This window comes from Sylvia atricapilla, chromosome 16, assembly GCF_009819655.1.
Source record: "Sylvia atricapilla isolate bSylAtr1 chromosome 16, bSylAtr1.pri, whole genome shotgun sequence".
NCBI classification, from domain to species: Eukaryota; Metazoa; Chordata; class Aves; order Passeriformes; family Sylviidae; genus Sylvia; species Sylvia atricapilla.
In genome coordinates, this window is record NC_089155.1 from 13,853,727 (window position 1) to 13,988,473 (window position 134,747).

Sequence of the window (134,747 nt, forward strand, 5' to 3'; positions counted from 1 at the left end):
TTCAGTGGCTGCACAATTCCCACTTGTGACAGGTTTGCTCCAGCACTCAGGGCTGTAATTCACTGCCAGAGGTGCAGCAGGGGCTGCTGGTGCAGCATCACATATCCTTTGGGAGCTGTAATGTTCCCTAAAATCCTGGGGGACCCTACTGGTGTTAGAATTTGGAGATAAGGTGTTTTTTTTGGAGGGGGAGATCCACCAGGACAGGCACAACATCCCAGCATTGCCAGCCTTGAACTGACAAGGTCAATCTGAGCTGCAAATGAACCTCTCTGAATTTCCTGGCCTCACTGGCCTTTTGGCTTCCTTGAATGGAATCCTTTCCTTTTGGGGGATTTCTTTTGGGGTTTGGAGGGTGAAAGTCCTGCTTGCCTTTAGCCCATCAGCAGTGGCAGCTTGCCCTGGGCAGTTTGTAAAGGAAATCTGGCTGAAATTGCTGCTCACCATCACAACTGAGAGAGGCACTTCCTTTAATGCCTCCCTTTAAATGCAGCTCTGATGCTCTCTGCCTATAAACGCAGCCTGCACTTGAAAAAAGCTGGGAAAAGCACAGAAGTGATTCTGGTGTTTTCCTGACCCCATTAAAAATGCCCGACCTCCTGTATTTGCACAGTTGCCAGTCTGATTTCTCTCTGGCCTGCCCAAGCTCTTTTCACTCTACTGTAGGTCCAACTGTGCGATTTTCCCAAAGGGAAGCCCCAAGTTTCCCCCTTTGCATGGCCCAGAGTGTTCCAGCTGCTCCCCTGCAGTGGGGTCTGTCCCAGCAGCGCACAGGGGGCACCTCCAGCCCCATTTCCTTGCCCAGGGCTGCCCCTGCCCTGCCACACCTGCTGCAGACCACTCACCTCTTTCTTTTTATGAGGAGAACCTTAATAACCTTCCAGCAAAACAAAACCCAACCTCACTGCCACCCCCTGAGCCTCCCTCTGCAGCTCCAGCTCCTGTCAGCCGGGAGCAAACTCATCCCTGGGCTTGGTGCACTGGGTATAGACATTTCCTGGAGCTCATAAACACCTTGGTCGTTTCTCAGAGAGGTTTCTTGGGCAGATAGAAAACTCTGATGGGCTCAGGAGACTCCCTGTGCTCCCCAAAGAGGGGCTGGATGTGGGGCCAGGTTTTAATTCCAAATCTGATGGGGGGGGCAGTTTTTAATTGCTCCTGGTGATGATTGCAACTTCCAGCAGGAGCTGGTGAGCTCAGCTCGTTTTACAGCAGCCCTGACCAAATTGAGGGAGGTAAAAGGAAAGGGCTGGGGGGAGGAAGAGGAGATCTATAAGTGGCATGTTAATAAAACTCCAGTTTGTCACTGCAGCAGCACACCCCGAGTGTAATAACCAAGCTTCCTTTCCATACCCCCTCTGAGCTCCTTTGTATTGACAGATGCCATTTGTTCCTTTACGACGTGATAATAAAAACCTTCAGCTCCACTGGATGTTGTTCTTTTCCTCCCCTGACACTGGGGCACCAAATGGTTTGTACCGCACTCAGCAGGCACTTTTCATTAAGGATCATGCCATGAAAATGAACTGTATTTGAAAACCATTTAGGAGCAGAAGCTCTGCCGTTGAATGGGCTGCACAGAAAGCAGGCAGCAGCTCCCCGGGAGCCTCACACCCTCCCCTTGGTGCTGGGATGAGCAGGAGGAGGAGGTTTTATGTCCAGCAGCATTTGGGAGTCCAGCTGCTCAGATTCCTGGAGCAGTGATTCCCCCTTGCTATCAGCTTCCTGTGATTATTTCTCTTTTTTTCTTTTATTCTTTTTTTTTTTTTTTTTCTTATTTTTTTCTTTTTTTTTTTTCTCTTTTCTTTTTTGTTTTTTTGCTGTCTTTTTCTCTTTTGTTTTTTTTTTTTTATTTAATCTCTATCTGATTTTTAAATGCCTCAAAAAAAAAAAAAAAAATCTTTCTTTGTGCTTATCTGTGCTTCTTGAAACCGGTGATTTCAAAGTTTTCACACGCATGCAAACGAGGCCTGAACTGTAAATTTGGATGGCTGAAAACGAACATTTGAATTGATAATTAAGCTTTTATTCAGGAATGCTTTAAACATGGCTCGAACCATATTTTTAAGTGCTGGTCAAAATTCAGGCTGTGACAACACCTGCAGCTGTGATTTGATTTGCAAAGTTACAGAATGCTTTGAATTCCCACTGAGCAAAACACAAATGCACAGCTTAGGGCTGGACTCACCTTGGAAAATCAGGTTTGGCCCACAGGTTTTATATTTTTATATATAAAATATATATATATTTGTCTGTCCAAAATAGAGCACTGTGAAAAAATTAAAAATTTACATCGGATAAGCAAAGCAATGAACAGCATTTGTTCGATATATTAATTAATTTTTACCATGTAAAATAAGTAATATTTCTCTCCCTCTGTAGAGTCAGTTATAAGTTTAGTAGCTGGCTGTAGGTTTTGCTGGAGTACAAAGAAATAATTTGTATTAATTATTTAGAATTAAGCCCCCCAAAAAAATTATTATTGAAGCAAAAATAATTAACCAAACTGTCACACAGCCACACGCTGTTCTTTTTAAATACCAACAGAGTATTTTCTCTAGGCAGAACCATAAAACTCATCACCAGCTTCTCCAAAGCTGCGGTAGGACAATGTGAACACCTTTATTATTATTTATTATTATTATTATTATTATTATTATTAGGATTAAAATGAATCATGTTTCATCGTCCTTTACAAAATCCCTGCAAAAGAAGCGACTGCTCACCACAACAAAAGGTACTAATAACTGTTCTCCTCCTTCCCCGCTCCTCCAGGAGGGACTTTCATCACCAACATTATCACTTGTTGCCAAACGAGTAGGGAGATGTCAGCCCCGAGGATGAAATGGTTTAATCACGGGGAAACAATTTGCAGTGCAGGGATCTCAGCTGCTTCCCTTTCATCTGCCCCCGGTCACTCAGCGACTCCCGAAAAATCAGTTTGGGAGCTGTAATAAAATTCATTCTCCTCTCTGGCACGCACCAAATGGTGGGGCTGATTCCCAAGGGTTCCATCACCCGGGACAAAGACAGGGCTCAGAAGTTTTCAGGGGGGAGATCACATAAATATGATATTTGTCTTCCAAAAAAGTAAATAAAGTGAATAATTACAGCATCCATGTGATGCTATAATCCATGTCACACGTGTGTTCTCACTCTCTCCGTGGATCCACTCCGACTATTAAAAAGCAACAGTTGCATTTAATCCGATAAATAAATTTTACTTGGTAGGACCAAACCTAAAAAATCATTTCTTGGCAATTTTGTCGTTAGAATCTAAATAATTTTAACTTCATCAGAGCCGCCTATCAACTTCTGATCTGCTGCCTGAACAACCCTGTTCTTTAATCTTCGATTAAACTGGCAATATACAGTGTGACACCTCTCAGGAAGGTGCCCGGGGACACTTTCCAGCCCCGTACATCCGAATCCGAGCGGTGGAAACACACGTCTGAAGATTTTCATACGCCCTTATCTCTTCCTCTCTGGCACAAAAATGGCTTTTTGCCGAGGGCAGATAAGATCTCCCTGCAGGCACAAAGCTCCGGGGTTCACTGGGGGGTTCCTCTGCTCCTCTCAGTCTCAGCTGCTGCTGGGGCCGTTACTGTGGTCACACGGGGACAGCAGGGGACAGGGACCTCCTGGTGACAGCCCTGGTGACAACAGGGTGATGCCTGAGGTTTGCTCTCTCATTATTCCAGGTTCTGTGGTGCCCAGGGCTGAGCTCTGAGCTCACAGTCAGTGTCACTCAGCTCTGCACACAGCAGGGACACAAAACAAATCCTTCTCCTGCTGCACACCAAGGACAACTTTCAGCCCCAAAGCACAAACAAGGGTGGGCTGGAGGGAGGGACAAGGATGGGACCTCACAGCCTGGGGCTGGAATGGGACAATTCAACCCCAATGGACCAAAACTTATAAAAGTGTGAGACCTTGTGACCGTGTGTCCATTTTGTGTCTGTTTTGTGTCCATTTTGTGACCATTTTATGTCCATTTTGTGACCATTTTGGGTCCATTTTATGTCCATTTTATGTCCATTTTGGGTCCACCTTGAGTTTAGCCCTTGCCAGCCTCTTGTCCTGCCCCAAGGATCCACCTTGGGCAGGACACAGCCCTGGTGCCTTCACTGATCTTTGAGATCCCAAACCTCCTGGAGAGAGGTTCTGGACTGTTCTGAGAGGTTCTGGACTGTTCTGAGCTTCCAGGGGAGAGGTTCTGGACAGTTCTGAGAGGTTCTGGACTGTTCTGAGCTTCGCAGGGAGAGGAGCTGGATACTTCTGAGAGGTTCTGGACCATTCTTGAGCTTCCAGGGGAGAGGTTCTGGACAGTTCTGAGCTTTACTGACCCTTGAGATCCCAAACTTCCTGGGGAGAGGAGCTGGACAGTTCTGAGAGGTTCTGGACACTCCTGAGAGTTTCTGGACAGTTCTGAGAGGTTCTGGACACTCCTGTGAGGTTCTGGGCAGTTCTGAGAGGTTCTGGGCAGTTCTGAGAGGTTCTGGACACTCCTGAGAGGTTCTGGGCAGTTGAGAGCTCCAGGCCAGCCTCACTCTGCACTGCAGCAATCAGAGCAGGAACAGTCCAGCCCAAGGGCTGCTGAAATCCATGATTTGTTCCCTGTGGCACAGGAAGCAGCACAGGTTCCCTGCAGGGCACCAGAGGGGCGGGTGTGACCCCTCACAGAGCTCTGCCACCCCTTGTCCACCCTCTGCCACCCCCAGTGCTCTGCCAGCCCTGCTGGGAGCCCCTCAGTGCTCCTGGAGGAAGGGACATGCCCTGAGGACACTCACAGCCCATGGTCATGTCCTCTGTCCCTCAGCTGGAAACTTCCTGGGCAGCCTGGAGCAACCTCTCCGCTGCCTTTGCCTCGGTGTCCCCCTCTGCGCAGGAAAATTGCACATTTCAGTGTTTCCCAACAGCACCGTGCTCTTGTGACACATCGCAGCCAGCTCCTCCCTGCTGGGGACCATATAAATTCCAGGGCTGCTTTATCTGATGCAGCAGTCATGAGTCTGCCTGTCTGAAAGCTGCTGCTGCTCTCGATAAGGAGACATTCCTGCTCCCAGGAATTCCATTCTGGAGGGAAGTGAGGAAGGTCTCAGTCATGTTCTGCTGAGCAGGTGCCTGGGCAGCAGCGGATCCATGGTCACATCCCTGTCCTGGCACTGGCTGGGGCAGGAAGAGTCTCTGGAAATGTGCATCAAGGTCCCTGGAGGAGGCAGCTCCTGCCGTTTCTGCAGTGCCAGGGTACTTCTGGAGCCCAAATTGTCGGTGATCCCTTTTAACCAAACTGGGTTAAAAAAAAGAGAAATTGCTGAGAGGAGAAATTGCTGCTCTCATGGGTTTGCCTTGAGGAGTTTCTGTAGAGCAAAAGAATGGAAATTAGTTATTCTGATCTCGTTTGAAAATTCGATATTTTTTTTAAATATGTTTATTTAAATGTGTTTAAATATGCAAAAAAGCTCTTGATTTTACCCACTGTCCCTGGATTTCTCTGTTCACTGGGATACAGAGACCCCTCATTTACCTGCTGTGGCAAAGGGACCTAAAGAGCCCCAGGTCACACATCTCTCTGCCCACAGACAAACAGAAAAAAGCTTTCCGGGTTACAAATGCCAGTGGAAACGCTGGCAGTGCCCCAGCTGGGCACACATGATGCCAGTGCCCACGGAAATCCTCGGGAAAATGTCATTATTGCCACCCCTGGGAGCTGTGACACTGCACAGGAGGTCCTGAGCCCCCCGCCAAGACACAGGGACGTGGTGGGCTTTGTTATATTTGTCACCCAATTGTCCCCTCCCCACCTTTCCCTTTCACCCCCCCTCCCTTGCAGTCACTCCTGCGGGGTTCATTCCAATAACCTGTTTATTACCGCAGCGGTTCACAAGAACCAGGACTTGTCTCGTTCTGTTTATAGAGCATGTAATCATTAGAATAAAATAACAACAGAGATCAAATCACCGTCTGTATTTAAAGGGTGACCTGGAGTCTTTCCTGGGACAGAAACACCGCTGTGAACACCTCGGAGGCTTGGGGGAGCTCAGCTAAAATCTTTTCCATTCTGAACAATGCACATCATTAGCTTTTGTCACGGTGGGCTTTGCTGTGTACAGTTATTCATGTTTTGTTGCTATGGCTTCTGGTTTTGAGAGGGGGGGCACGTTTTGTCAGTCAATTGGAATCAGATTAAACTGAGCTCCTTCTGATATAAAAGTCTCAAATCAATACAGTGCTCACCTTGTAAAGTGCACTTTTTTTGTTGTTTGTTTAATGCCTCCCGAGATCAGATGCATTAAAATCCACGTGGAACTAACTTTTCTTTCTCTTCTCACCCCCACACTTCCCCATATGTGGTTTTGATTTTCCCCTCAGGGTACCTATGGGAGGTCTGGAAAACTCTTGGGAGCTTTCAAAGAATGTTCATATGTATAACACTGCATTTTCACTTTTAAATACGACATGGAAAGAGCTTTCTTTTTGAGGATAAACAAGTAAAGCTGCTAGTTTAAAGACTGTTTGGAAGAAAAAGTTCCCACTTACCATAAAAAAAAAAAAAAGCTTAATAACATTTAATTGTATTTCATAGCATTTTGCACCCGTAGCATTAAGCTTTTACAGTTCCTTGTAAAAAGTCTGGGCAACGTTGACTTTTAATTCTTCTGAGCTGGGTTTGAACTCTCCTAGATAAGAAATTTCCACTAAATGGTCCAGTGTAGCATTTTCTGTTGAAACCCTGAGCGTTTTGTTTGCCTGGTGGTGCCGGTATCTGCAGTGATCTAACAAACCCCATCCCTGCGCGATGCTTTCTGCCAGCAGCCCGACTGCAATCCCGCCGGGAGCAGAGCTTTTGCCATCGGTAATTCCGCACAACAAACATTTATAAGATCAAACTCTGCACCTCGAGCATACAGACACCTTTTTTTTGGGAAGGATGGAGGTTTTGTGGGGCTGATCAACAGGCATTAAGTTATTGGTTATAGCTGCGCTCCCTCGTTTTATCCTCACTCCAAGGGTTGGCTGGGCAGTGCTTCAGATAAAGACTGTGAAATTTGATCACTGGAACTAAAATGGATGGCTTAGCTGCCTAATCTCCTCCATCCCGTTATCATCAGCTCCCCATCCCCTCCCCACACCATCTCCGAAATTGGGAAACAGCCCCGGACTTCTGGGAATATGCTGCTGCCTCAAAGCAAACAGCTCTGGCAGAGTGTGTGGCCCCAGGCACAGGCACAGGTGGGCGCCCCAAAGAGGGGACATTAACTTGGGGGGAGATTATGGCACGTTTGTCTGCGGGATCAGCTTCTTAAAGGCGCTGATAACCGATTGTCTCGATAGCCGAGGGTATCCGAAAGCATCTGCTGATATATTGCTAAAGTGTATAATCTGCCTTTATCCCAGCAAATTGCCTCTGAGGCCAGAGCCGGGCAGGAAAAGGAGTTTGTCAGGAGCCAGGAGGGGAGATGGCTCTGCTCACCCACCACTGCAGCGCCAAGAGGGGGAACAGCTCGGCTTTGGGCTTGGGCTTGGCTTTCCCCCAGCAGAGACTCTTTCTCCGCTGATGAGAGTGAAGTTCATGTCGTTTTGCAGGATTGGTGATGGATCCCTGCCCTGTAGGGAACTTCTTTTAAACACCTTCATCTGAAAGGAAAAAAGAAAAAAAGTTTACTACTGACATCCCTTTTTCATCCACAATCCCACATCCCTTTTGCATCCCCAGATCCTACTCGGCCTCACAGATCAGGGGAAAATGGTCCACCTTGCAGTGATAACAATGGTCAGGTATAACTAAACCCCTAGTTCAATATGAGGTGTTTATGTCCTGCTGCAGGAGTGTATAAACACAGGATATCGCAGATTTTGAAGGTATTAGGTGCTGAAAATAGTTTTAGGAAAACAAAAGCTTTCTTTTCCAAAGTGCTTCAAACTCTTTGTGAGAAGAGACAACAGAGTGGGACAGAAAGCAAATGGACTGGGTTAAGAATCTGAACTTCTGTGATGCCAGCAATTAAGGTTTATGATTAGATTTTTACCGGCCAATTTATTGGGCCTATTGATAAAGCATCGCCGTGTACACTGTGTATTAATCCACTCCCAACAGAAAAGAGCTGGCGCTAATTAAGGCAGCCGGGATTATCTACGGTGTTATCAGAGGGCTTTGGCCACTTTGGGGCTGCTCTGGCAGCTCTGGGCTCCTGCTCCTGGCTGGGGACACTGCCAGTGCTCTGGGCACGGGGGGACCTCCCAGGAACAGCTGGAATATTGTACTGGGAATTCTCCCAGGCACAGCTGGAATATTGTACTGGGGAATCTCCCAGACACAGCTGGAATATTGTATTGGGAATTCTCCCAGGAACAGCTGGAATATTCTACTGGGTAATCTCCCAGACACAGCTGGAATATTGTACAGGGAAATCTCCCAGGAATAGATGGAATATTGTACTGGGAATCTCCCAGGAACAGCTGGAATATTGTATTGGGAATTCTCCCAGGAACAGCTGGAATATTGTATTGGGAATTCTCCCAGGAACAGCTGGAATATTCTACTGGGTAAATCTCCCAGACACAGCTGGAATATTGTACAGGGAAATCTCCCAGGAATAGATGGAATATTGTACTGGGAATCTCCCAGGAACAGCTGGAATATTGTACTGGGAAATCTCCCAGGCACATCTGGAATACTGTATTGGGAATTCTTCCAGGAACAGCTGGAATATTGTACTGGGGAATCTCCCAGGCACAGCTGGAATATTGTACTGGGGAATCTCCCAGGCACAGCTGGAATACCGTAGGTGGGACCGGGGGCTTGGCTTTGGTCTTCCCGTTGTGGCACCAGGATTGCCGTGAGGGAGGAAAGGATGGCCTAATTGAAGAGATTAATGTTACAGCTGATGTATTTCTTCTGTCCCACTCCAAATCGAACGTGCTCTCTCCAAAAAGCCAAAGCTCCCGGCGCCTGCGCTCCCCATCCCCCTCAGCCGGCCAAGGACATATTTAAAACTTAAGGGCAAAAGTTCCATAAAACGCTGCCCAACCCTTCGCAAATTCCCCGCATAACTCTCACATGCGTCCTCCAACTTCAGTCCATCCCTACTCCAAAGTTGTAATTTGCCCTCCGGCCCTTTTCTGTCTCTCTCTCTCTGTTTTTTACAATCTCTGAGATGGCAATTAGCTCAAGAGATGCACTTAGAGCTTCGCTTCAATTACCGATCCCCCCTCTCTGCTGCTCTATGCTAATTTAAACGTCCTTTTGCATGAACATCACTCCGAATTCTTTAATTGTTCCCTCTTTATCGGAGATTTGGCCCGTCCTTTCCACCCAAGGGTGTGGTAATCACAGTCCCAAAGGCGAAGTGGGACGAGGTTTTGTTAAAGAAAATCCCCTGGGGCAGAAACAGTAAAGCTAAAGAAGAAAAAAAATAAAAATAGCAGTACTAGACCATTAATGCAGATTTTTTTTTCCTCTGTCTCCACAGAGCTTCCAAAGAGGAGCAAACGTTGTCCTCTGCATGTCAGAGGTGCAGGAGCTGAGGCTGGAGCAGAAAGTTCCATCAGACAGGTCCGGCCAGAGCCAGCGCTGATGTGGAGCCGGAGTTTGGAGCAGTTGCTGCCTGAGCCATCATTCCCTGCCTTTTCCTGGATGATGATACCAAGGGGTGATACAGCCCATCCAGAGGGGTCAGCACCTCCTGCAGGAGAGGATTTGGACCAAAATCGGGTGGATTTGGTCTGAAGCACACGCAGGGGATATCCTGAGTGAAATGTTCCTCTTGCTGTGAATCCCAACTCTTCTTTCTGCCTTTAGCTGAATTCTAAGTTGAATTCAGAGTGCATCCCAGCCTCGCCAAGGCGTCCCCTCTGTCTGCCTTTCACACAACAGATTTAATTAACCCGGGAGATTTAAATAACAGGTTTAAATAACACGGGACAGGTTGGGGTGTCAAATATTGAGGTACCAAAGGTCCGGGAGAATTAGAAAGAAGCTGTGCCCGTGTCTCTGCCTGGAAAACGCTGAGGGCTGCAAAGCCAAAAACTGAACACGGCACTTCCCCACTCCTCAGACTCCAAATTCCTGCTGCTGTATATTAAAAGCATCCCCCACGCGAGGTTAAAGCAGCCCATAAAACCTGGAAGCCAAAAAGTCCAAACTTACACGGGGACTGTTCCATTTTCTCTGTGTGGCCATAATGGGGTTATTTATGGTACACGCAGGAAAGATTAAAGGTTTTCATAATAAAGGAAAGCGAGAGCTCGAGCACTGGGTGCCTCCTAACAGCACCGGCTCTCGAGACAGGATAAATCACCCCAGCAACCATTAAAACTTCAAGAAGATTGCTTGTAAACCTCCCAGCCATGCCAATAAAGCATATTCCTTGCCAGGGAGCAGCCCAGATGGTGGAGCTCAGCAGTTTTCAGAGCTCAGGGCTCCTCACTGTCCTGTCCTCCTGTCCTCCTCTCCTCGGAGGGCACAGTGCCAAGGGGATGGATGGGGTCCTTCAGTGTGGGGTCACAGGGACAGCAGGGGAGGAGGGAACCCCCCAGGCAGAGCCCACCCCAGAGCTGGGCTGCATTTCTGCACCAAACACTTCTGTCCTCAGCATTTCTGCTCCAGATATTTCTGCCCCCAATATTTCTGCCCTCAGTGTTTCTGCCTCAGTATTTCTACCCTTCAACATTTCTGCCTCAACATTTCTGCATTCAACATTTCTATCCTCAACATTTCTGCCCTGGATATTTCTGCCCCAGACATTTCTGCCCCAGACATTTCTGCCCCAGACATTTCTGTCCTCACCATTTCTATCCTTCAACATTTCTGCATTCAACATTTCTACCCTTCAACATTTCTGCCCTCAATATTTCTACCCTTCAACATTTCTGCCTCAACATTTCTTCATTCAACATTTTTATCCTCAACACTTCTGTCCTGGACATTTCTGCCCTCAATGTTTTTGTCCTCCACATTTTTGCCCTCATTTTTTATCCTTGGGGGTCTCCCATCATAACACCAGCCCGGAGACACGTTTTTATGAGTTTCAGGAAGTCGGGAAAATATTCCAAGGCCCTTCAACGTTCTGCTTCATTTGCATTTTAAAAAGTCAAGCCTTCCAGTTCCTTCCACTCTGAAAGACCAAGTGGGAAGTGCAATAAATCACAGTTTAAGTTTGTGTGTGGCACAGCATCAGAAAAGGATCCTTCCCTGAGTCCTACACCAGAGAAAAGCCCCAAACCAAAGGGTTAATATTGTTTCTGCTCATCTTTTTGTTCTTTGGTTGGCTGGTTGGGATTTGTTCCCCTGGTTTTGGTTTGTGTTGGTTTTTTCTTCCCCATTTCTGTGGCAGGAAAACCCAACCCGGATTTCGAGGTGTGATCCCACTTGCTCAGGCTGGACAGAGGAAAGTGCTGAGGAAGGGGATGAAGGAGTTAAGCTGGGCCAGCTCTGGCCCAAGGATAATTCCCAGAGATGGATCATGCCTGGCCCAAATTCTACAAGTGGATTTTCCTCATGTTTCGTTTCTTTTTCAGGAGAAAAATAAATTCCCGTTGCTCAAGAGAAGGAACCAGCTCCAATTTTCATGTTAATTTTTAAGCTTGATTTAAGAGAGAGGAGTAGATTTATGAAGAGTCAGAGTTCTGCAGACTGCAGATTCCTCATGGGGGTGTCCAGGGATTTTCTGGGGAATTCTGGTAACAGCCTCAATTCCCACAACAGCAGCTCGACTCTTACTGGGGGATTTCTGCTGTTGTTACACAATAAATCACAATTGCTACAATAAAAATAAGGAAGATCTACCAATATTCAAACCATTGAGAGTTAAGCAATTGTTCAGATTTTGGGAAGTTGTTTTTTTTTCCCCCCCCCAGACAATCTAAGGAAGTCTTTCTGGGATGGAAATGGAAGTGAATATCTCATAAATACATTACCAGTGGTCACCTGTGAAAATCAATGGGAGTGTGAGAATGACAATCAGTGCATTGTCATTCTGCTTTCGGATGGAGTCATTCTAAAGCTGTGCAGGAGGAATTGTCCTTTTCAGCTGAAATCCCTGGATCTTTGTTCAAAGGCTTTGCTGCAAACTGGGATTTAACAACAGGAGGAGATGGACCCCAAGCTCCTGTCCATACAAACGAGGCTGTCACTGCCCAAAACAACCTTCAGACATCCCATTTACCGCAGGTCTGCCCTTAAATTAATAAATATTCCAGTCCCCTGAACGAAGGAATGAAGGAAAATTTAGAGGTGCTAGGAAAAAAAAAAAATCACTAAAAAATCAGGTGATAACGTCATCTGCATCTTTCTGGGGAGGAAAAATGCAGAAATATCAGTGCCAGAGCTCTCACAGGTGCCTTGGGAAGCAGCTGCAGCAGACACCAGCACTGGGATGGGCCCAGGGCTGTGGGGACCACCGGGAATTTGCTCCCCACGGAGTTGGAGCCGAGTTGGAGCACAGTGGTGATGGGGCAGGGGGAAGATGTGTCCGGGAAATCCCAGAAAATCCCACCCTGGTGCTCCTCCACGGCTTGCACCGCTCCAGGAAAACACTTGGCACCTGAGTGGGGAGAGAGTTTCCTGTCTGCAGACACCAAACTGTGTCTCAGCGATGGCCAAAGTGCATTTTCTTTGTCTGGGGGAAGGTCAAAAGCACTGAAGCATCCGAGCTGCAGCCAGACCAAAGCAGGAGGAGTGACTCGGGAATATAAAACAACCCGGCAAATGTGAGGCCAGCGCATGAAAGTCTCATTCCTATTTATTTCTGCTCAGATATTTGTGTATTGCCGGCACAGTGTCAGCATCTGATTATTCTTTTCAACTTCCCTCCTGATTTCACCATCCAGAATCCTCCTACAAAAACACCCAGGAGATTTGAAGTTTCGCCTGGAAATCTTCCCAAAGGCCCCCAGAGATGACTGCACCGGGCTCTCCTATGGCATTTCCATTTTATGGCATCTTTTTATATTCCGCGGTAGCCTTTTCTGAATAAAAATGAGACAGCCTCTTAAGAGGCCTTTTTTATTATTTGCATTTGGCAAAACCAGCCTTAACGAGCTGTTAAGAGTCATTGCCCAGCCCATTGTTGGCGAGGCGGGGGAGCCCCTAAAGTGCTGAAAAGCCAAAAGCCAATTTATGATCCCTGATGCCATCCCTTCCTGAGACAATCCCTAAAGGGACACTGCTGCCAGGAGGAAGTCCCATTATTTGAGGGACAGAGGAACTTTTACTGGAGTCATAACTGTGGAATTTGGCTGTTTTCATTTCGTGTCGCCCGGGAGAGGAGCGATGTCACCTCCTGTGCTCCGTGTCACCTCCCGATGAGAACACCCAGATGACTCAGGGAAACCTCCCCATTCATACCCGGGATGGAATAAATTCCAATTCCGATAATAAAATCCCAATAATTCCCGGGTATGGAATAAATTCCGTCATATAATAAATCCTCATTAATTCCCGGGTATGGAAATCTTTATATATTTATATATATATCTTTATATTTTTATATATATCTTTATATATTTATTGACATTTATATTCATATTTATGTTTATATTTACATATACATATGTTTATCTATCTTTATATAGTTATTTATATTTATATTTTATATTTTAAATTATTTATATTTACAACAATATATATTTCTATTTTATATTTTTATATATCTATATATCTATACATCTATATTTTTATAGTTATATGTATATCTATTTATATATTTATACATTTATATATAAATATATTTATATATTTATAATTACATCTATGTTTTTATATCTATATATTTATATTTATATTAAAATATTTATATATTTGTATATTTATTTTTACATCTATATTTTTATATTTTTATACTTATATTTATGTTTACATCTATATATCTATATCTATATTTATTTTTATATCTATCTGTTTCCATTCCCATTTCCCCCCGAGCGGAGTGAACCCGTGGCCGGCTCGCGGGGCACTGAGCGCGTGCTCAGAGATGTCCCGATGTCCCCGAGTCCCCGATGTCCCCACGTCCCCGTGTCCCCCAGTCCCCCAGTTCCCCAGTCCCCAGTGCCCAAGTCCCCGATATCCCCGATATCCCCAATGTCCCCCAGTCCCAAGTCCCCCAGTCCCCAGTCCCCAATTCCCCAGTCCCCCAGTCCCCCCAGTCCCAGATATCCCCAATGTCCCCGTGTCCCCGAATCCCCCAGTCCCCATTCCCCAATCCCCCAGTCCCCAGTCCCCAGTCCCCCAGTCCCCAGTCCCCCAGTCCCCAGTCCCCGATATCCCCAATGTCCCCGTGTCCCCGAATCCCCCAGTCCCCAGTCCCCAGTCCCCAGTCCCCAGTCCCCAATTCCCCAGTCCCCCAGTCCCCCCAGTCCCAGATATCCCCAATGTCCCCGTGTCCCCGAATCCCCCAGTCCCCAGTCCCCAGTCCCCCAGTCCCCAGTCCCCAGTCCCTGTGTCCCCAGTCCCCAATCCCCAGTCCCCAGTCCCTGTCTCCCCAATGTTCCCAGTCCCCCAGTCCCCAGTCCCCAGTCCCCCTGTCCCCAATCCCCAGTCCCCAGTCCCCAGTCCCCAGTCCCCAGTCCCCAGTCCCCAATCCCCCAGTCCCCAATCCCCAGTTCCCCAGTCCCCAGTCCCCAGTCCCCAGTCCCCGATATCCCCAATGTCCCCAAGTCCCCCAGTCCCCAGTCCCCAATCCCCCAGTCCCCAGTCCCCAATCCCCCAGTCCCCAGTCCCCAGTCCCCCAGGCCCCAATCCCCAGTCCCCAGTCCCCAATCCCCCAGTCCCCAGTCCCCAGTCCCCCAGGCCCCGTGCCCGACACCCGAATTTATCCCAAGCCTGGGAATTTTCACCCGGGCTCATCTCCAGGGCGGCGCAGGGGGTATAAAATGGGGACAGAGAACTGGTGTAATCAGAAAATTCTGCCAGCTTTTGGAGGATGAGGGGATTTAACCTGACACGGACAAAGTTTAAAGCTCATGGTGAAAGTTAAAGTTCTCTGGAATAGATGGACATCGCCTGATTTATGAGGCACAGCCAGGTGAAACTGCTTTTTTCCTTTATCTGGATCTAAAACTGAGCCAGAGGAGACTCTGCTGCCATAAAGCTTTATTTTTTCCAGTAAACTCCGTTAACTAGGAAATGGCAGAAGTGGAGTTTGGAAGAAAACTTTTTTTTTTTTTTTTTTTTTGGAATAAAATAAAAGCAGGTGAGCCTTATGGGGTATTGTGTTTCTATTTTAAACATCTCCCTGTTCAAATAGTTTCTTTTTTAATTTTTTTTTTCCTAAAGAGTTTGTGGATTGCAAAGCAAGCACCAGGAATGATTTTGTTATTTGAAGGATGAAGCATTAATTAATAAAATATAATGTAAAAGAAAAAAAAAAAACCCTTGTAATGCTGAATTTATTTTATCAGAGAGTTCCAGCAGCATCTCCCTCTTGCAGCAGCTGGTTTCTTCTGTCACAAAAAATCTTCCAAAAGAATTAAAGGTGCCTCGTTTTCCATCTTCTGGAAAACCAGAGGTTTGCCTCTGCGTAAAAGAAATGAATAAATAAAGCAACTCAATAAAATCGGCTCTTTAGCAGAACAATGCAGCTGTTTTGCTGTTTGCCTGGAGTGCTGCTGCACAAAAGAGACACTTGGGATTTTTTCCCCCCTTCCCAAGACTCATCAGCACGGCCCCGACCCTCTGCATTGTTTTTAAGCCAAAGGGAAAAAAAAATATCTCAAAATGAACCGTGACAACGAGTTTTCATGGCCAAGATTAAAATTAACAAATCAGGGGAAAATTCACGAAGATGATTCAAAATTCAGATTTTTATTTTTTTTTTCCCCTCCTCTCTGCTGCTCCTTCAGAGAAAGTTTTAAAACCTCTTTTGTTTGTGCATCTTCAGGCTGCAAAGTTAATTTCAAGGGGCACAGCCAAGGTTAGTGAGCTCAGAATCTGATTTGAGTGGCTGGGTATGTCCCCTAATCACTGCTTGGAAAAGTCTGCACAGCTTTTTATCTCGAGAGAGAAACCACAAAAAAATTCTTCTATAGAAATATATCAAAGCTGTAGGTGTGACTTCACGGGCAGTCCTGCAAAATCCGCCCAGGGTTTGTGCAGAATGGAGGGAAAACATTTTTTTGAATGAAAAAAACAACTTCCTCTGTAAGGTTCCCAAAGGGATGAGTGGGGTTAAAAAATAAAAAGAAGGTGATGGAGGAAGAGGAGGGTTCTGGAAGTGTGAGCACAACTGAAATATCAAAAGCAAAGGATTTGTCAGTGGTTTGGGGACACTTTTTATTATTCCAATAACTCCTGAGCAGCAGCCTCGAAGTGATTTTCCTCCTTTCGCTCTGAGGACATCACTCATTTACTTGTGACTTCAAAGAGTTATAGTCAAACCCCACGGAATTATTCCTGCAAAACACGGAGCACCCGAGCTGGGATTTCCTCCTCACAGCTCCTGGGGATTGTCCTCGGGATTGTCCCTCGGGGTGTCCGGCAGGATCCATCCCCTGTGCCCTGGGCAGAGCTCAGGTGAGCTGCAGCTCTGCTGGGAGCTGTCCAGCAAGAACTGCATCACCAGCATCACCAGCAGCAGCAGCAGCACACCCAGGGATGCTCTGACAGCCCCACATCCTGCCCCCGCTGCTTTCCACCGGGAAAAATCCAACAAAAATCCGCGGTTTTGTCCTCTGGGAATTGTGCAGAGCCACCGCAGCTGCTGCAGGGAAGGGAGGGATGAGTGTCCCTTGAGGAGCACAAGGTCACCTGGGCCACGTCTCTGGTCCCTGCAGCTTCTAGGGCTGAACTGGGGGGTCTGTCCCATCCAAAATTACACCTGAGAGGGAAGGGTGACCTGCCCAGGGGTCTGTCACACCCAGGGTCACCTGCCCAGGGGGATCTGTGCCACCCAGGGTCACCTGCCCAGGGGTTTGTCACACCCAGGGTCACCTGAAGGGGTGTGAGTCCCACCCAGGGGTCTGTCCAACCCAGGGTCGCCTGACCAAGGGTTTGTCACACCCAGGGTCACCTGCACAGGGGTCTGTGCCACCCAAAATCACACCTGAGAGGGAAGGGTCACCTGGCCAGGAGGGTCTGTCCCAGCCAGGGTCACCTGCCCAGGGGTCTGTCACACCCACGGTCACCTGCTCAGGGGTCTGTGCCACCCAAAATCACACCTGAGAGGGAAAGGGTCACCTGCCCAGGGTTCTGTCACACCTGACAGGGAAGGGTCACGTGCACTGAGGTCTGTCCCACCCAAAATCACACCTGAGAGGGAAGGGTCACCTGCCCAGGTGTCTGTCCCACCCAGGGCCACCTGCTCAGGGGTCTGTGTCACCCAAAATCACACCTGATAGGGGAGGGTGACCTGCCCAGGGGTCTGTCACACCCAGGGCCACCTGCCCAGGGGTCTGTCCCAGCTGACAGTGAAGTGTCACCTGCCCAGCCCCAGCCCTCTTTGCCCTGCTGTAAATCTGAGGAATCCCACCTCCTGAAATGAAGGAGCCTCTCCAGGGGTTCCAGCCTTTCTCCAGCCCCTCGTTCCCCCAGAAGCTGTCCCAGGTTCAGCCCCTTCCATCCCACCTCCCAGCGCCAGCCATTAAACCCAAGAGCAAAGCACTGCTTCACTCTGTGTGGAGAGGAGGGACAACCACACATGAGGGATCCATTTCTCAGCTGTAATTCAGCAAAGGGTGAACTCGTGTATGAAAATTTAAACCATTTACATGCACACATTCTCCTGGGATTACTGAAATGTTTAAAGTTGGGTACAAGCACGAGCAGTTTGTCGAATCATGGACCTGCAATGGCACCTTCTGCTCATATAAATTAAATTTTAAAGCTCATTTTGGAGCACGGAAATAAAACAAACCTTTATCCGAGTGCTAATAAAAATAATTCTCTTATTATAATTATTGCACTAAATAGTAATTATAATAATTATAATTATGATAATTAGATAATTACTTAAAATATTTATTTATAGTAAAATAAATCCTTATCTTAGCGCTACTAAACCCCACTATTCTTGGTACCTTTCCTGTAGCAATTCATGGAAAGAGAAGTGCTGTACAACTGCAGCTGACCTTGCTTCTTGATCAACCTGATAATTAATAGGCATAGAGCAAAAGCTCTGTATTTCTGAGTGCTGATCAGGCAGCAAAGGCACTCCAAACATCTGAAGAAAAAACAGTTTGTTAATTGCTGTCTAGACAGTTTATTGCTGCAATAAGATCAAAACACAGAATACTGAGGTTTGTGGTATGAATCATGCAGACTAAACAATTGTTTTATTGCATTTACAGAGCACTTGATTTATAATGCAGTCAGCTCGGTAATAAAATTCCTCCATTGTATATCCTGAATCATTTCACCTCGTTTCACATCTCCCCTGGCTGAGCTGTGTGTGTGGAGACTCTTTGGAAATGTGTCTTTGGAGAGGGGATTAGTGTCCTGTGTGGATGGAGTGACCTACCCGGGGTGTCTCTCGTGTCATCCCGTGTCCACCCAGCGCTCCCTGGCTCGGCTGTGGGGTTGGGGATGTCCCCAGGAGCGGAGCTGTGGGGCTGCAGCCCCCCTGAGGGCTCTGCAGGGACACCCCACGGCAGGAGGGCTCATCCCACCCCACCTTCGGCCAAAAGGGATCCATCAGCCAAGTGGCTTTCCCTCTGTTTTAAACACTTCTTTAACTTTATTACTCTACAAAACCTTACTAAGAGGGAAGATTTATCTGTCTGCTTCTGTGGGCATCTCCGAGGCTGAAAGGGAGCTCTTCTGGAAACCAAGAAACTCTTGGGATGGTGGAAACTCCTCTTTATGGAGCACGGAGCTGGGCTAAGGGAATTCCTGATTCTGAGGCTGTGCAGAGCTCCAACTTTCCCTGGGAGCATCAGATGATGCTGCCCGTGTTTGGGGTAAGACATCTCTGTGTCATTTCCATTCCCTAGTTTTGACAAATCCCAATCATCCCAAGAGCCCTGGAGAGCAAAGGAATAACAGATGAGATTGTAGCTCTGGAGCAAAACCCAACCAGAGACCTAAATGTGGAGAATCCCAATTCCCCAAGTGCTGGGCTGCCATTCCCCCTCCATGGAGTGGAAATGCAGCCCCTGACTGCCCTGGATGATGATGAGAATAATAATAACAATAATAATAATAATTATAACCAATATAACTATATAATATATAACGCATACTGTATACTATATATTATAATAGATATTACCTTTTATACCTTATATCTTAATATATACATTATACATTATCTATTATCTATTATCTGTTATATGTTATATGTTATATATTCAATATTTTATATTATATGTTATATATTAGAAGATGATGATGATAATAATAACAATAATAACAATAATAATAATAATAATAATAATAATAATAATAATAATATTCCAGAGAACAGTTTCAGAGTGTGAACCCCGGCAGGAAGGTGGCACACCAATGTCTCCTCTGCTCCAAAGCTGCCCTGGGGACATCAGAGCCGAGGAATTCATGGTGGGGGAAAGAGAGTGAGGGCGGGATTCTGTCTGGGGAAAGGCTCCAGGACCTTGTGGAGACTGTGAGCAGCACCTGTGGCTGCTGGGAGGTGACAGTCCCTATCCCCCTGGCAAGGTGTGACAGTCCCTGTCACCTGGCAGGGTGTGACAATCCCTGTCCCCTGGCAGGGTGTGACAATCCCAATCCCTCTGGCCGGGTGTGACAATCCCTGTCCCCTGGCAGGGTGTGACAGTCCCTGTCACCTGGCAGGGTGTGACAATTCCTGTCCCCTGGCGGGGCATGACAGTCCCTGTCCCCTGGCAGGGTGTGACAATCCCAATCCCTCTGGCAGGGTGTGACAATCCCAATCCCTCTGGCAGGGTGTGACAGTCCCTGTCCCCTGGCAGGGTGTGACAGCCCCAATGCCCCTGGCAGGGTGTGACAATCCCAATCCCCCTGGCAGGGTGTGACAATCCCTGTCCCCTGGCAGGGTGTGACAGTCCCTGTCCCCTGGCAGGGTGTGACAGCCCCAATGCCCCTGGCAGGGTGTGACAATCCCAATCCCCCTGGCAGGGTGTGACAATCCCTGTCCCCTGGCAGGGTGTGACAATCCCAATCCCTCTGGCAGGGTGTGACAATCCCAATCCCCCTGGCAGGGTGTGACAATCCCTGTCCCCTGGCAGGGTGTGACAATCCCAATGCCCTGGCAGGGTGTGACAGTCCCAATCCCCTGGCAAGGTGTGACAATCCCAATCCCTCTGGCAGGGTGTGACAATCCCAATCCCTCTGGCAGGGTGTGACAGCCCCAATCCCCCTGGCAGGGTGTGACAATCCCTGTCCCCTGGCAGGGTGTGACAATCCCAATGCCCTGGCAGGGTGTGACAGTCCCTGTCCCCTGGCAGGGCACACTCTCCCCCAGCAGCAGCAACTCAACCACAGAGGCTGGGGACAATCAGCCCTCGGTGCTTTCTTTTACTTTTACGTGCCTTTAAAAGCTGTGAGAAGCATTTCTGTCATTTATTGCTGCTCAATAAAGTTTTATCTCGTGGAAGCCGTGATTTATTTACTCCATCTCGCAGCACCAGGCGTGTGCTCCGTCCCCACACCAGCACCCCCTTTACCAGATTCATAAAACGTGTTAACAATTCATTTAAAATTCATCCGCGGGGCAGGCCCAGCTCCCTGCCAGGGCAGGATCCAGAGCACACGTGTCCTGGCGTGTGGCACTCGTGTCAGGGTGTGCTCTTGTGGCCCTGATATTGCTGGGGCTGATATTTCAGCCTGCTGGCAGCTGCCAGCTTTTTCCCCAGAAAAAAAAAAAAATCTTGAGAAAGTTTCTTCTCAGAACAATCTTGGCAGACAACTCTCCTTTCTCAAATCAATCTTTCTCCAGGTGGTGTTTTGCTGTTTCTCTGGTTTAACCCATGGGATCAGAGAGGTGTCGTTCCTATTCCCCAGCCATGGTCCGTCTGTGTGGGAACACCTTATAAAAGGCAGTGAGAATTAGACAATAAAAGCCTTTTTTCTGTGCTCTTTGCCTGCTGAAATATTTGGAGTCTCTCATCTTTCTTTAGCCTCCTACAGCGTCGTGTCCTGGGCTCTCTGTGACTTCTCCCCTGTCCAGCCACTCAAACAACATCTCCACATCTCCCACTTATCACCGAGCTTTGCTCATTTTCCTCCTCAGCCGCCAGGAAAGCACAGACTGGGAGGGTGGTGGGTTCAGAGCAGTTGGCCAAGAGTTTATCTGCAGCCTCTCAGTCTCTGCACTCCCTGTTTGACAGCGCTTTCACCTGCCCTGACAGGAGGCAGCTTTCTGCTGCTCTGGCTGGGAGTGAGGAGCAGGAAGGTGAGAATCAAAAGGAGGATTTTTATCCCTCTGTGCCACTGTGGGAGGATGATCTTTGCCCGTAGCTGTTGCTGCAGACCCTCAGAAACGGCCCTGGAACATCCCTGGTTATTCCCTTGCCCTGTGGTTTGGGGTTACTGCTCACAGCACTGCTTTTTTCACTCTCCAGCACCAAAGGACCCTGCCTCTGAACATCCCAGCCCAGGACTGAACCTTGGCCAGGCAAAGGAGACACTGGGAACACCTCAGGCTTCCTCCTCCTCCTCCTCCATCTCCTGCTATTTATTTGCACAATTCCCAGCCTAAGTCTCTGTCTCTGCAGTTTGCTTCTTCCCTTCCATCCCAGTTCTGACTGGGCAAGAGTCTGGAGTTTGTGAATTCCAGGGGATAAATGATTGGCAATCCTGCCCTGAGCAGGAACACTAAAATTTTGGGGTGTGGACAGGTCCAGGAGTGTGCCCCAGGCACCAAGTGGCCTCCAAAGGAGCCTCAGCTGGGTGTGCATTCCTCAGCTACACACACTTGTGCAATATTTGCCTTATTTGTGCAAGATAATTAATGAAACACGTCTCATCGGCACCAGCGTCCCCAGAGCAAACGGGGGCCTTTGAAGCCTCAGAGGGTCTGAAAGGCAGAAAATATTTACCACGAGTTTATTAAACCAAACTCCACTGGTAATAAATTAGCAGCCTGTGGACAGGGCTTTATCTTGACAAGCTGGCACGGGTCTCTCAGAGAAATACAGCCACAATTCCCAGCGTCCACAGCAGCTCTCAGTCACCAGCTGCTGATGCCACCAGGAGCCCCAGGTCTGGGGGTGAGGTGTCACCCTGTCACCCCAATTTTGCCTGTTTTTCATTGTTTGTACTTTATTCTCACGCAGCTTCAAGGAAACGATGGATATTTTTAGAACTTATCTATTTTGTTTCCCTATTTCTCCTCTGGGAGGAGAAAGATGATTGATGGTGATGTTCACCAACGAGGTGGAAGAGGTGCCAAATTCTGCCTTTTGATCAAAGTGTCTAGAAGATGGAGTCAGAAAATTAAAGATGAGAACTCTCCTGCTGACCTTTCTGCTGCCTGCCTCGTTCTTTGTGTCCCCAACAGTGACATCACCCCACAGGGTGAGATGTCCCCTCCTGGGGCAGATCCTCTGCAGGACCCTGAAGGGATGTCACCCTGGGAACCCCCCGTGTCCCTCCTGTCCCCGTGCTGGAAGGATGTGAAGGACACTGAGTCTGAGCTGGGGGTGGTGACAATCCCCACTCTGCCCCTCCACCTGCACCTCTGGGATGTCCCTGTGCTGCTCCCACCCCACAAACCTCTGCGGGGTGTTTGCACATCCCTCACGCTGCCCCATTGTATGGAAAACGGTGCTGGAGGCTCTCCTGAGCTGCTGGACAAAAGCCCATTGTCAGAGGGGTCACATCCCCCTCGGGCTCTGCCCAGGACCTGCACTTGGAGCATCAAAGTGCCCCGAGTTCACCGCAGAACTCTGTGCTGCTGTTTCTCTTGGGGGTTTTTAATGGCATTTCTGCAGGTGCACAGCTTTAAAAAGGGGCTTTTTTAAAATCTCAGTCGACAGAGTGGAGCCAAATTTCAGCTGGAGCAAGAGCCAGTCACAGAAATCCGAAATTTGATTTTTAACTGCGATCTCCAAATTTTGTGTTGTGTCACTGAATGGTGCTGATCGTTGAAAAATTCCTCGGGTTTATTCAGTAATGACACGTTTGAGTATCTTTATTTTAAGTGTTTTATAGGTGGGAGCAGTTTGTGCAGCCCAGCCAGTGCTAAATCAAGCCCAAGGCAGTTGAGGATGTCTGAAGCTATTCATAAGTTAATTTTAGTGCAAATGCTGTCTTAGTTAATAAACAATTACGTTTAATTGAAGAATTATGTGCCAGGCAGCATAATCCTCCCCCTGATAACTACTCAAAAGGGCCAAAATCTCTGGATTGTGGCAGTGGCCTCAAGGGCTGAGGGCATTCCTGCCCCACCACACCTTTCCCAGTCTCCATCCCGGGATTTTTGGGGGTGTTTTTAAGCTGGATCAGTTCCCTGGAGTGGCTGACAGACTTCAGAACGAGGTGGGCCAGCACTGGGAGGATTTTGGCTCATGGAGGAGACAACGTGGAGGGAATCCTGAATTTCTGGAAGCCACAGTTGTATCCAAGGCCAGGGAAAACAGGAATGTGCAGCTGAGCTGGGTGATGGCCCCAGCTGATTCCTGTTCCCATGGGACAATCCCCTCCCAGCAGGGCTCTGCACAGGCTCCTCCTCTGTGTCCCCATTCCTGGGGGGCTGAAACTTGTTGGGACATCAAACAGAATTGTCCCCCTACTGTAACTCAGCCCTGTGTGTATTTGATTGCAGAGAAAATACAGCCAGGGCTTGCCCCAGGTCCCCTCATCAGAGGCCACGACAGCAGTGCTAAATGTCATCCCACTTCTGTGTGTTCACACGGGGCAGGAGCCTGAATAAATGCAAATTTATTCGGGATCATCTTGAAATATTTGGAGTTACAGGCACAGGGGATGTGAGTCAGGCCACTTGTCCTAGTTTCTGTCACCCAAACACTAACCCTCTATAAATCATTAATTTCCAGACTGTTTATTATCCAGGGGAAGTAACAAAACAGGAGTATCACATAACACATCCTAAGAATGCCTTGTTCATTTTAAGAGCAAATAAAACTAAATAGCACCGAGTTGTTAGTGATGCAGCCTGCGAGGCCCAGCAGAGCACAAAAAGGGGCTTTAATCAGACAGAGGCCACAAAATAAACAGGGAGGGGGGAAAAAAAGAAGGAGAAAAAAGGGTTTGGACAGGAGTGAGCCCACGTAGACATCCTCACACTGATATTCTTTGTTTGCTGTCCCAGGGAAATTGCCTCTGCTGGTTCCCTGGTGGGGTTTTGGGGGCAGCAATGGTTTCCACAGCTGCTGCTGCTGCCCTCAGCCTCCTTTCTCACAGGAAAAACTGAACACCTATCCCCGGGCAGAGCCCCCATGCCAAAAAAATAATCATCACAATTAATGAGTGTGTGGAGAAAGCAAACTCCTGGTGTTTGGTCAGCAGGGTCTGGCCCTGATGGGTTTGGCATGTGGCACCAGGAGCTGCCTGGGATGGGGCAGGGACACGAATTCCCAGCTGAGGATGAGGAAGGACAGAGGGAAAGGACACGAATTCCCAGCTGAGGATGAGGAGGGACAGAGGGAAAGGACACGAATTCCCAGCTGAGGATGAGGAGGAGCAGAGGGAAGGGACATGAATTCCCAGCTGAGGATGAGGAGGAACAGAGGGAAAGGACATGAATCCCCAGCTGAGGAAGAGGAGGGACAGAGGAAGGGACACAAATTCCCAGCTGAGGATGAGGAGGGACAGAGGGAAGGGACACGAATTCCCAGCTGAGGATGAGGAGGAGCAGAGGGAAGGGACAGGAATTCCCAGTTGAAGATGAAGAGGAGCAGAGGGAAGGGACATTAATTCCCTACTGAGGATGAGCAGAGGGAAGGGACAGGAATTCCCAGCTGAGGATGAGGAGGAGCAGAGGGACGTTTATCTGAGTCCTGACTTCTCTGCATTCCCCCTCCTGAGCAGCCCCAGGGCTGCGGGGAGGATTCCCCTGCCCAGGCACACAGATCCCACCTGGCTCCAAAACGTCAGCACAGAGGTGTGAGCAGGAACAAGAAAACGAGATAAACGAGGTGGGAATTGTGATTTATTTAGTGGCCTCTCAATGGATAGTGCTGACAGCTGGGAAATGCAGATATCCTGGCAGCCCTGCTAACACAGCTCAGCCCTGCTCAACCTCCCCAGCCTGGCTTTTTGTCAGTTTAGCTCAAATGCCTTCCAACTCCCCTCAGTTAAAAAAAAAAAAAAAAATATTGCCCAGTCCTTTTCTGGGTGATATTTCAGAGTTTATACTGAGCCGGGTGTCAGGAAGGTATTGTGCTCCTAAAAGTGATGTTAGCAAAACTGTAATCCAGGCCTCACACGTTATTCTGCTCCATATGTTATTTATTTTAATCTTTTTAAGGTCTCAAAATAGTCTGTATTTACAGCTGCCCTTTAAAGTTATTGTTAGTTACAAAATATTAAAAACACAGTTTTCATCTATAAAATGTATAATTAAATTAATCTTTACCATGCTTTTTTTTGAACCTCACACAGGAAGCATTTGAGTCTGATGAATACCATGGACATGTAATTAGTACTTTTTACCATAAACTAGATTATAACTTACACTGTCCACCCTGGCTCCAAAAATCCTTGCAGATTTTAATTCAATTGCTGCCCTTTATCTGGATGAAAGCGTTCGAATTCAATTACTGGTTTGATTATTCAGGGTGGATTTGTGCCTTTGTCCGGGTTGGATGTGGTGGCAGTTTTAAACACAGGTTTAGTGGAAGCCTCAAATTAGGCACTTGCATCTATATTTAGGCAACTAGCAGAGTCTAAATGCTGAACATCTGATTTTTTCCAGCCGAGGTTGTCTGAGTTGGGCTTTGATGGGATTCAAGGCTGATGATTGAATGAGGAAAGGGACTGTGATTCTGAGGTGTGCCTGAATTCCAGAGGGAATTGTGCACTTGGAATGCTCAGACTCTTTTGGAACCCCCTTCCCTGCCTGAGTGTACCTCCAGTGCCCAAATCCCTTCCCAAACCTGGCAGGACACTTTGAGGGAGTGTTCAGCAGCAAACCCAACACAACCTCCTCACTCTCTGCGATTTGTCCTTTCCCGAGACATTTCAGCTATTCCCAGCATGGACACTCCCCTTGAGCCGCCCTTCTGTATTTTAGCTGGAGGTGAGTTCGATGTGTTTGGAGTCTAAAGACATTTCAGGGCTGGAATGAGGCAGGATCTCGTGTTTGGGGTGTCCCTCACACAAGGAGCTGGCTGGGGCTGTTCCTGCAGGGCCAGGCCATTCATCCTCCTCCTGCAGAGACAGACCTGTGTTTATAGCAGCTTGTTTAGCTTAGCCCTAATGCACATCCCCGGGCCCACCTCTCACACACAGCCCAAGACATGTTTATGAAAATTCTTTATAAGCAAAATATTTTACTTGCAATGGAGCGAGTTGAGAGACCCGGCGCAGCCTCGGCACCACGGGCTGGTCCCTGAGCATCTCTGCTTTAGGAATTCAGCCTCCAGCCCACCCACATCACCACAGCAAGAGGCAGGAGCCCGTGGCCAGTCCTGCGCTGGTTTGCTGTAATTATCAGTCAGGAGATGAATCACCCCTGGAGATGCAAAAGTGAGTGGTCAGCTGGAGAGGAGCAGCTCCATTTGGGGCCAGGTTTGGATTGAATTCTTCAAATGTGGACCCAGGTTTGGATTGAATTCTTTAAATATAATTCTTTAATAGTTTTTAATGCTTTAAATATGCCTTTAAAGCAGGTAGTACCTCCCTTTTTAAAGGGTTTTCCTGAGCTGTGACCCTCCTCTGTCACTGTTCCATCCACTCCAGTCAATGGCAGCTTTGAGCTGCCTGAGCATCATCAACTCCTCCATCTCAGAGAGACCTGGGCTCTGCTCGTGGTGCTCAGCACTGCTGAAAATCAGCCCAGAGCCCTTCAAACACCGAACAATGGCCCGACTCCAGCAGGAAGTGAAATCATTCCCAATTTGCAGGGAGACACGCCAAAAAGGGGATGTGACATCGGGGAGATATTTCATTATATTGGACAGCAACTTTCTCAGGAAATGCTTTCTCAGGGTGATTTATTGAGCTGTGGGGCTGGTGGCCACCCAGACCAGGCTCTCAGAAGCCTCCTGCACACACTGGAGGACAGCAGCATCTTTGTTCAAAGGCTGGTTGAACCTGGGGCTGCAGAACCTGATCCACACTCTGATTTTCAGCCCAACACAGAACCAAAAGTGCTGCCTGATTTTCCTGCTGGTCTTTGGCACCCCCTTCCCTGAGCATCAAACGATGCCCAGTATCAAAACTGGATGACACAGGCACCTTTCCCTCCTCCTGGTTCAGTTATTTCTGCCCCACATGCCCATTTCTGTCATCCTAAAATTCACATTTTGGTGCTCACTCCCTGCAGGAAAAGGGAAATATCCCTCAGAGAGGGATAAAAAAGAGAGAGGGGATGAGCTGTAAAGCCCAGTAATAAACAGCAGCTCAGAGAAGTTTGTGTTGTATTTTATCTTTTTTTTTTTCTAGGGTTGGGATTAAATGTGTGAGAGGATGTTTCTTGCTTGGATTCAGATGTTTGTTAATTCTTATTTATATTTTAATCTTACAAAAGTGAGTTTTACAGCACTTCAACCTAACAAACTAAAAATGGAGCCATATTTTTTTCTCTCTACAAGGCATTTTAGGGATAAATTGTCTCATTAAGAAATGGCACCTAAATTATTTTTACTTTTAACTCAATAACCAACCACCTGTGGCTCTCAGTGTGGATTTTTCTGTCCAATTACAAAAGACTCATGAACAAAAAGGTAAAAAATAATGATTCAGCCTTTGCCCTAAAACTTTCATCTTGCTTTATATCTATATTACTATATTCTAAAGCCTTAAACTCGAAGTTTTCTACCATGTGGTATCACACATTTCTATCCAAACTCCACACCCATCATCTCAGTGCTATCATTAATTTTGGAAGTTTTCTACAGAGCTCCAGGTCCAATGCAGTGTTTGCTGGGGGCTCAGTGCCTGTGAGCACAGAAAATCTGAAATTCTCCGTGCCCAGGGCTCCAACAAGTTTCCTTCCCTGGATGCTGGTTTGTACCCACAGCAAATCCACAGCCCTAATTCAGGATTGAGGTGGGCTCCACTGAACTGCTGCACTCAGCCTTCTGCTGATTATTTATCTTCACTCTTTCCTGAGGTGGGGGAAAAAAAATAAAATAAAATAAAATAAAACAAAATAAAATAAAAATTAAATAAAGCAAAATAAAATAAAATAAAACAAATATTCCATCAGTCACAGGGACCCCAGGACGTGTCCCTGAATGCCCCATCCCTCTCTCCCTGCCATCCATCCCCCTCAGCAGCTCTTTATTCCTCGTACCTTGTCCAGGCTGTAGCTCCACCATCCATTTAGCTGCTGTGATCATCAGACTAAAACCAGAAATGCACTGGAGCTCAGACTCCCAGCAGCCTGAAATCTGAATTCCTGCCTGCTTTATTCACCTAGCCCTGAGAGTATCTGGAAAAAAATGAACATTCACTAGGTTGAGATGAACAAATTCCACATAAGGCAGGAACACAGCATTATGCTCACGGTTTTAGGAGGACAAAAAATCCCTTCTAGAGAACAGGCCTACACACTCACACTGCCAGATATTAGCTCAAATTATCCCCAAAGGCTCCAAAATTACCTTAAAGTCATCTGAGACTTTAATATACACGAATAAATATATATATACACACACACAGAGGTTATATATAAATACTGGAAATATCTATATACTAGCAATATAAATATATATATACACATCCTAAAAATGTTCTGTTTACTTTCTGAGCACTCATGACCTTAGGATGAACCTCAGCAAGACCCCACGTTTTCAAGCTTTTCTTTAGCCTCCCGTATTTTAGGATGGCTTTAGAGCCCTGCAGAAGAAAGGCTCCTGTGATGAGCATTTGTTTCTGCACAACTCCAGCTCTAACTGGAACCTCCAACGTGGGGGGAGCTGGAAACCCACCACCAAAGAGTTTGGATCCAGGACCTGCTGGGTGTGAACAGTGAGGACCCTGAACAGTCCTCATTCAATCCATCAGCTGCCTCTGTAACTGCAGACCCCTAAAATTATGGAAAATTAATGCAAAAATATCCCCTTTTGAACTAAAGCCCTTTTTTCCTTGTTTTCTGAGCACCCGTGCATGGAACTCCCATCGTATTTCACAGGGAACAGATTCACACGTAAGGTTTGGTTTCCAGGTGACATTTGGTTGCCAGGGTTCAAGGACAGCACCCTCAGGTGGGATTGTTTGGGGTCTTTGTGACTTTGGACCTGGTGATCCTTGTGGGTCCCTTCCAGCTCAGGAGATCCTCCATGAAATAAAAACAGAGGTTTTGGCATAAAATCAGATTTTTTGGGGATAAAATAATCTTTTTTCGTGGAGTAAATGTTGAAGGTGGAAGGGAGAAAGGAGCTGATGGGTCACCAGGATGATGGGGCTGGAGCCTCAGGTATTGTCCATCACCCCACTGCTAATGAGCACCTCCGCACGTCCCAGCCCTGAGCATCTCCAACCATCCCAGCCCTGAGCATCTTCATCCATCCTATCCCTGACCATCCTCATCATCCCAGCCCTGACCATCCTCATCATCCCAGCCCTGACCATCCTCATCATCCCAGCCCTGACCATCCTCATCATCCCAGCCCTGACCATCCTCATCATCCCAGCCCTGACCATCCTCCCCCATCATTCCCTGGCCAGGTTTGGAGTTTCAGGAAGCAAATCCATTGGGAACACCCCTTGGGAGAGGAAACCCCAGGGGCTGTGCAGTGACAGGATCAAGCCTTCCCTCCTTACATGGAATGTCAAGGCCTCACCAAGTTCTTCATCGACACCAACCCCAACTTTGGTGTCACTGCGCCTCCTTAACTCTGCAGATTCCTCAGCTCTGGAAAATCTGCTGCACCTTGGGGAGCACACACAGAGCTCCAGTGCAGAGAGAGGAGCAGAGGGGTTTAGAGGACTTTAAGAGATTTGTGTTGTGCTGTACAACCCATGGGGAGGAGAACCCAGACCCAGGCTGGGCCAGGAAACACATCCCAGGTCCTGCTTTGTGCCCTGGGCTGTTCCAGCGGAATTCCTGGGGCTGCAGCAGCTCCATCCCCACAGGCAGGGGCAGAGATAAGTCCAGATGGGCCATGCCCAGCTCTGGGAGCTGCAGGGACAAACCCTGCCTGCCCTGAGCTCTGTCAGAGCTGGGGACAGCAGAGGCACATGAAGCTGGAGGGGAAATCCCCGTGGTTCATATTTATTTACACCACGCACCCAGCAGCCTTCCCCCATCCTCCGGAAGAGGTCCAGAATTAATTGAGCTTCAGGGTGGCTGATAATGACATAATTGCACACTAATTTCCCTTTTCCTAGAGGTGAAGTTGCCTTGGTGGCAAAAAAAAAAAACAAAAAAAACAAAAAAAAACAAAAAAAAAAAACAAACCCGTGGAGTCTTTTCAAAAGCAGAAATGCTCCTGCACAAGGCAGAGCTGCTGCTGCTGGCTCAGAGGATGATGCTGGGGAGGTTTGGGGCTGGTGGGCTCCAGGTTCCCCTCCTGCCTGCAGGGACCCAAATGCACCTTTTGTGGGTTGAGGAAATGCCCCAGCTGAGCCTGAAGCCAGGTTTTGGGTTTGTTTTGGGTTTTTTTCTGTGTTATTTTTCAGCCAGTGCAGCACAAAAAAAAGAACCAAAGTGAGGTGGGAGCACGGGCTGCTTTGGCCATGATGCTGTTCATGCTGATATTCAGCTGAAGTGGGAGGTTTTGGCTCTGTGGGCTCAAAGCCTTGCTGCCACCATCCTCCTGTGCCCAGCGCTGCCTGGGAGCAGGAATTGGGCTCATCCCAACCTGGAGGTTCCCACCAGAGCTCCTGGCTGGACCTCTGGGGCTTTGCCACGTTCTGCTTTCACAGCCCTGAGCACGTCCAGAGCCCAGAATAAAAACCCTCGGGGGAATGGAGTGGATGTGGATGTTCCCTGGGTGTTGGCACAGTGATTCCATTTCTGCCACAGGCATTAGCACCCAAATTCAGGCTCCTCAGCCACGATTTCACCCAAATCTGGGCTCCTCAGTCTTGGGTTCCGCCAAAATTCGGGCTCCTCAGTCTTGATTTCAGCCAAAATTCGGGCTCAGTTTTGATTTCCCCCAAATTCAGGCTCCTCAGCCTCAATTTTACCCAAAATTCGGGCTCCTCAGCCTCAGTTTCGCCCCCATTCAGGCTCCTTAGCCTGGATTTCACCCAAATTCAGGTTATTCAGCCTGGATTTCACCCAAAATTTGGGCTCCTCAACTTCAGTTTCACACAAAATTGAGGCTCCTCAGCCTTGATTTCACCATTTCTCACTGTGAGTTCAGCCAAAGAGTCTCTAAAGGCAGAGCCGGGCCGGTGTTATCCCACTGTAGGGAGGATAAATATTCCTGCAGTTTTGGGATTACCTCACCTGCTCTCTGAAAGCCCAAGCGCTTCCCAATCTTTTGCTTTTCCTCTCCCGCCCTAAAAATAAAAATTGTTTCTCTGCCCTTTGAAAACTTGTGGCTTCAGACTCCCAAAACAACCCGGAAAGGTTTGTAGGGAACAAGTCTGCGAATGTATTTAGTGTATGGAAAATGATTTTCTGAAGAACAGACAAGATGTTCTATTTCACCTCATTCTCTCTATCGATTTCTGTGGCATCGTCTTTCTCCCTTCCCTTTTTTCATCTTTTAATGCATTTCTGTTTCTTCCCGACGCACAGAACTCCCCCCGGCTCTTTTACAAAACAGAACAAAGAAGTTTTTTCCTTCCCAATCAGTAAATTCGTTTTCTTTGGTAATTGTAAAGTAAAAAAAAAAAAAAAAAGAAGAAGAAGAAACTCCCAAAAATCGATAAGTCGCTGCCAAGTCCAAGCAATGGAGCAAGCTCAGTAAATAAAGGAAATTGTGATTTATTTTTTATTCCCCTCTCTTTGGTCACCCTGCAGCACACACAAGGTGACTGCCAATGTCTCTGGAGTTCCCCACCCCAGCAACTCTCCCTTGGCCCTGCCTGAAAATTTCCCAGTTCACCTCGGAGATGAAAAGACAAAATTGAAAAGGACTGTTCTTGGAGCCCAAATTCCTGCTGGCCCCAATGACAGTGACCCCAGTGCCCGGCTCCTCTTCCCAATTAACCAGCGCCAAGATCAAGATTGCTCCTGTTAAAGGTGTCACCGGCCTCAGAAACTGCAAAATCGAGGCTACAGGGGACACACCCCCTCAGCTGGATCAATACTTTCAATATACATCAATATTTGGGCACCATTTACTCTCTTGATGTGCAAAGCTCAGTGAATTTGTGCGCCCGAACCTAAGGGGAGTGGCTTCTGGTGGAAAATCCACTTTAATTAAAATATAAGGGACCATTTACAGGTGAGAGCTCAGATTTTTTTTTTTTTTTTTTTTTTTTTTTTTAATTAGGCTTTTTCGCCATCTGTAAAATCCCCGCTCGGATTTTGGGAGCTGCTTCCAAACGTGAAGGGGCAGAAAAAGAGATGTGGAGATGTGTTACCAGCCTGATTTGCACCTCTGCAATTAAACAGACACTCAGGCCGGGCTAATTAACACTGAAACTTAATTGCAAGCATAAATCTTGTGTATACAAACCACATAGAAGTAAAACTTCTCTCAGATGCTCATGATCTGTTACACAAAGGAGCCAAGAGTCCCAAATCTCCGTTTTTTATTCCCCTCATGGTTACAGGTCTCACTTTTGGCCACGGAATGACTTTAATGCAATTGTCTCTTTGGCTAAAAAAAAGGTAAAAAATCAAAAATTCCTACCTGTGGCATGTCAAGAAAATAAATCAGGACCCAGTTTGTGCCGGCAGACTTTTAAACAGGGATGTTGTTAACAATTAATCAGCAGAAGAGTGTGGGGAAACAATTTATTAACTGTGATTTCGGTGCTCTGTGGAGGTGCTTTGCTGGTGAGTTTTGGGGGAGAGGCAGGACTGAGTGCTCTGAGGGAGAGTTCAGGGGACTGTGGGCTGCCGAGGCTGTTTTTTAATTTTCTAGACCATATTTCATGAGTGGAAGGCACTTGGAGGCTTCAGAGATTTTTGTGTGAGTGGCAAATTTCTGCGCAGTCCAAAGGAGGAGGCGAAGAAAGGGAACATCCAAAAAAAAAGAATAAACAGGAGCCCAGGCTGGGTGCCCCCTTGGGATAATAATAATAATAATAATAATAATAATAATAATAATAATAATAAAAAATAACTTGTTTCCATATAAAACGGGGTGTTTGGGGAAGCCTGGATGAGGAGATTGAAGGAGGGTAAGATGTGAGCTGAAGTTCGGTGCCTGGATCAGACTGGAGCATCCCCAGAGGTGCTGGATTTTCACCGAGGCTCACGTTGAACCGGCTCCTTGGACGGTGGAATTGGAATTTCCTTTGGTTCACGGCTGGTCAGAGCCGTTTTTTGTTGATTTTTTTTTTGCCCAGGCGGGTTCTGAGCCCGCTGTTCCTGTGATAAACCTGCTCATGGTGTGACCTATTTAACCAGCGGCTGGAGGCTCACAGGAGTGAAAGACTAAAGGCCACAAACAGGAAAAGATATCATAAGGAGAAAAAAAAAAAAAAAAAAAAGGATTAAAAAAAAGGGTTTTTCAGTCTTTTGTCCTTTACGTGCTGCAAGGTGTCAAGCACCGAGGCAGCGCCGGGAGCATTGTTCAGCCGAGTGCCCCTTTCAAATGGAAATATCCGCAAAGCCAAGGCAGCAAAAGGAGCTCTTGGCTCCAGCTCCGGCTCCTCTCTCACACCCCACAATAAACCCCGAGACTCATCAGTCCACACTTAGGTTTGTTATTGGGTTTTAAAGCTTCTTTTCGCCTCCTCTGGCTGTACCACCACCGCGGGCGAGATGGAAAAGTGCCAAGGTTACCTTTCGATTTGAGTGCCAAGAATGTGATTTAGGGTTTTTACCAGTGAACTCTCTTTTTAAAAAAAATCCCTTTCTGGAGCTCCACGGGTCTGGCTGCGTCCACACAGGAAACTGGCTCAAGGATTTCCAAAGGTCTGTTGAGTTTTCAGCTTTCATGCTCCGAAGATGTATTTCCTTTGAAGTGTCTCAAATCGGGGAGTATCCAATTATATTTGTAATCCCAATCTAATTCAATCAGGGGCTCCAATTATAGCTGATCTGCCTCTTAATCTAGTTAAAGTCTGTGGAGTAGACTGGCCCTTAGCTGACATAACTACATTAAAATTTAAGCTGTTGATCCAGGGATAACCAAGTTACAAGCCACAACCAGCTGAAAAGTGGGAGGTTTGCAATGGGAATGGATTTATTCACCCTCCTTCGATCCAAACCCTGCAGCAGCTCTCCCTGCAGCCGAATCCCTGCCAAAATTATCATCAGGAGGGGCCTTAAAAGGCACTTTTGTTCTGAGCCAAACACAACTGGTTCAGCTCTGGCTGGTTGGTTTTCTCCTGCTGAATCCTTCATCCCAGTTCCCTCAGAGAGAGGAGCGCCACATCCACAGGGGACCACCTGGGAACTGTCTGCAACCTGCAACCTGCCCTCTTCCCTGTCCCCGTGGGGCCTGGCACAGCTGGAGAGGCCAGGCTGGCACAGCTGGAGTGACCAGGTTGGCACAGCTGGAATGACCAGGCTGGCACAGCTGGAGTGACCAGGTTGGCACAGCTGGAGTGACCAGGCTGGCACAGCTGGAGAGGCCAGGCTGGCACAGCTGGAGTGGCCAGTTTAGCACAGCTGGAGAGGCCAGGCTGGCACAGCTGGAGTGGCCAGGTTGGCACAGCCGGGGCAGGCAGGCTGGCACAGCTGGAGTGACCAGTTTAGCACAGCTGGAATGACCAGGCTGGCACAGCTGGAAGGACCAGGTTGGCACAGCTGGAGAGGCCAGGCTGGCACAGCTGGAATGACCAGGCTGGCACAGCTGGAATGACCGGGTTGGCACAGCTGGAGTGACCAGGTTGGCACAGCTGGAGTCACCAGGCGGGCACAGCTGGAATGACCAGTTTAGCACAGCTGGAGAGGCCAGGCTGGCACAGCTGGAGAGGCCAGGCTGGCACAGCTGGAATGACCAGGTTGGCACAGCTGGAATGACCAGGTTGGCACAGCTGGAGTGACCAGGCTGGCACAGCTGGAGAGGCCAGGCTGGCACAGCTGGAGAGGCCAGGCTGGCAGCCAGGGGTGGCACAAATCCCCCCTCTCCTGTCACCCCGAGAGCTCCCCAAGGCGCTCAGATGAGCTGCTACACTCGGCTGTGTCCAGTCTAAGCAGAGATATCAAATATTAAAAGTGTAATCCTACTTCACTGGGCTCCTTCTGCTGCGGCACTCCAGCATCCCTGAAAATTCAGACCAAAATCCCCCAGCTCATTGAAAAGAACTGGAAATGTCACCAAACCTGGAGATAACACTCTGGAATCACAGGTTCTTGGGAGGGTTCTGGCAGGCAGGACACTGCACTGTGGGTCTGGGACAAGAAATGACCTGAGGGAAGTTGGGATGGGGAGAAGGAAGGGATGAGCTTCTTCCACACTCTGCTCTTGGTACCAGATCCATAAAGTGTGAGAAGAGCACCACACTCAGAGTAAATTATGCAAATTATTTCTTTACGATAATTACATTATTGTGTTATTAAATAAAATTATTAATATACTACAATCAAATTATTACATAGTAAATTATTATTACTATTATTATATCAGCAGATGCTGAAGAGTGACCATTCTGTTCTACCCCCTGCATTTCCCCTTCCCTACTGACATAAAGGCTAGGCAGTTAATTTGATCATTTTAGATATTCAAGTCATCATTCCAAGCTGACACTTCATAAAAAACACATTCCTGTCCTTTTTTCCTATCAGCTTTTATTTGGATAATTTTGTATCGATTTCTATTAATGGTTTTAAGTGTTAATGTTTTGGGTTGGGGTTTTTTTTTTCCTATTGACTCCCAACCATAACAGTTGGAGACAAGGGACTTGGGGATTTTTTTAGTTAGTGATAATATATTTATTTTTTAACTAAAAGCTTATCAAAGAGCAGATGGCACCTCCCAAACCTGCTCTGAATCCCCACAGTTGGTTGCCAGTCCTTGTCCAAGTGTGGCATGAACCAAATTCACCCAGGGAAAGAAGCCAAATTTAGGACTGGGATGTAACTGGAAAAAAGTAATTGGAAAAACTGCTGTAGCAGAAGAAATGGAATTAGGTCTACCACATAAAAAAAAAAAAAAAAAAAAAAAAAAAAAAAAAAAAAAAAAAAGAGTTATTAATCATAGTCATAAAAGCAGAAAATGAAAGCTAATTTTACTAAGTAAAAGCCCCCTGCTAAGTGGTATTTTGACATCTGAAAATAATTCAGTTTCGATCTCGGGGCTCTGCTGACACGGACAAGGAAATTGATAATTCTGTCTCCAGTTGCTGTTTCAATACATCCCCAGAGATGATTTTCTGTGCACGTCCCAGGAACACAGACCCAGGAGCAAACTCAGGCCCCTGGCAGGAGAGCAGCGTGTCCCACGTGCCTCTCACCAGCTGCTCCTCAGGATGTCACACATGGAACAAGAGATGGATTTTGGAGCAGCACTGCCTGCGGTCCATCGTGGTCACCTGAGACAAGGACACGGGGACGGTGTCCTCATTGTTCTCCACCAAGTTGTGTTTTTGTTGCCATCTGATTCAATATTTCACTGGCACATTCAGCTACTGTTTGGTATCCCAAAAAAAAAAAAAAATCTGCCTCATAAATAATCCAAATCCAAATTGGGATTTATTCATTCATTCATTCATTCATTTATATTTCTTTGTTTATTTAAATGTATTTATTTTATCTATTTTCCAGTACCATGCAGAGGATCCCCCACAGGCTGTGGCAGCCCTGCTGCACCCTCAGGGCGCTGCTGTAAAAAGGGATAATAATGAGACATCTCCCAAAGTTACAGCAGAGTGCGAAAAGAAAGGGTTTGTGTACCTTGTCTGGGAGGAGAGGATCTCACAGGATTCCTGCCACTGTCCCTGATCTATCACTGCGCCACGAAATTCAAAGACGACAGCAGACAAAGGCGAGTTACACCTACCTCTGATCTTGGGTTTAGTCAGAAGTGTTTGGAATTGAACAAATATTGCAGAGCAGAGGGAACGTTATTCACTTAACACCCAGGGAATCCGTTCTGAAAAATAGAGATATTCTTGGGGAAAGACCTCTCATCCCCAGACTGCATCTGACATCTCACACGAGACATTGCACAAGGACTTTTCATGCTGTGAGAAATCAGAGCTGATGAAGTTTTCTGCTGTACAGGTGAAACAGTGGCTGGGGCATTTTAACAAACACCCAGAGGCTGGTTTGTTTAGCTGCCTAACCCCCACACCTCTCATTCCAAGGAGCTCCTTGGTGGATCTCCCCAAAAGTTACAGTTCCTGTGTTATTCCTTTCCCTCGAGTGGGAGAGCTGAGCTTGGAAAGAACATTTCTAACCTTGGCCAGAAGCTTAGTAATGAACAGGGCACCTCATAATTACAGGGGCCTGAAAACACGTATAAAAACCAGGAACACGGCTCAGGTGATAGCTCAGCCGGGTTTGCATTAACAATTCCCACATGGAAGCTGCTCCAGCACTGCTGTGGCTGCATCAGCTGCATTATCTGCATTGGCTGCATTATCTGCACCGCCAGTCAAGCTGGGAGCTGTGCCCTGAGTCATGCCTGAGGTTGGAGATTCTCCATCCCTCCTCCATCCTTGTCCCACTCCTCAGTGTTTTCCGTGCTCAGTCTCACCTCGGTGCCCTGTCCCTCGCTTGTGAATAAGGTTTGAACCCTAATTCTCGCTTCCAGTGGCCACATTAATTGGGATCTTTCTTCTCTCTCCGGGTGATGATTGCCACACCATTGGCACAAACTCATTCCTGAACTTCAGGACTTCTCCCCTGTGATCGGGTTTGATGGAGGTGCTCAGCACCTTCTGAAAAGGAAGCCGGAGGAAAAACCCTTATTTTGCTCTAAAATAAAAATCCCTCCATTATCACAGTTCTAATGGTATAGAAAGTGTTTAAAGAGGAGTTTGCCGGGTTTGGATTGGGATGGAGCCTAGTTTGGAGGAGTCATTGCCCTTGCCAACATCCAATTTAACCCCCCCGTGAACCGCTGCTCAGTTTGACTGTCTGGGTGTCTCAGCCTTGATTAACTGGCCCAACAACGAATGTTAATGGCCCCGATTTGCATTGCCTGCAGAGCTGTGGTCAGCCTCACGTCAGCAACCTTGCAGCTCCCTCGACGTGTTCCAACAGGGAATTCTCACGGTGTGTTCCCGGCGGTGGGGACGAGGTTTGTCTGGCACTGAGCTGCACTCAGGGGCAGGGCACCAATAGACCTTTTCCTTGTTCGGCTCTCCGAGCTGCAAAGATGTAGGTAACACATGGGAAAAGACATTTTTAGTGACATTTGGATTCTGAATGCATTAAAAAAAACCCAAAAAACAAACCCTTAAGTTTTAAATTTGTGTGTTCTTCCCAGCAACAAACCGAACTGGTCAGAGGAGACAACACAGGATTTGAGACAATGTCCTTTACCGTGGTGGGAGTCAGTAACTGCGTAGGGAGATATATACACAATATCTACACCTTCAGCAAGCACCACTAGCAGATTTTCCCCTAGACTGAACAATTTTGCAGTGACATTCTGGAGGACAGGAATTTCCAGGGCTGGGCAGAGCCAGCTGCTGGCAACAGTTTGTGGTGGCTCCAGGTGCTGCAGAGGCAAAAATCTCCTGTTATCACTGCCTGCTCCTGGAAATTCTCCTATCAGGGACGGTGCCGCAGCTCTGTTGGTGGTAGAGGATTGTTCCTCTGGACTTTTCTTAAAAAAATAAATAAAATGTCAAGCCCGAAAAGGAAGCCTGCTATTTTTCAACTCCGGGAGCTGTAATCATGCTAATCCATACGATTGTGCCAAAGCCAAGGAAAATGCCTTTTGCACATGATGTGATCAGCCAGGGTCGCCTATTTCTAACCAGCACTGGGCTGGGAGCACCTTCCCACAGAAATACAACCAGGACACCTTTCCCTTGGTCACATTCTTCCTCTTCCTCCCCATATTTTTTCACTTTCTCTCTGCTCTTTCACCTGCTTTTGCTGTCATCCCGACCCTGAACACAGCAACTTTTTGATTTTTATTTTAAACTCGTGCTTCCCTTGCATGTTCTATTTTATCCGTGTTTTACAGGCGTGCTGAGTGAAATCCCGGCCCTGTGAAATCAATACCAAAAACTCCCATTGATTTCATATAATATATTCCTTTCAATTCAGGGGAAAGGCTCGGCAGGAGTTGTCTATTTTCAGTATGGATCTACTGTACAGGGCTGTCAGTCTCTCAGCTGGATACACAAACCAGCGCGGTTTAATAAATTCATCCGTGCGGCTCGGGAGCTTTCTGGGTAATAACTGGAAATCAACCGGTCACACCGAGCATATCAAGTGTAAGAGGAGAGGATTCATCAACGCGAATATCTATCTGCGGGGTCGATCGGTATCAATCTTGTTTAACAGCCTATTTCCTCGGGACACACTTTGGGAACAAAGAGCATTTCAAACTGTTGGTTAAACAAACAAATAGAGAGAAGCTCTTGGGGCGACGTGGGGGTGGAGTAAACAGCAGATAAAAATGGTCAGAAATTTCAAATACCTCTTAATCTCTTCCATTCTGTATTAGTAACTACAGAGTTTCTCCTGATGAATTGTGCCCATTAAAGTGCATCAAGAGTGGGGGGGTTAAAACCATTTTTTTTTTGCTTGCAGAAGAAAAGTGGCCTGGAAACCAGAATTTGTCCCCTGACCTCCATGTTCAGTAGTTGTTCAAGGAGGAGGGTGACACCTTCTGCTCTGCAAGATTTGTGTTATCCTTAGCTAAATAAAACCCCCTTGTGAGACGCTATCAAAACAAAGCCAAGCCCCAAGGGGACACAGAAGTAATTAGATCAGGATGCACTGCTTACCTTGATCTACAACATTCAGATATTTTATGCCTGCCCCATCCAGGTCCCCCCTCCTCGAGCACCACCGAAATAAAGAGAATCCTGACCAGTACAAATGTTACTGCACAAATCTTAGTGCAAATTAAATGTCCTCCAGCCCCCGGGGGTTTCGCAGGGTAGAAGTGGCAGTGAAGAATTGTTGGAACCCCGGGCACTGAGAATTTTAGCTAAAAGCAGGTGAAAGGAGCCCGCGGTGTTGTGCAATGTCCTGTGGCAGTTGTGTGGCTGCCTGAGGTGCCATCGCTTCCTCCCTCCTGCCGGAGTTTGGGTTTTCCACCCTTGTGAGAGCCGCCCCATGGCCCCGGGTGGGTGTTTGTGAGCACCGCAGCTCCGCTGTGGGTGGGGAACCCTCAGGGCACGGGCAGGAAACTGCGGCACAGCCCCTGCCCCAGCGTTTGCTGCAGTGACTGAGAGCACCTTGGGGTGAACCTGATTCTCCTGAACCTCCACCCCGGGTCCTCCTCCTCCTGCTCCAAATCAACAAAATCATATCTTCATCAAAGAAATCTGTCCCTAGAGTTTTCCAGTAAACCATGTCATTTTTCCAGGGATAGATCTGGGGTGCCTTGTCCTACATTAAATATAAAAACAGGGATTTTGCAGTCCACAGCCCCGCACGTTCAAGGGTCCTCACGGTTTGGTTTATGCGAGATCCGCGTGGCTCCAGCGGGACTGGGGGTGACCCTGCTGTGACTTTGTGACACTGGGGCTTCGGCCCCAGCAGTGCCCTACGGACTGTCCCCAAAGTGCCACCCGGCCGCGGCTCCTGCGGGAGATTCACGTTCCCATGGAGCAAAGACAGAAACCACTCCACTCTGCATTAACGCAGACATTAACTAACTTAGTGTGGGAAAACTCTCCCAAAGCGCCGCTGCTTCAGCTTTTTCACAGGAGCCTCCACGTGCCCCGCGTTTTGCCTGGCTGATAAACAGCCCCAGCCTCAGCTCCCCGGGACGAGACTTGATTTACAGAGTCCCCAAACAGCTGAAGCGGAGCGGGTTCATTACGCGCCGCCTGCAGCCGCTTTTAAAGCCCCTCCAGCCGCTCACCCCACCGCGGGGTTTGTCCTGCTCGTCCCTCTGCCACCTTCTGCAGCGGCAAACGGGGGGAAAACATGAACATCGTGCCGGGCTTCTGCTTGGTTTAGGGGAGAGAGGAGGAGCGGGGAGGAAAAAACAAAACAAAAAAACTCTTTAAAGGCGCAGGTGAGCCAACAAAGGTGTTGTCCGTGTGCAGGCTGCAGGGGCGAGCCGCCGGGTTGGTTGTTTAGCCGGAGGTGGCCGGGGGTGGCCCGGGACTCACGCCTTTGTCGCCGGCGGGGCGGGCCGGCAGCGGGGACTACATGGCCCAGCGTGCCCCGCTGCGCGGATCAATGGGGCTGATTTGAATAATCTGTGAGCCTTTGGACTCAGGCCAATCAGCCGTCAGGGACCCATGATAAATCGCAATGCATTATTGATAATCATAATTACTCTGACATGCGCATTCCGCCCAAATTTCCCAACTCTAGGAATTTGTTGTGAAGAGGAAAATAATTGCTACTATTGCACGCTCCCGATGCTGGTGCACCATGTCGCGACGGAAGCAGGCGAAGCCCCAGCACATCAACTCCGAGGAGCAGCCCCCAGATGCTGCAAGTGGTGAGCGCAGAGGGGGCGCGGGGCTCTGCCGGCGCGGCTGCTGCCAGGGGGGCTTTTTCCACCCTCGTGCTTCACCCCCCGCTCCTTTCTCTGCCAGGAGCCGACCCTCGGCTCGCCCCAGGGTTTTTTATTTTTTTTTTTCTTTTTTCCTTTTTTTTTTTTTTTAAATTTTTTTTTTTTTTTTTGTGGGTGGGGGGGGGGGGTGGTTTAAACTCCCCCGCGGGGCTGAGCGAGGCACGGCGTTCTCCTTATTTTGGGGGTGTTTTATTTTTTTAAACAGTTTTGAGTGGCTGCGCGGCTCCGCAATGTCCCGCACGGTTCCCCCGGAGCCGCCGCCGGGTCCCGCGTGGGACGGGACCCCCAAAAACCCGCCCGAGGCGGGGGGAACTCGGGGGGGATGGGGGGTGGAGGAGCAGAGGGAGAAATTACAGACAACTTCGGAGGGGTAGGAAATGGCTCGGGCTGCGTTACCTCGGTGTGCTTAGCACTTCGTCGGGAGTTCAGCGAGAATTTTTGTGGGGGCTTTTTAAAAAAAAAAAACAAAAAGAGAAAAAAAAGTGGGGGTGGGGGGAACCACCACGCTCGGACTATTTCTGTTGGAGATCACAATCGCCCTGGACCTTTTGTAGCTTGACCTCCAGCCATCTTTGATTTCCGACTTCCTAAAATAACTCCGGTGAGCTAATGTGGGGTGTGCGCCAGCGCTTTGTATCTGGGCGGCGTGGGGGACTCGGCCACCGCCGATCGCTCTCCCCGCTTTATTTTTTGGGAGGGGGAGCTCGCATTGCTGGGTTATACTACGGGAAAAGTAAAAATTCTGCCTAAAATCAGCTGCCGGAGGAGAGGGCGGGCAGGGGAACGAGCGGAGGGGCCGCTCGCTGCTGGCCCCAATGGCAGCGGCGTGCCCGGAGCAGCATCATCCCGAGCGGCTGCTGCCTCTCCTGGGCCCTTCCCTTCCCTTCCTTCCCTTCCCTTCCCTTTCCTTCTCTTCCCTCCCGGTCCCGGAGCGGAGCCCGTCCCGCTCCCGGCCGGAGGACGGAGCACGTCCCGGTCCCGTCCCGTTTGTTCCCCGTCGTTGTGGTTGTTGTACCCCAATGTTAATGTGTGCCCCAAGTCCCTCACCCCACCCCAAGAACTTTTTTTGGGGTTCTTTGCTTGCGTTTGGGACTGGTTTTGTTTCCTATGCCTAGAAGTGATCAAACCCGTGCACGTTACTGGAGCTGCTTATTCCCAATCCGCAGGAGGTTCGGGCTCTTTAATTTTTTTTTTTTTTCCCCTCCTTCCCTTTCTCTTCTTTGAGTCGAAATGTGCAATTGTTGGGTCCGGTTAATGGTGACTTAAGAAACAGCATGCTGGCCAGAAGGCAATAAATCCCATGTTTAATGCATGACTGTTTTCCTTTGTGCATACGGTTCGGTTGGGGGATGGAGGTGATGTTTCCACATGTAAATCTCTGCCCGCTGCTGGAAAGGCACCTCCGGGCCGGCGCTGAAACAAAAGGGTTAATCAGTGCTGCTGGCCGGGGGAGGCGTGCGGGAGGGAGGATGGCTCCGCACCGCGCTCCCGGGGCAATGGCCAGCTGCTTTTTGCTTATTGTTGTTCGGCCTTTTTGTTGGGTTTTTTTTTTTTTGTTTTTTTTTTTTTTTTTTTTTTTTTTTTTTTTTCATTTTTTTTTCCCTCTCTCCCGTTCTCAATTTGAGCCCCCGAACCCTGGATGGAATTCCCTCCGGGAGCGCTCAGCAGCCGCCCAGGCCGGCCGGGGATCCCTGCGGGGATTCTCCTGCTGCTCGTGGGGTGCTGTGGCTTTGGGGACCCCGTCCTGCGGCATCTCCCCTCTCCGAAATTCATCCCAATCCCCCAAAGAAGGCTCCACAGCCCCCGCTCCGGGTGTGCCCGTAAATAATAAGTGATGAAGCTGCATAACAAAGTCGGAATTCCGCAGGGATTTGTCTGGGGCATTAGCGAGGATATACACGTAATCGTAATAATAAAATCAAGCCCTTATCTCCTTTTTTGCAAGTATTCCCTTTTTTTTTTTTTTTTCTCCCCGGCAAAGCGATTTGGGACCCACCTCTGTGAACAATGCAGCGGGTTAAAGTGTCCCGCGAACCTGGGGATCCATTAACAGGTCAAAAAATCAGCAGGTGGTCACAGGGGAATAATGCTACATACCGAAAATTAGCATTTCCACAAAAGGGCTTGAAAATGCCTATTGTGCTGGATTGCTGCCATTAAAAATCGGATTCATTCTGAAAAATACAGTATCAAACTGCAACTTTTTTTTTCTTTTCTTTTTTTTTTTTTTCTTTTTTTTCCTTAGGGTAAAATTAGCGTAGCTTTGCTTCAATTATATCTCCCATGGGTGCGCTGAGCTGTGTTTAGAACTGGAGAGGGATGTTGGACAAGGAAAGGTTGAACGAGGAGAGCTCCAGTTTGGTGGTGGTTTATCTTAGGTTGGATTTCGGACTCCCGGAGCTCCGGGAGCATCCCCGCCGTGCCCGGCCTGCTGCCGGCCTGCCAAGGGGCTCAGGGTGCCGAGGGGAGGAGAAGGGGCTTGTTTTTTTTTTTTTTTTTTTTCCCTTTTACGTAAGTGAAACATTATATTCGTAACAAGGATGGGGAGCCCTTTTCGCCGGGCTCGGTGACGTTTTGACAGAGCTGCTGCTCTAACCTTTGCCTCCTCCTGCTTGCTGTGGGTGGTAAGTTGATGTCAGGCTCACAATTAGGACTCTCATGCAATTGACCTTGGCAGCGGGGTTTGTGCCGTTCGGGCGGCTCTGAAAACCCCCGTGCGAGTGTTGCAGTGCGATGCGGGCGGCGCGGGGCAGCGGGGCTCGGGGGGCTTCCAGGCGACCCCCGGGGGTGCCAATGGCCGTGCCGGGCCATGCCGGCGGCTCAGGTGGGTGCCGGGGTGGCGGTGGCCCCGCCCGGGGGGTTGGTGGCCCCGAGGGGCCGGAGTGTGAGCCAGGAGTGCCCTCCACCGACCGGCGCCGGCAGCTCCGGGCGGCCAGCGCCGCGCTCCCGGGGCAGAGAGCTCCGGGCTCTTCTTTCCCCGGGGGAGTTCTCCAGTCCCTTCTTTCCCCGGGGGGAGCTCCAATCAGTCCCTTCTTTCCCCGGGGGGAGCTCCAATCAGTCCCTTCTTTCCCCGGGGGAGTTCTCCAGTCCCTTCTTTCCCCCGGGGGAAGAGCCCCGGTCCCCTCCAGGGGGTTTTTCTCCCGGTTCTTTTCCCCCGGGGGTGGTTTTTCCCCAGGCTCTTTCCTATGGTTTTCTCCCGGCTTCTTTCCCTGGGGATGTTTTTTCCCCGGGCTCTTTTCCCCAGGGGGGTTTTCTCCGGACCCTTCCCATGGGTCTCTCCGGGCTCTTTTCCCCAGGTTTTTTTTCTCCGGGCTCTTTTCCCCGAGGGGGTTTTCTCTGGGTTCTTTCCCGTGGGTTTCTCCCGGCTCTTTTCCCCGGGTTTTTTTTCTCCCGGCTCTTTCCCCCGGGGGTCCCGAGCCCCTCCGGAGCGGGGCTGTGCCCTCGGGACCCGCCGCCTCCTTTCCCCGCTTCTCCCGCTCCTCACAAGCGCTTCTTCACCGGGGTTTGCTCTGGCTTCGGCTCAGCATCTCCCTCCGAGTTGTGCACAGGCTCAAGGGTGGGTTAGTAAGTGGATAATAAAATAATTAAAGCCTTGAGACGGTTCCTGCGAGCACGTGAAGTGCTGGTTGTGTGTGTAAGGCGTTTCTGCCTTTCCTGGGTAGGGAAACGTGGCTGATGAATTCAGCGTGGAAAGCATCAAGGACTTTGGAATATCTTTAAGTTGTCAGTCGTGGGTTTTACTTGCTCAAGAAAGTGATTTTGTCAGGCTTGGAACGCATTAAATGGTGTTTGATAGCTGAGAAGAGCGATTTGGGGCAGTTTCAGGGTTGTTGAAGTGCTGGCTCTGCAGTGGGAGCAGCAGAGCTGATGGCAGAGGGTTCCAGGAGAGGAGAGGAGGATTGATTACCAATCCTCCACGAGGTCATTTAAACCGGGGAAGTGCATGGGTTTGTTAACCTTAAGGTAGTTGATGAAGTGTAGGCTGTGAGGAAAGGAAGCTCATCAAAAGTATTAAAACTCCTGAAAAGAAAAAAAAAAAAAAAAGGAAAGCTGTTTCATCCCAATTCAAGTGAAATAAAGTTGAGGAAAAAAGTCACTAATGGTTTAGATGAGTGGTAGGCCAGCAGCACTCTTCCTGAAATCGCATCAAACCAGATTTACTTCACTCCTTCTACTGTTTTCCTTAAAAAAAAAACCAACCCCAAAAGAAATAATCGGAGCGGTGTGGATTTTATCAGCCTGCCTTGTCGATGACCGCCTTGTCCCACACAATAGTGGATTTTTTCCATCCATTTGCCAGTGATTCAATCTAACCCCCCTGCTGGGTTTACTGCATTCTTCTAACTTATTGGATAACTAGATGCTGAGAGATAACATTCCTGAAATTCGGGGGTGGGGAGATAAAAAAAAAAACACCAAACCAACAAAAAACCCAGAGTAGAAGTCCTATCCCTGGGAAGCCTTTGGAGGAGAGGGTGAAGTGCACAAGGAATTGTTGTGGCAGGACAGTGCTCAGTAAATCCTCCTGCAGTGGGCAGAGCTGCCCTCTTGGCATGGAGAGCCCCGAGTCCAGGCCAAGATATAATAAGACGATATTATTATATAATAATATAGTGTCATAATATGTAATTATATTATTATAGTCTATTATAACATTATAATATATTATAGACGTATTATTATTACTATATTATCATATTATTATCATCATCTCATTATATTACTATTATTATCCTAATCTCATGATAATATTATTATTATCCCCGATATTTCCTTGGGGGGTCCCTGCTGGGCCCCGGGGGCTGAGGAGCTCTGATTGCAGCGCTTGGGCCGGGGAGAGGAGGTCCGTACAAACCACCACGATTTCCACACAAGCTGTTGGGTTTCTTACACAAAACGGTCGATTGCTCCTTTGTTATTCCAGCTACTGTAAAATAACCCAGCGTCCTGCTCGTGAATTTATCTAGAACCCTTCCTTTGAGGGAAAAGGGAAAATAATGCATAACTTCCCTATTTGTCATGCAGCAAAGTCATTTCGGGCTCTGAATTGAATTTATTCAGAGCCCTAAGCTAATGTTTCAGTGTCAGGGAAACAGAAATGTGTGCCAGGGCAGGGCTGCCAGCCTCTGCCCGCTGCTGCCCAGCACAGGGACCTGCGGTTTCTTTCCTGAGATGGCAGCTGCTGCTCAGAACCAGAAAAGTTCTCCAGAGTTCCTCAGAATTAAGAAAAATGAGGAGCGTGGGCTGTGCTGGAGATTGGGAAAGGGGCACTGAATTTAGTGTGATCTTATCAGCGCAGAAGTAGAAAAATAAGGAGTATTATCAAGGGAAAGGAGATAAATGATCGGGGGCTTTGAAGGAGTTTAAGTTTGAGGGCTTGTCTAGACATTATCCTGCAGTATCTCCTCGGGGTGGGCAGCAGGGTTTGGTGCAGACATTTCTGTGCCACTGGAAAAGGTAAAAGCTGAGGTTATTTTTTAATATTTAGTGACGTGGAAACAGCGTTGTTGTGCCTGGGAGGTGGAGCTGGGAAAGCCCCAAACACTTAAGGATTTGGAGAAGAGATTTTCATGTTTTAATGTATTCTGTGAGCCAGGAAAGTAGTCACAGACCTCTCCAGTTTGAGTAAAGCAGTTTTGGAAGATAATTGTCCTTTTTTTTTTTTTTTTTTTTTTTTTTTTTTTTTTTTTTTTTTACCCCAGCTACCTTCTTTCTGAGTGTATCTACTCAGACTCTTGCAAAACGAGTTTAAAATAATCTATTCTTGATCTCGATCGTGTACTAGTTGTACTTATCTGCAGGCTGGGCTTCTCTGTGTGTTTTCAGAGTGAAATCACTGTAAGATTTAGAGACATCACTTTAATGATATTTGGGATGGGAAATGTGCACTGTTATTCCTGTTTCTTTCACTTAGAGTTGTTTGGGCTGAAGGGGAAGTGTTTAATTCTCCCTGTTTAAACAGGAGGCATCCAAACATTTTTGATCATAGCTGTGCTGAGAACTCCTTTCCTCCCCACTCGAGGACTTTTTGTGCAGGTTTGGATTTATTGCTCTGCAAGATCAGTGCAGGACAGGCCTCTTGCCTGCCAGGTTTTTTTTTGTAATTGATCAAAAGTTTATTTCTAAAGGTAAATTTCCACACATTAAATGGTTAAAGTTTGTTTTATTTGGTGCACACAGGTTTGCAATATCCTCCCTCAGAGTGGTTTTACACCCCACTCAAGCACAGTCATGTGGACATGGATTTTGTGTCCTCCACCTTCAGGACACACCTGGGCTGGTTTGGCCACACCTGGCACCAACCAAAGCCTCAAGCAGCTCCTGAGCTTGCAGAATCCTGGCTTCACTGGGCCCAGGGGGTGCCTGGTGACCAGGGGCTGGTGCCAGGAGGTCTGGGCAGGACAGATGGGTGACACCATTCCCGATGGGTGACACCATTCCCGATGGGTGACACCATTCCAATGGGTGACACCATTCCCCTGTGCCCCACTGGGCTGTGGCAGGTGAACTCACTGCACCCTTGGCACCCAGCAAGATTGGAGCAATTCCGGTGATCTCCAGGATTATTCCAGTGATCTCCAGGATTATTCCAGTGATCTCCAGGATTTCTCGGCTGATGGGGGCTGGAATCCTGAGCCTTTCCTGCCTGCCCCTGGCTGGGAGGTTTTCCCTGCTGAGCCCTCCTGCCCCGAGCTCTGCCCCGCCTCAGCAGGCTGCGAGTTTCTTGTCTGAAGGATGGCAAGGCTGAGCAAAAACATCCTGTTTTGGTTATGATTGCTCTTAACCTCTTCCAGTTCACATACTTCTCTGAATTTTTTTTTTGTCCATTTGCAAAATCTGCTCAGCCTAAGCAGAGGGGTGCTGCTGGTGGTGGAAGGGCAGGAGTGGACCTGGAGCCCAGCTTGGCTTTTGGCTTTCCCTGCCCCTTCCCAAGAGTGGGTGAGTTTTGGGTGCAGCTGAACGAGGCCTCCTGCGAGGATGGGAAACGCCTCGGTGTGGTTTGGCACGCAGGGCTCGTTATTTTGTGTTAATTTTAATAATCATGGGTGCCCGTGGAGTCTCATACTTGTGTGTAGTTTGGGCTTTAATAATGTCTTTGCTACTGTGTCCATATGGAGATTACTTTTGGGGTGTGTTTGCTTTTGAAGGATTTTAGAGCTAATATCGGCCTTTCTTGGTTTTTGTCAGCCCTTTTGGGTTGTAATTACTTGGATAAAGGCAGAGTCAAAAGTCGTTTAGATGGGTACGGTAAGAATTGCTCAAAATTCCCGTGTTAATGGTCTTGTATGAATTTCGGAGAGGTGGTTAACGAGGTGCAAAGAGCAAATAACTGTGGTGTTTTGCTCAGTCCTTCAGTGCTTTCTCTGTCCTTGTGTTCCTTTTAAGCTGTGTAGCAGGTGCTGCCTTGCAGGACTGTTCCAGGGGTTTTTACCTGTGTAAAGGGATTTGGGCTAAATCTGTTTTCATTGAGCCTTGTGAGAGTCCTTTTATAATGTTTTTTTTTCTTGTAAACTGAACTGAGATTGCAGATTTCTTTGGGGTTGTGAAGGAATTGGCATCGAAACAAAGAGCTGAATTTCACATTGATCTGCAAACTTGATCCCCAGTGTCTTTTATCTTTAATTTGCCATTCAGGTGATCTTAATAGTGAATGCTTGGTCTGAATCTAGCAATTACTAATGTGACTTCCTTTTTATTTTAAGGGAGTCCACAAGACGTCCCAGGTGATAGAGATGGTGAAATGAGTTCCAAAAGGTGCCGCACGGAGGAAACCAAAATCTGTGAGAAATGCTGTGCAGAATTCTTCGTTCTCTCTGAATTCCTTGAGCACAAGAAAAATTGCACTAAAAACCCGCCTGTCCTGATCATGAACGACAGTGAGGGGACGGTCCCTCCTGAGAGCTTCTCCGAGGCTCCTCTGGGGCCCTTCCCAAGCGACCGCCTGGACGCCAGGACACGCAAGGACATCCAGGCCAAGGGCTGCCCCGGCTCCGGGGACAAGAGAGAAGGAAAACTGGATGCTGAACCGGTGGGAGGAATGTACCTTAAAATAGAACCCCCCCTGACGCCCGCGGCTCCCGGCCTAAGCTATCTACCAAAACCCAAAGTCCCGAACACTAACGTGACCCTGCAGACCATCCGTGGCACCAAGGTGGCCGTGAACCAGCGCACGTCCGACGCCCTCTCCTCCTCGGCGGCCGGCTTCAACGCCATCCCCATGATCCTGGAGCAGCTGGTGTGCCTGCAGCAGCAGCAGCTCCAGCAGATCCAGCTGACGGAGCAGATCCGCATCCAGATCGCCATGATGGCTCCCCACGCCCTGCACCCTTCCATCGCAGCTGCTACTGACCCTCTCAAAGCTCTGGGTGCCCACATGTCCCAGCAGCTCTCGGCTGCCGTGGCCTTGATCGGACAGAAGGCTGGAAGCCAGAGCCTATCCCTGGAATCCTTGAAGCAAGGAAAACTACCTCATTCTAACACTGGCATTGCGGCCGCCAGCTCGCTGGCTGCTGGGCTCTCCTCCTCCTTCCCCCTGAAGCCAGAGGGGAGCCGAGGCCTGCCCGGCTCCATCTCTCAGTTCCCAAATCCTTTGCTACCTCAGTCCTCCGGCTCGGTCATCTTCCAGAACCCGCTCTCGGCCGTCTCGTCCGTGATGGATTCCTCCAAGAAGGGGAAGGGGAAACCCCCCAACATCAGCGTGTCTGAGAGCAAACCCAACGCCGAGGAGCCCTTCTTCAAACACAAGTGTAAATTCTGCGGGAAGGTCTTTGGCAACGACAGTGCCCTGCAGATCCACCTCCGCTCCCACACCGGGGAAAGACCCTACAAGTGTAACATCTGTGGGAACCGCTTCACCACCAAAGGAAACCTTAAAGTGCATTTTCAGCGTCACAAAGACAAGTACCCCCATATCAAGATGAATCCTTACCCGGTTCCTGAGCACCTGGACAATGTTCCTACCAGCACTGGAATCCCCTACGGGATGTCTGTGCCACTGGATGAGTCCAACCTGATTGTGGACAGCAAACCTCTCCTGACAACTCTGCCTACCTCTGCGGCCCCCGGTGCACCTCAGGCCATCTCCAGCCTGGCAGGCATCAAGGAGCCTCTGCCTGGTACGTTCTCAAGTGAGCTGCAGTCCAGGCCCTCTCCCGAAAGCGAGGGCGGCTCCTCCTCCTCGGGGGCGGTCGGTCACGAGTCGGGGACGGAGCAGAGCCTGAGCTCACCACAAGCGACCTGCAGCGTGAGCATCTTCCACGTAAGTGGGTCAAACGAGCAAGGCTCAGAGACATCAAAGCTCCAGCAGCTGGTTGAAAATATCGACAAATCTACCGCTGACCCCAACGAGTGCCTCATCTGTCACAGGGTGCTGAGCTGCCAGAGCTCCCTCAAAATGCATTACCGCACCCACACCGGGGAGAGGCCGTTCAAGTGCAAGATCTGTGGCCGTGCCTTCTCCACGAAAGGGAACCTTAAAACCCACTACGGTGTCCACCGGGCCAACACCCCCTTGAAGATGCAGCATTCGTGCCCGATTTGCCAGAAGAAGTTTACAAACGCCGTGGTGCTGCAGCAGCACATCCGCATGCACATGGGCGGGCAGATCCCCAACACCCCGATGCCGGAGCCCGCCTGCGACAGCGCTGACGTGGACCCTGCTGTGCCTGAGAAGAACGGAGACCTCGGCCGCCCCGAGGAGGTGGTGGAGAGCATAGACATGGAGGATGACCTGGACTCTCAGGACGGCCCCAGGAGTTCTTCCAAACCTCCCACTCCGTACGACGCACAATCGGAGTCGCCCGCCGCGGCCGCCGCCTTCTCTGGGGTTACAGCTCTGGAGAGCCAGGTGAAGATCGTGGCCTCCTCTCTGAACCTGCAGAGGCAGAGCAGCCTCAAGTCCAGTGACAACGGCTCAGCAGAGAGCGATGGCATGACCAACGACTCGTCCTCGGTGGCGGGAGATGCTGACTATCAGAACGGCCGGAGCCCCGCCGCCTCCGAGGCCGCATCGCTGCAGGCGCTGTCCCCGGCCAACAGCCAGCCCGAGAGTGTCAGCTCCAAGTCTCCTGCCTTCAACAGCCAGGAGGATTCCGGCCCGGGGAGTAAATCAGAGGGCCCTGAGAACGCTCCTGCAGAAATGGAAGGGGTTGTGGGAGCTCTGGATTTAACGTACGGCAACATCGGTCGGAAGGTCATTAAGGAGGAGCCCGGGCTACACTTTGCAAATGGAGAATATGGTGAGTGGTGAAATGCTGGCAGGGATTTGGGGTAGGAAATCAGTCCTGAAAGGGCCAACACGAAACAAAACTTCCTCGGGTTTCCCCTCTTCCTGCTCCTCTGTCTGGAGAAAGGCACAGGCCCTCTAAAAGTTTTCCTAAGTCAGGCTCAAAATTCAAAGGCTTAAGTGTTACCATCTCTTTAAATATTAATGTAGACTGTGCCCTCACTGTCTTTCATGGGCTCACTTGATATCTCCTTATAGCTGTTCAAAAATGCACATTTGTGTTCTAAGGTAAAACGGCTTATCCCAAGAGTGTGATATAAAAACCCCAAAACAGTTTGTGGGGTTTTCAGGCTCTTAACCACTGAGGTCAAGCTTGGTCTGAATTTCACCTGAAAGACTTTCTATCTCATAAGCTCACCCACAAACCCAGGGATGAACTGATTTGTTTTGGGGTATCCTAGGAAGTGTGGTGGGCATGGCCTGGAGTCTCAGCCAGGCTTAAGCTTTCGAAGCAGAATTAGGCTGGGATAAGCACGATCTTTGCTTTCTTTCCAGGTCGAAGCAGTATTCCAGCTGCTTTTGTCAGAGCCCCGCCAGCCCTGATAAAAATGGAGCTGCCCAGCGATCGTCCCCTCAGCACTGGCCACTTCATTGGCCCTCCAGCTCTGTCCCCTGGGGTGGCCCCTCTGCTGGTGCCACGGCCCAAGTTCTGCCGTCCTGCCAAACAGCACATCTGCACTACCTGTGGGAAGAACTTCTCCTCTGCCAGCGCCCTGCAGATCCACGAGCGCACCCACACCGGGGAGAAGCCCTTTGCCTGCACCATCTGTGGGAGAGCCTTCACCACCAAAGGGAACCTGAAGGTGGGTCCTGTCTGCTGTCCTCTCCTTTGTCTGTGAAACTAAGGCTAGAGATGGAAAGACTCTTTTTAATGTTTGACCTGCCTTTGGGGTGGCACTGGTTTTCTTTTAGTTCCTCCAATACTTGCTTTTGGCTCTTGTCTCCTTCCTGAGTCTCTCCACCCAGTTTTTTGTGTGTTACTGAGATCACCCCCAGGTCTTTGCTGCTGTCCTTGACTTTCCTTCTGGGATGGAAGGGGAGGCTTAGCCCTCGCTAAGCAGATTGCTTTCTTTTTTAATTTGGATTTGGATGTGTCAAGACATAAGCATTTCACAGGCTGCTACAAAACGCTGCCTGCTGAGTGAATGCATGACACTGCGCTGCTTGAAATTTTGTGAGATGAGGAGGGATAAACCAGGATAATCCTGGGATGGCACAAAGTGCCTGGGGGTTGTGTCTGAGCACACGCTGAAGAAGTGCTGTGAGTCTGTCCTTTCTCCAGATGGATCCATTTGCCCCGTGAGGGACTCAGCTCCTTCACTTGAGCAGAGGCTTTTCTCTCCCTGTGAGAACCTCTTCAGGCTCTCCAGCCTTCTTGCATAAATGCTGATGGGGAGAGAAAATACTCTGCAGTGTGTGAGCAGTGCCTTGCTGGGAGCACCAGCAGAATGTGGTGTGGAAGATTTCAGCTTAACTGAACCCCTCTGCCAGATTACTTGATGGGTTTTTTGGTTTTTTTTTTGCATTACCCAGTATTTTTTCAGTATGGTCTGTTTGCAGGAGATAATGTGGCTTGTGTTTGTGGGGGAGAGAGGGTGTCTTTGCCAACAGCATTAATTCCAAGTGTGTTGGCATAAGTCCTCCAAGCCCTCTAGCAGCCAGCTCCAGTGAGCCACGGTGACGTCAGGCAGTGGAATGACTGTGTCTTAATCATGCCAGGAAGGGAACTCTGACAAGAACCACCCAGCTTAAATATTTACCAGAATGCCAAAGGAGCAAGCCTGGCTTCTTTGGGCTACTTGGCTGCGAGCAGAGCAGACTTTGGGTCACGCCAGCACCAGTGAGCCACGTCAGTAACAATTCTCTTTGCTTTCCCCTCTCCACAAGGTCCACGTAGGAACCCACATGTGGAACAACTCAGCCAGGCGGGGCAGGCGCCTGTCCATCGACAACCCCATGGCCCTGCTGGGCAACGACCCCAAGAAGGTGCAGGAGATGTTCCCCAAGGACATGGTGCCCTCGGTGAGCATCGACCCCGCCGTGTGGAACCAGTACGCGGCCGTGCTCAGCACCGGGCTGGCCGTGAAGACCAACGAGATCTCGGTGATCCAGAGCGGGGCCCTGCCCGTGCCCGGGGGCACCCCCCTGAGCTCCAGCCCGGCCTCCAAGGGGGACACGGCGCAGGCTGGAGCCGCCTCTGACGCGGAGAAGGCGGCCGCTGCCGCTGCAGACAGTGTGCCAAAACACCAGTTCCCCCATTTCCTGGAGGAGAACAAAATCGCCGTCAGCTGAAGGCTCGGGAGGAGCCGACCCACAGAAAGAACAAATTATATATAGACACAAACATATATTTTTGAAGAGATTTCCACTTCGGCCTCCTATTTTGTTCTTTTTTTGTTTTATTTTGTTTTTTGTTTTTTGTTTTTTTTTTTTTTCTATTGACGTGCAAATGATTTTATGGTTGTCTTTGTAAGAGTTTGCCCAGAGTACAATCATGATATTGCTTTGCAAATAGTAATTAATAAAGAATAGGATTTCCTTCTATTTGAGGAAAGATGCGGGTCTTGCAAAGTAGTTCTTACGTGTGACTTTAAATGTGTACAGCCTTACAGAAGTTTCTACAACTTGAAATTCCAAAGGTTTAGCAGATTTACCTCTTTGTTCAGAGTGATAATGGGGGTTTTGAATAGAGTGGAAACAACCTACTGTTGATGGAAAAGCTTCTATTTACTGATGAAAAATGGAAACTATTAATGCGGGTAAATATCACAGAATGTCTGCCACCCTCTTAGAATTTTTCTGTTTGGATTTTTGGCTCTGTGTGGTTTCTGAATGTACTTTTTCTTAAAAATGGCTCTAAAAACTACAAATTTGGGTTTTTTTAAAATCCTTTGGGGTTTTTTTTTGCCTCAGAAGTTCTATGAGAGAAGCAAGTTGCTGTTTTTCTTTAGTCACTGCTCCTAAGTAATTCATTCTTTTGTGTTGACTGCTGCTTATTTAATACTACTACTAGGACAGTCCTTCAAGTATAGTGCCAAAATTCCTGCTTCCAAAGATGTGCAGTTTCTCCTAGATTTTTTATTTCGATACCAAGAGCCCCAAACAAGCATGGGTGGGTATGTATATACTTTTGTTTTGTTTTGTTTCCTCTCCAAAGGGAAGACTTGCCTTGGGAAGTCAGGTCTAAAAGCTCTGCAAGGAATCTCAGGTGACTGTTGCAATTTGCCATGGGAACTGGTTTCCTTAGCAAGAGAGACTTTTTGGTTTTTATTTTTTGTTTTGTTTGTTTGGGTAATTTAGGAGATCAGTCTGTGTAAACCTGTATTTAAATATGAAGTATTCATGCTTAGGTTAAATGTTTTGTGGGTTTTTTTGGATGGCATTCCTGCTCTGGTCATTAAGGCTTTTTTGGTGGTCTGTGAGTTTGCATTCCACCCAAAAGGTAATTAATGATCCGTGTGTGTTGTATGAAGGTTGCTGGGATAGTCATCTGGATTCTAAGCTATCTACCTCATTTTTTTTTCCTTTTGTAGTTTTAGTGTTGATTTTTTTTTCTAATAATGACCACTGTAATGGCTGAGATTCAAGCAGATGCTTCCATGCACTATGTGAAACCAAAACCTGATGTATTATTTTTTGTGGAAGCACCTGAGGAGTTGCTGGACTGACCTTTCACTATTCCTGGAACGCCTGCTGGAACTGGATGTGTAATGGGATCTGAACCAGGCTGCAATTGCTGTGGAAGGACTGGAGGAGGGATAGAAACCTGGCTGTTGACTGCAGGAAATCTTCAAGCCCCGGTCTCTGTTGTGGAAGGCCCCAAAAATGCAGATTTACCAAAAAAAAAAAAAAAAGTTTTGTGTGATGTTGTTGCACCTGATTCTTGCTTTTTATGATCTCTGTAATGCCGAGTTGTGCCTTTCCTGCTGGACTGGTGGGTAAGAACATACCAGTGCCTGTTTACACTGTAAAATGGAGATTGTTACATAGACCACACAAAAGGCATCCCAATCGTTGCGTTTCTACGTTGTGAATGTATGACTTTGGAGAACTCTGTAGTTTTGAGTACCTACTGATGCGTTTCTGTTGACATGGGGTTTTTTTTTTTGAGAATAAATTTTGGGATGGCTTTTTCACAACTTGGCGCTTTGAATGTTTTTCTGGCAAAAGGCTTTTTTTTGGTCTCCTGAGGAGTGAATTCAAGAAGGCAGCGTGCTGCTTCACTCCAGGGACCTGAAATGCAGGTGGAGTCAGGCTTTAGTTCATGGCTTTGAACAGCAGGAGCTGGGAGGCTGTGGAGGAGTCTGAGCTGCACTCCTCAGGAGCAGCAGGTTTGGTGCAGGGGTTGGGACGTGCCAGGGATGTTGATTTCCACACTGGGATAGAATGACAGGAATATGTGCCATCATTTTTGTACCCTGATCATCCGACAAAAGGGAAGAAGAATATTAAGTTGTCAAATTGCCAGTGCCTGGAGATGCTGGCTGCATAGAAAAGGGATAAATAACTTCCTCTGAAGAGCAAAGAAAAACAGTTCTGAGAACAGCCCTGATAAAATGGAAAAATGCTGGGATCCTGATTCTTGTAACATAAACCAGCAAATGTATTTTGCCTTTGGGAGGAGGAAAAGGGGTGAGAGCCAGGGAACCCTAAAGCTGCCCCTTTCCAACCCCAGAAAGGCAGAAAGCAAACACTTGTTTTCCCATCTCTGCTCTGAAGGAAGGTGTACAGAGGGCAGGACAAGTCTGAGCTCCAGAAATCTTTGTCCCTTGCAGTGGTGGGTTGGATTTCTGGCCAAGCTGTGGGGCTCTGACTGCCTCCTCATTGCCATCCATAATGATTCCGTATTGGTGGTGTATTGAGGTGTGTTGTTCAGCAGAGACTGAGGGGAGATGAGGGAAGGGCTTCACACAGCCTGAGTGCTGCTGCTCTGCAAACAAACTCTGAGAGACTTTACCAGGAGTCCTGGCACAGCAGGGGCTGTGCAGGCAGGTGTGCTGTCCCTGCAGAGGCTCTGTGCACACAGGTGTGACATCCCTGCAGGGGCTGTGACAGGTGTGACATCCCTGCAGAGGCTGTGGCACACAGGTGTGGTGTCCCTGCACAGGCTGTGCACACAGGTGTGACATCCCTGCAGAGGCTCTGTGCACACAGGTGTGACATCCCTGCAGAGGCTCTGTGCACACAGGTGTGGTGTCCCTGCAGAGGCTCTGTGCACACAGGTGTGACATCCCTGCAGAGGCTGTGGCACACAGGTGTGACATCCCTGCAGAGGCTGTGGCACACAGGTGTGACATCCCTGCAGGGGCTGTGCACACAGGTGTGACATCCCTGCAGGGGCTGTGCACACAGGTGTGACATCCCTGCAGGGGCTGTGCACACAGGTGTGGTGTCCCTGCAGGGGCTGTGCACACAGGTGTGGTGTCCCTGCAGGGGCTGTGACAGGTGTGACATCCCTGCAGAGGCTGTGTGCACACAGGTGTGGTGTCCCTGCAGGGGCTGTGACAGGTGTGACATCCCTGCAGGGGCTGTGCACACAGGTGTGACATCCCTGCAGCAGGGTCAGGCTGGGCTGTGCCAGCCTTGGCACAGTGCCCTGGCAGGGGCACAGGGGCACTGCAGGCTCTGCTCTCCAGGCTGCGGTGTCAGGCTGTGCCCAGAGCTGTGCCAGCCTGTGACAGGGGAGGTCCTGGATCCTCCCACAACACCTGGATAACGGGTCGGAGCTCCCCGAGCCTGTTCCCAGGGCAGGAGCTGGGCCAGGGGGCTGTCCCTGCTGCAGGGGACAGTGTTTGCCAGGGAAGCAGGGCTGGGGATTGCCTGCTCTGCCACGCGTGGGAGCTGAGCCAACACCCTCGGAAAATCAGCCTGCTGGAACCCCACACAGCGGCAAGCGTGCCCAGCTTACAGTAACATCCACACTTACATCTGAACAATTGAAAAAGAGACAGCAGATTGTCTCGTGGCCTTGGCTGATGTGCAGCAGGAGCAGGTCTGGAGCTGCTGCAGCAGGGTGAGAGCAGAGTGAGCTCGGTGTGTGCCCTGTCTGTGCTCATCAGCCTCTCCTCTCGCCCGGAGGAATTCCTCTTGGTGTTTGTCATTGCTTACTTTGCCCCTCACGCAGAGGATTTGCAGCCTCTTGCTGCTGTGTCAGTAGCATATGTGCTTGCATGAGCTAAGGTAAAACCTGGCCGGTTTAAAATGGTAAATTTGAACTTAAACTTTGCACGGCTTAAAACAAAACAAAAACAAAAACAAAAAAAAAAAAAAAAAAAAAAAAAAAAAAAAAAAAAAAACAAAAACAAAACAAAAAAACCCAAAAAACAAACAAAAAAAAACCTAAACAGGAAGAAGGTTTGCTTTACCTTAATGCATTACCTCAAGGATTCCTCTAGAGAAAGGTTTGTTTTAGCCTGTCCTCTCTGCTCAAAGCTTCCCCAAAAGTCGATGGGAACTCTGAGGAGGGAATGTGACCCTTGCAGATGTGCAGCTGTGGGCTGAGCTCAGAGGCCGGTTTGCCTTCCCACAGCTGGCAGAGGGGTTGGTAAATACAGAGTGGGGCAAAGGGTAAATGAGCACGGAGCTGGGATCAGCACAGGGGAAAGGACCTGGCTGAGGTGCCTGGACTGACAGGATGGCAGAGAGGGGCTGAAAGCACAAGAGATGAGTATTACATTGATTTTCTTTTTTTTTTTTTTTTTTTTTTTTTTTTTTTTTTTTTTTTTTTTTTTTTTTTTTTTTTTCTTTTTTTTTTTTTTTTCCTGTTGCAGGGTTGTTGCAGCCTGGAGTCAGAGAAGGTGATCATTTCTGTCTGAAAAATCCCAGTGTGGGCAGAAAGTGTCTTGTGTGATCCCAGGAGGGCTCCTGCTCACAGCTGAGGCTTTCTTGGTGCTTTTCTGTGCCTGCCTGCTGCCGGGGCTGTGCTGAGTGCTGGCCTCACGTGTTTCACTTCAGCTCACATTCACCAGTGACCTAGAAAAGCTCCTGGCACCGCACAGCCACAGCAGGACAGGGAACAGCTCAGGGGCGCAGAAAGACCCAGCAATTACACACTCCTGGAGCCTATTACCACACTGTCTTTTTTGTTATCACGGGTTCTGGTTTGTGCACTTGGAGTCCGTGGCATGGAAAGGGCCAAGGGTGTTCTCTGCAATGTTCTGAGTGGTGCTGTCTGGTTTTATGGAAGGTTTGTTTGTTAATAATGCCTGTTGTAAGTGGGTTTGTGCTGGATTTCCCAGCCACTCTCTGGCAGCATCACTCTGCTTTTACACTTCTCTATTAACTGATCTATCAGTTATAGAGGATATTTATTTATTTGTTTGTTGGTTGGTTGGTTTATTTATTGAGAATATTTGTCAGTAATAGAGAATATCTGATTGTCCCATCTCACAAAGATTCACTCCTCTGACTCAAGTGCTCCGTGCAGAGAGTGAGGTCTCAAGTCAGAAGAGAACAGGTGGATCCCATCGTGGGCTTTATTTTCCATTCTTGGTTTAGGCAAAATCCAGACATGGATGAACATTTGTGTGAGCAATCTTTCTCTCTGAAGAAAACTAACCCCCAAATCCAGTAAAATTCAGAATACTTAGTGAAGTTTAGTGCTATTTGATATTTAGTGCTATTAAATACCTACGTTTATTTATCTTGACACCAGCCCAGAGCACTGAGGGCCACCCCCGGGGATGGGGACTGCAGGAAAGGGACACAACTGAGCCCCCTGAGCTGAGCCAGAGCACCCCATTTATTGACCCATGAGAATCCAAGGGCCAGCTCCAGCAGCCACGGTGTGCTGTGAGCAGGGGGTGACACAGGAGGAATGACTGGGGGACAGAGTGACAAATAACCTGTTCTCTCAGTGCAGAAATACAGAATCAGTTCTGAAATCCTCTGTTCACCTGCAGAAATACAGAATCAGTCCTGAGATCTTCTGTTCACCTGCTCCTCCCAGATGCTGCCTGCCTTTGCAGTCCTGTGCACATGGTGACGGGGTGTTTGGAAATCCAGTTACCTGAGTTGGCTTTGCAGCCCTCCACAAGATCCACTTGGCAAAGTTTGTTTTAGAAAAAATTGTCTCCATCTAGTCTAGATGTTCAGAATGCCAAACATAACCTTTTTTTTTTTTTTTTTTTTTTTTTTTTTTTTTTTTTTTTTTTTTTTTTTTTTTTTTTTTTTTTTTTTACATGCTGTTTTGGTTTTCTTTCCCACGAAACCAGTCTGATTACTTAGGTCCTTAAAGTTCAGCACACATTCAGGTGATTTGCTGCCTCAGGGTACCTAAATTTCTGTCTGCATTAAAAGTGCTCCACCCCTCTCAAGGCCCAAAATCCAGAATTGAAAAACATCAAATTCCTTCCTGACTCATTCTTCTGTTTCCCTCTCAGTTCTTCCAGTCTTAAATGACAAAATAACTACGTTATGTAGGTTTTTTTGTTTGGCTTTTACTTTTTGTAAAAGCTGCAAACACAAAACGTGTAACAAATATTTTCGGTTTATAGCTCTACATTTTTTATCCCACTCACAGGGGGTGTAACACAAAAACAATATGGCAAGAATTGACAGGAACAGCTACAGCTAATAGCCAGATCAATCCAAGTACTAACAAAAAAAAACCCCAAATATAAAAGGCAAGTGGGAGTTTATTTGTCTAGAAAACCTTTTTCTTTCCTTCATCTCTTAAGCTGACAGCTGTCCTGGCTGAATGACAGTTTGACTATTAGGGCTTTAAAAATTAGGTGCTAAAGGGTTGTTTTCTCCTTGATCCACAACATATAATTATGCGAGGAAGAAAAAGATCCTACACAGAGGCTGCACTTCCTCAGAGCAGCGTCTGCTCTGAACCTTCATTATGAACCTCCAAACGTTTCCCTGCCCGTGGCAGTGGGAGCTTTATTGTAGTTTTCCCTGAGCGAGTGTTGATGGATTTATGGAGGGCTTCATTAAATATAGGCTTAAAGGATATCCGCTATCGCCCGCTTGTCAAAAGGCAAAAATAAAAAAACCTGTCATATCAAAGCCATGGGTGCAGCTCGGAGCTGCAGGTGTTAACAGGGCTCCATAATCTGGGAGTGTTTAACTCCCCAATTAATGGCACGGCTCTTGTCTCAGCTCAGCCCGCTCCGAGATAAATTTCCAAGACGAATGCATCCCGTGGAGGCTGAGGGCATTTGTGCAACTGTCGGAATTCTGGGGGCTGAGAATTTCAGGGTTTCTGTTCGGAAAGGCACTGGCCCTCCAGCACACACTGTGTTTGACCTGAGGCCGTGGGACAGGCTTCTAAAATTGAGTGATGGCAGTGGGATTGTGGAGTTTGGATTGTGTGATCTCACAGGGTGAAAACCACAGAATTTGGGGGTTCAGTGTGCAGTAAAATATATGAGGCACTAAGGAGGATTTAAGGCGTTGTCTAAGTCCTTCTTCTTCTTCTTCTTCTTCTTCTTCTTGGCTTCGGGTGGGTTTTTTTCTAATTGAGTGAAAAAGTCCACACTGCAGACTGTTAGTTTTTGGTTATTGGGCTAAAGGTATGAATAATTTAGGTGTTAGTTCACAACTGGACAATTTGTCCTTGGGAAGGCTTTGTAGAGACAGAGAGGCAGCCCTTTGGCACCCTGGTTAGAGGATAGCAGAGCTTACAGCTTGTGAGGCTGTAACATGGGTGAGAGTTAACAAACATCTGCATCCAAACAAGAAACTGCGACTCCCGTGTATTAATCCTGGCTTTAACAGGAAGAAAAGAAGATAAGAAATCAGCATAAATAAAATAAATAAATAAAATAAAATAAATAAAAGAAGATAAGAAACCCTGCTGATGGTTGGTGCTGTGCTGTCCCAGCTCAGGGCTCTGTTTCTCTGGATCTCTGGGCTGATATTTGGTGCTGTCCCAGCTCAGGGCTGATATTTGGTGCTGTCCCAGCTCAGGGCTGTGTTCCCTGGCTCTCAGTGTTGATATTTGGTGCTGTCCCAGCTCAGGGTGTGTTCCCTGGATCTCTGGGCTGATATTTGGTGCTGTCCCAGCTCAGGGCTGTGTTCCCTGGCTCTCAGTGTTGATATTTGGTGCTGTCCCAGCTCAGGGTGTGTTCCCTGGATCTCTGGGCTGATATTTGGTGCTGTCCCAGCTCAGGGCTGTGTTTCTCTGGATCTCTGGGCTGATATTTGGTGCTGTCCCAGCTCAGGGTGTGTTCCCTGGATCTCTGGGCTGATATTTGGTGCTGTCCCAGCTCAGGGTGTGTTCCCTGGATCTCTGGGCTGATATTTGGTGCTGTTCCAGCTCAGGGCTGTGTTCCCTGGCTCTCAGGGCTCCGTGTGTGGAGCTGAGCAGCCTTGGGGAACAGGAACAGCCTTAGGAGGTTTGCTCTGATTTTGAGGGGTTGAATGCCACAGCCCAGCCTGTTTCACTGCTGCTCGAGCAGGGGGGATGTTTCACAGCACCAAACCCACCCTTTTTCCTGTCACTGGTGGACGGGGAATTATCCCAGTGTGGGAGGCGAGTGCTCCACGTTTGCCCTTGGCAACCAAATCCCTTCTCCTGCCTTCCTCCCAAACGGGGCAGCTGCAGCCCCACGCCTGAAACAAAGCTGCCAACACCATGTGCAACGGGGCTGTGCCTCCAGACAAAGAGGGTGCACCCTGGTGTTTGTAAAACATGCACTTATGGAATCAGATAATAACAGGTACAAAGAATAATGGCACGACTCGGGCTGCCTGTGGAATTATAAACATTTTGTTCAAACTAGTCATACACCCTTGGTCTGAGCCAACTCCTCAGATGTCACAATTTTCTATGTTTTGATGCTCGTGGTTAGGGGAAAAGAATAAAACCCCTAAAAGTAGTTCCAAAATTGAGGTAATATTTCAGCTTATAAGAAGGCAAACAGGATATAATTATTATGACTTTCCTCTGTGTTCATCAGGAGAAAAAAATAGTCCTAGGCATAAAAAGCCCAATAATTTATTTAGTAGCAAAACTACAGTGGAAGAAAATTTATGGCATATTGTAATGGGTACAATTACAAAGTGAGTAATGGGTACGATTTACAAATGCATTGTCAGAGCCATGGATCCATTGTTTGAGTGGGAAACTGGCACCAGGACTTGCTCCTTGAAGGAGGACGGGCAGACCCCCAAAATACAATTTATTCACTTGTTCTTTGATCAGTGGGGCTGAGAGACCTGGGTGCATTGGAGAATCCTGGAAGGCCTCATGTGTGGGTGACAAATTGAGAGGGCAGGAGGCAAATGGGGACAAGGAGGGGACAGTGCTCTGCACCACAGAGCTGCAGGGGACAAGTGGGGGAGAAAGGCAAGAGGTAAGGCAGTAAAGGCTTCCCAAACCAGTGGGACACTCTGTGGCAGGGCCTGATGGACACAGGAATTTCTGGTTTAAGATGCACCTGCAGTTGTGTCCGTAGGCTGGGCTTTGCCAGGCTCAGCTTCCACTTGTCTTGGTGAGCCTGAACATCACCAGAGCATGGGAAACTCAGCCCATAAAACACACCCCTACTGGCAAAGCAGGTGTGCCTGTGCTGCCTGCTCGGGGAAAAGGCACTAAATCATCCCAGTCAACAGCCTGGTCCTTTCATCCAAGACTCGGTGTTAAAAATGGGGCTCAGCCTTGGGTTCGCCAATAAACCATTCCTGGGTTTGAAATGGGATTTATGATGTGCAGTGGTGAGAACTGTGACAGCATCTGATGGGCTCTCCCTCCAGGAAAGCCTCAGAGGGGGCCAAGTGGGCCAGCTCTGCTTCTAGAATAAATCACTTGGTGGGATCACAAGGAGGGATTTAAACTGCTTGTTCTGATGGTAATTTAATCATCTGAGGGGAAAAAAAAAAGTCCTGGGAGAAAACAAAACATAGATAATGATTTTAAATGATGGAAAATGTCTCAGCTCCTTTTAATTAGCAGTGGTGCAGGATGAGTTCTGGAGCTTGCAGGGCTCCTTTGTGAGCCTCAAGTTCTGTGCTTGCAAAAAACAGAGCATCAAAGCAACCCAGTGGCATCAGAAAAATACAAAATCGTTTTTATTTCACTCGATTTAACAATTCTAACTTCTCAGTCTGAGGCTGGAGGTTTTCCCTTGGGCATTCCTTCTGAACAGGAGAGTGAAAATCAAAGGCTTGCAAAGCAGGAGAGCTCGTACCTGCTGTGGGTGCTGAGATCACAAGTCAGTTCTTTCCAGCAAGGCAAATGTTATGCCAGAAATATGCCAAGGAGTGGGTCGAGTCCATTGGGCTACAGCCCCGAGATCCTCCAGAGGATTTTCTAACTAAAACTCAAAACTGTCTCTGTTGCAAGGGAGACTTGGAACGTTTGTTTTTGGTTCCTCAGACGCTGTGTGAGCCTGCAGGCTGCAGACTCCCCGTGCTCCTCCTTTGGGATTTCTGGGCTGAGTCACCTCACAGCACTCAGTGCGTCCTCCTCCCGTGTTCCCGGAGGATGGAATTGGGCAGGAATGACGTGCAGGAAGTTCAGCTGCTCCGTGGGAACGAGGGATGGCTCATCACAAAGGTCCCAGGGGCCAAAATGAGGTGCTTAAAAGAAGGATGTTTCCAAACCCAGTGCCACTTTCACATCGAAGCCAATAAAAAATAGCATTTGATAAGTTTTGTTTTAATCAAGGCTGGAGGTTCAGACTGGTATTTCAGCCTGTACAGTGTCAGGGCAGTGGGTTTGTGGCAATGGTGTGGCCACTTTTGGTCAAGTACAAGCTCCTCTTTAGCTTCTTCACTTGATCTCCTTATTAAATTATAATTTGCAGTGAATTCTAGCATCATATCCTTTCATATATATAAAAATTCAGATGTGGAATATGAATAAAAATAGAGCAAATACATTGTGTGAGCCAAAGTGTTTGTAGGAGAATGGATTTCTGTTTCTACTTCAATTGTCTCCATGAGGGGGTAAGAACATTAGACTGGGAAATAAGAAATTAAAACGTGGTATTACTTAATTGAAGTACAGCCTAAAAATCAATCCTACAAATGGTTTTTGTAATAAGACATTCCAAAGATAGCACTGGAAATATCTGTCTAAACAGTCTTTGTACTGGTGCCTGAAACTGGTGTAACTCTTCACTGTCTTGCTGAAATGTCCTCATTGCAAAATGCCGGGATGACTCTGCTTCAACTGTAAGGAGAAACATGAAATGGCAGTTGCAGGTTTTGTGCTGGTGTAACCCACGGCGTAACGAGATGCCTGAAATCGGAACCAGAAGCGCTGGAGCACTTTGTGCCTCGATCGGCAGAGCCCATCTGAGTTCGGATGCAGAAAGGGGCATCCAAAGAGAGGAGCGGCTGAAGGTGGCGGAGCAGCAGCAGCACAAACCCCAGCCCCGGGCGGTGCCGGAGGACAGCCCAGCGCCGCGGGAGGCAGAGCTCACCCAGGGCGGGGCAGATCGGGGTGGGGCAAATCTGGGTGGGGCAGATCGGGGTGGGGCAGATCGGGGTGGGGCAGATCGGGGTGGGGCAAATCTGGGTGGGGCAGATCGGGGCGGGGCAGATCAGGGTGGGGCAGATCAGGGCGGGGCAGATCGGGGCAGATTAAGGCGGGGCAGATCAGGGCGGGGCAGTTAAGGCGGGGCAGGGCTGCCCTGGCCGGTCCGGGGCGAAGCGGACCCAACCCCGCTGGACCCCGCGGAGCCGCCGGGTGCCGGGCTGGGGGTCGGGCCGGCGGAGCATCATCGGCTGCCCGGTGCCGGTGCCCGGTGCGGCTGTGCCCAGTGCCCGGTGCCCTGTGCCCGGTGCCGGTGCCCGGCGCGGCTGTGCCCTGTGCCCGGTGCCCTGTGCCCGGTGCCGGTGCCCGGCGCGGCTGTGCCCTGTGCCCGGTGCCGGTGCGGCTGTGCCCGGTGCCCCGTGCCCGGTGCCGGTGCCCGGTGCCGGTGCCGGCGCGGCTCGGAGCGGCCAGAGGCGGGGCCGGCGGTCGGGGCGGGAGCGGCACCTGCGTGCTGGGAGGCGGCGGCTCCGGGCCGGCCCCTCGGCGGTGCCGCCAGACGGCGGCGGCCGGGCTGGGCTCCGGCGGCAGCGCATCCCCCGCTCCGCTCCGCCCCGCCGCCGCGGCCATGACCGACAACATCCCGCTGCAGCCCGTGCGGCAGAAGAAGCGCATGGACAGCAAACACCGCGGAGGGTGAGGGCGGCGCCGGGGCCGCGCTGGGAGCCGGGGAGCCGGGCAGGAGGAGGAGGAGGATGAGGGGGAGGCAGGCGGGCGCTGACAGGTTGCTCCTGACGCCATTGCCGTGGCACGCCCGGCGCAGGGCAGGATCCGGCCGGGAGCGGGGACACGGGAGCGGGGACAGCCCGGGCCGGGAGCGGGGACACGGGAGCGGGGACAGCCCGGGCCGGGAGCGGGGACACGGGAGCGGGGACAGCCCGGGCCGGGAGCGGGGACAGCCCGGGCCGGGAGCGGGGACAGCCCGGGCCGGGAGCGGAGACACGGGAGCGGGGACAGGGGAGCGGGGAGCGGCCCGGCTTTCAGCGCCGGAGCTCCGAACACAGCGGGGCCGAACCGGGCCGGGCCGGGCGGGGGCCGTGTCACCATCACCGTGTCACCATCACCGTGTCACCATGACCGCCCGGGCCGGCCCCTGTTGTCACCATCCATCCCCGCTGCGGCGCTCGGCCGGGGCTGGAGAATCGCTCGGCCTTGGCTGGGGAGGAGCGCAGGAGCATCCATGGTGCGTGTGTGTAACAAAGGCCCGGCTCCCGTTAACTGTATCAGCGCAGCAATACAATATCGCCATCGTCCCTAAAGGAGACCTTGCGGTGTGTTTCTATCGCTGTTCCCACGCAGGAAGTTAAGTAAGAGAAATGGTTTTCCAATGTTCTCCCTGATGAAATGGCAGCGCTGTGCACACAGGTTGGTTTGCACACAGCAGGGCGATGTGGTATCCGAGTCAATTATCACAGCGTTTCATTCCTCCCTGGAGAATTTGGGTGGTTTAAATGTGATGTTAGCAAAATAAACCAAAATATCGCAGGCAGTTAGAACAAGGCGAAACACACACGTTTGCCTTGTTTCTTTCTGTCTTTGGCTGGTAGTTTGGGTTCAGAGCGCGGTAAGTGACATTGTTGTACATGAGATGTAGTCCTCGTTGTTAGCGTTGCTGGTGGCTGTGCTGTGGCAGCCCCAGGGCAGGGAGGGCTGTGTGCTGCAGCACTGACCCCTCTGCCTGTGTCACACGCTCGGCTGAGCCGGGGCCACAGGGTGCAGCCACCACGGCCTTGCGCTGGTGACGTGATTGAAGGGAGCCAGGAGAGGTGAAGGCCCGCGGAATTTCTCAAAGCTGCTCCAGTGGTTTCTTCTCCTGGAGTTCTCTAATCTCCAGCAAGAGCCTCTGGGGTGCTGGGATGTGGTTAGTGCTGTCTAGCAGAGGCTGCCCTCAGCTGATCCAAGCCATGGGTCACTGCCTGTGGACTCTGCCTGCTTAGCAGCCACACAGAGGATTTCCAGTGGTAGCAAAAAATTCCAGCAGCATGTGGGAAGGAAGCTTGCCTAAGGTTTTACTCACTAGCAGTTGAAATAAATTGGATCTGGGGTTTTGGTTTGGTGCAGTAATTGTTTGGGGGTGGGATTTCTCATTTATGAGGAACACTTGTTTCAGTGATGTGATCTCTTGGTGTTTGATCAAGTGATGGAGAGCAAAGCTTTGAAATGAAGCCAATCCAACCCAGTGTTATAAACCATGGGAGAAATCATCCCTGGTGTCACAGCCACAGTAGAGTCCTGGGAATCCTAAACCATAAGCAAGGCCTCCTTTCTTCTGTTCCCTCTGAGGAAAAACCCAAACAAAAGCCATCCAATTTATGTCCCTTGATTCGTATGAAAGCAGTATAAACCCCAAGATCAGCAAGTGTTGATGGGCTTCTCTTTACCACAGATGAGTTTTCAGACAGATTTTTGTTGGTGTGGTCTTCTGGATTGGGGAGCAGCTTCTTGGTCGTGAATGACTGTGTGGAAATCTTTGTTTCTGTTAAAATGAAGTGAGCAATGCCTAATTCACCTGCGGGGCAGGTGCCATCCGCCAAGGCTGTCATTCCTCTGGCACACTTTGGAAGGAAGGCAGGGAGAGCCTGGCTGGGCCATGGCTCAGACAGCTCCGTCTGTGTCCGAGAGAGCCCAGGGGAGAAGTGGCCATCTGTCCCTGGGCACAGCTTCAGCCTGCCTCTCCTCGCTCCCACCGAGGGCTGAGCTCTGAATTCCCGTGCCGTGTGCCCACAATCCAAAGGTTTTGCAGCTCTCTCTGAAGCTCTGTGCCGGGCAGGATGGCAGGACTGCTGCAGTCCGGTGGGATGGGAGCAAGCCGGAGCTTCCCAGGGCGCAGCTCTGCCAGGGATGGAGAGCTGTGAGTTCCTGGAGTGCTCCGGGTGCTCCGCTCGGCACATGACACGAGTTTTCCCCTAAATAGCTCCTGCTGTCAGCCCTCAATCCTGCGAGGTTTCTGCAGCAGCGAAGGGCTGGCTGCAGAGCTGCAGGGGGAAGGAGCAGGGAATGAGGCAGGGAAGGAGGAGCTTTACAGGAACGCTGGGTGAAGCTGTGCCATTGTGCTGCCTGTGTGCTCTGGCTCTGTTTGAAATGGCAAATTCCATTTCAGAGTCAACAGAGAGAGCCGGCAGCTCCTGCCCTGGCTGTGGGTGTGCCTTGGCACCTGCACGCCTGGGGCTGGGCTGCCTTCCTGCAGGAATTGCAGCTCTCCTGGCCCCTTCCAGAGCCATTCCCAGCTGCTCGGGAATGGTCCAGAATGTTCCACCTGCAGGTGGATAAAAAGGGTGAGGTGATGGTGCGTGGCTCTGGTTTTCTTTAGCCATGGAAGATTTGTCACCTGTTTTTGGAGCAGTGAGGGGTTGGTTTGTGTGATAAAGGTGCCAAGCACAGCCCATGGGGGTCACAGGAACAAAATCTAAGAAATGGGCTTGGTTTAGGAATGGCTGAATATGTGGATGTGCTCCAGCACTAATTTGGTAAATGCTATCTCAGTACTGCACAAACGTGGCACTTTTTTCCCCATTGGGTTTGTTTGACGTGAAAATATTTTTCATTTGGTCTTCAGACACTTCTCTGTCGCACACGCTGCATTTATAAATAAAAGCTGCTTCTTGCTGGTGGCTGTTCCCCTGGCAGCTGACAGTCAGTCTGCTGTTACTGCCCCTTACATCATCACCGGGAGCGTGTTTTTGTCAGCAAATACAGTCCCCGGTGAAGGGCAGAGCAGACCTGTTCTCAGCTCCTCCTGGTGCTTTGGGTGCCTCTGCAGACTGAGGGCAGCCTCACTTGCAGCACTGAGCTTCAGGTAGGGTTTACATCCAGAGAGATCCATTTCATTGACTGTGGCTCTGTTTGGGGATTTGTGAGTTTGTTTGCTGTTGTTGTTTTGGCCAAGTTGTGATTTAACATGTGAGTTGCACAGTGCTGTACAAGCTGCCCCCTATAAGATGTCTACTTCTGTTATTTTTTTCATGGCCTTTCTCTTAGGTGCTAATTTTTAAAGTCCATTTTTTAGCCTCACTTGCTGATTTTCTGTGCTTCAGGGGTTATTGCAGGATTGTTCTTCAGCTGCAAAATGGAGGCACATAAATTTATAGGAATGTGTTCCTAATTTTTTTATAGAAAAGTTTTTACATTACTGTTTACATTTCTGTAGTGTTGTGATTCCTATTCTTGGAAAGTGCATATTAATTTTACCAGCAGCAGTGTAAACTCTCAGCTGTTTGTCTAGACAATCTTTCCCTTTCTAGGATGCAGTCTTCAGATCTCATGATGGAAAACGTTTTATTAATCCTGCTAATGCAAATATTTCTCTGCCAGAAACTTCCTCCTGTGCCTTTGCTCTGAGCAGAGAATTTTATAGTAAAATCACCTTAAAAATAGGGGAGAGAGAAACAGCAGATCACAGATCACAATGCGAAGTTCTTGCAGGGAGGAACAAATAAAGGAACTGGGAAAAGCTGACAGCTCCAGTCCAAAGGGTTATTTATTTAATGGGCACCCAAACTAATCTGAAAACATATTTGTATGTGCTCAGAGTACTTTGTTTCTGGTGCCCATATGAATAGATTTTTCTTTTTTACATTAAGATTATTCAGTTTCCAGAGGAGAAAGGGAAAAGGAGAACTAATGATCTTCTTGATTCTTCTTCCCCAGCGAAGTTTAAGACATCACCGAAAAGTTTAAAAACAATTAAAAACGAAGGCAATTGGGAGGAGTGATAAACATCTGCCTGGAAGGATGAACACATGGTTCTGTGCTTGAGAAATGACTCTGTTCATGCCAAAAACTTCACTTTTAACTTTTTATTTCAGCAGTTCCCGGGCTGGCACTGGAGCAGGGACTGTGAGATAACCTTGCTGCCAGCGCAGCTTTGGGGCTGGGTCACTCTGTGCCGAGCACAGGAGGAGAAAACACAACCCCAGGGCAGCTGAGGGTTAAATACCAGCGCTGGGAGCCTTCAGAACAAAAACCTTGGAGCGTTTCTGGGCTAAAAGTCATTCTTTGCTGTCAGGATTTTCAGCTGTGATGTCAGGGAATTCCTGAGTGCTGAGGAACCTCCCCAGTTGGAGGGTTGCGACACGGGGCTCTCGGTGCTGGCTGTAGTATTCTGTTCCTGGGTCAGTGTTTAATTAAACACTCTGCACAACCATCAGGCTGTGGAGGAGACTCCCAGCAGAAATGCTGAATATTCTTCACTCGGCCACCAATGCTCCTTTATATCCTGATATTTGCCTTCCAAACTTGTTAGGCAGGAAGTTTTCCTTTTGTTTGTCTGATGAGGTTTTCAGTTTGCTTTCCTTGTGATTCAGGAGGCTGCAAAAAGTGACTCCAGCCAGGCAGGGATTTCACAAACTTGTTTTTTTTGGTTGGTGGTGGTGGTGTTTGGTTTTTTTGGGTTTCTTTTTATTTTGTTTTGTTTTTTTGTTTGTTTTTTTTCTTTGTTTTGTTTTGTTTTTTGTTTTGTTTTGTGTTGTTTTGTTGGTTTTTTGTTGTGTTTTGTTTTTTTTTATTTTTTTTTTTTACTCAGCAGATTCTTCCATGCCCTTTCTTGCTTATTGGAAAATAATTTTTTTCATTTATTTATTTATTTTTATTTATTTATTAAAAAAATGCATAATTTTCAGGTTATTTCTCAAAGCCTGTAGCAGCACAGCATTTGCAGATTACCATCCTCAGGACAAGTTTGTTTGTGGTGGAAATGCGACAAGGGGTCACCCCGTTGTAAATATTATGGTTTAGGTGTGGGGTATTTTGGGTGTCGAGTACCATCCCTGCGAGAGGCCCAACGTGAAAAATCAACACGGGTAAATGGTTTCAGATGTCTGATGGCCAGAGGGACTGCTTGTTCCTCACTGCAAAACACATTGTGATGAAACAGGGTGTGTGGACACCAGATTTGCTCCCTTGGGTAAAACTTCTTTTTGGAGCCTTTTCTCCTTTGTGAAAGAGGAAAACACTTTTTTATCTCTTTTTTTTTTTTTTTTTTCTTTCCCCTGCAGAGCATATCTATATTCTGTTAGAATCCAAATCCCACTATTTCTGCTATTTTTGATTCAAATGTATTTGGGGTGCAAGTGGTTATTTGTCTTAGGGCTTCACCTGCAAACACAAAAGGAAACTGCAATTAAAAGGTGTCCAGCTCATTAAATACATTTTTGTAGTAGAGCTTCTTTATCTGAGTGTATTACACCAATTTTGCTCTTTGTCTGGTCTTGGTAACCAACTGGCTTTCAATGTGATTTTATACATAAATGTGGGGGGAAAGAATCTACTCGTTAGGGTTTTTTATAACAAGCAAAAATAGTTTGTAGAAGTGACAAAAATTGAGAGTTTCAGGGGCAAGCATCACTTTTTGAAGTGGTTCTATTTAGGATATTTATATTAATTGTGGTTGTATGGCACTACCTGGGGAGTGGTTGGAGCAGGAAATCCACTTAGAAAAGTTACAAATGCTAAAACATTTAAAGCTAATAATAATAATATAATAATAATAACTAATTATTAAAATACACATTAAAATATAAAAATGAAAATATATTAAACAATAATAATAAATAAATAAAGTTAGTAATAATAATAATAATAATAAAAGTTAAAACAGGGACTGTCCCTCTGCAGAGGTCAGCAGGCATGGGGCAGCCGTGGTGCTGCAAGTCTGCAGGAAATCAGAAATCTCTGATATTTACCTGAACATTAAACATCTCCAGTTCTTTCATCCCAGAGATTTGATTTGGGTGTTCAGTGCTCTCCTTGGAGCTGGAGTGGAGGGTTTGATGTGGCCTGGAGCTGGAGGATTTCTGGGGCACTGTGCAGGAGATGTATTTCCTGATTCCACTGCTGTGTGGGTGCTGGGCACTGCTCTGCTGTCCCCTCAGCATTTTGGCCTCAAAGCCTGAGAGAAGAAGGAAAAATAAAAAAAGGAGGAAGAAAAGCTTCTTGTTCAGAAGAAAACCACCTTCCCTGTGCTTGGGTGGCATCTGTGCACTTAGGCTCAGCTTGTTCTTGGCACACACTGGAGAAAATCCACCTTCTTCACGAGATAAAATAATGTCCCAGTCATTTGGTTAAGCAAAAGTGCTTTTGTGTAGCTTTAAGGGTCTGTAAGAAATCGTTTTTCCAGTCAGGAGTGAAGGGCTGTGCCTGCTCAGGGAGCATCACATGGTGACACCTCTGGATTTCTGGAAACAATCCCGAGTTTTGGTCCCTGTCTGTACTCAGGGAACTGACTTAACTGATAACACTTCTTTCTATTTGCAGCCAGCAGAGCTTGAAATGTTAAAAATTAAGTTCTTTGTAGGTAACCACCTTCTGTGTGGTGAGTTGTGAACTCTGCTCAGTGCACTGCATGTGTCCTCTGGCAAGACAGGGGCTGCCAGGGTGTTTTGTGTTCTTCCTTCTGTGGTTATTTCTTTGTTAGCTGTGCATTGAACTGCACTTTTGGGATACAGAATGCTGGATTCAAGAGCAAATCTTTGTGGTCCACTCTGGAAGGATGTTTTGTGAGAGCTCTGAAGCTTTTGGTGATGAGTCTGGCTGCTGCTGGCTCTCCTAAAAGTCAGTGAAATTCCGTTCTTGAAGGCACAAAGGCGTTGGGAAGAGACTGGGAAAGCAGCAGTGACAACAGGAAAATGCCCTTTTTGGGGCCTGGGAGGTGATTTTGAGCAGAGAGGTGCAGAAGGGATGGCTGATACATTTTTGAATCTTCCCTGAAGGACCTGACCTCGGTTTGATTCCTACAAATCCTTCAGTCAGGATCTGTAACGTGGGGCAGGGTTCTTCTCTTCAGTGACACTCCTGTGAGCAGAGGGCTGCTGGTGGCCTCAGTGCCAGGCTGAGGGTGCTGCGGGGGGTGTGCGTGACCCCGAGAAGTGTGACAGAAACGAACAAATGAGTTAATTTGCGGTCCCTGTGCAGGTGCTGCGAGTGTTTGAGATGCTGTGGGAGGAGAGAGCCGAGGCCTCGCACTGTGTGGCTCGGTCACCCCGAGAAGAGAGACCAGAGGTACCCTCGCAATGTCATCAACAACCAGAAGTACAACTTCTTCACCTTCCTCCCTGGGGTAAGCCTGGCTGGAGCTGCTTGTCCTCCTCCCACCCCAAAGCTTTCCCTGTTTTTCAGTGGGTTTTGGGGGAGGTAAGGGCAGAACCTGGAGCTGGAGGGGTTGGGTTTGGTGGAGTTCATGCCAAGGCTGCCTCAGGGCAGACACAGAACTGTCCTGAGTGTCCAGGACTGCTTTAAACCTGCCCCAAGTCAGCATCTGGTCACCGGGAGAGCATGCAGAAATGTGTCTGGTGGTTAATTCAACACGCATAACATCCTCCCTCCTCTTTTTGTCTGCTTTTTTTTTTTTTTTGCAGGTGTTGTTTAACCAGTTCAAATACTTCTTCAACCTTTATTTCTTGCTCTTGGCCTGCTCTCAGTTCGTGGTTGAGATGAGGCTTGGTGCACTTTACACGTACTGGGTTCCTCTGGTAGGTCACTCGAGGTTTATTTATCCAGGGAAGTTTCGGTGTGTGACAAAATTTCTTGTGCTGCCTTTTCTGTGGGGTGTAAATTTGCACCTTAAATCACATTTTTAACTTGCTTCCTGTGCTGTGCATATTCTGGGGTTTAGACTTTGAGTGCAGTGAGATCCCTGGTAAAAGCCAGGAAGAACTGAAGGGGCAGCTTTGGGACACTGTTAAAATTAAAATTAAAATTCTATTTATTTTAAAGCCCAGACCTCCATGAATTCTCTCTCAAATGCTGTATTGCGTTTGCTGTGTGAATCTCCTGCTGGTTTCATAGGATCCTGTCCTGTAAATTCAGTAACTCAAATATACATGAGCACAGAGGATGTTTCTCTCTGTTGTACAGGCAGTTGTGACTGGTCTGGGCCAGGTGAGCCCTTAGAAAGCAGGAGAAGGGAATTCTTTGTTCGTGACTGCTGCCAATAGCAGTGCTGGGCCTGGAGTGACACAGGAGATGACACAGTCAGTTGGAACATGTGGGAATATTTTGGGGTGATTATTTGAAGGGCCTTCAAGCAGCTGAAACCTAAGCTGAAAATAGCTGCTGCTTTTTTTTTAGTTTTGCTTTGGAAAGCAGATAGGGATCTCTAAGTAAATGAATGAATACATTTCATTACTACATTAATCAATTAGATCACAGATATAGATGTATGAGAACACAAGTTGTGTTCTTTTTACAACCCGAGTTGTAAAAAGTTCATTTTCTGTGATGCGTGAGGAGTGTTTTAACTGTTCAGTGAGTCTGAGCTGAAGTCTCTGGTAAGACACAACTCTGTGATAGCAAACCCATAAAGAATTGGTTTGCATTAATTGGTTTTTTATGTAGTGAAGGATGTGATGTGGGCGTTTCCTCATGGCAAGAGGAAATGAAACGACTGCTCATGTGCACAGAAAAGTAGGACTGAAGCCCTCATCAGGCAAACATGTCATTATACCATGAGTAGTGCACATAAATATCCTTGGAGTGTTGTTGTGTAGGTGGAGTGTCTGTGTGCACACACATGAAGGCATGTCCATTCTCTCTTATCTCTGTATATAAAAAGGGGGTTAGACACATTTCTGGATAAGTTTCTGCACAAATTAATCACCCAGATGGGTTGTGCTGGTTTCAGTGGCTCTGAGGGGGTGAGCACTGAGGTTTGAGGGATCCTGCCTTAGCCTGAACTTCTCCCTTTTAGTTAACTCAGCGGTGAGGTGAAACATGATAATGGCGCTTACATTCTTCAGGTGAACTTTACAAAGGTTTTCTAGGGGATAGACTTGACAAAGATCCGCTGGGGGGATTACCTTGACACAGATGTGCTTGGGGAAAGCCTGCTGATAAAACTGGGAGGTTTCTTAAGCCACAAGTCTGCTTTAAAGCAGCTGGTGTGTGTTTGGCACATGGGGCTGTGCCGAGCAGCGCATCTCCCTGCACTGATTCAGATGGGACGAGGAGATGCAGATTGCTGGCCTTGGCACTGATAACTATTGCTGTTATTGGAGGCAGATGTGACTCTCTTCCCTGACCTTTCCCTGCCTGCTGTTTCCCCCCGTGCTGCTGGCAGGGGTTTGTGCTGGCTGTCACCGTCATCCGCGAGGCGGCCGAGGAGATCCGCTGCTACATCAGGGACAAGGAAGTGAACTCGCAGATCTACAGCAAGCTCACAGCCAGAGGTCGGCTCCATGGCTCCGGAATCCAGCCCTGCTGACAGCCAGAGCCAGAGTTCAGGGCTGGGAGGGGGCTCTGGGCTCCCAGGCACGTGGCTTTGTGGCCACGCTGCTGCTCTGGGCTCCGGGTGGCTGCTCCTGGGTGGCTCCACTGCAGGTTCTGGGGCAGGGTGGGCTGTGGTGGGGAAAAGGGACCCTAAAGATTGTCCAGTGTCACCCCAGAGCCCTGGGCTCTGTGTGGCTGCTCCTGGGCGGCTCCACTGCAGGCTCTGGGGCAGGGTGGGCTGTGGTGGGGAAAAGGGACCCTAAAGATTGTCCAATGTCACCCCAGAGCCCTGGGCTCTGTGTGGCTGCTCCTGGGTGGCTCCACTGCAGGCTCTGGGGCAGGGTGGGCTGTGGTGGGGAAAAGGGACCCTAAAGATTGTCCAATGTCACCCCAGAGCCCTGGGCTCTGTGTGGCTGCTCCTGGGTGGCTCCTCAGCAGGCTCGGGGGGAGGTTGGGCTTTGCTGAGGGATTTATGGCATGGTCTGGGTGGGAAGGGACCCTAAATCCCATCCAGTGACACTCCATCCGTGGGCAGGGACACCTCCCACTGTCCCAGGCTGCTCCAAGCTCCATCCAGCCTGGCCTTGGATACTTCCAGGGATCCAGGGGCAGCCACAGCTGCTCTGGGAATTCCATCCCAGGGTCCCCTCACCCCAAGAAGACACTAAAAAAGAGCCTAAAAAGGCTGTGAGGTGTATATTTGTCAGCAGGAAATGATCGATCCAGCTCCTCAGGATGAGCTCCTGCATTTTCTGCCTCCTCTCAGCCTCCTCTCTGGTCTGTGTGAGCCCAGCCTGGGGCTCAGCTGAGCCTGACCCTGCTCTGGCCATTGTTTCCAGCTGGGCTGGACCTAACAAAGACATTTAAATTCTCGTTTGAGCAACCCAGTGCTGCCTCACTATGGAGCTACTCCTAATACCATCACAAAGATGGTGAGGCCAGGGTTTTGTTTTAAAAAGGGAACAAACTGAATCTGAGCAAATTTTGGTTCTTTTCCCTTTCCAGTGTCTTAGTTATAAAAGTTGATCCCCCTGAATTAAGATGCAGTGGTGTAGGTGTAGTAAAAATACGCTGCATTTGTAGGAGTAAAGCTGCTTTTCAAATGTAATTGCTCAAGGCTGGATGGATTTCACAAGCCAGGAGTTATGAGGCATCTCCAAACTGGGGAGTTTGAGTTTCTGAATATTAAATCCCCTTTTAATAACGTGTTCTTACTACAACACTTAAAATGCTTGGCAACCAACAAAAGCCTCATCTAAGAGGGGTGTACTACATCTATTTAAAGATATAAAAGAGTTGCCTTCTGGATTCTATTCAGTGATCTATAAGGGGCCTGACCTCTCTTTTAGTTCTTTTCATATTGCTATTACGTTTCCCATGAATGATTTCCCTCCCCCCAGTCCTTTAACTTTTCTAATTTTGTGAAAGAAGCCAAGGAGGATTGGCAGCTGGGCACTAGCTGCAGATCCCAGGCCACTGTATTTACCATGAATTTTGTGCAGAAACAGGAATGAGAATCTGTAATATAGTTTAGAGGAGGAAAAAAGCCCCGTAGAATATTGTTTATGATTGTTACATGGTTTGGGGAGAAAAGTAATTTTCTGTCCCTCACTGAATCTCAGTACTGAATTTTTTGGGGGAGCTGATCATCTCCTTTTCCACTGGTGAAAACCTCAGCACCTCTGGGAATCACCTGGGAGCAGGGAAGGGCCTGGTGAGGCTGGGGGTGGAAATTTGGGGGTTGATTTATCTCACCCCTTTGACAGTCAGAGGAAGGAGCTGGGTTTTTCAGGGAGAGTGTCAGCAGCTCAGGAACAGCAAATATCCAAATAAAATTGGGACAGCTGACCTGAGGAGTGAATTTTCAGTGTAGTTGACTTTTTACAGGCTGTTTCTTTTTTTGCTGCTGCTGTTGGACAGCCCAGGTCCTGCTGCAGGGGTTTGGCACAGCCCTGTGCTGAGACCTAATGACAAAAAACCTCCACCCTAAACCTTTTTTTTTAATCTTTTTACCCAGATGATCCATTTATATTCCAAAACGATGAAACCAGCGGATTTCTGGAAAGCATTTTATTTCAGTGGAAAGCTCTGCATTTAAAGGAGAGTTGTTTGGATTGTTATATATATAAAAAAAAAAAAATCAAATTTCAATCCCCTATTCATAAAGCCACAAGCCTCCCTGTGTTCAGGGGTCTGTGTTCTGATCTGTTTGATGGAAAGCTCGAACTGTGCTTGCAAATTCCTGGCTTGTTTTTCTTCTGCTGCAGCCCCCCTCCCTGGGTAACGCTGCATAATAGAGAGAAACTCCACAGAAAAGTGGGAAGGGACCTCCTACTGAGGGGTGCTACTTAAGATACAGATCATTGGCATTTACCAGCCATAAAAAAACCAATATTTTCCCAAACTCTGCGAGTTCTGCTCCACAGCATAAGGCTACAGAAGCCACAAGTTTGGTGCAGAACGTCAAACAAACCCACCCCTCCCCTTCTTTTTTTTTTTTTTTATTTTTTTGAGATGCATTTAATTTGTTTTAGTAAACCTCTGGCTTAATCTTTAACTCCAAACTGAGTGTTTGGATCTGTGCTTCAGTGCAGCTTTGCAGATCTGTTGTGAATTTTTGACTCTCAGGGCAAAAAGGGGCATCTTTTCTGACTAATATATTTATGACTTGAAATGATCTGCTTGCTGGTCCGTCCATCATGCTGCAGATTTGGTGATAATTTCAAAGACCAGAGCTTAAATTGGACCCAACTGTTTGGATTGGGTTATGTTTATTTTCTTGTCTTAAAAAAAGATAACTCGGGATACAGCAGAGAATGAAACAAACACCAGACAAATTTTTAACAACAGATTTTTTGGAACGAGAGATCAAGACTAGTTCCTTTTGAAAAGTGACAAACACCAACTTCTGTTCTGATGAGCTTAAGGAAGTACAAACTAAAACTGATACAAATGCTAAATAAACCTGTGTGTCTTTAGAGGGGACGTTTTTAGTCGCACTCAGACAAACAGGGGTTTATCATTACAAAAATACTTCAATAGCCGAGCAATAGTGAGAAGTGGAACAGTTGCGCTATTAGCTGCTTTCAAAGAGGCATGAGAAAACATCTGATGCTTAGGTGGCAGTTTCCCCACGGAAAGAAAAAGGGAATTACAGAATTCCCAAGATCCAAATGAAACCAATTCAAGTAAGTTGCTTGATGGGAGCCCCGAGTCAAAGGAAACATCTGGTCCTGGGCTGCCGCGGCAGGACGTGCGGTGCACACTCAGGGATGTCACCCACGGGGGCCAGCCAGGCTGCAGAAGCACAATTAGCTGCCTAAAAAAGGGCACCTCGTTTATCCAGCAGTTATAAAAATGTGCTGTTTACAAAGGTGCCCCCTTTGTTTCACCCTCCAGCAGCTGAGGTTGGGAGGGTTGGTGGACCACACAGATCTGCTCCAGCTGCTTTGGGTTTCCTCATATCGGAAAATTTTCGAAGCGGATGATGCTGTTTGCAGAATAATAATCCCCAAAGCTTTTTATGTGTGTAATGATAGGAAATCATCACCTTGCAGCTTGGTCCAGGCATTAATTCTTTTTGTGCAGAGTGATTTTTTTTACCTCGTTAAGGAAAACCTTACAGCAGTGAGTTTGCCTGAAGCCTGGAAGTAGAGCTGCTTCTACTGACAGTCACCAGATAAATCCTTGTGATCTTTAAGAGAATACAGAAAATATGGTTAAACAAATCCACAGCTTTCCTGCACTTTGGGTCAGGAATGGCTGTGCCTGTGTGGGGAGAGCACATGGGGCTTTTTTTTACCCCCCCCTTTCCTTTGCACAGGAGAATATTCAAAAGCACTTTTTGTTGTTTCGTGAATAACCGTATTAAAAGGGGAGGAAGAGATGTTATCTGTCAGACCCTTTTAGTGTCATAGTACCTAACTTTGTATAGCCCATACACAAGACTGCCAGGGATGCTTTTTTTGATCCTCTTGGAGTGCAGCTTTTCTTTTCAAGCCCCAGCGTAATGGACTCTTAATCCCCAGTTCGCTTCCTGCCCCGGCAGAGATGTCTTTAGCCCAGCATTCATTCTGTTTACCTTTTTTTTTTTTTAAAACAACAACAACAAAAAAAACCTAAAAAAAAAAACCCAAAAAACCCTCACAAGGCCAACTCCAGAATCCATGAAAGACCTATGAGATATTTGTGAAATGGGCCATGACTGCTTATAATTTGTAGGAATAATTACAGCGTGCAAGGAAGTCTGCGTTTATTAGCGGCAGTGATGAAGCATGTTGTTAAGCACACAGTGTGTCACCAAAGCAGCAGGCTGCCCCCAGCCCAGAATGGCTTTCATTGTTAATTTGGAGCAGAAACACTGAAGCATATCCTGAGAAGGATGCTAATGAAGGGACTGCCAGTAGTAAAATCCCGGTGACCTTTGTGCTTTGTGCTAATTTCTGTTCCCCCCGTCCCTTGCCCCCTGAGCTGCTATCTGCCCAGTGAGCCCGTGAATTTTGAGGTACAGTAGGAGTGTTGTCCTCGCTGGGGTGAGCTCCACGTGCCTCCCCCACTTCCACTCAAATCACAGCAGATTAAAGAGGCTTTTGTTGAAATGTAACAGGCACGGAGAGGCAGGGTTCAAATTAACTGATTATAAATCACTGGTTAGTCTGAGAAGCCAACTCTCGAGCTGGCTAATGATTTGAAATTACTAGCCAATTGTTAAATTAATCCCCTGTTTTAAAGCAACTGGGAGATGTTTGCCAGCTGCAGAGGAATAAATATTTAGGCGGTTTTTGCAGGACCTGTTCTCTGCTGGTTTGGCCGGTCCTGCAAGAGGCAGAGGAGAGGTGGCAGAGCTGAGCCACATCCTGGGGCTGCCCAGGGGAGGAAATGAGCCTGGATTTGGGATGGATCCATTGTACTTTCAGCTTCCAGGCCTTGGCTTGAGCTTGACGTTTTCAGGCACCTGAGGAAAAGGAGCTGGATTTGATGGTTCCCTGCTGGAACTTTCTGGTCTTGCTCTGTCATCTGCCTGATGCTGAAAGCGTTTTTGAATTCCTGAGGTCCGCAGTGCAAACAGGAGTTGAAGGAGTTGTTTCAGAGTTATGATTAGGGAGTGGCTGGGGCTTTTTGGGAAACCTAGCCCTCAGTGGGAACAGTGGGCTCAGGAATTCCCTACAGAGCAGCACTGCCCATCCCTGTGGTGGGAACATTGCCCATTTTTGCCCCCTGGTGCAGAGGAAGGAAGGGAGCAGCACTCAGCACCCCAAACCTGCCCTGCTCTAACACCAGCACCTTTCCCTGCAGGGACTGTCAAGGTGAAGAGCTCTAACATACAAGTGGGTGACCTCATCATTGTGGAAAAGGTTTGTCTTTGCATTCGTCTTTCCTCTGTAAGGAACTTTTATTTTTGCAGCACTATAAAAAATGACATCTTTTGAATTCCCGCTTACTTTACCACAGGCTTAGAATATCAGGTGTTGAACACAAGTTAAAATATTTAATCACTTTACAGGCTTCTCCCACTCACCAATAACATAATTATCTCCACAAATGAGGGCAGATCTGTAGGTGTGCATCTATAACCTCATTTTTTACTTACACTGTAGCAAGATAAAGAGCTTCCCTCTCCTTTCTGTGACTGTTGGACCCAGGTTAAATACCTGGACCAAATGCAGCATCCAGGTGTTTCTTTTGGTATAAGCATTGCAGTTTTGGGAGACCCAGTGATCCATTTGTGGGTACTGGTATATTCAGGTATATTTCCTCTTGTGTAAAACTTTTAATTAATTTTTTTTTGTTTTTTTTTTTTTTTGTTTTTTTTTTTTTTTTTTGTTTTTTTTTTTTTGTTTTTTTTTTAATCCACTGATTTTATGTTTTTCCCACCCACTCTCTGCAAGCAGCTGTGACCTCTAAAACCATTAGTATGAAAATACCGAGCACAAAAAGAGAAACTTGGTAGCTGCAGATTCCAGATAGAACCTTTCTGCTAACATGAGGCTCCTTGAAAGGAAACCAGCACTAGTTTAAGATTTCTTCATCCTTCTAGAATTACTCTCCAGCCCTTTTGTAAACCTAACCCTCAGGTCTGGTCAGTGGGAGCTGGCACCAGTTATTATCCTGTGCTCGGAATTCTGCAGGGAAGCGAGTTCAGGATTGAAAGCAAACTGAGTCCCCAGCTCCAGGCTGACAAAGGAATCCTCTTTGTGCCTCTGCTGCTCTGGGGAAGGTGCTGCACACGCCAGCAGGGCAGGCTGCACAATAATGGCCTTTCTTCTCCCCCCAGAACCAGAGGGTCCCTGCTGACATGATCTTCCTGAGGACGTCGGAGAAGAATGGTGAACATCTGGAACCAATTGTCAAAATAGCCATTAACCTTTCACTGGTTGTTTGGAGAAAATTATCTTTTGGAAATGGGAGAGAAATAGATAATAGTAAAAATTGAGAGAGAGGGGGAACTGGAGTGGTTTTATGGACCACCGCTTCTCAAGATGTTATATTCCAGTTTTGTTTGCTGATCAAAGAACGTAGGGGTTGAGTCCAGGGTGAATGAGTCTGGTTGCATTTTAGATATATTTACTTACTGTTCAGACTTGTTTTGTTGAGTGCGGGATAAGGAAATGTTTGATCAGAAGGATTAGGAAACAGATTAATGGGAACATTTCAAGTGTCTTAAAAAGTACAGCACAGAGAATTCTGGCCTGGTGGAAGGAGAGGAATGTGGTGCGTCCTTCCAGTATTAACTGATGTGAGTCAGACACTGTTCCCGGAGAAAGAGGGATAGGATATCTGAGAGGGGAAGCCGTGCCATGAGCTACCTGTGGCTGTGCCTGGGGCAGAGGTGGAGGGTCCCTGACTCTGTTCCCATCCCCAGGCTCCTGCTTCCTCCGCACGGACCAGCTGGACGGGGAGACGGACTGGAAGCTGCGCCTGCCCGTCACCTGCACCCAGCGCCTGCCCACGGCCTCTGTAAGCTCCTGCTGCACATCCTGTGCTGGGGAACTCTGTCTGGGCCTTCCCTGACAGCCTGTGCCTGCTGCAGTCCTGTTTGCAGGCTGCAGTTGCCTTGCTGGGGCACAGAGACCTGGTGAAATTCCCAGGAGTGTCTCAGGAGATGCCCTCAGTGCGCTGCTGCCCCTGGTGTGTTTGCAGTGGGACCCTTGGGCTGCAGTAGGCACCACGATAAGGCCATTCTAAATCGTGCTGAGTAGCTCTGGGTGAAGTATTCTGATGAAGCTTTTGTACATTATTCAGGTGTGTCTGTCTGGTAGGACTGATGGATGTGTCTCTTTGGTAGGACCTGCTGCAAATCCGCTCCTACGTCTACGCAGAGGAGCCCAACATTGACATCCACAACTTCGTGGGCACCTTCACCAGGGTGAGTCTGCTGGGCTTGGACTCAACCAGAGATTCACCAGAGTTGGTGAAAATTCTCCATCCCTCTACAAACACCTCTGTGGGGCTCTTTTCATCTTCTGCTCTTTGGCTTTAGTGACAGGTTTGGGTTTTTTTCCCTTTTTCCCGTTGTAGGAGGACAGCGACCCTCCGGTAAATGAAAGTTTAAGCATAGAAAACACCCTGTGGGCCAGCACAGTGATTGCATCAGGTAAGGTGGAAACCAGTGTAAAATTGTTTTGAAGGGAATATGTTAACAATTTATAAAGGTATTTCTGTGATGGAATAATAATTCTGTCAGTTGGAGAAATTAGCGGTTGGAATGAGGTTTCCCCCTTGTCCTAACACCTCTGGGGAGCTGAGCTGACATCTAATTGCCTCTTGGACATTCCTAGATGAGAAAGAAGTGGAGTGGCCTTTGGGGCCCTTCTTTAGCATCTAGGACCAGAATAGCACTTAATTGCTCTGCACATTGACATCCTAATCTGTAACAGAAATGGTGTCAAATGGATTCTGGGAACAGAAGCTGAGATGAAAGATTTCCAGGTAAGTGCTTCCATTGAGTTTGTCCTATATACTCTTTAAAAAAGAGAAAAAAAAAATCAAGTATTTGACAGGTTTTGACTCATATGTAGGATGAACTCCTGAGGCCTGAGATGAATCAATGGCCCCTTGCAGAGGGTTGTCAAAGTAAAAGCCTTGCTGCTCTCCTGCCCAGAGTGTTTGCAGAGTTAGCTGGGCAGGAGCTGGAGGAGAGTGGAATTCTAGAGTCCAGTTCTGGAATTAAACTTGTCAAATGGACAGACTTGACAGTGCATTTGCAAATATAATCTCAAAGGGTTTATGCAGTTGAGTCTGTTGGAAATGGCCATGAACCAACTGGAAAAACTCCTTTTTTACAGATCAACGTGTCTTCAAGCTTTTTCTAGCTCTGGCAGGTGCCTCCTCTCATTGAGACTGGCTTATCAATGCAATACTCAGTTTTGTTTCTCCTGTGGTGATAACAAACAGCACCTCATAGGTTATTTCTTTTAGGAGAAAACGTGGATATTACTTTTCTCCTGCTGTGAGTGGAAGCTGTGGGGTTGTGGTGCCACCTCACTGGGGCAGCCCCTAGGAGATGAAGCAGAGCAACGTGTCTTTGTCCATCTGCTGCAGGAGGCTGGGTCTGACTCTGGCTGTTTGCAGTGGATTTGGAGTAGCTGTGCCATCTGCTGATCTGGATTGTGATGATCTTGCCACCACCTGCCATCTGGCTCCAGGGATTTGTTGTTGGTTTTGGGGGTGGTATTTTTTTTTTTTTAAAGGAATGTTGCTCAGCATATTTTTAGAAGCCACCTCTCTTGAATCAGCCTTATTTAAAAATAAGCCGCTCGTGGTTTGTTAAATCTTTGCTCATTAGTGAGAGCAGGGGAATAGTGGAGTATAAAGTAGCAATGTATTGGCTTTTTTTAGAGTTGGTTTTCTCCATTTTTACAGACTCCTAACACTGGGCAGTAGCAGCCTTTAAACTGTTGATGGTAGATAGCTTTTTCTTCATGGCTCTTTGCAAACTCTTTAAGAGAAAACCCACAGAAACCCCATAATTTATGGTGCTAAACTGAATTATGTTTCTGCCAGAAGAAAACTGAGAACTTTGTTGCTCTCAGCTCTTTACAACTGTGGGACAGAGCATTCAGATTCCGTGGTGGGCTCCCAGCAGCTCCATCTGTTCCAGGAAGGTAGGAGTTGCTATGATTCACTGGGTGGTAGAAGCAGTATTTAGATAAACGCTTGAAGGAAATTGTAGATTTTAAAATAAGGCAATTCTGTATTTGAGCTCTGGAACTCATTGGATTTGCTCTAATTACATCAACCTTTATCAATAAATAACCACAGCACAGAGCTGGTTTAATTTTGACACAGTTGGTGGAAGGCGGCACCAAAGTGGGGTTCCAAGTTGTGGGAGGAAATCCAAGCAATCCTCCATCCCTACCAACTTTTATTTATAGAGTGGAGAGACAAATGGATCAAAAGGGGGTCAGGGAAGGTAGAGCAAAGTTGGCTGCTCTTCCCACGAGCTCATGGAGTCTGTGATGCTGCCTCAAGTCCAACCCTGAGACTGAATTCCTGCCTGGAGGCAGTTTCCTCTTCCAGTCTGTGCTTTAATAGGTGGTGTCTGGCAGATACCAGCTTCTGAATTTCTGGTTGCTTCTGAACTTACCCTGCTGAAACTCCTTTCCACCTGACAGGTGTTTTTATGTAGAAAACCTTTGTGTGTGCAGGTACTGTGGTGGGAGTTGTCCTCTACACCGGGAGGGAGCTGCGCAGTGTGATGAATACTTCCAACCCAAGAAGCAAGGTATGGTGAGGAAATGTAATTAATGAGGTTTGTAATTAATGACAAGGGTCAGAAATGGATCATTTTTTAAGAGGAGAGCCTTCCAAATATTCACATTTATGTGCACACTACAGGGTCAACCTCATAGGAATAATTCCCATTTTCCAGCCTGTGATTTAAGATAGTTACCGTAACAGAACCTCTTTCTCCTGATTTTTTTTGATCCTATTATACATGTGTTTTCTCACTTCTTTAAGGTTGTCAAAAGCATTATTTTGTATGTTTATAATGAGGCAGTCCCAGTTAGAATAGAAAAGTTTCTGTTGTAGCAAAGCTAAGACACGGGGCAGGGATGCTCACACAGCCTGCAGCTTTTGGCAGCGTGAATCCTCTCACACCTCTGCATCCTCTGCTGAGCCTCTAAGGGATGGAAACCTCATTTAATAAGCTGACAAGAGTATTGATTATAAATTTAAACGTGTTTGTAGTGTTTTAAAAGAGAAGCTGACTAGTGGGGAATGACTCCTTGGATGGAATGACAGTTCACTTCCTTTGTGAATATTCCATGGAGCTGACGTCCTCATCTGCCTGCCTGAAATCTCTCTGCTGCTGTTCCAGATTGGCCTCTTTGATCTGGAGGTGAACTGCCTGACCAAGATCCTGTTTGGGGCTCTGGTGGTGGTGTCCCTGGTCATGGTGGCCCTTCAGCACTTTGCAGGCCGTTGGTACCTGCAGATCATCAGATTCCTGCTGCTCTTCTCAAACATCATTCCCATCAGGTAAGGGGACAGCTGCTTCCCAGGAGAATTTTGCCTGCTTGGTGTGTTCTTCCTTGCTTCCAGCCCAGACAGGCACCTGAGCTCTTACCTGCTCCTCATTTCACAGCTGAGCAAGTAGAAGTGGAGTTACTGCTCAAACATAAGAATTGCTTTGTTGTTTCTGCTGAATTTGTCCAATTTATTAACCCATTCAGTGTCTCAGGTTGAGGATTAGGCATTTAAATTCTCTTCTCTCAGTGTTTGGGCTGCCTGGTTACTGTGGTAAGAACAGAGCAAAAAACGGAAAATGAGGGTGTTTTATACAGAATGTATTAGAGGGCAATGGAACTTTAATGTGAAATTGTACTTTATTAGTAAGTACATTAGTAACATTAATAATTATTCTGGGTGCAGGGCTGGGATTCATTTCAGCTCCATTTTTAATCTGCTCTCTGGTATCCATCACTGTCCTTTCTCTGTGTCCACCTTCCCCTCAGACTGTATCTTCTCGCTGTAATTTTATCATCTGTCCTTGAATCACAGTGTAATTACATTTGCCACCAGAGCACTGACTTGGAATGAATTTCCCCTGAAACTCTCCTTTAGCACCTCAGCTTCACTGTGGAATTCATCCTTTCATTGCACTGTGGCAGTTCCCAAGGATGTTTTTCCCACAGTTTACCTGGTGATGCTTCTTATTTTCCTTTTTTTCCCTTTGCTCCTGTGCAGTCTGCGTGTGAACCTGGACATGGGGAAGATCGTGTACAGCTGGGTGATCCGCAGAGATTCCAAAATCCCTGGCACTGTGGTTCGGTCCAGCACCATCCCTGAGCAGCTGGGCAGGATTTCCTACCTGCTGACAGACAAAACAGGTACTGGTGCAGAAAATACAGCTGTGAGTCATGGTGTGCTGTTTGGATTTTGTTGTGGTTTTGGCCAGGAGAAGAGGATAATGTGAGATTTCTTTGGGCTGGAAGAGATATGCATTTCCTGTCACTTTGATATTATGATTTTTAATCAGTTTTTGGAAAAAAAAAAAAGTTCTGCTTTTTTTTGTTCTGAATGTGTTGTAAGTAAGGTAGGACAGGAATTTTATACTACTTCAAGGAATTCTTCAAGCACGCTATTGAAACAAAAGCTGAGGGTAAAAATAAAATTAAAATCAACTCTTCAGAGCTAGTTTTCAAAGCCAGGGTAAGATAACTTATACAGGCAGAAGCTGTCTGCTGCTGTCCTTACACTTTCGAAGCTGAGCTTGAGTTAAAAGCTGAGCTGTAATGAAAAACTTGGTCTGACATAAAATCCTGGTCCCGCTGGAGTTGTTCCAAATTTTTTTTGGTTCCAGTGGGACCAGAGCTATACTTGCAGCCCCTGCTGGCATTGACTGTGGGGTGAATCTCATTGTTATTTATACTCCCTCAGTTCCCAGTGGGATGAGTGCTCAGGTTTGCTGGTGTTGGGGTTTGTGCTGGGCGTGCTGCAGTTCAGCTGCTGGCCCAGACTCGGGTTTCTCTGTGCTCAAGGCAGAGGACAGGAGGTGTGCTGGGGAATTTGGGGTGTTGTTCCCACCCCGTGCTGCTGCTTTTCCCAGGGACTCTCACCCAGAACGAGATGGTTTTCAAGAGGCTCCACCTGGGCACGGTGGCCTACGGGCTGGACTCCATGGACGAGGTGCAGAGCCACATATTCAGCATCTACACCCAGGTACAGCTCACTGAGTTCCCCAACTCCCTGTTCCCAAAAGTCTTCCCCATCACTGTGCTGATGGTGCATCAGTGTGGTGGGGATCTGCTTGAGAGCTGCTTTTGGGCAGGTGTGAAGGTCGTTGGATGCTTAATGCATAAATAATGTCGTGATTGCTCGTTATGTCCCAGGAGTTGTTTCACATCACATTCAAGTGCAAGTGTTGCCTATGTCCTGTGCTGAGCTCTGAGTCTAAAATAACTTTTATTTGGATATCCAGCTATCTCTTTTCTTTCCCCATCCCAGCATTTGGTTCTTCTCTTGGTGTTGAGACCCTTAAATGACAGAACTGTATTAAAAACAAAACCACCCCCCAAATCACAACCCCCCAGATTCCAGCTTTATTTACCTTCATTTTATCCTGAATCTCTAGAGAAAACTTGGCTACTGGTTAATTATTTACCAAAGTGTCCAGTATTTGTCAGGAACGTTTGGGTGGCTGACTAGTCCAGTGTGTGAGCAGTGACTGGGTGCACTTCAGCTGAGGGTTTGCTGTTGGATTTTGGCAGCAGTGCTGATAAGCAGTGATACTAAATTTGAAAATCTTACGGGTCCTAATCACTGGTGTGGAAAATAACATGTGGAATTACCCTGGTAATGGATATGTCTCATAAAACTCTCATAATTACCAAGTGAGATTCCTTATAATGAGAAGCATTTGCTGGCAATGATTCATTTTGAACTGTAGTTCTTATTCTTTGCTTTTATTTTTACCATGTTGTGGCCCTTTGACCTGGAAGTGAAACTTTTGTCCTCTTGACACTAAAGGTTAACAGAGCAGGAAACTGGATCACTGTGTGTCCCTTCTTCAACTGGGATAATTTAGTAATTGTGCAATTATCTGAAGCCTCCCATTCTGATACTAAAAATAGTATTAAAAATAAATGAATGTAATTAAGATTTTCTAGTTCCATGCAAGTCATCTGTTTTGTGTTTTCACCAATTATATTCTCCTGCACGTGAAACCCAAGTGACTCCAAACTTCCCAAACCACTGGGCTTTTGCGGAGTAAAGACTCATTATATTATATCACATTACATTATATTATTTCATATCGTATTATAGTATATCATATCATATCATATTATATCATATTACATTATATCATACTATATCATGTTATACTATATTATACTATATTTTATATTATACAATATATATTATATAACACATTATCATAGTATATATTATACAAAATAATATAATATAATGTAATATAATATAATATAATATAATATAATATAATATAATATAATATCATCCCAGCAGGGTTTATTTCAGCGTGGCAGAGGGATCAGGGACAGAAGTCACCCCGTGTGGTGCCCGGTGGTTGAGTCAGGAGTTAGGAACCAGTGGTCAGAGGGCACAGGGGTGGTACAAATGCAGGGCAAGGGGCAGCAAACCCATAGAGGGGGATGAGGATGGACAATTGGGGTGGGCAGCCAACCAGCCAACGGGGAAGTTGGCAATGAAGTCACCAATCTAAGGCTAATCGGCTGTAATTCTGCAAGACCCCACGAGGGAAGTCTTCTCTTCCATTCTAGGCAGAGGAACTCCGTGGTGAACCTCTCCAGGGCAAAGCCTGGACGTTCCCCTGCGGGGATTCTTGGCGTCCCCACAACTCCCCAGTTTCTCCTTACCGTGAAGAGCTCCTTAATGGGATTTTACAGACATTAAACACGAGCAAACCAGCTAAACTTCGTGTAAGAGCGTGTTGTGTTGTCCCTTGTCCCCAGCAGCCGCAGGAGGCCCCAGCTGTGAAGGGGCTGTCCCTGGCCACCAAGGTGCGGCGCACCATGAGCAGCCGCGTGCACGAGGCCGTCAAGGCCATCGCCCTGTGCCACAACGTCACCCCTGTCTACGAGTCCAACGGTGTCACCGACCAGGCGGAGGCTGAGCGCCACTACGAGGACTCCTGCCGCGTGTACCAGGCCTCCAGCCCCGACGAGGTCAGTGCTGGGGGGTGTCACCGGGGGGATGTCACAACGGGACACGGGGTAAAGGTGCTTCACTCCAGGCAGGAGAAATCAGAACTTGGAGTAAAGGTGCTTCACTCCAGGCAGGAGAAATCAGGGGACACGGGGTAAAAGTGCTTCACTCCAGGCAGGAGAAATTGGGACGTGGAGTAAAGGTGCTTCACTCCAGGCAGGAGAAATCACAACTTGGAGTAAAGGTTCTTCACTCCAGGCAGGAGAAATCAGGGGACACAGAGCAAAGTGCTTCACTCCGGGCAGGAGAAATCAGCACATGGAGTAAAGGTGTTTCACTCCGGGCAGGAGAAATCAGAGCACGTGGAGTAAAGGTGCTTCACTCCAGTCAGGAGAAATCAGAGCACACGGAGGAAAGGTGCTTCACTCCAGGCAGGAGAAATCAGAAGGGTTTATTCACAGTTCATTCAGCTCTTTTATAACACCCTGCGCTAAGGAAACACGTTATTTGTCCATAGAACTGACACTTCTTCCATTGATGGAGTAACAGAAACACCAAACAACATGGTTGTTATGGGAAAAGGATATTGTTTGCACAAGGTTGTGTTAAAAAGAAAACTGTTGAAAAGTTTCCCTTGGAAAGAGCTCAAAACTCAAAAAATACTGAGTCTGCAGGGGAAACGTCAGCCTCTGCATCACAGAATTTTGCCCGGTTCTGCACCTTTTGTCCAGGGTGTGTTTTGTCATTTCAATTCTGTGAATCCCTCTGACCACATTTGGTGAATGAAGAGCAATCCTGCCTTGTCTGGGGGAGGACAGCTTGTGGAAAAGGCTTGGAGTGCTCCCACAGCTCAGCTCTGCCGGGTGTGTGACCCTGCAGACCAGTGAGAAGCTGTAAATCACTGTGACCATGGCACGTCCCACGTGCAGACAGAGCCAGTGCCCAGGTTTATTCTGGGGAGGGATGGAGTGCACAGGGTTTGTTTGAGGGCAAAGCTGGGCCCTGCCAGTTCTCTGCCAGCACCCAGAGCAGCCAGGGCTGTGCAGGTGGCACAGTGGGGAGAGGCTTTAGAGCTCTGCAGAGACTCACTGGAGAATTTTCCTGAGCGTTGAGAAATCAGGTTCAATACAGGAATTACAGTTTTAGTGCTGTTTGCCACGCCCCTGCAAAATTTGGGAAATGTAATTATAGTGTTGTTTTCTTCTGTGACAAAGACAGGAGGAATAAAATGTGGTTTCATGTATTGGTTATGCTTCCTGGATATACCTTTTAGGGAAAAAAAAAAAAAGTAACGCCTTTTGCTTTCTATTAATTTGTACAATTTCATTTGCTCTGTGCTGGGGAGACACCAAAGTCTGAGATTTCCCCTGAGAATCAGAAGAGAAGCTGCCTTGCCTCATTGTGAGAGAAATGCTTTGCATGGAATTAAATGCACTGGTTGGAAACCCAGCTGTGTGAGGATTTTGGGACTGTTGTGCTGCTGAAAGACTGGCACAGAGCTGGTTTGCACATTTGCATATATTCAAAACGCTCCCTTTAGTGTTTTTCTCCCAAAGCAGGCAATTCATTAATCTCAGATATATATTTATATAGATTCGTTTTCTTCTGTGCATTGTCCAAAAGCTGCATTTCTGCTGTGGCCCCTGCGTGGCTGTGGCTGCAGGGCAGTGCCACAGCACCTCCTGCCTGGGCAGGGTGTGGGTGTCCTGTCCCCGTGGGCTGGGGCAGGGTTTGCTGCCCTCCCCTGAAAAGGCAGTGTACAGAAAGCAACTGCCTTTGCCCTGAAACGAGTTCTGAATGATTTCCAGATGGTCATTGTTGTGATCTGCATCTAAGTTGTTTTTTTTTTTTCCCCTCCTGAAGATTTTACAGGCTATTTTTGCACAGATTTCTGTTTATTTACATATATACTGTGATATATAGTGAAGTCAGGGATTTTTCTTTTACTTTTACTCTTTTTACTGTTCTGTCTTTAAAATGTTTACACAGCAATTTGTCTGAAATACCCAGGGGATATTGTTTATTTGTTTTACTATAGCACGATAACCAATCCTGCCAAGATTATTGTTGTAATTCTTTTTTCCCTCCTTGTGATATCTTAAGTAGAGAATTACAGCAGGTTCAGAAATCAGATATGCTTTGCTGCACTGAGGAAACCTTGTCTGTAGGTCTTAGATATACAAATATTATTTAGCTGTGCTCTGGATGTCATCCTAGACGGTACAAAATGCAGGAGCTGCACAAGTGGAGTCCTTGAGAAGGGAGTAATGCTGTTAAATAACATTCCCTGTAGGGGGATGGCTTTGGCCTCCTGTTAAAGCCAGCCTTTGAAATCCTATATCAATAAAATATTGCCATGGCAGGGAAGGTCACTTTATGAAATGAGTACAAAAACTTGTATTCTCTTTACTTGAGCAGCAAGGGTAATTTCTACCAGTTGGCACAGGATTCATTTCCTGTAACAGAAAGCAGGATTTCCTAAATTTGTTTCCTGTGCACGCTGCCATTTAGAAGTCTTGAAGTATCTTTATTCAGATATCAGTTACAGCCTTGGGGCTCTGCGAGCCAGTTGTCAGTTGTAGGCATACAGTAACTACCAGGGGAAATGAAATAGATCTCATCTGATCAGAGATAAGAGTGCCTGGGATTCCTGGGCAAACAGGCTTTAACCCTGACATGAAAGGGTGTGGGATCAATGGGTCTGTGCCTGCTGTCTGCCTGCCTAGGCCACCTAAAGGGGACCCTGCCGAGCAGCTCATGGCACAGGAGGATCAATTTGTCTCTTCGGAATGAAATTTATTAGTCGATAGCCACTTCGGTGGTGGCTCGGGTAATTTAATTGTCGGAGGGAGCAGAGTTGGAGGATACTGTGCTGCTGGGCTTTGAAATGCTCAGAGCTCTGCCAGGCCTGACTTGGTTGGAGCTGCTGGCGGGGACTTCACTGGTTTCCCTCATCCCTGAGCCTGGGCTCCCTTTAAGGTGTTTGAGGGATTTCGAGCTTGCTTTTAATTCTCCTTCCTCTAAGCTGCAAATAGACTTTTGCATCTTGAATATTTCTCATCTTTCTGCTGTGGCTGAGAGCACCTTGAGTGATGTGTTTGTAGGGGGCAGAGCAAACCTGTTCTGTGTGACGTGGAGCAGGGATGTGCTCCCCATCCCATTGTCCCATGGATCCCATTGTCCCATTCCCATGGATCCCATTGTTCCATCCCCATCCCATGGATCCCACCCCATTATCCCACCCCATCCCAGTGCCCAGACACTGCCAGAAGAGCTGTCAGTGTGTCTGGTGCCAGGGGTGGAGTTGTCCCCCTGGTGCCACCTCTGCTGTGCTGCTCATCCCTTTGTCCCTCTGCACGAGGCTTTGCTGTGCAGAGCTTTGTAGGGCTGCAGTGGGACGCTGGCAGGGGACAAGGGAGGAGGTGTCTGTGCAAAGGAGATGTTTTCACAGCAGCTGGGAGCAGAGGTTTGCCCCTCCAGGCACCTGGAGCTGCCCAGCACATGCAGAGCAGCCAGGGCTGCACACACTGAACATCACACAGCATCACGCTGGGGATAATGCCCAGTAATTATTCATTAACCAGAGTATTAGAGAGCCAAGCTCCATCTCTGCCCTGGGAGGATGAGCTAACTGCACACTTTGAGGCACTGAGGATGGCTTGAAGAAACTTTCGAGAAAGATAAGCTTGAAAGAGCCTTTGATTTGTCGTAATCTTTGTGAGTAAGCCTGCACAAACTTGTTAATATTAAGCCAAATATTGATTCAAATTGACTTAAAGGTTTTTCAAGGCAAAACCAACTCAATTACTTTTTTTTTTTTTTTTTTTAATCTGACAATTTAAGACTACTTTATGAAAGGAAAAGTTTGGTTTAGGTTCTCTTTTAAGCTTTTGGATGAAAAGGAGCTGAGTTCACACAAGCTGCTTCAGTTAGTCCCAATTGTATCAATTCATTAACAAAAATCTCAACTCAATGCAAGCATTTACAGGTTCGACTTTTATTTGTATCTCTTGTATGCGATTTTCCAAAATCAATTTCATTTTTAACTGAGGTATTTGTGGTCCCTCGAGGCAGCAGAGGCAGAACCTGAAAAGCAGAAGGGATAATTAACCTCCAAGTCGACAGCAACCATGTGCCCAGCACTCTTGTGCCTTTGAAAATGTCACTGTAAAACACTTCCAGTATTTCATGTGTGCTCAGGGAAAGTCCCCCTTGATCCTTTCTGGGGACCAGTGATGGATGGGCTGGTGTCAGCTGCTGCTCCATCTGTTACAGCTTCTGCAGTTAAATCCCAGCCAGCTCGGTGTCAGCTGAGCTGGGCCATTCCCAGGGAGGCAAAGTAAAGCCTTTGGTCTTTTGGCATGGCTCTGGTTGAAAGCTTGGAGAGAACTCAGTTTTGTAAGTCCTGAGATGGTAGAGGCTGCAATCAAACTGGTGCTCACATCACTCCAGTCAAACCTTGAACAATCTGGGGGTCGTTTAGGTTTTTTTTTAATTTTTTTTAATGTTTAGGGAGAAGGATTCTCTGCTAAGAAGTGTCTGAGCCAGCCTTCAGCTGTTTTGCTGATCACTGCAAAATGGTTGAAATTTGTTGATGAGCTGTTAGTACTGAACACACAGGGAATAACACAGAGCTCGTTTTGTTTGGGTTGCTTTAAAATGAATTTTTAATGTGCTGCATTAGTGTTTCTGGCTTTGAAATTGTAAATCCAGGGCGAATGCGTCGTTCTGAATTCTTAATCTCATAGACAGCAAGCTGGGAAATCACTCTTTCCAAAAGCAGGTGTTTGTAGAGGGGTTTCCCTGATGTGCCCAAGGAGCTTTGGGCTGGGTGGAGGATTCCAGTGCCTGCCCCTGGCTGAGAGTTGTCCTTTGGAACAAAATTATGGAATAATTGAGACTGGAAAAGCCCTTCCCAATCCAAGCTGTGCCCAGTGCCCAGCTTGTCCCCAGCCCAGAGCTCTGAGTGCCACCTCCAGGAATTCCTGGGACACTCCAGGGATGGAGATCCAAACCTCCCTGGGCAGTTCCAAGGCCTGAGCCTCCTTCCCGTGGGGAAATTCCTGGTGTCCAGTGGAAGGTGGCAGTTGAAGCAGGGAGGTGACACAAGGACAAGTGCCACAGCTGGGTCAGACATGAGCTGGGCTGCCCAAACTTTGCAGAAGCTGGCAGGAAGGGTCTGAACTGGGAAAGAGCAGCTGGGAAGAGAGGAGCACCTGTGTGTGTCAGTGGGTCTGTTGGATAGCACCATTAATAATCGGTGAATTAATACTGCTGAGTTAATGAATGCTGAGTTAATGACTGCTGGCTTCTCTGCGCCACCCTCGGGAGGTGAGGCAGCAGCCCTCAGCGTGTCCTTCTCCTCGCAGGTGGCCCTGGTGCAGTGGACAGAGAGCGTGGGATTGACGCTGGTGGGCAGAGACCAGTCCTCAGTGCAGCTGAGGAGCCCCGGGGGCCACATCCTCAACTTCAGCATCCTGCAGATCTTCCCCTTCACCTACGAGAGCAAACGCATGGGCATCATCGTGAGGGTGAGGGCTGTCACCTGGGGGGGACACTGGGGGACACAGGGATCACCTGGGGGGGACACTCACACCTGGGGGGGACACTGGGGGACACAGGGATCACCTGGGGGGACACAGTCACACCTGGGGGGACACAGTCACACCTGGGGGGACACTGGGGGACACAGGGATCACCTGGGGGGACACAGTCACACCTGGAGGAGACACTGGGGGACACAGGGATCACCTGGGCTGTGTGCTGGGGCTGGGGGGACAGTCACACCTGGGGGGACACAGTCACACCTGGGCTATGGGGGGGACACAGTCACACCTGGGGGACACAGTCACACCTGGGGGACACAGGGCTCACCTGGGCTGTGTGCTGGGGCTGGGGGGACAGTCACACTTGGGGGGACACAGTCACACCTGGGCTATGGGGGGACACAGTCACACCTGGGGGGGACACAGTCACACCTGGGGGGACCCAGTCACACCTGGGCTCTGTGCTGGGGCTGTGGGGACAGTCACACCTGGGGGGGACACAGTCACACCTGGGGGACACAGGGCTCACCTGGGCTGCCCTCCCTGCCCAGAGGTGTCACCCAGAGCCCACAGCCAGGGCAGTCCCTCCCTGGGCAGCACCAGGTGAAACACGTGGAAGGTTTGGGGTACAGCACAGTGCCAGGAGCAGGGAGGGAGGGGAGGTGAGCTGAGAGGCTGAGCTGGTGCAGAGAGATCCCTGTGTGAGATCGGGGAGTTCAGAGGTCCACAGGGTGCACTGAACATACACTGAGTGTTCCACAGACACCTTGGGCTGCAGGGGACACCTGCAGCAAGTGCAGTGTGTATCCAGCTCAGTGCAGCCAGTGTCAATTCTTCAAATTAGTCACTTCTGTAATGAAAATCATGTGGAGATTCTTGGCAGTCTTTTTATGACCCAGAATAAAAGTATTTTCAGTGGAAGGGGGAGAACTAAAGAACCTTCCTCCCCATTTCTTTTTATTGCAAGTGCAAAGTTTTGATGAAATGCAATTTTATCAAAGGTGTGAAATGTGGACAAACCATCAAAGCCAGGGTGAGCTTCATTAAATTGTGTTTTTACACTCAACTGAAGTGAATGCCCTGAAATTTTCTTCTCATGAATGTAACAGTGCTCCTTTTTCTTTTCCCTTCCTTGTTTTGAAGTTTATTCCTTTTCAATTACTTATCATTTATCTTCTCCCTTGCTAGGAATAAAAAAGTTTCTAGTCTGTATTTCTCTTTAGGTTTTGCTGTTTGTATTTTAGGCCAAACCAGCAAAACTCCCACTTGTGGTCAGTGGGAGCAACATCAGGCCCGGATCCTCACTGTAAATACCTTTAAGGAAGCCTCGGGTCTCTCCCTGTGAATTGTTTTTATTCTGCAGCCATTCAGCTTCTCTAAGCCACTAAAACCAGCTCCGTGTGTGCCCTGTGCAGAATTAGGGTTGAATATTGAGGGTGGGTATTACTGTGCCCCATTTCTGGGTACTCCAAATTAAAATCTTCAAGCAGGGTTTTGATTTCCACTTTAAAAAAAAAAAAAAAAGGTGTTTGTAAATAGGAAGTTAGCAAGTAAAAATTGCTTTAATTAAACATATATCTGTGTATGTGTAGGCACTGCATTTGGTTTGATCCACAGCTTGAAGGGTGTTGACCTTCTCAGTGCATCCCCTAAATGATGCTGCTGGTTTAAAAAGCAGAGTTAGGGGCAGAGAGAGCAGCACGAAGCATCCAGAATAAAACACACCCAGGGAGGGAGGTGCAGCTGCCCTCAGCTCTGCAGGGAGCAGAACCCAAAGGGAACCAGTTCTGCTCACCTGCACAGCTCTTGCCTGTCCTTATAAACTGCATTTTTTTGGGCTGTTCTGAGTCCCAGTGGGAATTTTGCCAGAGCAGAGGTTCCTGTGTCCATCTCCCTGCACATCCTCTCTGCTCTGCCCTGAGGAAAAATCTCCTTCAGCACAGCTCCTGGCAAATCAAGCAATAGTTTTTTTGGCGAAAGCAAGTGGCAGGTGTTGCCTGCTTTGGGATATTTTTGCAATATCTGAGTGTTTCCTCACAGTCAACTGTCGTTTTGTACCTGATTGTTTCAGTTCTAAGAAATCCTGTCCTACCCCAGCAGCTCCTCACCGTGCTGTGCACTGCCTTATCTTCCTCTTTGAAGAAAGCCTGTTTGTTTGACCACAATATTTTCCATTCTTCGTTTTCTCCGCAGGGTTTTTTTGGTTTTTTTTTCTCTTTTTTCCCCTTAGCCATGTGGAATGATCTTTGTTGTAAGGCAGAGATAGTGCTATTGTCATATCTGGAATTGAAAGGAGCCTTTGAACCGTGGCCAGAGGCAGAGTGTGGTGGAAAAAGATGCTTCCCCAAAACAATATAAACTGGCAAATCTGTGCGCAGATTTATAGGGTGATCTTGCCATGATCTGAGAACGCACTAACCTCCTCCTGAACTCGGGCAGAGGAAATGACTAATGCAAGGAGATAGCTGATACAGTATTTATATTGGACAAAAAAATCTAAACTATCTTAAGCCAGCTCTGCAGCACGGGAAGTGCAGCCTTTATTCAGTTTCCTACAGAGATGCTGTTAGACGCTCTTTAATCAAATAATTTCGTAGATAAACCTTTACCTTTGGCTACTGCCAGCAGTGATGTGTTTGAGTGAAGCAGATTGTGGTTGTTTTGGAAGAGTGACACCGGTTTTCCTCTGGGGATGTGTGTCACTGTGTGGGGGCTGCTGTTCCAGGGCACTGAAAACCACACTTAATGATGAGCATCTTCCTTGTGAATACCTCTGAGAGTTAGCAAATGTTCTCAGCAAAGGAGCTTCATTATCCTTGGCTGCTTCTTAATTTCCTCCACAAAGACACTTGTTTTCTTTGCAGTTTTAGTCTCCACATCAGATGCTACATTTTGCCAATTTTTTTTTTTTTTTTTTTTTTCTTTTGTGCCATGGATTCAAACTCTGTTTTGCCACTGCCACAGGGCCTGGGGCTTTTATTCACGTGAGAACCTCCACCAATAATTTCTGTAAGGCGGAACAGACTGACCCAAATATTAGGCAAGAGAATGAAGGAGTGTCCACTTTGCTTTTCTTTCATTTCTCTTATTCCTAAAGTGCTTTTGCCACTTCATTCACAGCTGTTTATTTCAGACCTCCCTGGGCTTTTTGCTTTTTTGCATTTGAAGTTTGTTTTCCTTCTATCCCTGGTGGCTGAGTTTACAGAGCAGATTGTTCCTTACTCATTGTTTCACCTCCTTTGAGGAAACTGCCAGGGTTTGCATTAGCTTGTAACCCTCAGAGCTGTGGCCTCCTCACCTGTCTGCCTGCTTCGAGGGGTTTTTTAATTTGTGGTAAGGTAAATACGCTTTGCTTGCAGCCTGTAAACCCCTTGTATCAGATAAAGCAATGTAAGCTTTCTGTGGCAGGCGTGAGCTTTAATTGTGGTTATTCCATGTGGTGTAACAGAGCAGGAAAATCCGAGTGGTTTTTACTCTGCTGGGCTCTGTGCATCTGTTTGGTTGTTGCAGGTGAGCAGGGAGTCAGGTTTCCAGGTGAGGGTTGTTCTGGAGGAGCAGGCACTCAGGCTGCCTGTGGGAGACGCTGATTCAAGAGCTGATGCTCCTTGTCTAAAGCATTCATTGCTGCTGTGAGGAACTGCAATGGAGCAGGCATCTCCTTCTGGCCCTGCAGCTGCCCCAGAGCAGGGAATGCTGTGCCTGCAGTGCTGGGAACTCCTCAGCCCCTGGCAGCACTGCCCCACTCAGCCTGCTGTGCTCTCTCTGCAGGATGAATCCACTGGAGAGATCACCTTCTACATGAAGGGGGCAGACGTGGTGATGGCTGGGATCGTGCAGTACAACGACTGGCTGGAGGAGGAGGTATGGAGGGCAGCCCTGCAGCTCTGCTGCCCTGCTGTGTTGCTTTTTATCTCCTTTATTTTGCCAGAATCGGGATTAAATGCTCCAGACAGTGTTTCTTGTTCCGACTCAGATGTTTATTAATTCTTATCTGTAGTACAGTCTTCTATGAATTCTACAGCACTTCTAGCTACGAAAGTAAAAAAGGGCCCCCATCTCTCTCTCTACAAGGCCTGTTAAAGATAAATTATCCAATTAAGAAGTGACACCTAAATTATTTTTACTTGTAACTCAATAACTGACCACCCGTGGCTGCAGTGCAGATTTTTCTACCCAGTTACCAAACCCCACCCAGACCCATGGAGAAGAAGGTGAAAAAGAAGGACTGGCCTCTGCCCTAAAACCTCCATCTGGCTTTATATATGTATTACTGTATTCTAAATCCTTAAACTCTGAGTTTTCCACCCTGTGATATCCCACACTTCTATTTAACCCCACACCCACAATCCCAGGGCTGTCACTCAATTTTGAGAGCCTTTTCCATGGCCTCAGGTCAGTGCAGTGTTTGCTGGGGGGTCAGTGAGCACAGAAATCTGGAATTCTCAGTGCCCAGGGCTCCAGCAGAGCTCCAGGGCAGCCCCTGGCCAGGCTGGGCACTGCAGCAGGGTCACCTAACTGCTGAAACATCTGCCAGCCACAGGGTCACTGCTCCTGGCAATTCACTGGGTTAGTGCTCAGCCAAACTGTAGCCACAGGAATGAGAGTGTGAGTGGTGAGCTCGGCATATTTAACGTGGAATAAGTCCTGTAAATAAGATGGGTTTTGCTCACAACTACTGACACTCACCAGGTTTGTGCTGGGCTCAATTCTGTGTTCGGATCTGTTTTGGCCTGAAGGGTCTAATTTCAAAACTCCCTTTGGCAGCTTTGTGCTGGGGTGTGTTTGTCAGGTTGGCAGCAGTGGTGGCACTGAGCTCATGGAATCCCAGAGTGGGTTGGGTTGGGAGGGACCTTGAATCTCATCCCATTCCACCCCTGCCATGGGCAGGGACACCTTGCACTGTCCCAGGGTGCTCCAAACCCTGTCCAGCCTGTCCCTGGGCACTGCCAGGGATGGGACATCCTCAGCAGCAGCTTCAGTTACTGATCCTCTGGTGTTCAGAGAAATAATAATAACTTGGTGAGATTTAGAAGAGTTGCTTGCTCAAGATGTGAAGTCTACAAATCACGGCTTGTTCCCTTTAGAGAAAATTTAATCAGTGGGGTGGTTTTTGCCACCCTGGTGTAGCAGAGGACATTTTTTCTTCCTGATCCCTGGGCTGGGTCACAAACCATTGCAGATCCCCTTTTTCCCCTGGAGTTTATCATGCACTTTATCAGCTGTTACAGACTCACTGGGGTTGCTCAAATGGGGTGGTTATTTTCTTAACCTGCTATCTCACACTGCCATCTCCACCCTGCTGTGCATAAACCATTCCAGTGGAGCTGCAGTTTCTGATTGACAATGTCATCCTTCCCTGCAGTGTGGTAACATGGCTCGGGAAGGCCTGAGGGTTCTTGTTGTGGCCAAGAAGTCTCTGACAGAAGAGCAGTATCAAGACTTTGAAGTAAGTCATTATTTGGGGTTTTTTTCCTTTGTTTTTAAAGAAACAATCACTGAAGTGATTCTCACAAAACTCTTGTGATATTGCTGCCTCTCACCTCCCAACTCTCCGCTGGAATTGTTCTAAGATGTCTTGATATTTTTTTTTAATCAAAGTTGCTTTGCAGGTGATAGGTATGAAGTGTTTATCCCAACCAAGACCCTCCCAAGCAGCTCCTGAGTAAGCAGCATGTTAACCTGGCAGCAGGGGCTGCGTGTGAGGGGTCTGTGTGTGTGCCCAGGGCACGGCCTGGCTCATCCAGGGAGGCAGAATGGGAATGGGGACTGCTCAGTGAATGCAGGGATGAGCTGCTGAGGGTTGGTTCCCTGGTGCCGTTGTTTCTAGGAGCGGTGCCAGTGGTGGGAGGGAGCTGCTGCAGCCTCTCTGCAGGTGCCATTCCAGCAGAGAGCTTTAGTGTGCCCCGAGCTGCCCACCAGCAGCCCCCTGGAGCCTTTCCCACCTCACCCTGCAGCAGGCAGAGAGCCCTGACAGGAATCACAATTCCCTGGGTGCGCAGCACCTTGAGGAAGGTGCAGTGACAACCGATGTGACACAGGCACAGCGTTCCCTGGGGCAGCTGGGAGGGCACAGAGGGAGGCTGAGGGCTCCAGCCTGTGTCCCCAGAGCCAGGTGTGACCGTGCTGTGTGTGTCCCCAGGCTCGCTACGTGCAGGCCAAGCTGAGCGTGCACGACCGCTCCCTCAAAGTGGCCACGGTCATCGAGAGCCTGGAGATGGAGATGGAGCTGCTGTGCCTCACTGGGGTGGAGGACCAGCTGCAGGCAGACGTCAGGCCCACGCTGGAGACGCTGAGGAACGCTGGCATTAAGGTCTGCCTGAGCCAGGGCTGCCCCAGCAGCAGCTCTGGGGACTTCTGAGAGCGTGGCATCATCCCACGGGCAGTAAATTCAGAGTCGGGAGGGTTTAGAACATCGCTTTGGGAACAGAACGTGCTGCAGGTTGTAAGTGTTAACACATGAGCGTGTCACCTCTTGTGCTTTACATCCCCTCTGGCTCCTCCTGCAGAGAAAGGAATCATGTGGGCACAATTTGGGGTCCAAGAGGAGATTTGGGGTGATTCTTTTTCCAGGGAGCTGCATGAAACCAGGCCAGGTGTGGCTGTGTTTGGTTTGTGGGGCATGAACCCCCGTGCTGGGCTTGGAGCTGAGGATATCCACGTTTTCAGTGGCCACTAGAGGGGAGTCTGAGCCAAGGGAATCAGGGGCTGGATTTTTTTTTTTTCCACTTTTCTGTGCTCCAGCATCTCTGACTCCACACCTACAGCCTGAGCTGTGCTCAGCAGTGAGGGAGCTGCTGGGATGCCTGTGTAGGTTCCCTCTCTAAAAACTTTGTCTGCCTTGCAGGAGGGGAAAAAAAATGGATTAAACGATCAGATTTGGGTTTGAAAAGTAGGTGAAAGGTCCTGGTTGTGGTTTCTCTGCTTGAAGTTGCAAAGTGAGCAAAAATCTGAAGCCGTGCTGTGAATTCAAAGCAGGGCTGTATGTTTGGGGCTGAGGTAGGAAAGGGAATTCAGTGCTTGGGATGAGCTTCCAAAAGTGCTTTTCTTTTTTTTTTTTTCTTTGGGGCCATCCCTGTAAACAACAGAGCCTCCAGCAGAGGAGGGAGACTAGGGGAATCAGAGTTCCTCAGTGGTGTTGTAGTCCTGGCCCAGCACTCCAAAGTGTTTTCCTTCTTTCTCCAAAGGATTTTTCCTCTTCCCTTTCTCCAAAGGGTTTTCCCTCTTCCCTTTCTCCAAAGGGTTTTCCTTCTTCCTTTCTCCAAAGGGTTTTTCTTCCTTTCTCCAAAGGGTTTTTCCTCTTCCCTTTCTCCAAAGGGTTTTCCTTCTTCCTTTCTCCAAAGGGTTTTCCTTCTTTCTCCAAAGGGTTTTCCCTCTTCCCTTTCTCCAAAGGGTTTTTCTTCTTTCTCCAAAGGGTTTTCCCTCTTCCCTTTCTCCAAAGGGTTTTTTCCCTTTCTCCCCACCGTGGCTGGAGCTGGTGTGGAGTGTGGGATGTGCTGAGCACTCCTTGCACTGCAGTCTTCACCAGGGCATTGCATGTGAGGAGTAAATCCAGACTCAAGGGGGGTCTTGCAGTTCATGGCAGGGACCATCTTGTTAAGATCAAATCTCATTCCAGCTTCAGATGATTAAACAAAGGAATGAGTCTTCGTGTGGGTCTTTTTGTTGATGTTTTGGGATTTTCTTAAGGTTTTTTGTATTTCTCATTAGACATTCTTGGGCAGTGTCTTGACAGAATAAAAAAAAACACCAGTGGAAAAAGCCAAACTCGCTGTGATGTATTTACACTGGAGAAAGAATTCCCAGCCATTGCTGCTGACATTGCTTTCTACCTCCCTCCTCTCAGCAGCACAAAATAAAAGGAGCAGTGTAGATTTAAAAAAAAAAAAATCTAGAAAAAAAAACCCAAACCCTCAACCAAGTCAGTGTGTTCCAGACGTACACATCAGCACTGAGCTAACCCTGGTTGCATCATCCACGTTTCAGGCTGGGCCAGGAGGGATCTTTCTGCAGCAGGGCCTGGTTGAGAAACGGCCAGGGAGGGACACAGTATTAACACACAAATACACTTTTTTTTTTTTCTTTTTTTTTTTCCTTTTTTTAGCTTGCATTTTGTGGGTTTATCAGCAGAATCTTGAAATATTGCAGGTGGGAAAAATGTTACACAGCGTTTGTGACAGAGTTTGTGACTTCCTTTGTGTCTCAGCCTCTTGGAGAGCTTTGATTTCTTTCGTGTGAGAGGATTTTCTCGTGTGGTTTAAAATAAGGGGGTTTTTAGAAGAACAGTTTGTGTGGGTATTTTCACAGTCCTTTATAAGGCTGAAGGGGCAGGTGGTGCTCGCAGAGGTCCTGCAGACGTGGCTGTTAAGCTTTATTTAACACATGAAATGTTTGGGTTTTAGGTGTGGATGCTGACAGGGGATAAGCTGGAGACAGCCACGTGTACAGCCAAGAACGCTCATCTGGTGACACGGACACAGGACATCCATATATTCAGACTAGTGAGTAACACCCACAGCCCCTCTCTCCAGTGGCCCAGGCTCAGGAGGGCTGTGACACCACAACTGGGTGATAAATAAAAACACCAGCAGGGTATTTTTATTCTTTCCACCCAGTTTTCTACCCTGAGTTTTTGTTTCTCTGCCTACGTGCCCTCACTCAGTGTGCTGCCCGTCCTGGCTGTGTCATTACTGTTCCCTGTGGCATCCTTTGCTGTTTTCTCACCCCAGTGAAGCACACCTTGCTCAGTTCCATCCTCCCCCAGGTGACAAACCGAGGAGAAGCCCACCTGGAGCTGAACGCCTTCCGCCGCAAGCACGACTGCGCCCTGGTCATCTCGGGGGACTCCCTGGAGGTAGGGCCGGCCCCAGAGCTGGGCTGCAGCAGCCCCGGGGCCCAGGGAGCCGGTGTGACCCAGGTGTGTGCTGTGTGTGACCCAGGTGTGCCTCAAGTACTACGAGTACGAGTTCATGGAGCTGGCGTGCCAGTGCCCGGCCGTGGTGTGCTGCCGCTGCGCGCCCACGCAGAAGGCGCAGATCGTGCGGCTGCTGCAGGAGAGGACGGGCAAGCTCACCTGTGCCGTGGGTGAGTGGGCAGCCAGGGCCTCTGGCCACGGGGAGGGCACCTGCAGAGCCTCCTGGTTGGGGGAATAGTCAGAACTGACCAGGGGTATGGCACCTGCAATTCCTGTTTGTTGGGGGAATAGTCAGAACTGACCAGAGGAATGGCACCTGCAATTCCTGTTTGCTGGGGGAATAGTCAGAACTGACCCGGGGAATGGCACCTGCACATCCTTCTGGTTCCTCCTGGGAACAGTCAGAACTGACCAGGGGTATGGCACCTGCAATTCCTGTTTGTTGGGGGAATAGTCAGAACTGACCAGAGGAATGGCACCTGCAATTCCTGTTTGCTGGGGGAACAGTCAGAACTGACCAGGGGAATGGCACCTGCACATCCTTCTGGTTCCTCCTGGGAACAGTCAGAACTGACCCGGGGAATGGCACCTGCAGCTCCTCCTGTTTGGGGGAACAGTGAGAACTGACCAGGGCAATGGCACCTGCAATTCCTGTTTGTTGGGGGAATAGTCAGAACTGACCATGGGCATGGTACCTGCAGCTCCTCCTTGCTCAGTGAACAGCTTTGACCAGGGGAATGGCACCTGCAGCTCCTCCAGCTCAGTGAACAGTCTCACTCATCTCCGCACCTCGGTGTGGTGATTTAGGGAGCAGTGGTTTTGTGGGATGATAGAGAAGGTGACTGAAGTTTTTTTGCACGTGGAAATTCAATGCCAAGCTCCTCATCAGGTGGCATCTGTGCCAAACAGAACTTGAAGGTGACCAGGTGAAGTGCCACTGTTAATACAATGGTACCACCTACACGTGAGATACATCCACCACTGACCTGGGGGGCTGTTAAAACAAAACCTAAGAACTTAAATTCATGACTTCTGTTTAAAATCTTGCTTTTGTTGATTGGGTTAAGTGTTTCTCCTAATATTCCAGTGTGGTGCAGATGACGTTGGTGAGGCTGCAGATTGCCCCTGTTGCTTGACTCCCAGTTTTGTTTGTGCTCTGCCCTGCAGGTGATGGAGGGAATGATGTTAGCATGATTCAGGAGGCTGACTGTGGTGTTGGAGTTGAAGGAAAGGTGAGATTACCTCATGCTTAATGAGAATTTCTGTGGCCAGTTTTCAAGCAACTCTTTAATGAATCCTGAGATATTTGTGTAAAAAAGGGAACAAGTTCTCACAAGAATCATCATCAGAGCAGTAGCCCTGTCATGAGAAATAATTCAGCTATAAAGGAGACTGCTGTTAAAGGGAGTTCAAAGTCATTGTTTGGTTCTTGGCAGAATCCCTGAATTTGTTAGTTTTGGGGGGTTTTGATGCTCCAGATGCTGAAATTATAAGATTGATAAGATATGCCCTACATGCACAATTAAAAACTGTTCATATTCGTTTATGAAACTAATTCTAGGTTAGAGCTGTGACTGCTGCACCTGGAGCAGTGTGGAGCTGCAGGGCTGGGCTGCAGCAGCAGACACTCTGCTTGCACGGGGCCAAAACTGTGTGAGCTTTTGAGGCTGGGAATTTGTGTTCATCCCTGACTTGACAGGAGTGTCACGTTAACACGTGTGTTGTGGGTCAGAATCCAGAGGCTGCTTAGAATTGGAGGCCAAGGTTCAAATGGGAATTCTCCTTGCATTTTTTGCTCTTTACTTAAAACCCACATTGGAAGGAGAAGAAGTTAAAATACTGCAAATAGCCCTGGAAATTCTGTCAGTGAGAGCTCCGTAATGACACGCTGTTCTTTGTTCCCAGTGCAGAAATGATCTCACTGCCCCTGTCCTTGCTCTTGTTCCCAGGAAGGGAAGCAGGCATCCCTGGCAGCTGATTTCTCCATCACTCAGTTCAAGCACCTGGGCCGTTTGCTCATGGTCCATGGAAGGAACAGCTACAAGAGGTCTGCAGCCCTCAGCCAGTTTGTGATCCACAGGAGCCTCTGCATCAGCACCATGCAGGTAAAGGGGCTGTCCAAAGAGGTGGGGGAGCCAAACCATAAAGGAAAGGTCCTGTGTCTCATTTGGAATGCTGCTGTTTCTTCCCCTGAAAATTCTCATGGGTTAGGGCCTGAGGTTGTTAATTTGAGATGACGACACATGAGAAAATTCCTGATTTTGGACAAATACCAGCCACTGCTCCAAAGGACTAAAAAGGGTTGATATCCCATTAGTCTTCGTTTCAGGAGCTGGGAGAACCCACTGCAGGAATGTTCCAGTTGGAACAGAGTGTCTTTTTAAGCTGTTACTTTTACTGCAGGGTCTCAATGCCTAAAAAGCTTATTTCTTTTCTAGGCTGTTTTCTCATCAGTGTTTTACTTTGCTTCGGTTCCTCTCTACCAAGGCTTCCTCATCATTGGGTAAGAGCTCGCTTTTTCCTGGTAGTGAGGAAAACCTCTGCACAGTGAACGCTTTGGGGCTGGTGAAAATGCAAGCCATGCACATCTCCTCTCTGCTCACAGCACTGCTTCAGGGGCTGCATGGGAGCCTTGTCCCCTCCCGGTGCAGACACTCCCAGAAACCTTTCCAGCAGGAGGTTTGTCCCCTTAGTGAAGGAGCCCATCCTCCAGGAATGTTCTTTGGTCCCAGGAAAAAGCAGAGGGACAGTTCTGGGCTGCTGTGTCTGCACAGCAGTGAGAGGCAGTGACAGGAGGAGAGACAACCCAACCTTAGCTCCTGTCCAGAAACTGCCTAAAACAGGGGATTGCAACTGTAATCCCAGCATTGTTATACTTTTGAGTACATAATTTAAAAAAAATCCAGCAAATTCATCTCCATTTGCCTTCTGATATAAACAGAATCGACCCCAAGCTGCAGAGCAGATTTTGGGATGGGCACAGATCAGTCCTTGGCTCCATTAATAACCCACTGCAATATTTGATCCAGTCACTTGTGTATGATCAAAAGTCACTCAAAAAGCCAATCCTGATGGTTTTTTTTTCTACCTGCAAAACTCTGGTGTGCTCCATTTGCCAGTTTTTATATTGTGTGCATTATTGAGCACTCGAAGAATATTGCATTTTCTTTCTGGAGCCTGGAATTTGTTTGCTTATCTCCACCTGAGATAATTTCCTGCTCTCCTGTCTTCTGCCCAGGTACTCCACGATTTACACCATGTTTCCCGTGTTTTCCCTTGTCCTGGACAAGGATGTGAAATCTGAAGTTGCAATGTTGTACCCAGAGCTCTACAAAGATCTTCTCAAGGTGGGGGAGACTCTTGTTTGTGTCTTTTGCTTTAAAGCAAGATCCTCATCCTGATCTGAAACTCTAAAGGTGTGAAGTCTATTGCCAGGAGAAATCTATTGCCAGGAGATCCAGAATTTTTATCAGGCAATTCCAGGCAAAATCCTGTTAAAGTCGAATTTGAATCAACAGATAGGACCAGAATTCCTGGCAGTTGCTGATTGAATGCTGCATGAAATGCAATTTATTAAAAACGGCTGGGGCAAGCAGAAGTTCCATTCTGTGGCAAATTTGAGGGATTTGATATTACCAGTTTGTTCCATAATAAAGGGGAAAGAGAAATTGTTTGGGATTTGGCACTGTCCTGAAGCCAGAAGAGGGAAGAGGGGAAGGGATGGAGGCAGGAGGTTATCCCAGAGTTTCTTCAATAGGAATTTGACTGCAGCACCATCTGAAGGTTTGCTTGCATCTTAAGTCAGGTCCTTCTCCTTAGACAAAGAAAACTTTATTTTATATTCACCATAGAAATATCTGGAAGGTAAATCTTGTCTTAGGTTCCTTCTTAATTTTTTTTTTTCTTCCTCCCTGGAAAATGTTTTGAATAACTGGGGTATGCAGTATTATTCCCTGGGAACATCTTTCTCAGTTGAAGGAAAGGGTGGACTGAGTCTTCCCCAGATCCTTTCCCTCAAGGATTCCTGTTAAACAGATACTCTGAGAAGCACAGGCTGTTTTTCCAGAGCCTCAATAAGTCTCCATCTGGTTTCACTTGGATGTTGTCTCTTATGTCATAAACCACTAATTCTTCAGCCATCCTTAGGCCTGGTCTAAACATAGTGGGGTTTGTGCTGGTATGGCTTTGTTGGCTGGAGATGGGCTTTTTAAAAATCTCTCTGCCTTCAATATGAGGGTGATTTGTGCGTGTCTAGAAATACAAAATGAATGTGTGTACACACGTCTTACATCTCACAGTGCAGTGAGTGACCTCCTGAGGCACCTTTGCACTGAATTAATTGTGTGTGCAGTGAGGGCCAGTGCTGGGGGAGCCCTGAGCTTCCACAGCCTCTTCGTGCACCCAGAAAAAATGAGAATAAAGGGGTGCTACCACAGGGCTGCTTGATTTGTTTTACTTCATTTTTTTGTCCAAATCATCTTCTAATTATCTTATCCATTTCTAAGTTGATCAATAAGTGGATTTTCATAGACTAAAACCCCATTGGAGCTTTGTCCTTTTTTTTTTTCCCCCACCCAGGGACGACCGTTGTCATACAAAACATTTTTAATCTGGGTCTTGATAAGCATTTATCAAGGTAAGAAATCGACTTCTGCTTGTGCCTTTAGATGTTGTAGTGTGTGTGACTAAGTTTTGGTATTGCAGGAAGTTAAGCAAGGCACGAAATGAATTTCCCAAAGTGTCCTTGGGGTGATTAATAGATTGGGGTTTTTTTTTTGTCTCAGAAAATACTGTTAGTGTTACCAATGGAAAAAATTATCTAAACCCAAAATTGGCAGTAATTGGTCAACCCTGTGATGTAGAAGTCAAACCATTGTGCCTCTTCCCATCAGAACCATCTACTGAAATTCTGTGCAAGTTCCTTGCAGTGCTGTAACTGCCCCATCTGTAGAGCAGAGCTCCTGACTGCCCCTTCTTTTGGGAAAAGTTCTCCAATCTATGGATTTTGGGAAAAGTTCTCCAATCTATGGATTTTGGGAAAAGTTCCCCAATCTATGGATTTTGGAGAAAATTCTCCAATCTATGGATTTTGGGAAAAGTTCTCCAGTGTATGGATTTTGGGAAAAGTTCCCCAATCTATGGATTTTGGGAAAAGTTCTCCAATCTATGGATTTTGGGAAAAGTTCTCCAATGTATGGATTTTGGAGAAAATTCTCCAATCTATGGATTTTGGAGAAAATTCTCCAATCTGTGGATTTGGCAGGTTTTTGTCTGCATGGAAAATGCAGCATCTGTAGCCTTCTGTCTTTTATCCAGAAGTGGAAGTGGCAATAGTTCTTGTTGCTTCACAGGCATCTGTAATTCAGGGTCAGAGTCAAGCTCGTGTTCTTGATTATATCTCATACACTCTCATTAGGCTGCTAAAGCAATTAAGTAAATGCCTTAATTACAATGCAATTTCAACAGTGGATGTAGTTTGGGTATATATCTAAGAAAGTATTTTCTTTCATTTTGTTTTGTTTTTTTTTTCATTAAGTACCCTCAAAGTCAAGTGCTTTCTATAAGTATTAATCAGGGATTAATTGTAGAAAAATTGTAGAATTGTAGAAAACAGGTCAATAATGTGGAGCTAAAAGCTGAAGTGGCAAAATTCCTGGTTTTCCAAAACTCTGTCAACAAGACTCAGAATGAGGGGGTCAGAACAAGCAGCTAATTGTAATGAATTTAATTGATGTTGCCATCCTCAGCAGGGAGCGAATCCAGGAGTGTGAAGTCTCTGTAAATCTGTATAAATCTGAAATCCATCACAGGGATCAAAGGTTTGGGATGCTGAGGAGCACCGTGGCAAATCCACTGAGAGAAGACTCCCAAGTGGTGGAGGGCTGCAGCCAGAGGGAAGGAAAGATTCCTCCCTGAGCTCAGAGCACTCTCTGGTTACAGGCTCTGGTTAAAGTGACTTCAGCAGTGCCGTGCTCCATAACCAGCAACCAGCGGCCAAACAACGGCACCAGTTGCTAGCAGAGATGAACCTGACCCAAACTTGAGCAGCCCCAAAAGCTTGGAAAGTTCACGGCTGGGTTTGAACTCTGTGGCTGGAGCTGGGTTCCCTCGCAGGTTTTCCCTTCCTGCCGCGGTGATGGATGTCGGCGTGGATTACTCATGCTGCTCACATGAGTTATTTGTGCAGGTGGCCTGTGGACAGCCCTGGCCAGGCAGCAGAGGAGCACCAACAATGTCCCCTCAGCACAGCTTCATGGCATTCTCCTGGGGGGAGGTGGAAAGGGGAGAGATCTCGGCCCAGGCTGTGCAAATTGGGGCTCACTTGTATCCACTGAGCTTTTCAACACTCGGCTGCCTCTTGGCACCCAGCCACTGGGGTTGGATGTAGAAGAATTTGATATCTTTTAGCTCCTGAGTAGTGACCAAGTGCTTTTGTGGGAGGATAGAGTTGCATGATGTTAGAGATCTCCAGTTGCCAAAACAGCGTGTATTAATTTCCTATCTCCATGTGTCTGTGAATGTGATAGACTGTTAGAAGGCTTTAGGTACCTCTGCTGTAACTTTTCCCTCTCTTCTCATCAGTTCTGTCTCCTAAATAGTAACTGATTTGTTGTATTCATCAGGTTTCATGAAAAACAGCCTCAAGATAGGATTGTTTCAGCCTTTCCAAGACCTAACTGTGGGTTTTAGAGCTGAGCCTGGTGTTTGACTGAACCAGTTCCATTCCCCTTGCAGGCAGCATCATCATGTACGGAGCTCTCCTCCTCTTTGAGTCGGAATTTGTGCACATTGTTGCCATTTCCTTCACGTCCCTGATCCTCACCGAGCTGCTGATGGTGGCACTGACAATCCAGACGTGGCACTGGCTCATGATCGTGGCTGAGCTGCTCAGCCTCTCCTGCTACATCGCTTCCCTGGTCTTCTTGCACGAGTTTATTGGTGAGGTTTGATGCTCTGCCCCAGTCAGTTCGTGGCTGGATGGTGGCAGGACTGAACTGAGCAGAAGGCTCTCGGTGGAGCCAGCAGCAGGCACGGTGACAGTGGGGCCACAGTGAGCTCTGTGTGATTGGAAGGCACTTGGAAGGTGTTTTGTGGTTTTTTTCCCACAGCAAAAGGCTGGAGAAGGTAAAGGTGGTCAGCAGACTGTGCTGCCCAGGGAATCTCAAACATGCTGAGAGCTCCAGCTCGTGTCAGCTGTCTCCTGGGGCAGTGACCTTCATTCCCAGTTGGGAATTTGAGATGGAAGATTGAAGTCTCTGCTGTTGAATTCAAAGATTTGGTCTTTTAAACTGGGTGAAGGAGCTGCCTCCTAAAACTTCCCTCAATTTACCTGTTTATTGGGACCGTTGCCTTACGGGTTTGGTTGTTGTTGGTGTTGTAGTTGCCTGAAGCAGAACTAATCCTGTTCCCTAGCTGGAGGAAAAAGGGTGAGGAGTTCCAGGTTCCCCCAGTACCTGTCAAGCTGCAAATATCAGAGCCATGGGCTTGTTCCTGTGTTCATTCAGGAACCACAAGATGTCACTGCTTCTTCCGTAAAGCTCTTTCCTAACTGAAGACAGCAGGGAAAACTTCCCCCTGGCTGGATCTGTCTCTTGCATGTGCTTATAGCAGTTCTGTTTTGAACGCTGCTTTAACTCTTTTTGTAAAGATCCTGAGGTGTTTTGGGTCAGGAGCTGTGTGTGCTGGGCTCAGCCAAGCAGCAGAGGCAGCTCCCAGAGCGGGGGGACACAGTGCAGTCAGTGCTTGGCACTGCCAGGAGGATACATCCCTGTTCCAGAGGCAGCTCCAGAGTGGGGGGACACAGTGCAGTCAGTGCTTGGCACTGCCAGGAGGATACATCCCTGTTCCAGAGGCAGCTCCCAGAGCGGGGGCACACACTGCAGTCAGTGCTTGGCACTGCCAGGAGGATAAATCCCTGTTCCAGAGGCAGCTCCAGAGTGAGGGGACACACTGCAGTCAGTGCTTGGCACTGCCAGGAGGATACATCCCTGTTCCAGAGGCAGCTCCAGAGTGGGGGGACACAGTGCAGTCAGTGCTTGGCACTGCCAGGAGGATACATCCCTGTTCCAGAGGCAGCTCCAGAGTGAGGGGACACACTGCAGTCAGTGCTTGGCACTGCCAGGAGGATACATCCCTGTTCCAGGTGGGGTTTGGGAGGGCAGTTACCTGTGAGAGCCACGTTCCCTCCTTCAGCACTTCTCTGCATCTTTTGGATGAAGAGAAGGACACAGAGGAGTGAGGAGCCAGGTGCCACATGAGCTTTGAACTTGGAGCAACGTGGGGCAGTTAAGAGCTGTAAAATCACAGAATGGGTTGGAAGGGAGCTTAAAGATGATGTAGTTCCAAGCCCGTGCCGTGGGCAGAAGGCGGCAGTGGGAGATGGAGCTGCCCTTCCCTGAAGGTCCTCCCCGTGCTTTTGACCCTGTGCTCGTTTCTCCACGCAGATGTTTACTTCATTGCCACCTTGTCGTTCCTGTGGAAGGTCACTGTCATCACCCTGGTGAGCTGCCTGCCCCTCTACGTCCTCAAGTACCTGAGAAGGAGGTTCTCTCCGCCCAGCTACTCGAAGCTGACGTCGTAGGGCTGCTGCTGGCACAGGGACAGGCATTGCCCATGGGCCCAGAGACAAACCCCAGCTGTCCCAAAACCAACATGTCCTCACCTGCCCCAGGAGCCCGTGGTAATCTCTGTCTGCTGCTGCTGTGGTGAGACACCTCCAGAGTGCCCTGGACGGGGACCTGACGGCCAAAGGGAGTGTTTGGAGGGTGGAGGCTCTGAGTTCATCCAGCTCTTGGCACTTTTGTTCTACCTAACTGGGCTCAAATGCGTGGAGCTGCGATGGCAGTGGGTTTCTCTTGCATGGTTCAAAGTCTGTGGAAGCTGCTACCTGACCTTGGGATTGACATTTGACAATTTAAAGTGAATTTTTTTAAGTGTCTGCGCTGTTCTTTGCGTTGTGTTACGTCTTTTATTATTATTATTATTTATTTAATGTTATCCATCTTTTTGATTCGAGTAGTTACATTCTTTTTACATCTTGGAAATCCCTTAATGTAGGTGCTGCACTACCCTGCTGACAGCTGAGGGCTGATTTATGGCATGTTGTTTCCATAACGGGGCTCCAGCCTGTCGGATGTGCACACGCTGGAGAATCTGAGCGTGTCTGAGATTTTCCTTCCCTTGAAATGTGCTCACCCCAGTGATTTTGGAGGTATCCAGCCATTGATAAAGACACAGAAGTGGTAGCTCGAAACGACAGAATTCAGTTTTGTTGAGCTTTTGTGCTTCCTGTCCAAAGGAGCCGGTGACATAACAGCTTTACTCCGTATTTATTTGTGTAGGAGAAAATTATCTAAACTAAAGCAAATCCTCTTTGGAACAGAACTTTGCCATTGATCATCCTTGAAATGTGTCGACAACGTGAGAAGAGGCTCGTACTGTTGTGCAGACAATGTGGCAGACGTGTCCTGAATCCTTGGAGACTGAAAGGAGAGGTCACAGAGCTGCTGCTCCTCACAGCTCCATGAAATCTGTTTCCTGTTAGTGTGAAACTTTGAGGGTGAGCTGCAAATAAGCAGAGGCACTCCTGGGTGGATGGTTTAATGACATGCTCCCTGCAGAGAGGCAGTTTTTGGAACCTTGCACTTGCTTGGCTCCAAAAACCAAACCTGAACCACAGGAACGGGTTCATACAAAGGCATCAGGCTTGTGCGCAGAGCATTTTTAATTTTCAGAAATGAAACTCAGTGAGTTCTGTTATTATTGTAGATTTTGATCCATGTTATGATATCATGAGGAGAGTAACACGTGCTTGGGCTTCTCAGCAGCAGGACAGAGACTCACAGGGACCTTTCAGAGCTGGATTGATGCATCAAACACCATCAAACACGGATGGGCTTTTGGTGGCAGCCGTTCCTCAGGCTGTGCTGGATTAGTTGCTTGCTGTCCCCTTCCCACATCACAGAAACCACGGGTGGAGCTGGCACTGCTTGGTGCCCTTGTTCCCTGGCTGCACTGGGGGGAAGAGCCCAGAGCCTGAGCTCCTGTCCCAAAGCAGATTCATTAATTCACAGCCTCCAGTGAATTAATTCCGTTTTGCCAGAAAGATCCTTCACACTGTCTTCATCATGGCTGGATAGTCCTGGTCATGTTCTGGAGTCCCCAGAGAGCGTTTCACAGAATCCTGGAATGGGTTGGGAGGGACTTTAAATCCCACCCAGTGTCCCCCCTGCCATGGCAGGGCCACCTCCCACTGTCCCAGGTGCTCCAAGCCCTGTCCAGCCTGGCCTTGGGCACTGCCAGGGATCCAGGGGCTGCTCTGGGCACCCTGTGCCAGTGCCCCACCACCCTCCCATGAACAATTCCTGCCCAAGATCCAATTTAATTTGCTTTCATTAGTTCAAGACCCAGGAATTCCTCTTGGCCCGGGTGGTGACTGAGCAGCCCAGCCCTGTCCCTCTCTCCTGTGTGTTGGGACTTCACTGTCCTGCAACAGCAACAGTGCCAAGCCACTGTGTGTAAATACTGGAGACACAGAAATGGTGGAATTCACTGTTTCCTCAAGTCAATACAGTTTACACTGAGTGGACCATATTTGCAAACTACTGGCTTACACCGAGAAAGGGAGTGAACTGTGATTTCATTTGTATTTATTGAATCATGTTTAGTAGCATATTTAGGAGTTGATAGTGATCTGTAGCCGTGTTTTGGGGTGTGGATCATGTTCTTTGCAGCTCGTGGTTTTGCACAAGGTGGTAAATCCAGGAAGCCATTTGTGCCTGGATATACACTACATTTTTTCAAAGCAGTCAGAGACTAAAACTGCCATCTAACAAACAGCAGGAAAGAGGAACACTTCTGTTTTTCAAGTTTAGCACTTTATGTTTGCAACCCATTTCTCTTAAGTTATTTAAAAATGTTTTTAAAAGCAAAATTGAATACACATGCTCATATTTACTGTACATTAAAATAAATGGATTCTCTGCTGGAAATTTCATCTTTTCCCCTAGTATGCTCATGATTTGTACTTCTGGGGAGTGAGGCATCGTTTTCTTCCTCTGTGCAGTATCTTGTCTGTGGCTTTAGTGTTCTTCCCCTTCCTTTATCTGTGTGGGTTTTGTGCTGTGGCAGTTCACGTGTGATCTGTGTGCTTTGGGGCTGCTCCAGGTGATCCCCTGGGTGCCAGTGTGAGTCTGAGGTGCTGCTGCCCCTGGCTCCAGGTGATGTTCTGGGTGATTCTCACCCTGCCCCTGGCTCCAGGTGATGTTCTGGGTGAGTCTCACTGAGCTCCTGCTGCCCCTGGCTCCAGGTGATGCTCTGTGTGAGTCTCACCAAGAGGTTTTGTGGCACCCTCTGTTCTCCTCCTGCACTCTGCAGCAGTTCCAGGTGTGTCACAGCCTCTCTGTCCCCTCAGCTCTGCGTTTCTCTCCTCCACAGAGCTCATCCTGTTCATCCCTGCAGACCTTTGTCCAGCTCAGCCCGTGGTGAGTCTCTCTGGGCAGAGTTCTGAGTTCTCTCAGCCCGTGGTGCAGCAGGACCCCGACACTGTGTGTTCAGCAGCAGCAGCAGCTCAGGGTGTGCTCAGGGTGTGCCCAGCAGTGGCTGAGGGTGCCCAGGACCATCCCTGCTGCCCCTCGAGCTGAGCCCTGTGCTGGGAGCTGCTCCTGGGCTGTTTCCTGTGCTCCCCTGAGCTGTCCCAGCCCAAACCTGGGACAGCCTCAGCCTCTGGAGGCGTGGGGAGATGTGCTGGGGGTGAGCTGGGTTTGTCAGGAGCCCCAGGGCAGAGGGGGGTCCCTCCAGCTGCTCTGTGGGGTTTATTTGATGCATCCCAGCCCCTGGTTGGCACAGGCAGGGGTGGGCTCACCCCACAGCCTGTGGGGCCAGCCCCGTGCCCTCCTCAGCAGGATGGGCTCTGTGGTTGTTATTAGTTCTTTCACGAGTGTTAAACTCTATGATTTTGTTAAACTCTATTAGTTCTTTCACAAGTGTTAAACTCTATGATTTGCATGGAATCCTGTGGTTCACAGCTTTGCCAATATGGTCCATTACTACTGCCTATGACAAGCGTACTTCTATGCCTTTGAGAACATTTTTAATTGTTAAAGTTGTTTTAAAAAACAAACAATCAGTGTTAAGTTCATTTAATTTTTAACGGGGAAATGGATTCTGGTGTCAAAGTGGTATTTACTGTGATGCAGATGTTTTGTACCTGTCATCCAGCTAAACAACCTGTAAATACTCCTGAGTCAAGAGAAATATGAATGCCAATTATTTATCGTTCTGTGGAGTTACATGTCGCAGATGTGTAAGAACTTAAAAAGGGAATGTTGTAAAACAAGGTGGAAAAAAAAAAATAAATTTTATGCAACTTCTTTACTTCACCCCTGTATGATGCACCTGGTCAGTGACCAGCCCCAGATGTGTGGGAATTGTCAGGAGGAGTTGTCCTGTGGGCCTTTAACCTGTGTGTGGGGAAATGCGTGGCCAAGAAATGCTCAGAGCTGCTTCAGTTCTTTCAATTCCCTTTGCAATCCTTTCTAGAGGCAGTGTTGGTTTTGACAGGGGTGGTCATTGCTGGGAACGAGGAGGGAATTGTCATTGGAACACAGATATATCCTGCCCTGGGAAGAGCAGTGATGCAACAGCGTTAGGAGCAGCTATTTTGGGAATGTTCTCATCCCTTGGACATTTGATTCAGTGAGTGGCTCGGCACGAGAGCAGTCCCAGGGTGAGGAATGGGGGAGAGGCAGGATTTTACACTGAATATTCTCCACAGGGGAAATGTCAATATGTTCTTGAGTACGAAAACAGCGCAGCAATTTTCTACCAAAAATGTAATAGAGCCATAAACACTCTTAAAAGGAAAAAAAGAAAACCAAAAAAAAAGGCAATTCAGAATGCAATTGGCTGAAGTAAATCTCTGACTTGGGAGACTGTTTATTGAGAGCAGTGATAAACTATCCCTCGGATCATTGACCATCTATGGAAGTGGTTTTTTTACATTCTATAGGACACAGATGCCCTTTGTAATGACTAACTTCTTTTTGGTAGAAAGTAGTTAATGCAGATATTAAATCAGCCACTTTTGTGATGTTTGCACACATCAAATGAATGGTGTAGACTCCAGAAATCCCAGGAACAGACTTTGCTCCCAAGTGTTACCAATTTCCCACTCTAAATGGGTTACATAAGCCCTGCTTAGTGGTTCCTTGAATTTATGGACGGTTTCTTTTTAATGGTGAAATGTGTAATTTAAAAAAGCTAGAAATAGTTTTTCTAAACTCGCTCTGGAAGGGAAGGAGAATTTCAGCAATTTTTTTTTCTTTTTTTTTTTCACCCAAACATTGCATAATAGTAGAAATGTCAAAGATTTCCATGGGGCTTCATTTCATTCTTCATGTGGCTGTGGTCGTGCGAGAAGTTTGAACGCGGCAGGGGCTGGCAGATTTTTGGAAGATCACACATCCTGGGCTAAGTTTTCAGCCTGGCCTTTACCAAGGAATGCCAGTGGCCTTGTTTTTCACATGGGGCTGGATTTTACACTGCTGTGTGTCTGTTCCTCCTTTTTCTCTGACCAGAAGGAAAAAGTGCTGGCTGGAATTGGGTGTTTTGCTCTGGGCCTGGGGGAGCTGCAGAGCTCCTCCCTGCACCATGAACCCTTTGGAGAGAGGAAAACCTCATTTTGACCTGCTCTGGCTTCACCTTCCGATGGCTCAAGCCACGACACCTGCCACTGCCTCTCGTCCCCTGCCTTGCTGTGGCATTAAATGTTGTCTCTCATCTTCTCTAGAAGGAGGGAGCTGCTCCTCTTCCCCAGGTAGAGAGAACCTGTGGTCTGGGCTGGCCCCACAGGCAGAGCACAGAAAGCAGAAAAATATTTCTGTCTTGATGATGAGACTTTCTCAGCACCTTAAACATGGCAGTCAATCTTACAGGAAAGTTTCCTTCTCCCACGGAGTATTCAGATGTCTGGTTTTAAATCAGAAACGTGATTGCAGGCTTTAAAAACCTCCTGGAGTGTTGATAATCCCCAACCCAAATGTTTTGTGGATTCTTTCAGAGCTGATGCTGGGCCTTCCTTGTCGGGTTCCTCAACAATGTCTGTCCTGTGCCTTAAAATTTCTCAGTCAGCATTTTCATCTCAAAATTTGCATACAAATACATACTACATGAGCTTTCTGTCAGGCTTTAAAAATCCTCTACAAATCCATTTCCCACTTCCTCAGGCCACGAGCATTGGATGCCCTTAAAACTCTCTGGGGCTCTCTGGGTTACGTGGTGCATCTCCAAACTTTTGCTGCTGTAATTAAAGTTGGAGATGGTGAGAGTCTTGCAGGATCTGGCCATGAGAAGAATGTGATTCCCTCTGCTGCTCTTCCTCCTTTTGTGGCCCAGGACCTGAGTGGGTCTTTACAAAAAAGGGCTTTAAAATCCCTGCATTTCCCCTTGAAAGGCTCCCACTCTTGGCCTGCTGGAGTTGTCCACGTAAGGCAGAATCTTGTCTGCTCCTCAGATTCCCTCAGAAAGGAGCAGTAACAAGAACAAGCTGCGCAGAAGAATTTAACGCAGTAAAGATGGGGGTAATAGTCGTTCTCATTTGTCCTTTTATGCGAAACAGATTTTATTTTAAATGTACACTCTTGAGTGGCTTAACCATAGCCAGAGAGTTGTTTACCAGGGGAAAGTTACCCAGAGCATCGATGGAGAGCGTGAGTGGAGGTGAGTGGGTTGTACTCACTGGTGGTGCTCTGTCAGCTCAGGAGCACTCTGGGCACACCTGGGGACACAGGGACACGGGGCACACTTGGGGACATGGGGATGTCCTGCCCTGGGCACCCTCTGGGGACACAGGGACACAGGGCACACTTGGGGACACATGGATGTCCTGCCCTGGACACACTTGGGGACACAGGGATGTCCTGCCCTGGGCACACCTGGGGACACGGGGATGTCCTACCCTGGGCACACCTGGGGACACAGGGATGTCCTACCCTGGGCACCCTTTGGGAACACAGGGAGACGGGGCACACTTGGGGACACAGGGATGTCCTGCCCTGGGCACACTTGGGGACACAGAGATGTCCTGTCCTGGGCACACCTGGGGACACAGGGACACGGGGCACACTTGGGGACACAGGGATGTCCTGCCCCATGCTGTTGGCAGGCAGCAGACTGACCCCTGTGCTCCAGTTGTGCTCCAAGGAGCTCTGCTGCAGGTGTGACATTTCTGTGCCTGTCCTGTGCTGCCTCTGCCGGCTTGGAAACCTCACCTCAGATTCCTTTTGTACAGATGCCAGCAACCTGTGACAAAAAGTGATGCAAGCTGCTATTGACCAGGACTCCTGTTAAAAATAAGGACGAATCAATGCCTTGAGGGGTCTCAGTGAAGCGTTGCCCTGCTCCAGCAGCAGTGGTGTCACTGCCAGGGGCAGAAACAGCGCTCAGAAAAGCTCTGGGGGAGGCAAGGGGTGATGCCCACAGAGGCAGAACTCCCTTTGTTAATGTGAGATTAGGGTTTGGCAGAAAAAGGCCCGTTTGTGAGGATCAGCATTCTCTCCGTCAGATTTTAACACCTGATCTTTCCTGGAGACGTTCCAGAGGACAAATCCTCGGGGTGAGATCTCTGTTTGCAGCAGTGGCCCTGAGGAGAGGAGCTTCCCCAGGCAGACGGGATGGAGCTGGTGTCCTGCTGGAGGACCCAGGAGAGGAACAGGTCACACTCACCCCCCTCACACAACCCTGGGGTTTTGTTCCAGCCCGAGCTGAATCCTTGCCAGTGCTCATTACTGAAGTGTGGAACTAATTCCTACAAGTGCCGTGTTCCCCAGAAACTGCCTTCAGAAGAAAGAGAAGAAAACCTCTTGTGTTCCAGCGGTGAGTGACAACCTTTTCCTGCAGCACCGAGGGCTCCTCGGGATCTCCCCCATCAGGAACCCGAATTCCCACAGCCCCAGCTCATCCTTCCCTCGGCTCCTGCCCTGAAGGACACAAAGCCTCCAGCAAAAGCAGATCCTGCAGGAAACATCAGTGTTAACATCCAATACAGAGCGGAGCTGGGATGTGAGCCTGGCCCAGGCTCTGACCTAATGCTGAGCTTTATGGAGGTGGCAGGTAAGGACTAATTACAGACCCTGCACTCCATCAGGGGCTGGTTGTCACCTTAACTTAGGGCCTGAAGTGGCCACGGTCACCCTGGGGCTCTCTCGGCGTAACTGGATGCAGTTGGCTCCTAAAGAAACGTGGGGAGTAAATCTGAGGTGCTGAAAGAAATACTGCAGCAGAAATTACACTGTGGGGAAGGCTTTTCTACGTGTTGGGGTGAATTAATGGCTGGGTTTGGGGGGTTTTTGGAAAGGGGAAAAAAAAAAAAAACCCACACACACAACAAACTTTGTGCACAAATACGTAGTTAAAATATATTCTCCTTCAAACGCCAGCTCTTTTAACAACAGTGTAAATCAGGTTTTACAGAGCACATATTTCAAGTATGAAGTTCATTAAATGTGTGAAATTCTAGATTAGCTGCCGGGTGTGGCCAGGGCCCCAGTAATGAATTGTGAATTCTGTTCAGGATATAATATCAGATTCCCTTGCCCTGGCGCTGATATGAAAGGACTAAAGGCACCTTTTCCAAACAGTCATAACCTTTCTTTATTATCTTTATTTAGTTTAGCCATCATATGATATAATGAATGACTGCATCAGTGTTTCCACCCTGAACCTTGTGCACAGGTGTTTCACTTCATTAATTTGTGGTTTTATTATTATTAAATCAACTTATGTCTCAAGCGAACTGAAATTATTGCTATCAATTCATACCCATTTTTGCCAGGGCCCTGACAGTGGGTGGTTGGCTGTCTTTAGATTCAAGAATATTGAACTACATTTTATTAAATATTAAACTACAATTTACAAAATATAAATATTAAACTACAATTCCCTCTGAAGCTGTGCAAAAAACCCACAGATTTTTAAATGATTCCTAATCTGATGAACACAGATTTTTTTTTAATGATGCTTAATCTGATGAACACAGATAAACTAATGATGCTTTTCTCATCCCATAAACCCTTCCAGGAGCTGGGAGCGAGGTCCCAGAGGGAACACTCGTGCTGTTCAACGCAGTGACATTTGGGGACAGCTCTGATGGTGTGCCCTGGGTTCCCCTCCCTTTCCCTCCTGCACTACCCCAAGGGTCACCAGCCGGTTCCAATCCTGCTATAACCAGTAAAGGGAGTTTTCCAGGTGGCTGGGCCTGAGAATCCGGGGCTAAGGAGAAGAATTGGCCTCTCTCACTCGTGGCTGTTGGTTGGAGACCTCTTCCCACAGCAGAATTTTCGATTGTAGATGAAAAGCAAGTTCTCATTTGGAGGAAACTCGGGCAGTTCTGGGTCCAGACTGGAGAACTCTGTGTGGGTGGATTCCCTGTGGAGCTCGGTGCCAGACCAGACTCTGGAACTCAGGCAAGTCAGTGAATATCTCATTTATCATTATTTAGACAAGTGCATGGTCGGGCAGGAGCCTGAAGAGGCCCCACGCTGTGAGGATGCGCCGGGACTGCTCAGGGAGGGGAGGGAGGTGACAAACCCCGGGGCTGGCACTGCTGTGCCCAGGGAGGTGACAAACCCCGGGGCTGGCACTGCTGTGCCCAGGGAGGTGACAAACCCAGCACAGGGCACTGCTGTGCCCAGGGAGGTGACAAACCCAGCACAGGGCACTGCTGTACCCCGGGGGGTGACAAACCCAGCACAGGGCACTGCTGTGCCCAGGGAGGTGACAAACCCATCACTGGGCACTGCTGTACCCCGGGGGGTGACAAACCCAGCACAGGGCACTGCTGTGCCCAGGGAGGTGACAAACCCAGGGGCTGGCATTGCTGTGCCCAGGGAGGTGACAAACCCATCACCAGGCATTGCCGGGCTCCGGGAGGTGACAAACCCAGCACAGGGCACTGCTGTGTCCCGGGAGGTGACAAACCCAGCACAGGGCACTGCGGGGCTCCGGGAGGTGACAAATCCAGCACCAGGCACTCTCTGGCTCCGGGAGGTGACAAACCCATCACCGGGCACTCCCTGGCTCCGAGAGGTGCGATGGGGACACAGCCCGAGGGTGACAATCGCTCGGCCCCGCTGGGCAGCACGGCGGGGACGTGCAGAGGTCACTCTCGGGGAGAACAGTATTTACTTTGGAAGGACGAGCAGCTTTTGTCAAAAATACTTATTGTTGCCGTGAGACTGAAATACCTTTTGCCAGTGGAAAACAGAGATGTCTCCATGAAGTCTCTGGTGATAAAACCCAGGCAGCTGCCCCGATGGCCTGAGAGCACATCCTCAGGAAGCCTTGATGCCTTATCTCCTAAAGAGCATGAGAAATAATTTATTTTTTTTTAAATAATCGGTTTTATTGCCAAATGCCTGCGCGGAGCGGGGCAGGGAGCTCATCCTCCAGCAGGGCGATGCTGTGGGTGGCTGCCAGGGGCACTCAGGGACCCCTCAGCCCCGAGCCGCTGTCCCCGGCCGCCTGCAGCTCTCCTGAGCCGGGCACGGAGCTCTTTGCTCGGCCTCCTGGGCTCTGAGCCCCGGCCGGGCTCTTCCCGGGGACAAATTCAGCTTCCAAATCCATCTCCAGAGCCAGGGAGCTGCTCGGGGTCGGGGCCAGCCGCTGCATCTCTCCCCTGTCCCCAAAGGCAGGGACACACCCCGGAGGATGCCGTGGGCTTGGGGGGCAGCGGGGCCGGTTTTTGGGGGTAAGGATGCAGTCCAGAATGTGCCCCTAAAAGGAAGAGGAAGTATTCTCCTGAAGTAGGAATAAATAGCTCTAAATATTAGCTATTAATAGCTCCTTACCTCCAAAAATAAAATCCCTTAGTGATACCAAAATAAGAGAGCAAAGGAAAGTCGGAGGATTTTGGCCTTCCTTTGAAAAAGGAAGCTAAAAATAACTCTCTATATATAAAAATCTCTCGTTTCTAGGGAAAGTCTCTGCCCCCGCATCCAGCCTGCACAGTTATATAAGACTTGAACTGCATCCCCCTCTCCTCCGCGGCCGCTCACAACGCGCTGGAGCCGCGGCCAGATGGAGAAAGGTTCCGTCAGGAAAGTTTAACTCAGCGGGGAAGCTGCAGCCAGTGGAGGACACGATTCTCTCGCTGAACTCTCCAAAAGCCTTGGAAATCTTACAGTTGTGTCATATGCTGGTTTGGGGAATGCTAGTCCGGAGGCAGCCGCCAGCCCTCTTTCACTCCTTTATTTATTTTTTTTTCTTTATATTTTTTTTCTTCTTTTTTATTTTTTTTTTCGCCTTGCACCGAGTTTAATTTGGGTAGCAGGATTCAGCAGTTTTAAAGTTGGAAAAAACCTTAGTGGAAGAAGATATTTTCGGAAAAGCCTGTCATGTGAACTAGCGGGAGCCGATCAAACCCGAGCTATTAAAAGCAAGGCATTGTATTTTTAAACGGTGCAGCCTAGGGCAGCCAAAACCTGCGTGCCCAGAACCGCGGGCCCGCGGGGGAGGAGGCCGAGCTTTCCGTGGGGGTGGCCCGTTCTCCGCTCGCTCCGGGATCCCCTTGGCACGGCCGGGTGTCCTCGGGCCCGGTTTGCCCCTTCCCGGCTCCGCTCCAGCGCCCCGAGCCCGGCCCGATGGCTCCCTGCTCTTCCCGGCGCCGTCCCAGCGGGGGATGCTGGGGGCACTGGGCAGCGGGGCTGGAACTTGGGTTAATGGCTTATTTCTCTCTCGGCTAGGGATTAATTAAAATCGTTTTGCTGTCCACGCAAAGCAGCAGCTTTGGGAAATTTCGGTTTCCCTTTGACTTTCCAAATAGGAATCCGGCGATTGCGCTGCTGCCGGTGGTGGATGCGCTCAGAGCCGGGGGGTGTGCTCAGGTGTGACCCCTGTGCCGGGGGTGTGGGGGTCTCAGGTGTGACCCGTGTGCCGGGGGGTGTGCTCAGGTGTGACCCCTGTGCCGGGGGTGTGGGGGTCTCAGGTGTGACACATGTGCCGGGGGTGTGCTCAGGTGTGACCCCTGTGCCGGGGAGTGTGGGATGTGGGGGTCTCAGGTGTGACCCCTGTGCCGGGGGGTGTGGGGGTCTCAGGTGTGACCCCTGTGCCGGGGGTGTGCTCAGGTGTGACCCCTGTGTCTGCTGGGGGTGTGGAGGTCCAAGGTGTGACACCTGTGCTGGTGATGCAGGGGGTCCTAGGTGAGGTGTGACACCTGTGCCGGGGGACGTGCTCAAGTGTGACCCGTGTGCTGGTGATGCGGGGGTCCCAGGTGTGACACCTGTGCCTGCCGGGGGGTGTGCTTAGGTGTGACACCTGTGCCGGGGGTGTGGGATGCGGGGGCTCAGGTGTGACCCCTGTCCCCGCCGGGGGATGTGCTCAGGTGTGACCCCTGTGCCGGTGATGCGGGGGCTCAGGTGTGACCCCTGTGCTGAGGGATGTGCTCAGGTGTGACCCCTGTGCCGGTGATGCGGGGGGCTCAGGTGTGACCCCTGTCCCCGCCGAGCAGCGCCGGGGTTTTGCGGGACCTCGCTCGTGACTTCAAAGCTGCTGCGAAGGTGAAAAGCCTCCAGGCAGGAGCCTGAGGCTCAGGTGTAACTTCCCGGCCCTTCCCAGCCATCCCAGGGCTCGGACGGGACCATCCTCCGGGACCGCGGCTCAGGGAGGAGGAAGAGGCTCCCCGGGAGCCGAGGGGGGCTCGGGGGCAGCCGTGACCGCCGGGGCCCCGCTCCCCGGGGAAACCCCCCGGCACAAGGGGCCCGCGGCGCTGGGGAACGTGTTTCCGCCCCGACGCGTCCAAAGATGACAAAGGATAGGAAAGTGAGGTGCGCTGAGTTTTCCCCGGGCCGCCTTGCAGTTGCTAGCCTGCAGGACAACAAACCCGAGCGGCAGAAAGTTTGATTGCGATACCTCCTCTCGAGCGGATTCGGGGAGCGAGGCGGCGAAAGATGGAAATGCGGGGCGGCTGCCAGGCAGCCCTCGGCGCTGCCCCGGCCAAAGCCGGCTGCCGTGACTCACCCCGGGCTCCGGCTGACCCCGGCCGCTGTCCCCGAGGGGCCGCCGAGCTGCCACCGTCCCCGGAGAGTCCTTTCTGTGTGTGACCTCCTGGTCCCTGCTGCAGAGAGCTCCGAGAGAGCGCAGCCGCCCCGAGAGCCCGAGCCCGGGGCAGAGAGAGATGCTCCTCACACACCAGTGAAAACCATACATTGCGAGACAGTTCACGACATCCCCGGCTTGATTTTCCTGTTTTCTTTTGCTTTATTTTCCTGTTTATACATAGGACGTGTAAACACACGCGGGTTGTCTTGGTTTCGGAGGCTTCCTTGGCTATTTCATCCTCGCTGAGCTCCACGTGGATCAGTGGAAATCCATGGGGTTGCTCCTCTCCTAAATTGATCTAAAAATAGGAACAGAGAGAGGTCTGTGAAACGCCACCAAACAAATTCTTAATTTTTTCTTTTCGCCTTTGTATGAAGAATTGAGCCGGTGGTAATTAGGAGCCAAAACCTGCGCCAGTAACAAGATGGGTATTAATAGAGTGCTGCGGAATTTAAAAGACATAAATATAAGCTGGGGACTTCGCTTTTCTGAATGATTTATTCAAAAGTAAAAGCAGCAGCAGCCTGAGCTTGTCTCTGCTGGGAAGAAGGAAAACTTCTGCACAGAAGCCCCGTTGCTTTGAAAGGCTTTGCAGTTCCTGCAAGTTTTGTTTAAAAAGCACACACTGGGATTTTTAACATCATCCATATTTCTTTCTTACTCGCTCTCTAACTTTCTGCTCAACAATTAAGTGCTTGTGCTGCAGACTGAGAAAGCCGCAGAGCTGCCTTGGCCCGGAGCTGCGAGACGTCATGGATTCCTGAGTGTGAAGTTGCAGGAAAGCCCTCAGTTTGGGAGATGGAGGCGATCCAGGGGTTTCCATGGCACTGGGATAAACAGGAGGAAACAGTGAGGGAATCCCGTTATTTTACAGCATTCAAAGACTATAAACACTCGGAGCAGGGAAGGAAGTGGCCTTTCCCTCTCTAGTAACCCTCATCTCAGAGCAGAGAACTGACTTCACTTCAGGAACACGCTCAGCCCAGTTCGGATCCCTCTTTGCACCTCCAAACACTTACTGAGGAGGCGAGCAAGAGGGGATCCCTCTGTCCGGGCGGCACTCGCTGAAGATGGTTTAAAGGAGAAATTTTTTTTCCTTTTTTTTTTTTTTTTTTTTTTTTAATTTTTTTTTTCTGCTATAGATTTTTTTTTTTTTTTTAAATTTCTGATGCAGCGAGAAACTGCCTGCAGGCTGGTACACTACCACCACATCATGAGGTCTATGGATCAAGGTAGGGTGTGAGCGCTGCGTGTCTGGGTGCTGTGTGTGTGTGTGTGTCCCCGTGTCGCTCCCTCCCGGGGCTCAGCGGGTTCCCCCGGGCCGGGCTCGGTCCCAGCCGGCTGCCGGAGGTGGGCAGGGGAGGTTCGGGGCCAGAATGGCCCTCGGGGAAGGGACCGCGCTGCCTTTAGGTCTGCTTTGCTTCCATTCGGTTTGGTTTGAAGCGATCCGCCACGGCGATACAAATCTGTCTGGAGCAGCCTCCTTTCAACTCCAGCCAGAGGGAGTTGAGCTCCTCTTCCCGAGCCATCAGCAGCCCCCGAGGCTGTAACCGGGCCGCTTAACCCGTGCGCCGCCTGCCCGCCCCGGGCTCGGGGCTCCGCGGGGCTGCCCCGGGCCCGAGGAGGCTGCGGCAGCTCGGACCGGACCGGGCCGGCCTCGGGGTGCCCAGGGGTGCCCAGGGGTGCTGGGGGTGCCCAGGGGTGCTGGGGGTGCCGTCGGGGCCGGTTGCCGCTGTGCCGGGCGGCGCTGCGGGCGGGGGTCGGGGCTGGGGGCGGCGTGCGGAGCCCCGGGAGGAGGCAAGAGTTAAAGTCGGCGAGAGGAGGAGCCAGCCCCGCTGTCAGCCTCGGCCACCATCCATCCCCTCCGCAGCGCCGCCGGCCCCGCAGCCGCCCGGGAACACGGAGAGCCTTCGGGGGATGCTGCGGTTCCCTCGGGCATCCCGGGCGCTGCCCCGCCCGCTGCCGGGCTGCGAGCCCGGGGCTGGGCAGGGAGCGGCCCTGCGGAGGCGGACGGGCTCGGGCTCGCACGGAGCGGGGCTCGGGACACCTCCGCGGCCGATATGGGGCTGGGGGCTCCGGGCGAGGCCGTGACGGGCTCTCCGGGTGCGGGAGGAGGATGCTCGGTGACAGGGGAGCAGCGAGCCCCGCCGGGCGGGTGGGTTCGGCTGGGACAGCGCTGCCGCTGCGGGGACAAGGGGCAGGCGGTGCAGGCGGTGCAGGCGGTGCAGGCGGTGCAGGAGATGCAGGAGATGCAGGCGGTGCAGGCGGTGCAGGCGGTGCAGGCGGTGCAGGCGGTGCAGGAGATGCAGGCGGTGCAGGCGGTGCAGGCGGTGCAGGCTCTCCGGAGGAGCGCTCCGTGCTCCGCTCCCCGCCCGCGCTGGCAGCCGCCGGCCGCTGAGTCAGAGGCGCGGAGGCCGAGCGGGCTCCGGGGGACGGGGCAGAGCGCCGGGGCCGCCTTTGAGCAGCCCTTGGTAGCGGCTGTTTGTTTTCTCCTGCCCCAGCGAGCTCCCCGGGCACCTGCCAAAACACACTCGTTAACACCTACACCCAAAGGGGATCGTCCGAGAGCTCCGATGCTCCGAGAAGCCAATGGAAAGACTCTGGAGCGGCTTTATACCGCCTTAGGATCAGGCCATTGCCCTGCCTCGTGTCTCCTCGGCTCTCTCCAGACACAACTCCCCCTCTCCTGAGCGCTCCGGCTGCTCTTAGTCACTCTCACAACAGCCCGCCGAAGTTATTTCGCTGCAGAGCGGAGAAGGGAGTGAGGAGATTCCGAGGTCCCGGCAGTGATCTCACCTGCAGGACAGCAGTGCCGCCACCCCGCCCGGTGCTGGGCAGCTCTGCTTGCCCCAGAGCCCTGCAGCCACAGCCCGGAATGGAAAGCGCTAATTGCTTCTTATTTTTAAATTTCCAGATGGAATATTTGAGACCACAGTAGGCAGTGGGGCAGTGCAATCAGTTGCACGACAGAGCCTTGAGATGCTCCAGAAGGAACATGCTCCTGGGCCCCAGAATGTATTTCTGCCTTGTGCAAATGCTTGCTCCTGTCAGTGGTGCAGGGCTGATGGAGCAATCTCTGCCCAAACCTTCCCTTTGTGTCCCAAGGCTGCTCCCAACATTTCCACAAGGAAAAAAGCAGCGCGAAACTGCAAGGGGTTAATAATAGACGGCAGTTTTGGGATCAGTTTCTGCCTTTGGGAGGATTCCTGCACCCACAACAAAGTGTTGGAGCCTTACTAATGCAGGGTGTGTAAATGATGATGTGTTAATAATTTTAAGCCCTTATCCCCTTTTATGATTGGAGCAGGCTCGGGATGAGGAATGAAGGCTCTGCACAAACACCCTGCCAGTAAAAAGCTGCTTTGGTGGCTTTGCTCCCCGAGCTGTGCTTCAGCAAGTCTCAGCCACGGCGGCCCTGGGTGCCTGTGTCACCCTGGGGTCCCACAACTCTCAATCCTGTGTCACTTGACCTTTCTCTCTGCCGGCCTGTCCTGTGGGACAGCAGCCACAGCCAGCAGATGATCCCAGCGCCTTCCGTGCAGGGCAGGAATCACATTCACAGATGGGACACTGACAGAACTGGAGCGCTCTTTTATAATATTCCAACAGATATTCTGAGGGAAATTTCATCACTCATTTTTTAAAAAATAGCCAAAGATAATAATATCCTAGAACTTCTTTTCCACTACTGGCCCAACCTATTTTTTTTTTTTTTTTAAACTATGATATGTGCATTCCTTTGGTTTGCCCAGCAGACTTCAGAACTTAATGGGAACGTGGAGATATGAGCAGTTTTTCCATTGTCCTTTCTTGCCAAACCACTTTGAGCTTGAAATTGGGGGGTAATATCTCTGACTCAACCTGACCCCAAAATTGAAAAGTAGTTTGTGTGTGCCTCTCAAAGAAACTACCAGATATTTCTCCCTTCTCTCTCTGTCCTTTTTTTTCTCTCTAATAACACTCCCCACACTCCAGACCAAGCAACCAGTCACTCACAGTCTGAGCTCATTTTAAAGAGCTTGGATTAAGTCCATGTGCAAGTTTTAGTTGCCTGTTAAATTTCTAATGCCTGCCACATACACCATTAGAACACTTAGATTTTTAAGACAGCATTGACTCATATTTTCTTTGGGTTTTAGCAGCTAAATAGACATGCAGCTTTCTTAATCCACTTTTCTCTACCACTTTTCCTTTTAAAAAACTTTGTAAAAAAGGTTTAACGTGAAGGTATGGCAGTATTAGAGATGATGGTAGAGTAAATAGAGATGCAGAGTAAATGATGTATCGTGTGGGGCAAATAACTAGCACAGATATTTCTGAGATCAAATAAAATTTCTTCATCTCGGAGCATCCTTGAATTAGTGAAGTTATTGGTGCAGGGAATAGAGTGGGGCAGAACGAGCAGAAACTGAAAACAGTAAATGAGAAGTTACATTGGCAGTTGCATTTAAACACTGAGAAATATGTTAAGTACTCTCTAACTCACAGTTTGTATTACACCAGAAGGGCTCTTTTTAGCTTTGTTTTTGGATTCCCCGTTTCCCCCAGCACCTAGGTAGTCCAGTATTCACATTCTTTTCAAGTTTTATTAAAGTACAGCCCTGCCAAAGGCCAGCACGGATCCAACTATGTGGAAAAGGACTCCTTCCATCCTGCAGTTCCCTGAAATGGCAGCACAGTGTATTTCCAGTCCTGCTCTGTGTGGAGCCTGCTGCAAGCATACGTGGCTGCAATTTTTGTTAATGCTGCCAAGGACAGGCTTTGCTTCAGTCCTTGAAACACCTTTCTGGCTCGTGAAAACAGCTTTAAAGAAAAAAAAAAACCCGGAGTTAATGCTGGCTCCCAGATCTCAGGGGGGGTGCTGAGAGCCCAGGATCCTGGGCACAGGAGAAATCCATGGAGGATCCTCGGAGAAAGGAAGGGTCTGATGTGAAAAAGATTGAGATTTAGGAAACCCAAGCAGTATTTCTGGTCTTTGGACACTCTACTCCAGCCTTTCACTCCAGCCCTAATAGAAATCAAGCTTTGGGAAGCATTAGTCCCATTGTTTGGGTTTTTTCTTTGATTTAGATGACGTTTCTGAGTGTATATACTGGGCTGAAGAGCCCACAGTCTACTGAAGTCTAGGAGCTTCCCTGCCTTTCCCTCCCCACTAATTATTAATGACAGACTGTGGGCACTATTTGTCACTTATGTAGTTATTAACAGCTAAAACTTAAACAATTTATAATGTTTTATTTTCATTGTGGGCTCAAGAGCCTGTTTCGGGTCGAAACTCCATTCAGCCTTTGGAAGGCTCCAAAACCTACAGCTGTCACTTGAGCTGAATTCTGCAGCTTCCTGCACTCACCAACGGCTTCATGCCCCTCTAAGATTTAGGCCAGACCTGTATTTTGTGCATTTATAACATTTCTGCTCAGAATAACACACAGGCAGGTTCAGACTCACATCTCTGTGTGCTCAGAGCACGTGGAAACTCTTTTTCGTGCAGGTTCTGAGCAGTGATCCCGTGGGGCTGGTGTCCTCGTGTGCCCTGAGAGCTGCTGGGGGAGCAGCAGGGACACCCTCGATTAAAGCCTGGTGTCCTTTGACATCTGTTAAGTTGTCAGCTGGGCAAAAAAACCCCCGAATCTTATAAGCTGAGTTAATTCCTACGTTTCTCTAACACTTTTCTCATTGCTGCCCTGTCACCCCCGTTCCTGGGCAGAGTCAGAAGTGATGATTACGTGTGCTAGCAGCGAAACCCTCTCCCATGACACGGCCCTCTTGGAAAGCACAAGGTGCATTTTCCATCGGTGGAGAATTACTAATCCGAGGAGTAGCTGAGGATAAGTTTGAAGCTTCACATGCCTAATGGATTGCAGGCAAGAGGGGAAGTAAAGGACGGGATGGAGCTTGAGCAGAAGTCAGGGTTGTCTCTCACTTGTCTCTCACTTTAACAGCCCAATGGTTTTGTTTGTGTCATTTCTCGCTGGGGCTAATACAGCTGATGCTCTCCAATCACGCTCTGCGTGCTGTTAGCTGTGAGGATGACAGCTCTCTTTAGTGCTAAGCCAAGATCAGCAAGTGTATTTTGTTTTTCTAATGAATTTTAAATAGAAGAGGCAAGGATAAAAGGCCAGTGCTCAGCAAACAGTAAGGATCACCGGACAACAGATATCAACAATCCAATTGAATAGATGTCGAAAGAATTCAGAATATATCAGGTCCTCAGGGACAGCCCCTGTAAATGCCTCAGTGAACATTCTGTCTGCAGGCTCACCTGCCCTTTCTGACAGCCCCTTTTCCCCATCCCCTGGCACCTACAGTAACAAACTGATGCCACAGGGCCTGGCTCCAGTGTAGCTGCTGCCCACCCGGCCTGACGCAGGTTTGGCTGCTCCCTGAGTGCCCTTTCTGCCCTGTGGGGTGTTTCTGCTCAGCCAGAGGTGCCCCTGCTGCCACCCAGGAGCCAGGACTGGGCTTCAGAAACTCACTGAACAATCTGACTGCAGACTGTAGGGAAAGTCTAAATTCTTGTCCTCTGCACAAGCAAGGGATGGAGCATCAGGGTGTGATGAGAAGGCAGTTTGTCATTTCTTGCTGGACACATTAATGAGAAAGGCAGTAGGATATAAGCCCAACTGCAGAGATTCTGGATCGTGTGTGCTTTAAAACAGACTTTCTGTGACCTTAGACAAGTAACGTAGGGTCAGATTTGTCTTGCAGTTAGTGCCGTCGTGCTGACAGGCTTAGCAAATAAAAACAAGCTGAAGTAAACACCCAAATACTTTTTTAATGATCTTGGTCCCTGTGCCTTTGCCTCCCTGCCCTGTCTACAGACTAGGAGCATTTTTCAAACTCCCAGACCTGATGACAGCCATCTGCACACTCATAAAGGGCACCATAGAAGCAGGTAAAGGCAGGGAGCAGCCCTCTGACCACAGACGCTCCGAACACACAAACCCAGGGTCCCCAGCTCCCCACGAGTGAGGTCACTGCCGGCTGTAGCAGCCACCCCAGGGGCAGGAGGCTGCCGGGGGCACTGACCAGCGCCGTGCAGGGCCAGGGGACGGTGGCATGAATGGACTCAATGTGGTGGAGGCAGCTGGGGGGACCCGGGGAAGCTGGCAGCACCCAGCTTCTGTGGTCAGCAGGGAACACGGTGAGTGCCCATCCTCTGAAACGCTGTTTGTGAGCGAGGCAGGAGGAGAACAGAGGCCTTGTGAACGGTGGGGACGGTGCCTCTAAAGATGCTCCAGCTAGGAGAGGTTGTGCTGTGCTCACAGACACCCACCCGATGCCACATGGCCTGGGATGGGCAAAGCCTGGAGCGGGAAAAGGCTCGGGGACTCTGCAAACCTCGGCAGAGAGGGGCTGCCTGCAGGACACCGGTCATGCCTAACGCGGGGCAAACAGCGCGGAGACGCTCGGCCAAAGGGCATCATTTCTGGAGGCTCCTGTGCTGGGTCAGCCCCGTTATTCCCACTGTTGGAGGCTCCCGTACCGGAGCATCCCGCTATTCCCGGTGTCGGAGGCTCCCGTACCGGGACACCCCGCTATTCCCGGTGTCGGAGGCTCCCGTCCCGGGACACCCCGCTATTCCCGGTGTCGGAGGCTCCCGTACCGGGACACCCCGCTATTCCCGGTGTCGGAGGCTCCCGTCGCGGGGCACCCCGCTATTCCCGGTGTCGGAGGCTCCCGTCCCGGGACACCCCGCTATTCCCGGTGTCGGAGGCTCCCATACCAGGACACCCCGCTATTCCCGGTGTCGGAGGCTCCTGTCCCGGGGCACCCCGCCGTTCCCCGCCGTTCCCCGCCGTTCCCGCTGTCCGCACCCGGAGCGGGGCCGGTGCGGTGCTGTCGGGCCGGGCCCGGCTCCTCCCAGGGGCGGCCCCGGCGCAGGTGGCTGTCGGCAGCAGGAAGCTGTCCCGCTGCCGCCCGGGCCCTGGTGCCGTGCCGTGCCGTGCCGTGCCGCCCGGGGCTCGCCGCACCCTCCCAAGCCAGGACATTTCTCGGTGTTTTCTCGCTTTATTCCCTCCGTTTTCCCCGCGCTCCGAGCGCTCGGCTCTCGCTGTCGGGGCACCGTCGCTCCCGGGCCGCCATGAGCGCCACGGGCCCCGGGCCCGGCCCCGACCCCGGCCCGCGGGAGGGGGACCCCGGCCCCGCCACGGCCCGGCCCGACAGCCCGCAGGAGGAGTTCGACTTCTCCATCCTCTTCGACTACGACTACCTGAAGGCCATGGAAGGTTGGTGAGGAGCCGCCGAGGAGCGGCGCTGGGGCCGCCCCGGAGCCCCCGGCAGCTCCTGGGGGCACGGCCCGGGCCGGGGCCGCTCCCTCGGGCCGGCGGGAGCTCGCCCGGGGCCACCGCAGCCGCCGGGGTGTCCGCGCCGGGATGGAGCGCCCGGGGCCGGCGGGGGGACATCGCTGCTGTGCCCGGGGCTGCGCGGCCAGCGCGGCTGCAGAGGGCAGCGAGGAGCCCGGCACGGCTCGGCCCGGCGGCGTGGGCATAACCGGCTCAGCACGGCTCGGCCCGGCAGCGTGGGCACAGCCGGCTCAGCACGGCTCGGCCCGGCAGCGTGGGCATAACCGGCTCTGGAGGAGCTCAGCCCGGCAGCAATGGGCACAGCCGGCTCTGGAGAGCCCGGCACGGCTCGGCCCGGCAGCGTGGGCACAGCCGGCTCTGGAAGTTCCGGAGCAGCAATGGGCACAGCCGGCTCTGGAAGCTCCGGGGCAGCAATGGGCACAGCCGGCTCTGGAAGCTCCGGGGCGGCATGGGCACAGCCGGCTCTGGAGGAGCTCAGCCCGGCAGCATGGGCACAGCCGGCTCTGGAAGCTCCGGGGCGGCATGGGCACAGCCGGCTCTGGAAGCTCCGGGGCGGCAATGGGCACAGCCGGCTCTGGAGGAGCTCAGCCCGGCAGCAATGGGCACAGCCGGCTCTGGAAGCTCCGGGGCGGCAATGGGCACAGCCGGCTCTGGAAGCTCCGGGGCAGCACGGGCACAGCCGGCTCTGGAAGCTCCGGGGCAGCATGGGCACAGCCGGCTCTGGAAGCTCCGGGGCGGCATGGGCACAGCCGGCTCTGGAGGAGCTCAGCCCGGCAGCAATGAGCACAGCCGGCTCTGGAAGCTCCGGGGCGGCAATGGGCACAGCCGGCTCTGGAAGCTCCGGGGCGGCATGGGCACAGCCGGCTCAGCACGGCTCGGCCCGGCAGCATGGGCACAGCCGGCTCTGGAAGCTCCGGGGCGGCAATGGGCACAGCCGGCTCTGGAAGCTCCGGGGCGGCAATGGGCACAGCCGGCTCTGGAGGAGCTCGGCCCGGCAGCATGGGCACAGCCGGCTCTGGAAGCTCCGGGGCGGCAATGGGCACAGCCG

General features: G+C 49.0%; 2 protein-coding genes and 1 long non-coding RNA gene across 3 annotated transcripts; 2 read left to right on the forward strand and 1 right to left on the reverse strand.

The window, feature by feature from the left end:
• The first annotated feature begins 41,517 nt into the window (after positions 1–41,517).
• On the forward strand, positions 41,518–56,109 carry SALL4 (spalt like transcription factor 4). Its single transcript, XM_066330949.1, has 4 exons — positions 41,518–41,664; positions 49,443–51,977; positions 52,520–52,827; positions 53,912–56,109. Exons 1-4 carry the CDS (start codon positions 41,595–41,597, stop codon positions 54,314–54,316), a joined length of 3,318 nt encoding a protein of 1,105 aa, XP_066187046.1. The 5' UTR covers positions 41,518–41,594; the 3' UTR covers positions 54,317–56,109.
• A 2,593-nt stretch (positions 56,110–58,702) lies between these two features.
• Positions 58,703–60,601, reverse strand: LOC136368326 (uncharacterized). Its single transcript, XR_010744828.1, has 2 exons — positions 60,129–60,601; positions 58,703–58,785 (listed from the first exon to the last, which is right to left on the reverse strand). It is a non-coding gene; the product is annotated as an uncharacterized lncRNA (long non-coding RNA).
• Positions 60,602–66,040: 5,439 nt separating this feature from the next.
• ATP9A (ATPase phospholipid transporting 9A (putative)) lies at positions 66,041–112,907 on the forward strand. Its single transcript, XM_066330958.1, has 28 exons — positions 66,041–66,146; positions 73,419–73,563; positions 73,862–73,975; positions 75,562–75,670; positions 81,006–81,064; positions 81,985–82,036; positions 82,573–82,667; positions 82,996–83,076; positions 83,229–83,304; positions 85,358–85,434; positions 86,032–86,192; positions 86,901–87,043; positions 87,763–87,875; positions 89,651–89,863; positions 95,213–95,374; positions 99,158–99,250; positions 100,752–100,835; positions 101,529–101,699; positions 103,789–103,887; positions 104,151–104,240; positions 104,326–104,470; positions 105,468–105,532; positions 106,250–106,405; positions 106,739–106,803; positions 107,539–107,647; positions 108,879–108,936; positions 111,036–111,239; positions 112,745–112,907. Exons 1-28 carry the CDS (start codon positions 66,079–66,081, stop codon positions 112,879–112,881), a joined length of 3,144 nt encoding a protein of 1,047 aa, XP_066187055.1. The 5' UTR covers positions 66,041–66,078; the 3' UTR covers positions 112,882–112,907.
• The last annotated feature ends 21,840 nt before the right edge of the window (positions 112,908–134,747 follow it).

What these genes read in the sequence shown, in the direction of transcription:
- SALL4 (XM_066330949.1), top strand. Translation starts at nt 41,595, where the DNA reads ATGTCGCGACGGAAGCAGGCGAAGCCCCAGCACATCAACTCCGAGGAG. An exon ending in CTTTGCAAATGGAGAATATG is followed by an intron (nt 51,978 to 52,519) that starts GTGAGTGGTGAA and finishes CTTTCTTTCCAG; the next exon opens with GTCGAAGCAGTATTCCAGCT. An exon ending in CCACCAAAGGGAACCTGAAG is followed by an intron (nt 52,828 to 53,911) that starts GTGGGTCCTGTC and finishes CCTCTCCACAAG; the next exon opens with GTCCACGTAGGAACCCACAT.
- ATP9A (XM_066330958.1), top strand. Translation starts at nt 66,079, where the DNA reads ATGACCGACAACATCCCGCTGCAGCCCGTGCGGCAGAAGAAGCGCATG. An exon ending in TATTCAGCATCTACACCCAG is followed by an intron (nt 87,876 to 89,650) that starts GTACAGCTCACT and finishes CCTTGTCCCCAG; the next exon opens with CAGCCGCAGGAGGCCCCAGC. An exon ending in GTGTTGGAGTTGAAGGAAAG is followed by an intron (nt 105,533 to 106,249) that starts GTGAGATTACCT and finishes TCTTGTTCCCAG; the next exon opens with GAAGGGAAGCAGGCATCCCT.